The sequence below is a fragment of the Chenopodium album genome, chromosome 15 (genome assembly GCF_948465745.1).
Source record: "Chenopodium album chromosome 15, dcCheAlbu1.1, whole genome shotgun sequence".
Classification (NCBI taxonomy): domain Eukaryota; kingdom Viridiplantae; phylum Streptophyta; class Magnoliopsida; order Caryophyllales; family Amaranthaceae; genus Chenopodium; species Chenopodium album.
The window spans coordinates 9,972,526-10,100,242 of record NC_137848.1 but is presented as its reverse complement, the minus strand read 5'-3'; the positions used below and the strand labels follow the sequence as shown (position 1 = coordinate 10,100,242).

General features: G+C 34.3%; 6 protein-coding genes, 1 long non-coding RNA gene, 1 other non-coding gene and 1 pseudogene across 12 annotated transcripts; 6 read left to right on the top strand and 3 right to left on the bottom strand.

Annotated features, from left to right (window-relative positions):
• The first annotated feature begins 16,883 nt into the window (after positions 1 to 16,883).
• On the top strand, positions 16,884 to 27,762 carry LOC145582911 (rab GTPase-activating protein 22-like). Of its 3 annotated transcripts, none has more exons than XM_081639963.1 (12): positions 16,884 to 17,044; positions 17,859 to 18,018; positions 19,519 to 19,617; positions 20,800 to 20,903; positions 21,541 to 22,355; positions 22,465 to 22,587; positions 22,719 to 22,807; positions 22,897 to 23,097; positions 24,737 to 25,141; positions 25,485 to 25,568; positions 26,605 to 26,832; positions 27,578 to 27,762. In XM_081639963.1, the coding sequence occupies exons 2-11, from the start codon at positions 17,890 to 17,892 to the stop codon at positions 26,650 to 26,652; spliced, it is 2,097 nt and encodes a 698-aa protein (XP_081496089.1). In that variant the 5' UTR covers positions 16,884 to 17,044; positions 17,859 to 17,889; the 3' UTR covers positions 26,653 to 26,832; positions 27,578 to 27,762. The 3 variants fall into 3 exon arrangements, with proteins under 3 accessions (XP_081496089.1, XP_081496088.1, XP_081496090.1); XM_081639962.1 differs by having other exon boundaries at positions 17,859 to 18,030; XM_081639964.1 differs by lacking the exons at positions 16,884 to 17,044; positions 17,859 to 18,018 and adding an exon at positions 18,050 to 18,229.
• LOC145580777 (coatomer subunit delta-1-like) lies at positions 26,999 to 35,152 on the top strand. Its single transcript, XM_081637882.1, has 14 exons — positions 26,999 to 27,008; positions 27,166 to 27,225; positions 27,509 to 27,629; positions 30,468 to 30,501; positions 31,114 to 31,153; positions 31,438 to 31,661; positions 31,898 to 32,140; positions 32,275 to 32,458; positions 32,920 to 33,209; positions 33,716 to 33,908; positions 33,982 to 34,135; positions 34,417 to 34,479; positions 34,558 to 34,654; positions 35,063 to 35,152. The coding sequence occupies exons 1-14, from the start codon at positions 26,999 to 27,001 to the stop codon at positions 35,150 to 35,152; spliced, it is 1,803 nt and encodes a 600-aa protein (XP_081494008.1).
• Positions 35,153 to 36,699: 1,547 nt separating this feature from the next.
• LOC145581859 (putative peroxidase 61) lies at positions 36,700 to 40,462 on the bottom strand. Its single transcript, XM_081638887.1, has 4 exons — positions 40,201 to 40,462; positions 38,724 to 38,903; positions 37,575 to 37,734; positions 36,700 to 37,136 (listed from the first exon to the last, which is right to left on the bottom strand). The coding sequence occupies exons 1-4, from the start codon at positions 40,453 to 40,455 to the stop codon at positions 36,700 to 36,702; spliced, it is 1,032 nt and encodes a 343-aa protein (XP_081495013.1). The 5' UTR covers positions 40,456 to 40,462.
• Positions 40,463 to 54,721: 14,259 nt separating this feature from the next.
• Positions 54,722 to 61,233, top strand: LOC145581858 (uncharacterized). The gene is made up of 7 exons (XM_081638886.1): positions 54,722 to 55,210; positions 56,190 to 56,289; positions 57,565 to 57,624; positions 59,658 to 59,775; positions 60,120 to 60,202; positions 60,505 to 60,569; positions 60,743 to 61,233. Exons 1-7 carry the CDS (start codon positions 55,002 to 55,004, stop codon positions 60,858 to 60,860), a joined length of 753 nt encoding a protein of 250 aa, XP_081495012.1. The 5' UTR covers positions 54,722 to 55,001; the 3' UTR covers positions 60,861 to 61,233.
• A 17,151-nt stretch (positions 61,234 to 78,384) lies between these two features.
• Positions 78,385 to 78,486, bottom strand: LOC145583586 (small nucleolar RNA R71). The gene has a single exon (XR_014100220.1). It is a non-coding gene; the product is annotated as a small nucleolar RNA R71 (small nucleolar RNA).
• Positions 78,487 to 103,797: 25,311 nt separating this feature from the next.
• LOC145581857 (uncharacterized) lies at positions 103,798 to 107,125 on the top strand. Its single transcript, XM_081638885.1, has 10 exons — positions 103,798 to 104,070; positions 104,334 to 104,470; positions 104,564 to 104,766; positions 104,880 to 105,200; positions 105,297 to 105,355; positions 105,484 to 105,520; positions 105,615 to 105,686; positions 105,796 to 105,946; positions 106,090 to 106,233; positions 106,318 to 107,125. The coding sequence occupies exons 1-10, from the start codon at positions 103,947 to 103,949 to the stop codon at positions 106,723 to 106,725; spliced, it is 1,656 nt and encodes a 551-aa protein (XP_081495011.1). The 5' UTR covers positions 103,798 to 103,946; the 3' UTR covers positions 106,726 to 107,125.
• A 442-nt stretch (positions 107,126 to 107,567) lies between these two features.
• LOC145581856 (uncharacterized) lies at positions 107,568 to 109,708 on the bottom strand. Its single transcript, XR_014099700.1, has 3 exons — positions 109,546 to 109,708; positions 109,342 to 109,416; positions 107,568 to 107,939 (listed from the first exon to the last, which is right to left on the bottom strand). It is a non-coding gene; the product is annotated as an uncharacterized LOC145581856 (long non-coding RNA).
• A 933-nt stretch (positions 109,709 to 110,641) lies between these two features.
• Positions 110,642 to 115,937, top strand: LOC145581855 (uncharacterized). 3 transcript variants are annotated; one of them, XM_081638884.1, is made up of 11 exons: positions 110,642 to 110,874; positions 111,091 to 111,284; positions 111,368 to 111,428; positions 111,532 to 111,580; positions 111,841 to 111,895; positions 111,978 to 112,065; positions 113,059 to 113,177; positions 113,905 to 114,030; positions 114,526 to 114,619; positions 114,966 to 115,120; positions 115,740 to 115,937. In XM_081638884.1, the coding sequence occupies exons 1-11, from the start codon at positions 110,661 to 110,663 to the stop codon at positions 115,797 to 115,799; spliced, it is 1,215 nt and encodes a 404-aa protein (XP_081495010.1). In that variant the 5' UTR covers positions 110,642 to 110,660; the 3' UTR covers positions 115,800 to 115,937. The 3 variants fall into 3 exon arrangements, 1 of the variants encoding a protein (XP_081495010.1); XR_014099698.1 differs by lacking the exon at positions 115,740 to 115,937 and having other exon boundaries at positions 114,551 to 114,619; positions 114,966 to 115,103; XR_014099699.1 differs by lacking the exon at positions 115,740 to 115,937 and having other exon boundaries at positions 114,533 to 114,619; positions 114,966 to 115,046.
• Positions 115,938 to 123,048: 7,111 nt separating this feature from the next.
• Positions 123,049 to 124,549, top strand: LOC145581854 (protein SHORT-ROOT pseudogene; annotated as a pseudogene).
• Positions 124,550 to 127,717: the final 3,168 nt, after the last annotated feature.

Below are 127,717 nucleotides of genomic sequence, written 5' to 3'. Positions count from 1 at the left end.
GGAATGACATGTAGTGTTACTTTTGTGTGTCTTCATGTATTTTTTTTAATAACTGTTTTTATGAAGATTTTTTTACGGATTTGTTTAAAGATAATTAGTATTTATTAACTGTATAAATAGATGAGAAATAATGTCGTACCTATTTTAGATTTATACGCGATAAGCTAATTTAAAAGAGTAATCTTGTTGTATTTTTTTCTATATTAAGAATATAATCTCAATTACCTTAAGATCTGTGTATGAAAGTTTATGTGTGTTTTCTTCTAGAAACTAGATTAATACATACGCAAATTAAACAATTTGATAAAAAAAAATAATATATGATTCAATTTTGCAGCTAGAATAATACTCTACTTATTTTTAAAAAATATAATTGAGCTCTATAACTTATAAAAAATATATAATAGAGCTAGAATCAATATAAATGAGTTTATTTGCTAAAAATAATTTAAATTTTATCCAATAATAATAATAATAATAGACATTGGGATACGTGTTGCTATACATATCTTCACTAGGATAAGCTTTGCTAAATGCTATAGCTACAAGAGTGGGGCCCTAGATTGTATCTCGACTTCCCATAATATTTTTTTTTCTATTTTTTTTGAAAGTTGTATGACTTTGTTTTTTTTTTTTTTTAAATAATAATAATAATAATAATAATAATAATCATCTAAGTTTGGAAAATGTAATTTATTTTTTTTGAATAATTAGAAAACTTAACTTTAGTTTAGCAAAAATAATTTAATTTTGTTTAATTTAATTTAAGGTTATTAACAAAAATTAGATGAAGTTGATGGGCCTACTAGTCATTTTTTTTGGGTGAAACGCACGTCATCAAGTAAAACTCAAAGATAGAGTAATGCTCTATTTCCTTGACCTGATACTTATTGAATTTCAATTCATTTTGTGAAATGAAATAATTTTTTTTTTTTGAGGGAAAACGTCAGCAGGAATTTTATTCCAAATCAAGTTCCGCAAGAGCTAAAACGCTTTGCGGGAAATTACCCAAACATACAAGTTCATCGTTTCCACGGGTATCCCATCGTGCCACAAGATGGGCAACCGTATTTCCTGCTCTACGTACATGAGAAATATTAAAGACATGAAAAGGACTTAGCTAGACAATTTACATCATCATAGACAAGCCAAATAGGAGAAAGACCATCTTTTGCCAACTTGATATTGTTAACCACACGCTCAGCATCACATTCGATCCATATGTGTTGAACACCCAAACGCTTGGCCAATTGACACCCAAACCTAACAGCAGATGCCTCTGCCAGCTCTACATCCCAATTGGCAGGGGTTTTCTTAATAGCAGCCCAAAGTATGTTGCCTTCCCCATTCCTAGCAACCACCCCCAATCCACCACTAACATTCGAACCAATATGGGCATCAACATTAATTTTGGTCACACCATTAGAGGGACGAATCCACCTGCTTACAGCAGCAGCACGGGTTACAGCAGGGTGTTGGTGAACCTTGGCAGCATAGGTGTTGTAGTCATTAACCATTCTAAGGAAACCTGTAGCAATAAAGTCGACCTCAAGCGCAACATTGTCATGTACCCTCTTATTCCTGCAGAACCACATAGCCCACGCAATAGTCAGAATGGTAAGTAGCTTCCTCTTGTCCACCTTTTCAGATATCCATAGCAGCCACTCAGGGAAGGGTGCTTGTCTTGGTGATCTGCAATTATAGTGTCAAGCTCATACTTTCGCCATACATCACGTATTACCCTACAACCAAACAGGACATGGCCTATAGACTCGACCTCAACTCCGCACCCCCTACACACCTCATCAGGAGCCATATGTCTTCTATGCAATTCTTTCTTGACAGCCATGCTCCCTTTACAAGCGTTCCAAATAAAGTGTCCTAGTTTGGGTGGACCACCAGCATTCCAAGTAATACGCCATACCCTCTCATCAATGTAATTGCCAGCTATATTACCAGAAGGAGCCACGCCCAATTTCCCAAGCCAATAAGCTGTTTTAACACTAAACACACCATTCTTTGTATGACCCCAATACCTCATATCATTTGGAAGACTTGATGATAAAGGAATCTGAAGAAAGAGATCACTGACCTCATTGGGAAAAATTTGCTGGATTACCTCCTTCTTCCACTCACCACATTGCTGGTCTATCAAATACGCAACACGAAGATCAGGATCAAAATCAACTCCATGAGCAGGGATAACATCGCCAGGGATCCATGAGTCAAGCCACACTCGAATATCTTTTCCATTCCCTATTTTCCACTTTAGCCCCTCAATTAGTAAAGACTTTGCTCCCCATAAGCTCCTCTAGGAATAACTAGGATCATACCCTCTATACGCTTCAAGAATAGAACTATGCTTGAAATATCGAGCCTTGAGGATAGCATGGAGCAAAGGATTCGGGGAGGTATACAGTCTCCACATTTGCTTGGCTAACAAAGCTTGATTGAAAACCTTGAGATCACGGAAGCCAAGCCCACCTTGAGATTTCGGTTTACACATAGAATCCCAACTATGCCAATGCATTTTCCTAGAAGACTCCGAGGAACCCCACCAAAATCGGGCTAAAAGAGCATGAATCTCATCAATCAAGGTCTTTGGAATCCGAAAGATACTCATCATATAAGTCGGTATCGCCTGAGCAACGGCCTTAATTAGAATTTCCTTCCCGGGCCTAGATAGAAGCTTTTCCTTCCACCCTTGAATTTTCCACCAAATTCTCTCTTTTAAACTGGCAAAAATAGCTTTCTTAGATTTACCAATTATCGTTGATAAACCTAAATATTTTTCATGTCTCTCTACTTCCCTCACCCCCAAAATACTAACAATCTCAACCCGACGAGAATCACTCACATTTTTGCTAAACACAACATCTGTTTTTGTCAGATTAACACTTTGACCGGATGCTCTCTCATATCTGCTGATAATGTCAGCTATCACCGAGCACTCACTAACAGTAGCTTTAGCAAAAAGCAGGCTATCATCGGCAAAAAATAAATGTGACACTCTGGGGGCACCCCTACAAACTCTCGCTCCATGAATCAAACGATCATTAGCCGCTTTCGACAATAGAGTCGAAAAGGCGTCAGCCACAATGAGAAAAAGGTACGGCGATATCGGATCCCCCTGACGAAGACCCCTAGAAGGTACCACCGCCCCAGAAATTTTCCCATTTATTTTGAAAGCAAACGAGACACTTGAAAGACAGTCCAAAATTCTTCTAATCCACCCATCACAGAATCCCATCTTCATCATAACTCTCTCTAGAAATCCCCATTCCACCCTATCATAAGCTTTGCTCATGTCAAGCTTCAGAGCAACAGTGCCATCCTTTCCTTCACCCCCTCTCTTCATAGCGTGGAAAATCTCAAAAGCAACTAGGGCATTATCCGTGATTAACCTTTTCGGAACAAAAGCACTCTGATTGATTGAAATAATATTTTCCAGAAAAGGTTTTAGCTTATTTGACATGACTTTTGAGATTATTTTGTACACAACATTGCAGCAACTAATGGGTCTGAATTCCGTAATGCGTTTAGGGTCATCACATTTCGGAATTAGAACTACACACGTTTTATTTATATCATTCAAACAAACTTCACCACGCCACCAACACTTCACAAATCCAACAATATCATTACCAACAATATGCCAGAATTTTTGAAAAAATAGAGCATGCATACCATCGGGTCCCGGGGCTTTGTTAGGATGCATTTGAAACAAGGCGATCTTGATTTCTTCGGCGGTCGGTTCCATACCAAGTTGCTCATTCATCTCTTCAGTCACAACCTCCTCAATCCCCTCTAAGGCTGGCTCGAATTCCGTGGGATGGCAGGTCTCGAAAAGCTTTGCAAAATATGACTCAATCGTACTCTCTAGCTCTTCTTTTGTATTCCTCCAAACCCCTTCATCATCATATAGTCCAGTGATTCTATTAATTCGTCGACGGTCACTTGCCTTTTGATGGAAATAAGAGGTGTTCTTATCCCCATCCTTGAGCTCATTAGTTCTAGCCCGAGTGAACCAGTAAGTCTCCTGCATACGATGAAGCTCATCTAACTGACTGGATAATGCATTACATTGCTCTAGCATGGCAGCGTTAGGGGCCCTACCTTTCGCTTCTTTGAGTTTGCTCTCTGTTTGTTTGATTTTCTTCTTTAAATCACCAAAGCATCGATTAGCCCAAGAAGTAAGACTTGCTGCACAATTTGCAATTCTTCCAGCAGTTGGTAAAATCCCACTACAAGACCACGCCTCCTCCACCACTTTACCACATTCCTCATTAGACAACCACCACGGCTCAAATTTGAACACCTTCTCATCCCTCCCTCTCTCGTAGTAGTTAATTGTGTTTAATAGTATTGGGGCATGATCAGAACGGTAAATAGGGAAGTGGCGCACCGTATATGAGGGGAATAAATTACACCAAGCACTATCCGCCAAAAACCGGTCAAGTCTCTCTCTTTTAAAGGTTGTGGGGTTGTTGCCCTTCTTCCAAGTGAAAATGCTTCCCTTGTAACCCAAATCTCTCAGTTCACAATCATCTATGGCATTACGAAAAGCATCCATGAGGCTTTCACTCCTAGGCACACCAACCTCTTTTTCATTTTGGCTCAAGATCTCATTAAAATCCCCGAACATAACACATGGAAGGGTGCTCCCCGCTTTGATTCGACGCATCATAGCCCAAGTTAAGTGTTTGTTCTCCTGCTCCGGCCATCCATATACCCCCACTTCTCTCCATTTCGGATTATTTTCATGATCACATACGTCAACAATAAAGTGATGAACCGAGTAGGTGCTCACTTTCACATTGATATCCCTCCACCATAACCCCATACCACCCGAATTACCCCTACTACTTACACAAATACCATCTGTAAACCCACACCTATTACGTACTCTAGTTAACTTCTCCTCATCAATCATGGTCTCCGTCAAGAAGACAATGTTTGGCTTTTCTCTCCAACACCACTCCCGGAGAGCTTTAATTGTCCAAGGGTTTGCCAAGCCCTTGACAGTTCCAACTCAATATTTTCATTTCTCTTCGAGGGGTTGGATCACACCACACCCCTCTACTTGATTTACCCCGTCTCCGACATTGACAAGTACAGCTGTTTTTAGTTTTTTGTTATTTTCTCCACCAAATCCCTCTACTGCCTCCCCCTCACTGCCACTCACTGGCCTTCTTTTAATACCCAGACTCGAGGATATGTGCCCACCATACTCACCCATCAATACATCACCCTCATTATTTTTTGTAAATCTTTTCCATTTCCTGCCCCCTAAATTCCCTCTAATTGGATCAGCACCCACTGAATCCACCCCACTTTTTTCACTCAACATGTTTTCCTTCTCACTTGACATCCCCTTATTCACCTTACTTATACCATCCTGCCTACCCCCCTCGTCTACCTCCTGAACTTCAGTATTACTCTCCTTTTGCACGCTTCCCCTACTTACTACTCCACCACAGTCATCCTGCAGACTCCTCGGCCTTAGGACAAGCTGTTGGGTAACTTCATCTGTGACAGTCACCAGTTTAGCTTCCCTTTGGCGCGGGCTTCGGTCATGAATTTCCAGCATGGGAGAGGCAAATTTGAGCTTTCTAGCAACCCCAACTGGACCCAGTTTAATTGCTTCAGGATCATTATATGAGACTTTTCGTCCACCCTTGTTCACAGACATCTTCTCAAGAAACTTTCTCTCCAAATCTCTAGCAGCTATGGCAGATTGGGTAAGTTTAAATGGAGAAGCTCTCATCCATGGGCCATATTGGTATATCACTTTTGCCGAAAGGTCCCCTTCCACCTCCTTTTTCTCACATTCTCTATCTGTATGGTCAAGACAACCACAATAGTAGCAAAAGTCACCAAGCCTTTCGAATTTGATGTCAATCCATTTTGGTTTCGAATCGCCAGTAGCCATAAAGAGTCCTCTCCGCAAGGGTTTATGAACATCAATCATAACTTTGATACGGACAAATTGCCCCAATCCCAGAGGGTCAGAATCATCTAGTTCAATAAAACCACCCAGACAATCACCAATCTCCTTCGTCACACCATGGCTTCTTTTATTAAACGGGACATCAAACAGGCGCACCCATATTGGTGTTCGATTGATTGCAATTTCAGATGGTTGTTCATCACCATGTAATTCTCCAAGCAGTATCAATTTGTCATCAAAAAATTAGGGCATTCCTTCAATGACCTTCTCCTTATCTTCCTCATTGGAGAATTGGAAGATAAAAAGATTAGTATCAATCATCTTTATCACAATACTGTCATTCATTCGCCAAACATTCGTCAAGGTTTTTTTCATAGCCTCAACATTGAAAGGTTTCCTAGTACAGATCTTACCAACCAGTGTCGATCGAATTTGAAATAGAGGTTTGTCATCACCAACACCCTCCTCCACGTTCACACCGATTATCGTGTTCTCCTCATCAGTTAATTTTAGTTTTTCCCATTCCTTAATGATATCGTCCGCCATTGCTATAGGAACAGAGGATCGATTGAAAACAGAGAGTCAATACAAGAGCACTAACAAAATTGCAGAAGAAAACCACCAAAATTACGACTACAAACCACGAGGAACCCTAGGCAAGGACGAGGAACCCTAGACCAGGGACGAGAATTTTAAATATAGGCTCAAATGAAATAATTTTATTAGACTTAAATATTTTTTTTAACTAAAATTAAATTATTTTGTTGAACTTAAATTATCACTACTAAACTTAAATTATCACTACTAAACTTAAATTATCACTATTGAACTTAAATTATTTTTTATCATTTACAAATTCTTATATGTGCCTGGCTAAACACACGGTCTAGCCAACCATCATGGGGGTTACCTCGTTAACGCTCGGATATTCACAAGATAAAAAATTATATTTATACATTATTTTTTGTATTTGTTTATAGATTGAGTATACTTTAATATTTTATTTATTTATTGTTCTTTTATTTAGGTTTTATAATCTCTCTATCTCTTTTTTTTATCAATTATCTTATTATTTTTTAAGGAAAAAAATTATTAAAAAAAAAAAAGGTTTTGGCGGGGAATTTTTTAATGTGGACATGACACGTATACTATTTTGGGATAATCTTGGTGATTACTTTAGTATATAGTTGTAATACCCCGTATTTTTAATCCATTTAATAATTATTAATTATAGATTTATCCGAAATATTTTATTATACAAAAATATATATTTAAGTCCATATATGATTTTTACTAAGGTAATTTTATTACGCTTTATAAAGGATTTAATTATATGAGTCGACTCAAAGTTGTCGGAATTTCAACCTTCAGTATTTTGCTTCCGAGTCAAACTACCAAGTATCGAATTATTGCTCCTTCCATAATCAAAGTCAACCCTTATATATACTACTCCTATTTACAACATTTATTAGGCCAGTTGCATTTATTGGGTCAGCAACATTTATTGGGCCGGCTGCATTTATTAGGCAAGCAGCATTTATTGGGCCGGCACCATAAATGAATATGGTTGCAATAGTGACATTTGGAGGCTATAAATAACCATGGGAGTAGGCATTCTTACTCTATCTTCCTCTCTCCAAAGCTTCCTTTGTAACACCCTAGAAATTCCTTTTTTTTAAAATACCTGTTTTGCCCTATTTAAAACTTTAAATAGGAATATCTAAGATATTACCGCTATCGTGAAAACGGCTAAGGCAACTATCAAAGACACACAGCGGAAGACTCTCCTTTAAAATAATTTAAAACGACTCAACTTAAAAAAAGCCAACTCTCGAAAGTAAAGTTAAACCAAAGTAAAACAAAGTCCCACCTACAACTTGGAACCATTGTAGGCCCTTAACCAAATCAATTCATCTTAAAACTTTCACGTTAGTCTCGCAATAGAAAAATCATAATATAAATAAAGCAATAACACATCATATACTTATGGAAACTAGCATAATTCGCTCTTCACTCATGCCCATCATGAATATGCTTCATCACTAGAAAAGCTTCTCTCTACTTGTTTCCACTACCCTCCATTAAAAATGGGTCATCATATGGCCAAGGTAAAGATAAGGCCAACAAACACACAAAACCCACAATCAGCAAAGCTGAGTACATAAGCGTATTTAACCCACTAACACGCATTTACCTATCAACACACAACTTACCTTGTTGCACCTGTTTTTCAAGCATACAACATTCAATAAAACCTTTCAACTAGACAACTACATAATTTGTTTAGCGTTGATTACGCATCGAACGGGTTTCCCAACTAACCTCCCCCAATAAATGAGGTTACTGACACGGGAGCTAACCGTGTCAGCATCAAATAACCACTCGTAAGTGGTGGAATTCCTGCGCATAATAATAATAATAATAATAATAATAATAATAATAATAATAATAATAATAATAATAATAATAATAATAATAATAATAATAATAATAATAATAATAATAATAATAATAATAATAATAATAATAATAATAATAATAATAATAATAATAAAAGGAATGTACAGCGTCCTGTACTCTAGTAGAAGTTATGGCTAAATATAAAACCTCATAACTCCCCCCATATGTTCATACTCAAGGTATATACGCTCCAAGAGTTTTGGTGCGTAATCTCTTTCACTTTACGTTATTTACATATTATTAAACTTGGTGATGACTCTCAAACCATAATCATTCAATCAACAATAATTATTCAAACAATCAAACATACCAATTTAATTCTTAAATAATTGGTGACAACATAATATTTAATGTTGAACCCTTTTTAAATCTACCTCGGTGTCAATGACACCTTAAACGCATAAAGCGCCACAAATCCTATCCCTCGGTGTTAAAAACACCTTAAGTGCACTAAGGCACCAACATAAAATTTATTCCTCGTGTACATAGACACTTACATAGCTCTTTTCCTATACTTAAAGCATCAATAAAAATTATATGAACCATAATAAAATTCCCTTTTAATATTCCAAGCAAAATTAAACATTTAGTTTAATTAAACATGCTCTCTATCATGCCATAAATAAAAGTGTGGTTCATATTCAACATTCCAAACTATAATTTTCCAACCATTAATCCATCACAATTAAATCATCCTTCATAATTCAATCACCAATAACAACCAAATCATAATTTCCATTCCAAATCTAGCATGATACTACTTGTAATCAATTAAACACATTTAGCATGCTACTACATCAATAAAATTATGCTAAGTACGCGAACGCACCTTGAATACGATCTTAATATCACCACGACTAATAGAAATCACTCACTTCGAAATCTCCTACAATTTAAAATAATAGAAGAGTATTAAAATCCTCTCTACACAAATTTCCATCAATATATACTATTATTAAACCCCTCATAATTTAATTAATAAGCTGAAATTATATTTAAAACATCATACTTTAATCCCAATTAATGGGTAATTAAAATTCCTTAAAGAAACTTGATTTTTAATGCACTACCAAACTTTCCAGCATTATATTTTAATGAAAACTTGCTGTAATTAGGCTTTAAAACACTTAAATCAAAGGTTTAAACCATCATATATCATAATCCTTCAATAATTAATAATTTACGAATCTAGGGTTTCAAAATTGGGGCTTTTTAATTAGAATTAAAATCTGAAAATTAAATTACATACTACTTATAATCAAACATCATAATATTAATCATAAAACTCATATTTAATAATTAGATATAAGGTTTAACAAAAATTAAAAATAAAGATTAAGTTTTTTTTTTTTCGGAAAGTAGAAGAGGGGCAGCCGGACAGCTGGCCAGCCACCACTGCCGGCAGCCGCCAGCTGTCGGCCGGCGGCCCACTGGTGGTGGTGGTGGTGGCCGGCGGTGGTGAAGGCCGAAAAAGGGGAAGGGGAAAAAGAAAGAAAAAGAAAAGAAAAAAATAAAGGAGAAGGGAGAGAAAGTTTACCTTGGGTTTTCTCCACTCTGAGCAAAGTTTGATTTGCCCCAAGTGTTGAATATTTATACTCTTTCTCTAGAAACCCTTCTTCCTAAACTTTCCCTTTTTAATCTTTCCTAATAAAACTTTACTAAAATAAAACTTCCTTAAATTAAACCCCAACTTAAATAAAATAATTAGTTAAACAAACTTTCCTTTTATAAAATATTTCCAAATTTATTAAAATAAATAATTAAAATACTATAAAACATTTCAATTTATTTAAATACTTCACAAAATACTTATTTCAAATAAAATACATATAAAAATACGGGGTATTACATCCTTCTCCTTCCTCCTCCATATTCACCTTCTTTTAGCTTTCATTTTGTGGTCTTGAACTCCTCACGAGCACCTCCTCGCTGCCATCTTGCTGCCGTCATTCGACCACCACCTTGCCGCCACCTCCATCCTTGTTGTTGCTGACCGTAAGCAGGCCCGTAGAACAGCATGTGCAAGGTGCCCTCTTGCATAGGGCCCCCAATTTAAAGGGGCCTAATTTTTTTCCGAAAAAAATAGTAAATTCTCTTGTTTTTAACGCCAAAGCAAGCAAGCAAGCTAATATTAATCACGAATATATCACGCTAATTTTTTCCTCTTTATTCAACCTTTCATATTAATTTCTCCAATTTTCCAAATTCCTCCATAATTACATCAATCAATTCAATACAATTTTCCATTCAAAGATTTTCAACGGAAAAGGAAATAAATTCGGTCAAATTCAAGCTATTTTTGTTCTATAACAATGGTAATGAGAAATTAATTTCAATCTTCCATAATTATTGTTATCAAACGATAATTATTTTCCCGTATGTATATGGGTTATCTTCCACTCAATCATCTTCATCTATTCCCAATTGATACAATTATACAAAATCAAAAACGAATTGAAGGCTTGAATCAATTTTTTTTCTTTTTGAGGCGAACGAATTGAAGCAATTGAAGACTTGAAGCAATAATAATTGAAGCAATTAATTTCAGTTCTTTGTTCGGTTGTTCATCGAATCGATTTAAGGTAATTTTTGATTTTTTTTTTAATTATTTCTAGTTTTTAAGCAATAATTATTTAAGTATGAAAATATGACATCAACTCATCAACTCATTCAATCTTCCCAGACATTAAAATATGTAATATCTTCGTTTTTATTTGATCTTATCACTTGCTCAGTAATCGACATTAATGTATTATTTGCAATTTTGCACATCATTTAAACAATAGGAGGGAGAATGTTGGTTGATGATTATCTGATAGAGTATAATTATTTCTGGTTTTGATAATGTCAACTGAATCAATTTTTAATTTTTTTTATTAATTTTTTTCTTGTTTTGATAGTGTCAATTAAAGTAATTTTTTTTTTTAATTTTAACACAAATTGATTTGTTTATACTACTCTGTATCTAAGCATTTTTTTCTTTTAAAGGTCGAAATTGGTCGTATACTTCTGAGCAAAGATTGAGAATCAACGATATCGAGCAATTCGTCCAATTGAATATATCAGTTTTATATGAAAGCATTTTCATTTTGCAATGTATATATAGAAAAATTGTGCATCGTCTAAATTATAGATTAAAAAAATTGTATAATTTTTACATTATTAAGGGCCCCTTTTTTGATTTAGAACAGGGTCCCCAAAATCATTGCTACGGCCCTGACCGTAAGTCCCAACTTTCTACCATGCACACACTACTATATACTACTATGTACTACTACTATTTATTATTATCACTATTATTATTCATAACTAGTGAGTAGCCCGGGCGATGCCCCGGGATACTACTTTTGTAGTTGTGCAAATGCTAATTTTTAAAAGCATTTAATAGTGTGTATGTAGTATGTATATTCAATACTTTTATAGTATAATATTATTTAGTGTGTAAGATTAAAGCATAATTGACTATTTGTCTAGATGGTTAAACAATAACATTTCTTCAAAAAGGTCAAGGGTTCGAACCTTCTCATCCATATATTTTTTTTCCAATATAGTTGAGGCAACATTAAGTATTGTTGGTAGTGCGGATGACGCGGCATATTGAGTAATTGAGTGGATGACGTGACATAATAAGGATTTGAGTGAGTGACGTGGCGTAGTGAGGGGGCCTACGTGGTGTAGAGACGTTTTTAGAAACGCCTTTTAATATATTAGTATACATGTTAATAACATTTTTATGCTACTAATTTACTACTACTACTAGGTACTGCTACTACGTACTACCCTACTATTATTATTATTATTAAAGATTAGCTTATAAGAGCAAATTATATTGAATTTATAAAAGTGTTAAAATAATCGATTGTTCATGCACAACTAGCAAAGTCGGTATGTTAAGTCTTGTGTCCATAAATTGAAAAGTATTTGATTAGGATTATTGGTTTGTTGTAGGAGGATTTTGGAGTTCGTAATTAGGAGTTCCGTACTTCTGTGCAAAGATCGAGGTACGTACACGTGGCTAGATCTTTTATAAAGTGACTTTTATATGCAACGTGATTTACATGTTAAGTGATTTTGAACCATGTTTGAATGATTATGAAATATATTTCGGAAGCATGTTTTGATTGTTTAAATATTTTATATGGTTGATTATAAACTTGTACTGATATTCAAAATGTTTAAAAAGGAAGTTTTAAGAGTATCCCGAGTATAGGATATTGGGAAGTTTATCTTATCGGATTTATTTATTGGTTATTTGGATTTATGACTCCCAATATGCGGAGATAAAATTGAAGACTATGGGCTATATATGACATAGTCTTTTCCCTTGATAGCACTATGTAAAGGAGTTACTAGCTTGGGGGGTGTGCACACTTAGGTGGAAAAATAATTTACGAAAATGAGGTTTGAACCCATATTCTATTCTATTCAGAACTATCTTTGAAAGATGTGGATTGTCGAATTTTTAGTGGTTTGAATAAATTATTATTTATTAAAGTCGGATATTTCGAAAGCATGTTTAATTAACTAAAGTTTTACATGTCCAGCATTTGTATGTATTTAGCTTTTTGGCTAATACGTATTTCTCTTTTTGTTTTCGCTTGGCCCTACTTATCATTAATGATGAGTAGATAGGTGATGGCGATTGGACAACGCGAATTATATGCTGCATTGGGAACGATGGGCGGTGATCACCTAGTTTAATTTAGTAAACATAGTATCAGTGTTGTAGTTACTTTGGAAGTGTTTCAAACTATTATTATTATTAATAAATGATAAGTACTTTTCTTCCGCTGCAAATCTCTGTTAAGCCTTACGTAATCACGTGGCCTGATAGTAATATCCCTAAGTTACTCTCTAAATCATGTTTTATAATAATTATTATTTGAGAGTAATTTGGGGGTGTTACAATAGTATTGATAGGAATTATTCGGTCATTGTTACAGGGGTTAATTCGTCAGTGTTATAGGGGTTACTCAGTCAATATTACAGGGGTTACTTTATTTTTGTATAAGTGGCCACATGATGTGTCCAGTCACACATAAGACGAGCGGTTCTCTGTTATATATTTATTTTGAACAAACTCATTTTAAAAAAAAAAACTAAACTTATTTTTCTTGAAATGATTTTTTTGTTGGTGTTAACTTATTTTTTACAAAAGCGATATTAGTTTTATTGAATTTAAATTATTTTCACTGATTGTTATTGTTTTGATGAATAGAGTATGTAGTTGTCACATCTTATTATAATAAAGTTTTATTAAAAGAATTATTCGTGTTATTAAATTCTAAAATTTGAATTGTCAACTTATACGTGTATATAATATTTATATCTGTACTTAGTATTTAAAAACACAAATCACCATTCTTATCATGCCACATGTAAACTTTATTTTTCACCAATGCCACATGTTACCTCACCTTTTCATTAATTAATCCCCTTTCTCATTAAAAAAAAAAAGCACTAGCTTTAATTGAATATATGTAGGAAAGTTATTTGATTCACTTTCTTCTAACTTAATATCTTATACAAACAACATTCAATTGTCACCCTTTCTTCTTCTATATAAACTATTCATTTTCTAATTAAAACATATTATAAAATAAAAATTCATACACCTATATACATACCGTGCATTGCACGGGCCATAAGGCTAGTTTTAACAATAATATGATTACAAATTAATTTCATTGATTTCAATTATTTAACCATAGTTCATATAGGTTATAGTTATTTAAAATATGTAGCCCAAGAATGCATAGCAATTTTAAAGGTTTTTTCTATTACCCACAAAATATGTTTACTTAAAAGAATTTTTTATGATAGCTGAAGAATAAAAACTCCCTTTAACAAATTAAACAAACGGATACAATATGATTTAACACTTAGGTTACCACATATTTTGATGTTCAATTATATTTACAAAAAAAAAAAAAAATGATATTTCTTTTTATAAAGCCATCAATATAATTTTGTTTCAAAAAAAAAAAGGCACCAATATAATTCACTTTATTTGTTATAAATCTTATAATTTTTTTTATATAAAAGCAATGACCCGAGGCATCACCCAGGCCAAAAACTAGTTTTTATTGAATAAGTTTTTATTGAATACTCACAACACTATAACAGTTTCACTCGGCATTATTCATATGTTAACTTTTATCATATATAATTTTTCTATTGTGTAAAAATCAACTATATTTATGTAATATGTTGTTATTAATTAGTCACAATATATATTTTTAAATATTATATTGTCATAATTATTTGTGAACTGCATAATTGAGTACATTAAAAGCCTAACTTGTGCAGACAGTCAAACTGTTATGAAATATATAAGTTTGGAGGGATTAGTTGTTCACAAAAAATCATTAAAGTTACAATACTATATTTGTTTTTTTTTTTTTTTTTTTTTTTTTTTTTTTTTTTTTTTTTTTATTTAGGAAATTCTCAATGGTAGTCATGTACTATTGCTTATTTCCAATGGTAGCCAATTTTTTTTTTTTTTTTTTTTCAATCCTCAATGGTAGCTTTCAATTTTTTAAAGTTTCAACTATAACCTCATTTACTAATAATGTTAAGTAACTGTTAAGTTAACTAGAGTTAAGCAAAATAATTGTTAAATTTAACTACAATTAAACAATTTATCTTTCCTTCCCTTCATCTTCATGGCTGCCACACATGTCCATTCTTTTTCATCTTCTTCCTCCCTTCATGGCTGCCATCCCTAACTCTTTCCTCCGTTCTAGCCCACCAGCACCGGCCAACCCCCACCTACTGACAATTCTCCCCAACATCTAGCCCCATCCCCCTTCACCCACACCCCCAAATGCACTCGCGATGATTCCGTTCAAACTTGGTGACATCAATGGCAGAAACTCGCACGCCACTACAGTCATCGTCTTGACGAATAATCAGCAAAAATTGATCGTCTAAAAGAAGGAGATCGTTGGATAGCAACCCAAATAAGGTCGCCTTTGTCTTTAGCGATCGATTCGGAGTTGGAAATTAGGGCTTGATTGAGTTGAAGTTTGATGAAATTGGGGGAATTGATGAAGGAATCCTTTTGCAAACACATTGAAAGCGTATAAGTGATTTAATGGGCTAACGTGAGACAATTTCGACGGTTACTTCAGTCATGAGTATCGCCATCGTTGCCTTAGTTCGAGCTTGAAAATCATAGGGGGTGAGGGAAGAGGATGATTAGGGTCTAGGGTTGGGGTTGGGGTAGAATTTCTGATAGAGGTTAGCCGGGCGCCGACGGTGGAGGAGGTGGGGGAAAGGGTTGGTGGCTGGTGTGGAGCTAGTGTAGGGTTGTTTTATTTTTTATTTATTTTATTTTTAATTTATTTTTTATTTTTTTAAATAAATAAATTAGATTTAACAGAAATTTAACGGAAAAATATGAGGTTACGGTTGAAACTTTTAAAAAGTTGGAGGCTATCATTGAGAATCGAAAAAAAAAGTTGGCTACTATTAGAAATAAGTAATAATACGTGGCTACCATTGAGAATTTCCTTTTTTTTACTGCATTTGATTTTTTTTTTTTTAAAGTTACAATACTTTAGTTACAATGTGAACACATTCAACACAATATAATAATACATATGGTAAGAAATCATGTTTGAAATATGAAAATCAAAAATTTTACAAACAAAATTAGGAAATATATCCAAATGGATAAAGAACAATTTCTGTATCCACTAAAGTATCATTTTCTAAAAAAAATAAAATAATTAAAGTACTAGGTTTTTTTTTTTTTTTTTTTTTTAAAGGATAAAGTACTCGTTTTTTATTGATTAATAAATCATCTCAAACGCGAATGTCATTAATTAGTTAGCTTTCATTTATAAGTATCTTTTAAAAAAACTAGGTTATGTCGCCTCAAAAATTGCAACTATTCTAATTGTATATGTTTATAAAACTAGTTTCTTTGGAAAAAAAAATCAATAATTTACTTTTTACGTAATGTAAGATATGCATGATTAATTAAAATATATCAAAAAGTCAAATAAAGTCAAATCAACGTTTTAGTTTAGAAATTAGCATGTTTCTTATTAAGTACTCCGTAGTATTATCATACTTACCCTATGACTTTTAGGTTATAACATATGTAATCTCATGGAGTGATTAAAATCTATTATATATACTGTATTTCAAAATAAATATTATTAGCCAATATGTTAAACCCATCATAAAACTAGACGAAATTTAATTTAATTTAATTTAATTAAAACCGACGTAAGTTCCCCCTTTAAAAAAAAAAACCTCATCATACAATCTTCTTACCTACTACCTCCGTTTTATATTATATCGTTGCAAATAAAATAAAATAGAGGTAGTATATAAATTGGTCTCCAATTCACATTACAAGAACATCCATCATAATTCATTTCTTCATTTTTTTTAAAGAATTCATACCCCCATTTGTCAAACCATTATATTTTCGTAAATAAAAAATAAAATCATAAAAGAAAAACCCCCTAAAACATGACTTAAAAAAACAATTAAAAAATTCAGGTGTTAGGAGAGAGAAACGGTCTGAGGGTGTTCTTGTAGGTGTGTTGTGTGTAGATGGCGACGGAGCTTGTCTGCCGATCTCCGTTATTCTTTTCAATCTTCGCCATCTTTTCTCAGGTATTTCTTCTTCATTTTACTCTTAATTTTTAATTTTTTTTTTTTTTTTGTGAGATTTAATTTGTTGTGTTATTATTTTACTTTTTTAAGATGGATTGATTGATATGATCATCAAATGGTGATTTTCCAATGCTGTTTTTTAGAACCCATTTTTCAAAATTTCGTTAATTTTTCTAGGTTGTGTTTTGATTGGTAAGAAATTGGTGATTTTTGAGGGAATTGGGTAGTTTTTATGGTATAAAATGTAAAAAAAATGTAAATTTTGACTGATTTTAGCACAATTTCATCCAAAGGAGTGGGTTAGCGTGTTTTCTCATTTTTTTTTCTTTAATTTTAAAGAAATAAATATACTCTGTATAAATTAATTAGGATGATGAGCATGTATGGTGTACTAATTATTTTGGTGATTTTTTTTTTAATATTAGTAGAAACTAATTATTATTGGAGTATAATTAATTATTATTCCGTATTATTATTGGGAAATTATTATTATTATTATTGGAATATTCTTATTTATTAAAAAAAAAAAATTAATAATAGAGGAAGATGACCATTTACTAATTATTTTGGAGGATTTTTTAATTTTTTTTAAATTTTTATAAATGGGTATGCTTAAATGGAAAATGATAGGAGTATCTTGCTAAAGTAACAGATGATCAACAAATTAGGTTGGCATTTAAGAGTTGGCACTAAATAATCTATTTTGGGTTAAAATTTCTGTTTTGCCTTAATTCTGATAACATTTTTGTACTGGCAGTTTTGTTGTTAATTTATCTAATTGAGTTGTATGTGTTTAATCTTGCCAAACATGTAGGTGGAGAGAAGTTGAAAAGTGTAATTAGGTGATGTCTGTTGATAGCCTTGTCAAGCAATGGGGTTGTGGAAAACCAAGTGCGAATCATCAGAGAATGGGTTCTATCACTTCTATCGTTTGCGACATAGGGGATCCTTGCCTTCATCATTCGCCTATCAAGGTTATGGTGACCGTAAGACATTTTTTAGGAGTTGTCGTCATCCCCTCCCCCTATGCTCATTGAAACCTTTATATTAAAACTTGCACCACACTCTAAGTTCCTGAATTAGGGAGTGAGTTCTGTCTTGCGAATCTCGTTAAGCTTTGTTGTTTGTACTATACCATACCACAACTTACCATCAGCATTTCTTTCCAGGATGTTTCTGCCTATGGTATGTTCTAGGATCAGATTTATGTTATCTTACCATATCAAATTAAAGTATATGTTCCGTCATTGGACGATTATCCTTGACTTGCTACTTTTTATTATGATTTGTATTTATTAACTGTAAGTTACATACCATCCATATCTCTTTACGTGGATTTCATGTGGCTACCTGGCTCTTACTTCATAACAAACACAATTTTATAGTGGATTTCTGCTTCTATGGATGGATAGCTTATGGGATTTGCCTTTGGAGAAGCGTGATAGAATATATTAAAATTTAGTTCTTTAGCTGTCTTAAATTCTTTTTCTAGCTGTGTTCTTATTCATTTTCAAAATGGTTGTAGTTCTAGCTTCTTCCTTATTGGTTTTCTAGTCCTCCCCCTTCCCTCCTTTTGTTTATTGTTTGTTCCTGTTTAATAAAGCGGTTTTTCTTGTAAGACAGCCCATACTCTCTGATTGGCCCATACTTTGAATCTGTTAATTCATCTATTTTATAGTCATGGTAACCTGAAAGAAAAACATAAATTTCTGGATGAACTTGATCTTGATGCCAGTAGAAAGGCATGCATAGAATCATGGTCGGAGAGTTAGGAAGAAATAGATTGGGATCTCTGTTCCAATCTGTTCAGATTAGTAGTTTGATCTATGTTTTGCTAATTCATTGAGGTAAGAGATAAAGGGATTGTAGTAGGGTAAAATGTTGTAAACATCATGGCAAGTTATGATAATTACGAACACTTCATTCAAATAATCTTTTAAGCGATATCATACCGTACTTCCAGCCCAATCTAGTGACACTCCCCTACCCCACACACCCCCCTCAGGTGGATGTGCATATAGGTTGCGCACATCTAGACTACCCTATACCCCTTCCATTGATAAAATTCATAGTAGGCTATTGTTTATTTTTGTGTGCTTGGTGATTGACCCTACGGAAGCTGATGTCCACATTTTTATCATGTACTTGCTTGTCTAGTTGGATAGGCTTGGTTTTCTCTCTCTCTCTCTCTCTCTCTCTCTCTCTCTCTGCATTGACAAAGAAAGAGGACACTGTGATTTTCCTACCATGTATATTCTGTATAAATTATTTTAAATGATTATTTGATATTTCTAGCTTACGCGGGGATGGATGAGAAATATATATATATTTTAGTCCTGGTCGATTATATATTCATCACAATTGAAATTCTTTTAGCTTTCCTGAAATTGTGGATTTATTGCTGGTTGATTTGATGGTACTCTTATAACTGAAATATGAAGATGCTCACTCTTTCTGTTTTTCTGACATTGCAGGTAAACAAAATGCTGAAGCCTGATAAGTGGCAGGCAGTTTTTGATAGCGAAGGCAAGGCTCTAGGTTTTCAAAAAGCTTTGAAGTTGATTATCTTAGGGGTGGGTTTCACTACTGCTTTAAGTTTTCCATACTTTTGAGAAGATTCATTCAGCATGTCAATATATATATATATATATACACTACTTACTGTTTTGATCCGTAGATTATTGATTTCTTAATTATTCATCATCTTTTTAAGCATTTAATGTGCAAATCCACAAATATTCCAATATTCTTACATCTTCGAATTTTGCTTCTTATTATGGAAAGACAGGCTTTAGATGGATACATTTATGGATGTTTTCAATGATATGTACTCTATTTATTATTTGTTTACTATAGTCTAAATTTTTACTAGTACACAGGTTCTCAATAAATGTAGGTGACAAAAAGCTCTTTATTTATGTTGGCAATTTAGGGCATCTGCGTAATTGACGTATTTTTTAAGTGGACATTGAACAACACATACTAATATAAAATAGGGACAAAATTTTAGGAATGTTAGATGTTATAGTAATTGTTAGTAATCATTTTAGCGCTTCTTCACGTTATGGTGCTGTCACCAGGGAAAGTCTTAGTGACCACACCGCCAAGTTATGGATGAAGTCATAGCATTCAATTTATCACCTGTAACTTCTCTCGTTGCTTTTAATCTACTGATGTATTATTCTATATCATAATCTGGACCTTATTAGGGAGACATAGCTTGGGGCCTGTGGTCTACAAAAAAATGATTACAAATCTTAATATGTGAAACATAACTTTTGTAGCACACAACAGCTTTCAACCTTTTCAGTCTGTATTGAACACCCTGTATCTAATTTTTGTAAATTTCTAAGGCTTTGTCACTAGCTTTATGAGCTTGCTTGCTACCAACAAAGACAAATTTTGCTCACATTATATCGACTTTGAAAAATATTGCTCTTTTATTTGACATCTTGCTCTTGCATATCGGCTTCTGAAAGAGAGGTCTTCATGAGATGAGTAGCTATCACTCAGCAGTCAATAACTCAATAATCCATTACTGTAAAGTCAGCCTACAAATTCGGTCCCCTCTCATCAATTTTAATTCTACTATTCAGCAGTCATTTTGTCACTAATCTTCACTGTTTTTGTTTGCTAAGTGTTCGTCTTTTGCAAAGTTTCTGTACTCTGTCCGGGACAATTATTATAATTGTGTTTTCGTCTTTTCTTAATGTAAATTTCCTATTATATGGTTAACGTATTGGCTTTCATTATAGGGCGTGGATCCATCTATAAGGTCAGAAGTATGGGAATTTCTTCTCGGTTGTTATGCACTGGGCAGTACCAGAGAGTACCGTAATCTGCTGAGAGCAGCCAGAAGGTGTATTTCTTTTCACCTTTACTAGCATTCAAATTTTCTTTTAATGATTATTACTCGCCTTTTTTGGCCTAAGCTAGGCGATTTCAGTTAGGTGCAGCTTGAGGTGCACAACTTTTGTTTTGTTGTATTTTTTTCCCCCAATTTTTTTATTAAGTGCACCTCACCATATACATCAATCTCAATGACATTTCAATGAGGTGCACTGAGGCATGCCTAAGGCGTTCGGAAATTTCCATCACCTTGGTGCGCCTTGGATGCAAACGTTGGTTATTTGGTCATTTGAACTAAGACATTGCATGTGCCTATTGAACCATGAGTAGTCAGTCAGTGATTGAAATGTCATTGAAATTGATGTATATGGTTGGGCCACTGGGGCTTACTAGGAACATTATCGCATAAATGATATGTGTAATGATGAGGATGCAAGTTTATGCTCTCCTTTTTCCCTTTTTTTTTTTTAAATTTTTTTTTTAAAATGTGAGGGGCGTGTTTCTCAAATTTATTGGTTGGACTTTGGATAGTGAAGTAAATGTTTAGACCAATATTCGGTATATTGTTAAGAAGCTCTTTTGACTGCTTACTGAGTTACTTGAAAAATAACTCTTGCTTGCTTTGGTTCCTTTTATCTGTCATGCAGGGAGCGATATGAAGAACTTGTAAGACAATGTCAAAAAATGCATTCAAGCATAGGAACGGGCTCGCTTGCTTATGTTGTTGGCTCGAAAATTATGGATGTGAGGGCATATTCTAAAGATGATGTGAAAAGAGAAGCTGAATCTGAAGAAAGACATGCTTCCGGAGATGATACTAACAAACTTAACGCTTACTGTGATAGGAATAATAACTGTACAGATACAACATATACATGCCAAAGGGCAAGCTCTAGCGATTCTTCTGATGTTGCCAGTGTGAGAGAAAGCATTGATAGTGCTGCTTATGATTCATCTTGCCTTGTTCCCAGCCCTGTAAAATTCAATTGCAGTTCCTTGAGACCTAGGAGGCAAGCTAATGAATCTCAATTTCCAGTTGATGAATATTATGATTTTCCTGCCTTACCCGTCACAGATTTATTTGAGAAGAGTGATGAAAGTGATCAAGCAAATGAATCACGTGATGATGGACATTCTACACCATGGAAAAGAGTTGGCAATCAAAGCATGCACAGTTTTCAGATTGATAATAATGATGAATTAGTTATTGAATCAAATGGCTCACGAACTGATAGTGTTCGACAGTCTATCAGTTCCGAAATTGAGATGGCTGATGGCCGCTGTGATACTCCTCACGAGCAAGTGTTGAGACAGGATATTCAAAAGTACAAAAATAAAGTACTGAACAAATTGAGGATATCTGATGTGCCAGAAACAGCAGAGCTTTATTCAAGCAAATGCGAAGAAGCTGAACCTAGTGAAGATAAAGTATCTGAATGGCTCTGGACTCTGCATAGAATAGGTAATGGAATTTTTTTATTTTTGCTAAATTTTCACTTTCACTCTTTCTTTAAAATGCTCATTCATGCTTTCTTAATGTGCTTTAATCACTGGAGCATATTTGTTGACAGTGGTAGATGTGGTTAGAACTGATAGTCATCTTGAATTCTATGAGGATCCAAAAAATTTGGCCAGGATGTCCGACATTCTTGCTGTTTACGCATGGGTTGATCCTGAGACAGGATACTGCCAAGGTTAAGGGCTTTCCTCAGTGTTTGTGCTGATGCTCATTTTTCTGACCTTTTGTTGAGAAATGTAAAGATGTGTTATGGTTCATATTTTTATAAAAAGATGTTTGATGTTTTGATGTATTTTGTTGGTACAGGAATGAGTGATTTACTGTCTCCATTTGTCGTTCTTTTTGAAAATGACGCGGATGCATTTTGGTGCTTTGAGATGCTTCTTCGACGAACGGTCTGACTTTTTTCTTTGTTCTCATTTGGATAATAAATTGGCTTGTATTTTGTCTAATCTGTGTTTACTGTATGGCTCTACCTATTCAGAGAGAAAATTTTCGAATGGAAGGACAAACTGGAGTAATGAAGCAGTTGCAAACACTTTGGCAAATCTTAAAACTGACTGACAGAGAAATGTTCTCACACTTAACTCACATAGGTGCGGAAAGCCTTCATTTTGCCTTCCGTATGCTGCTGGTTCTTTTCCGAAGAGAATTATCTTTTACTGAAGCCCTTTGTATGTGGGAGGTTTGTTCTCTTAATTTCCTGGAAATCACCCTTGCTGGTACATAATTTTTTTTTATCCATGAAATTAAGAATTTCCAGGAGACTCAAGTTGTAAAAAAAATATTATAAAATTGATGTTTTAAGTTTATTTACTAGTAATCTGAGAACAGATGGTAGTTTTTAACTATTAATGTCAGAAATTTCTCTCTCAGTTGAACCGAATGACTCCAATTTCACTCATTAATGCAGATAATTTGAAGTTAATAAGATGACCTCAAGCATGTATTTACGCTGTCAATGAATGATCTTAGCCATAATGCTAAGTTGGTTGATGATGATAGTTGATTTGGTTGCTGAGTGTTGGTTTTTATTGTTGAATTAGTAATTGTTCAAAATAATAGATCAAAGAGCTTTATATGCTTATATCTGTGCATATGAAACAACTCAATAAATGTCAATTTAAGTATCTCCCCCTAGTATTGTATGATTTATCATTGACAGGAGCTGAGTCATTGTGGATTAAACTGTTTTCTGCGGCCCAATAAGAGAGAAATTTAGCTATTGCTACTAAGAGTCAGGATTTTAAGACTATAAGACTGTCATAAATTATTTTAAACTGCAATGATAGGTATTATGGGAAAGGGATACTCCTTAAAAAATGTGGCAACCTTCGATTTTTCAAATTTTGGGATGGGCTAAGATTGTCAAGGTACCTTTTTAGATATTTGTAGGAAAATGAAAAGATTATGAGAGCCCACAATATTTCGGAGATAAGTTTTGTTAGCGATTAGGGAGTCTTTTTGTAAAATCCATAATTTAGTGTCAAAAAATCAAGTGATGATAGGAGATCCATTCTAAAGTCATATAATGTTATTCACTTATTTGGAGCCAAATATAATTATTGCCTAATCACATAATGTCCCGTGGTGACCTTGAGTTAATGAAAAGAGCCCTGTACATAACCAGCTAAATTGACAGTTTAAACTTTAAAGGGAATGTGCACGGTTCTAACTACCCAAGTGGTTTCCTAGGAGTCTCATGGGGTCTATGGGAAGCACTTTGACTGTAGAATTTGTTACTTATCGTTGACGGAGTGTGGCTTGAACTGCAGTGATTTGCTTCCAGAGTGTGCTATTGCCAGTAAACTGTCATGGAAGTTAAGGGATAGAAAGACTGACCTCTAGCATATGCAATCAATTCTTTAACATGTGTTTAGTTGCAACTTGCAAGTTAATTTTCTCCTAATGCTGTTTAATGTCCTTTTAATTTTGATGGAGTTGAATGTATCTTGGCTGAGGCGTTAGGAAGGATATGAAGTATATGGATTTGCATGAGGATGAAGCATTGGATCGTGAAGGATGGAGGAGGAAAATTTTTGTGGATGACTACACGGAATAATCAAATTTGGTTCATGTAGCCGACCCCATTTATGAGATTAAGGCTTTGATTGATTGAATTATCTTGGCTGGACTGATTTCTTAATAACAAATTTATATGCACCTATTGGGTATCATTATATGCTTTATAGTCTTTACCCTTTTAATTTTACTTTTTAATCTTTCACGTACATTTATATTTTTTTGATACTCTTTGATTTTCTAAAGCTAGAAGCTCTATTTTGCATGTTTCCTTGTCATTTTGAAATTGACCATTCATGCAGATGATGTGGGCTGCTGATTTTGATGAACCCCTTGCTTGGAATCTTGCTCAAAACTGTCTTGAACCATTGGTGCTGCAACTGCCGGATGATGTGGGCACTGAGAGCGGAGAGGAAAGGAAAGAAACGGATGAGAGCAGTTCAAAGTCTGGCCCACTTGCAAAAAATGAAAATAGTGAACATGCCAGTTCTGAGGAGGCGGCGATGAAGTCCTTGGCATCTAATCATTCCTTTTGTGGCTTAACTAGAACCTTCTGGTCTCGGAGTGATCGCACACATGAACGCACTGGGTTCTCCGCAACAAGGAATGGGGAAGATGACCTACCTGTGTTTTGTGTGGCGGCAATTTTAATTTTAAACCGTCACAAAGTCATCAAAGAAACTCGTTCTATAGATGATCTAATCAAGGTAACTGATCTTACCTGCTCTTTTCTCTGCAATGTGGCTTTTGCTATATATTTGTTCATGCCTGTTACATTTTAAGTCTCAGATCTTAAAATTTTTTATGCTTAGTGCTCACTATTGAACGAGTAACTATAGTTTGATTTTCTTTTCCCTTGAACTAAAATTTTGAATAGCAAAGCTATGCTGTGATTAAGCCACTAAAATTTGAGTTTTTGACCCTCAAAAAGTCATTTTAAGACCTTTCCTTTAAGGAGTTTCTTTTTGTGATTTTTGATATGAATATAAAGTAGTATAAAGTGAGAAATATAAGTGATATCAGTCTATGCTTATAAATATTATTTGGCAGATTTGTAATGATAATGTGCTGAAGATCAGAGTCAAAAGATGCATACGGACAGCAATCAAGCTCCGGAAAAAATATTTCTACAAGGTGCTTTTTCATCTTAGCTACCCTCGCGTGTTTCATGTTAAATTGATGTGCCATCTACTGCCTCATAAGGCATTTGTTCTCTATTCAGAAGAATTAGTGATGTTAGCTGATCCAATTGGATGCAAAGCTAAATTCTCTGGCCTGAGCTCTGACATATTAATAGTGAAAAAACTCAAAAAAATATAGTGAATCACCTTTAGTGGATCTATGAAAGAGTATAACCTGGACACAAATTTGTTGGAGAAAACCTAAAATGACTCTAGATAAGTCACTTATTAGTTATCACAGGCATTTCTGGGCTGATGAGGATTCTTCCTTCATGCTCCCTCCAGACTTAGAAAATATAGTAAGCTTAGCAGACTTTTATAGAACCGTCTTCTTTTAAAAAGTGAGCCAGAATAAATCTTACTCTTACAATCATCAGGGTATGTGGAGGTCCAGATGTACCTCACCTAGGTACAGGCCCTCAATATCTTGGAGGCCCAAAATGGCTCAATGTTCAATGACATAGTAGTAGATCATGCTGCACACTAATACTGTAATGGATTCATGGGAGATAGAGCTATTCTCATTAATTTTCCTCTCATTTCCGTAAATTGTTCTATCTTCCATCTTACTTTTCCATTTGCAACCTTTCATTTTCTTTATTTTCACATTATGTTTTCCCATTAATTTATAATTGCAGAAAGACTTCATGATACATTACTTTTATCCTCGTTTACTATGCTCTCCTAACTTCCTTAAGTCTTTCCCTCTGAGTCTTCAACAATTTCTTTCAATCAGTTTTTTTGTAGCAGACCACTTTTTATTTAGTTATTTATTTATTTATTTTTTTTTGTTTATTATGCGTGATAAAATTTACTTGTTTGACTCTGTCAATTCAAACCATATTTTTGGTGTAGGGATACTTGGTGTTGCAAAAATCAATTATTCATTCTTGGTTATGTTGAAGGATTAATTATATCTCAATTGTACCCATTGTGTGTCACAATGTTTGATTAATATTATTTTCCTATATGTTTCTTGTCTTCAACAGATGATAAAGTATAGTAATCCATCGCCTCAGAAAGACCCTCCAAATTAATCTAGTGATGCGCATTCACCTAGGATGGCTGAGCCATTGCGTTGATCCTTGCTGCTTGATCGTGCAAAGCTTCTTGTAGATCTTCATGTGATTCTTTTGTGCTGTAGTTTTGAGGTCTTTGTATTTTGTATTGGCTCATCCTGTGATGTTTATTGCAACAAATTCTGCCTTTCTGATGAGGTACGTGGTTTTCCTTTTACCTTCTGTTTCTTTTTAAGAATTCATAACTTTCTGTTAGGCCAAGTCTGGGATGTGTGGCTCAAAATTATTGCTGTTCATTGTTTGCTTTCTTGCACAAATTCCAGCTAAATGATGAAATTTTATGTCCCAGTTGTATAAAGCGAACATGGGGCTAGGTTGGGTGAAGCTTTGTATCTTAATACTTTGGCTACCAGTAAAGGGTTAAACTTAAGTTATTGATCAGTCAAAGCATTTTCCTACCATCAAACTAACCAGCTTTGGCTCATCCGTTGACTCTTCTTTTGAACTTCTGTTGAACTTTTTTTGGCAAAGAAAATGCTGTTTCCTCCTCTCTTTTTCTTCATTTGCGGGATTTGCTCTCCTCAAAGGGAGGTTTGCATTAGGTAGCTGATCTAGATTCTAGCTAAGGCAATTTTTTATTTAAGCAACCCACCAAGCAGCTATGGTCTTGGTAGGCGCTTTCTCTGGTTCATCTAATGAGAATTGTGGCTAACAAGGTTGTTCTTGTCACGAACCTGATGGTTAATTGTTCACCATCTTAAGTTGGTGTCTAATGCATTAGATAGTTTTTTCTATTGATGTGAATGAATTATGTCGGTAATAGTTCCAGTTAGTTGCTCATTTTTTTTATTTTTTTTTTTTTTTTGGTATGAAGACTACGAACTACCCGGTGATATATGGCTTGATCTTATTCTGATTATTATCGCGAATTTGTATGTAACAGTTGATGGAAGGAAGGCTTTCAAAGTGTACACAGATGGATCACAGATGATGCGGTTCTAAGAGTTTGATCTACATGTCACTCTATCAGGAGGGAAAATAAAATTTGATAGCACAGTTTTGTAGTTGGTACACCCCAATTCTTTGACACAAAATATATCAAAAATCAATATAATGTTGTTTAAGTTAGTTGTTGTTCCTTACTTTCAATGCACAAATAGGTGGTTTTACACCTTAATATGTGAACAAAATTGACTTTAGAAAGTTTTAAAGGAAAGTAGATTAATCTCTATATGAGCTAAATTTTAAAGATATGCCTTTTTGTTTTAAAGTACTTTATTTTGGTACAGACAAGATTTATTCTAAAGTCTTTTGCTACCAAATTTACCATTTTTCAAAACTTTAATCAACTCAACGAATTGATATCTATAAGATTTTAAAATATGTGGCTATGTTGTCATGTTGAGTAGAAATTACTGTCCATATTATTCACGGAATCAAGAGTGGTAGAGGGTGTGCATAACCTTCAAAGCTTTGGATATAGGGATAAATAATGACACGGAAATTTGGAGAAATTTAAGGACATTTTATACACGGATTATTAGAATTAGATTAGATATGCAATAATAAATGATGTTAAATTAGAACGTGTGTAAGTCTGTTTCTTAAAGCTCTAATTTGAAAAATTCACACCTACTTAATCAAAGAAAATTCTTCAATTTCCCCTTAGATTTACAATTGAATCAACCTGATGACACCCACCTTCCTCATTTTGTTTCTTAGTATACCTTCATTCATATGCAAAATGAGTCAACTTTTGTAGCAAGCCCCATTTTGATATATTGAAGCTAAGTTTGACAATGATTTTGAGTGTTGTAGAACTGTAGATTAAGCTTGAACGAGCTTTGAAATCTCATGTTTGTGCTTTGTTGATTTATTTTATTTGTTCACAATTGAGCTTGAACATCAAGTTTTACCTAAACCTTCCCCATTTCTCAAAATACGTGTCTCAAAAATATACTTTTACAATATTAACTTCGACTTTATATAACTAATTGATGTACAAAGTATTTAAAATTTAAATTATGCTTTGGAAATCATAAATCCCCCATATGCAATATTAAAGAGGTGGATCATCAAAAGTATTATTAAGTTCTACACATGCAAAAAATCTCATGAAAGCAACAACAATTCTCATTAACTAATCCCTACCCTAAACTAACATAAATTATGAGTTCAAAGTAAATTAACCTTTAAACAAGATAGTTTATCGAATTAATCAAGCTGTAGGGATATTTATAATGGCCACAAAAAAGGAAATCTAGCAAAGTGCTTCGTATTAAGTTGATATCGTAACTAATGAGTGATGAAAACTAGTGCCCTATTATTTTGAAATGAAGGAGCTGAACTAAATTAAATTGAATTTAAATTTGCTAATATTAATGAAAAATTGTTCAAGTTTGGCTCATTTCAAAGAAAATTCTATATTCCTTGTTCGGGAAGACTCATTTACTTAACAAACAAGCTTTGACTAAGGAATAGTTTGCTAACGCATTGTCCATTTGCAACACAATTAGACACAAGAATGATTAGTTTTGTTTAATCACACATCAAATAAGTTAATAAGGTAGTTTTGTTATTGCCTAGAATGCATGGACACACCATCCAACACGCATATGGTGCGTATGGCACATATTGGACACATATACGCATAGGAGTCTAGGACAGGTGAAAATGTGTGTTTGACACTTTGACCTTTGAAAATCAAAACTTCTAATTTATTTTATTGGTTAAACCAAAAAGGATTAGTACGGTACGTGGAACGCTACACATTTTGAACACATATAAGACGCATGTTCATTGTTTCGGCTTTTTCAAGTTTTACATGTTTGTATCCGTTTCAGACCTTTTGGTGCAACTTAGACCCCCTATTTAGGAGTTTTTTTTTTTTTTTTTTTTTAATTCAAATGAGGCAGAGCCAAAGATAGAAAAAACGCACACAAAGCACGAAAGAACAAGAAAAGAAAATAAACAGAAACTAAGAAGGAATGAGTCGTGGGAAAGCCACTCCTCTAATATCCTCCTCTAAAATGCTATTAAGACTAGAAGGAAAGAAACTAAGAAGATCAAAGTCGGTGTCTTGAGTGACTCCACGGTTGGCCAACCAATCCGCCGCTCTGTTTCCTTCACGGTATATATGAGAAACTACTACGGTCCATGCATCATCCTTAAGCATTTGTAGGCATCGATTGATCTCGTGTTTATTTGGTTGTACTACGTGTTTATGTGAACTGGGATCACTCCTTTACAAAAATACACTTTTATGCAAATGCATGTATACTTTCCTCCTCTTCTCTTGACATTTGATGAAAGACTCAATACCATTTACAATTTTCCTCTCGTAATTCTCTTCAGGTTCGTGCAATCTTAATTACCCAGATTCTAATTTTTGATTATGTTATATATTAGTACTAATTTCTTGTATGTTTGCCAAGTATGAAACGTTTTGCATAATACCCATTAAATTTGATGTGTAATGCCATAATGTCATGATTCTTTTCGGAATAAAGACTCCATTTTTTCCGTGGATTTGTTTGTAATTCTTACTCGATAACATTCTGAAAATTGTAATCTTTTTTATGTAATGGTTGATTAAGGGATTTGTTTAGTATTTTGATGAAATTTTTAATATCAAATTTGTGTTGTATATTTGTTAATATAATGTTGGGTTACCCTATAGTCATTACTTGATTTACATGAGCATATGTATTTGAATTGATTTGAGATAATTATGTAAGAAAATTTTGATCATCAGCTTTTGATAAGGTGTAATACTGTAATTGTAATCTTTTATGTACAGAATTATTGATGAATCTGCTTAATGCGTTCTTCAGATGTGATGATTTCAATCAAAATTCTGTTTTCGAGGTTGAACTTTGATTCGTCTAATGAAATTGTTCTGTGCTTTTTGCAGGGTCATACTGTTTAAAGAATAAGATTTCAGTCTGTTGGTCACCTTGGATCATTTCAGGGTTAAAAGATGGTAAATGTGTTATTTGATCTCTTTATTGGGTATATAAACAAATTGATGCTACTCGTTTTAAGCATGTTTCATGTCCTGATAGTGAGATGTCACAGTTTGCGTTAGGCCTTATCGCCTTTGTTGTAGACTTGTAGTAATATATATCTAGGTATGCCTTTGGTAGACTGATCATATAATCAAAGGAAACAAGAACACCTTACTTCGTTCCTGGAAGAATTTGTATTTCTGTTGGTCATTGTGTGACGAATATAGTTTGTTAGAGAGTAGTATTGTATTATTTGTGGTTAATACAATTAAGCATTATGCTTACTGAACTGTTTTCCCCCAAGTGACTACATCCTATTTATGGAGGAGGCGGTAGACAGGTAGCTTTTTCCTGTAGTCACCTGTCGTGCTGCTAGGAATCAAAACTGCGTAGAAATGTTATTTCATACATCTCTTTCGATGAAAGTAATAATCCTTTTTGTGCACTGATGAACTTCACCTTCCTACTGCAGGTTGTCCTTGCAGCTTCCATTACAAGTAAATCTGGAAAAGGTCTGTTGTTTATATATACCGATCATGTAAAGAAATATGAATAGCTTCCTGTTATCGAAGGGTTATGGCCATATGAGCCTAAGGCTGTGTATATTGGACCACCCTTGCCTTGTGTTGATGTAGGAGCTCCTATAGATGCATGAGTACTGTTGGTGTTGGGGTGTGTGTGTGTGCGCGTGTATTTTCCATCTAAGTTTTCTCAAAAAATCTATCTTAAATGACATATTTCCAAATTCCTTTTTGAGATTATACCTTTCATAACCTTTTTTGTTGGTTTTTCTCAGCACTTTTATCAAGACAGTCTGTAAACATAAGCCGGATAAGAGTTGAAGGACTCCTGGCAGCTTTCCCAAAATTGATTGGAACGGGAAAGCAGCACACCTACGTTGAGACTGATGATGTTCGCTATGTCTATCAGCCAATAGAAACCATTTATTTGATTCTCTTGACAAGTAAGCAGAGCAACATATTAGAAGATTTGGAGACTTTGAGAATGCTTTCAAAACTTGTATCCTTTTTGTTCTCTTTGTTAATGAATTCATTAGAATCTGTATATAACAGTTTTATGTATTTCATTTTATTTTATTTATCTAGAAGACCTTACACTTTAGCTGCACTCTTTCTTTTTGTTAAGGGGGGGGGGGGGGGGGGGGGGGGGGGGGATGGGGATTAGAATTACTCGCTCACAGATTACTGCAAATGCATGCTGGGAACTAGTTTGTTAAATCCTTATACCACATCTAGGTACCTGAATATGCATTTTCATTAAACGAAGAAGGGATTTGCAAGATGGCTTTTGAGCTAATTTTTGCATTCGATGAAGTCATATCATTGGGGCATAGAGAAAATGTCACGGTCACACAGGTTAAGCAATTCTGTGAGATGGAAAGTGAGGAAGAGAAATTTCACAAAATAGTGTTGCAGAACAAAATTAAAGAAACAAAAGAAATCATGAAGTGCAAAGCAATTGACATCGATAAGAGCAAGGTATGTTGCCTGGGAGAGAAGCTCCACCTGATTTTTTTTCTTTCCCTGTTACTTTTTCCCAGTTTTGTGCTGTAATGTGCTTGTGTTTGTCAAATGTCTCTGTATCCAAGTAACTCTTATACGGTACTCTGCAGGCTGAGAGTAATAGAGGTGGGAAAGGAGGTTTTATGTCTCTACAATCAATGGGTTCTGTATTAATCGAACGTTCTTTGGACGATCTCAGCATATCAAGTAGCAACAGTGGATCTGGAAATGCCTCTGGGCTTTCAGCTTTTGGATCGAGTACTGATCTGTACTCCTACTCCAACCAGCCCAAAGGTTTGTATTGCGTGATTCCTCATCTGCTTCATTTGTTTTGAGATCCATCTGCAGGTGACAGAAGAAATTTTCTTGTGTGATCATTCTAAACATATGGTTTGAATCAGAGTTGCCAAAATTTGCACACCACAAAGCAAACTCAAAATTGGGCCATTCCTCTCGAAACATTGGCAAAGCTGTAATTAGCATTAAATCGGTCATATCTGGCTTGTTCTTCACTAATCATCCTTCTTCATCCCTTTATACATCATTTTAGACCATAATCTCTTTGTTTTGATGCTTAAATCTATGTAATTGTTAATTCATATTACTATGGATAACATAAATTTGTGCACATCACTTAACTTGTTTGCCCTGGATAAGCTTGTTTTTTCAAACCATTAGCTGGAACTTTTAATGTATATATAAGCCTTTTATCTCTTTTTCAGACTTTTTAACCATCTGGTAACTTTGGAATGCAGCTCCTTCTGCTACATTTAAGGGTCAAGGAATGAAGCTTGGAAAAAACCAAAGAACAAATCAGTTCTTGCAGTCCTTGAAAGCCGAAGGTGAAGAAATAATTGAGGACTTGCAGCCTAGTTTGATTAAATCTAGGGTCGTTGTTCCACCACCCTCTGATCCAGTTACACTAGCTGTTGAGGAGAAGCTTTTTGTGACACTCAAAAGAGATGGTGGGCTTGCTAACTTTGATGTTCAAGGGACTTTGTCACTTCAAATTCTTGAGGAGAAAGATGCTTATCTCCATGTTCAGGTGCTCACTTCTTCACTATTATACAGTTCATGGTCAAAGGAAACCTGCTATATTGCCTCTCGATATCTAATTCATACTTCGTAATTGCTTTCAAGTTTATATGGCGAAAGTAACCATTATCTGATAAATGTCAATGAATAAAGGGGGTTACTAAGACTGTCAGTTTATCGGTTAAGTGTTATAAGATGAACAACTAGTTGGTTGGATGAAGTGAACACTAAATTTTTTTTTTCCCATTTTTTCCTTCAATACTGGAATTAGTGCTTCATATCCATACTTTAATGTAAAGCAATCTTTAGCAAAGGTTATATCAGTCATCGTTCCTATGCAATTTTCCATTCTTTCCCTTTCTCGAAGTTAGCTGGTTGCAAATATGAGAGCAAGGAAGGAAAATATGTAATTGTTGTGACTTTATTACTTTCTGATCTGATGATCATTTATTGAAGCTCTATGATCATCAACTGAATATATACCTATCTTGTTGTTTACACTGCCATCTCAAGTAGGTTGAATCTGGAAAGAAGCCAAGCATACTATTCAAAACACATCCTAACATCAACAAAGAATTGTTCTCCAATGAAAGTATTTTAGGGCTCAAAGATCCTAATAGGCCTTTTCCTACTGGCCAATCTGTGGATGGCGTTGGCCTTTTGAAATGGAGGATGCAGAGTTTGGATGAGTCAGCTATCCCATTAACAAGTGAGTTTACCTTTGCAATGTCTCTCTCATGAATTATCAACACTATACTTATACACTTATATATCCTTTGTAGCCAGTTGTTGGCCTAGTGTCTCTGGGAATGTAACTGATGTTAGCATCGAGTATGAAGCATCATCCAACTTTGAGCTTCAAAATGTTATCATATCAGTGCCTCTTCCATCACTCAAAGAGGCCCCAAATGTGAGGCAGATTGATGGTGAATGGAGGTGAGTTGTATTCCTTTTACTTGGAATTTCTTGACATTGCTGAAATCATTTTGTTAATAGGATTTGTTCGACTTTTCAAATGACATTAGTTTAGCCGTTTAGGAGACAACATACATGTATACATTTCTTGTAATAGTCACTATTTTTCTTTGAATTTTATTTCATTTATCTATTGCATTGCTCCTCTATGCTTCTATCGTGCCTTTATGAAACTTGCACAACTCTTGCATAGTTGCATCTGTACAAAAGCATGTTCATTGACAATTTCTTGTTTATGACAGGTATGACTCCAAGATTTCAGTATTTGAATGGTCCATATTATTAATCGATAACTCTAACCGTAGGTGAGATTCTCAATCAGAATACCTCACAAACTCACTCTCTGATCTTTTGTCTAACAATAAGCTCTGATCTGCTGCCAGTGGATCAGTGGAGTTTGCTGTTCCTGCCGCAGATTCATCAGCCTTTTTCCCCATCTCTGTGCAGTTTTCTGCTATGAATACATTCAGTGGATTAAAGGTCTGTTGCACATTTTATGATGCTTTGTTTTTCCAAACCTACAGAAAACGTTACTATTGTCCCGTTTCCCCTCACAGACAGGGATGGTGTATGAATGTATAATCATTATTTTTTCTGAACTGAACATAACTGAATTTATTTTATCTTAACCGAACTTATTTTCCTGAATTCAACTTCTTGAACACTTTTCAAACAAAAGAAAATCCGATGGCAAGAAAGACTGATATTGTCACAATGCTGGGCCTGCTGGCTACTTGGTTCAACAATCTTGAGCTTTTTAGAGAGTTGAAGTCCTTACAGAATTGTTGCTTTTGGCTAATATGGATATATCATATATTTATGTGGCTTTAATACTAACCCATTTTATAGTTAGTATGTAAATATCCCTTTCTTGATAATGCCTCACAGGTTGTTAATATTGTGCCACTAAAAGGCGGTTCGCCACCCAAGTTTGTCCAGAGAGCCATGCTTTGGGCAGAGAATTACACTGTGGTTTGATCAGGCAAGGTAGTCTTACATATATGTGACTCTGCAGCTGTATTTTCGACAGATGCTTATCGTCGGGCTTATTTGCACAATGCTTTCTCATGGCTTTTACTTCCCTAGCTTGAGCACAAATTTGTTTTCGTTCCTTAAGAATTGCTCATCGACTGCAACTCTGCAAGTATGACCTTCCATCCTAAAAATGACTTTTTTTTGCAGCACAAGTTTTGGAATACAGCATTACAGCAATTGACTTTTGAATTGCAAAAAAAAAATCTGGTCAACGATATTTTCTTCCTTAAGTTATAATTACTTGGATTTTTGTTCGAACGTCAAAGTTAAATAACTTGACAATGTAGAAAAAGTTCCTTTTGCGGTGTCTTGGAACTTCTTAAATAATACTACTTTCTATGTCCCTCAATAATAAGCTAGGAGCATATTTATATGTTGGATTATTTTCTTAAAATATTACGAGCACTGTAAATTGCTTTATAAGTTTAGTTTAAAAAACTTACGGTTAGCTCATGATAACTTGACGTAAGATTACTCCGTAGCAAAAAAAAAGGAAAAAAAAAATTATTACTTAGAAGAACAAATATACTACCTTTGTTTCATGTTATTTGCAACGGTTAAACATTTTTCCTCTCTACTTTATATCAAATCGTTGTAAATAATATATAACGAAGGTAGTAAGTTTCTTAAAAACGACTCAATAAAAGTGACCTACTATTAAAATACAGAACCCATATAAGGCATGATAATATTTAATTCGAAGTTCGTACTTCAAGTTGTACCTCGTATTCCAATATATGCTGATGTCTGAAGGTCTTTTTTTAATTCATGAAGTTTTCTCATTTGTCTAAGAATATTTTTTTTCTTATTAATCGTTTTTTAGCTGGTGTCATTAACGCTATACATCGTATTATGTTAACACATGAAAATATTAATGCACCCTAATTGGATGCCTGGCACCTTGGTTATGTCATGTGGCCATTCTGGCCAAGATGATTGTTAATGTAGTTTACATTTATAAATTGCTACTTGACTTGTAATATACGGTACACACACATTTTTCTGTGGCCGGCCACCGTGGGGGCTGCACATTAGTGTTATAGGGATTACTCCACCGGTGTTACAGTAGTTAGTTCGTTAGTGTTGTAGGGATTACTTGGTTAATATTACAAGGGTTACTTGGTTAATTTTATGGGGCTTACTTATTCTTTTATGGTACAAGTGGTCACATAATGCGGCCAGTCACACACAAGATGCGCAGGTACTGTACAAGTATTTTAGAAATTTCTTAGAAAAATTATTTAAATTAAAATTAATTAAAAAAAATAAGTTTAAGAAATTTTTGTAGAGATCAATGCAATTTTGATTGTTACTCTTGACAATAAATGATTTAACTTATTGTATCATACAAATTAGTATACAGAGTTGTCCTCGTTTATTTTATTGGCTTTCAAAAGCTCAAATTCAAACACAATAAATTACAAGAATTAACACAAGAAAAATAACTCAATACTTCAAGATTATCCCTAGCTAATACTTTAGGTTTGGGATTAATAACTATTACGTTTGTGACAGTTCTTCCTTACTTCTCCTTGTTGTCCATGTAACGCCTTGTAAATACCCAATCGATTCATCGACAACGCGAACGCCCTCCTGAAGTCTTCAAGTCCATAACCAGGGTGAGCAAATTGATCACTAAGTTGTTGAGTTTCATTACCATACAAGAGGTCTTGATCAATTCTAAGCACAGCTTTATTTGCCATGATGTTTTTGTAGTAGTCGTTTGTGAACCTATAGGCTCCATCCGAGCCCTTGTTTAGGGCAATTAGTCCTTCGTGTTCGCCTTTCTGGTACCTTTGTGGACATTGCTTCCTTAAGTCCTCTAGACTTGAAGTGTCTAGGGTTGGATCCGGCTTTCCGGTGCCTTGAAAGTTGTATAGACGATCATAAATGTAACGACATCTTGTCCTCCCGGTCGAATGTGCTCCTATAAATCATAACAAAATATACATGAATTGTTATGCCTATACGAGTAGGATTCAAGTTTAAAACCAATATTTTTCGTTATCTAGCTAAAAAGTTTGGTCGATTTAGATATTGTCATTCATTAATGCATGTTTAAGGGTCTGTTCTCTTTAGTTTATTTTCAGTTCAGTTCAACTCCAATAAGTTCAGTTCAGTTCTTATCTTAATTTCTTTCTCTCATAAAATATTCAATTCAGTTCAGTTCAACTCCAATAAGTTCAGTTCAGTTCAGTTCAGCCAATTAGAACATGCCCTAAGATGTTTCTTGTTTGTACATAAATTCCATCATCAATCAAACCATTTATCTAGGAATTTTTAAAATGAGAGTAAAAATAAATAAAGTACGGGGTGAAATAATAAATTAGTAGATTGAAATTAAAGGGTTTGTTGAAGGTGTTACCTAAGAGTGTTGTGAAATCTTGAATATCAAGGCCTCTAGCTTGGAAATATGCAAATCCTTCTTCCCATGAGATATTTGGTGAAGGGAGGTCCACAGATGAAGCCTTTGAAGTGAACCCATCCTTTCTTCCTGTAAGAATTGGGTAGGATGGAGCACCAGACTGAAATATTTCCAAAAAAAATTATTACATATTACAAATATTATTATTAATATTTAACTTCCAAAAAAAAAAAAAAAAAAAAAAATTACGAGTATGATTCAACATTTCAACTTGACAAGTAATTTTGAGTACTTCCTAGATCTCAACGTCGTTTGACAGACTTTTAAAAAAAATCGGATGTAATAAAATATTGTACATCGGTTATAAAGTTATCCTGATATAAATAAAAGTTACGAAGTATTTATGCTTAATTGATTAAAGTTACCCAAAAAATTATAAAAGTGACCCTAAATTTGATAAAAGTGACCCCCCAATATATAGTAAATTACTGTACACTGAATATATACAAAAGTTACATTATTTTAGGTAATTTCAAAACAATAACTCACTTTTGAACACCGTTGAATTACTCCTAATAATTTTCCTAAATTATAATTGAGAATTTAGAGATGAAGGGAAACATATTAAATACTCCCTCCGTCCCTTTTTCACATTCCTGCTTTTCTTTTTGGTATTTCAAAATTACATTTCTACTTTTCTTTTTTAGTAATTAAATTTTTACCAAATATTCCAAATTATCTCTATTTTTCTGTTTTGTAATTAATGTTTTCTCTATTTTATCACTCTTATTTTCTAATTCTCACTCTTATTTTCAAAATTCATGTGCATCAATTTAGATGAATATGACTGGTCTTTTTTTTTTCTACCAAAAAATATTATTGGTCCTTTTTCTTTTCAAAGGATTGATGATATGTACAGCATTAAATATTATTCTATCTTTGTTTTACTCAAAGTCATCAATTAATGTCTAGTAATTTCCATTATACTTTTTTTATTGTTCTTTGTTTTAAGCCAAGTTCCTTAATTCCCGTGTAATTTTACAAATAGAAATGTAAAAAAGGGACAGAGGGAGTAGAAATACTCTCTATTTCTTTTACCATTTGAGTAAATCCGTATTAGATAATGGCGCATAAGAAAATAGAAATTACCAAGTAAGCAGCATCTCTAGTAGCAAGTTGAAGGATATCAGCACAAGAGACAACTCCAGGACATCTTTCTTCAAGGACTTCCTTGATTTTGTCAATGAATGCAAATCCTCCAAGTCCGATATTTTGTGGTGCCGTTTGCTCTGAGTCTGGTCCGTCTAAGAGAATCGAGGCATCACATCCCTGAATCACGTTACAAACAAGTTTTTAAAGAATATGACAATTTTATATAACAACATTGCCTAATTATATTGTATCGCATACTCTTACGTAGAAATCACTCTTAGAACTCGTTTGGTTGCAATAGGAATTAACTTTCTATGGTAATTTATTATTCATGGGAAATTATTTCCTTCCTCAAATTCCTAGGAAGTTGCTTAGTTTGTTTGGTTGGCATTAGGAAAATTACAATTCCTAGGAAATTTGAATAACCTAGGAGGAGGTGGATAAGTGAATTCGCATATTATATGGGAAAATGAAATTCCTAAGAATTTATGTTTCCTCCATTTTACACTTTTTTGGTTAACCAAACAACACAACCAATAATGTATTTCCTAGGAATTTTGAGTGCCTATATAAAATTGGTGCAACCAAACAAGACCTTACAATGAGTTGAGAATTGAACCCTGTAAAAAAAGACCTCTAACAATAGGCCAACCTTTATTCTCATAAATGAAAAGTGTAAAAAGCACGGTATTAAGGTACGATCAGTTCACCACGCTACACTACAGCTGCTAACGAGGTACTTTCCCAAAAGGAAAACCAAAGCACATGACTTAAGTTGCTAACAAAAATTCATCAAGGCTTCTTTAATTAACACTAATTTAGGCTTTGTGCTGATTTTATTTATTTAATTTTTTTTTTCCAAAATTTAATAGCTCAGTTGGTTAAAGCTTCCTTTTCGATTCTAGGAGATGTAAGATCGATTTTTATCAACCGCCCTTGTGTATTGTAGACTAGATTTAAGCAGTTAGTGGCAAAATTGAAAAGAACAATAACCATTAAATTTTTTAATAAGCAAATTTTAGGCTTATAATTTTTAGAAATTTTGGCAAATTTGTAAACATGGACTCTAGTGCTACGTTCATCGGCCCCCTAGCTTTTTTCTAAACTAATTTGAACGATTGAACCATGAAAGGTTGCAAATGAACACAACAAATGTTTTTTACGACTAATAATTCATCAAGAAGTACAACGAGAACATAAATTGGTAGATTAAAACAGCCTAGCAGTTAGCACAAAAGACCTCCACCTAGGTCACGTCAACATAAACCAGAACGAGTGCACGACACAACTCATGCCTACATAATTTGCACATTCATTGTGCCAAACGGAATGACAACATAACCCTCAACGCTTTGGCACAAAACATGAGCCAGCCGCCTAGCAGCGAGCACGGCTCAATGTCAGCTTTAATAGTAATATACACGTACTAAACCTTAAGGGAAAAAAAGTTGTTCAAAGGTAAAAATAACATTACCGTGACCATACAATCCGAGTAGACCAACCGAAGAAGTTTAGGAGTAATGCTCTTATCTTGATCCCAAAACTCTTTCACAAGGTGCTTCACATATGCCTCAGCATGATAACAAGTGTTAGTCTTCTTGTAATAACTTCGGGTCAAGGTGTATCGAGGCACCGTAGTCGCACCTTCGACATCTCCGATCATCAAAAAACCCACCACAAGGGCAAGAAGAGCCACTAGAGGATAGTACAATTGCTTGCCTTCCTCCATTTTACTCTCTTACCCGAAAAAAGGCTAAAAACTTCTCTTTAGTGGTGCTCTAACTCTTATAAATTTAGATTTCTTAGCTTAACTGATTTTGAAATTAGTGTTATTGGTAAAGGATTTATATAGAGTATAATATGACAGCTTAGTTGAGTAAATTACACTCCAATTAGTGTAACTATTTAATAGGTTTTGGTATATTTTAATGTTGTACGTAAGTATTTTGCTTCATTTTTCATGCAATATTAGTTGTTAAGCTTGTTTATGATACAATTTTCCTTGTATTGCGAAAGTCGGCTTTCTAGCATTGACTAGCTAGCTAGCTAGGCAAGCTTATAAACGATTTATATGTACAAAGATTTATTCTCTTTATTATTATAAAATTAATTATTTTTGGATGCAAATTAAAAATATTCTATAACTTTGTATTTATTCTACCATGGCCATTTGAATAATGCAAAGTTGTTCCTAGCTAGAAAATCCCTTAAATCTTTCACGTAATTTCATGCAATCATGGATAAAGATAATACAATTTCTTTGTATACTTTGTACTTTGTAGCAAGGTATTATAAAATTGATTCATATGTAAAAACTTTTTTTTTTTTTTTTTTTTGAGTGAATGCAAAAAGAAATTTGATACTCATATAAGTTCGTAAATTTAAAATTACCCTTATTTAAGAATTTATGTTAAAAATGGTAACTTTAATACAAGTAGTATATATAAGTTGGCAGTGCGTCTTGTGTGCGGTCGGCCACACTATGTAGCCACTTGTAGAAAAATAAAGCAACTCATATAACACCGACGAAGTAACCCTGTAATACTGACCAAACAACCCCTAGGTAACCCCTATAACACCGACGAAGTAACCCCTATAAAACTGAAAGAGTAACCCCTGTAACACTAATGAAGTAACTCTTATAATGGATGATCACACCGGGTGGCCAGCCACATATAAGACTTTGTGATAAGTTAGTAATTAAAGTTACTATACCCTTTTTTTGGTGTTTAGAAAGCGAGTCACAAGAGCGGGGAAGAGAATCGATCCCATAATCTCCTAAAATCGAAAGGAAAGCTCTAACGACGTAAGCTATCCCTCACTCTCTAAAATAGCTCAAAAGAACAGGGCCTACCTTACTCTCAATTATTGTTGCTCATGTAAAATAATGTGATAAAATTTTACACTGATTGTCACTGACCTACCGTAACTCTCCTCATTTATCCAGGGTAGGGACTGTCAAGAAGAAACTCATTGACAGAGTTGAATAAGGCCTAACAAAAAAAACAAAATTTCAGTTAATGGAACAAAAAGTTTTCTAAAAAGTTGTATTTAGGATCCAGCTTAATTGGTGTCTCCTATATGCCATATTTATTTAGAGATAAGATCCTATTTGATCTTTATGCAGTACATCTATTATTAGATTATACAAGTAATTTTATTTTTTTTTTATTTGCATAAAAATATGAATATAATTATTGTTATTGTTCCTTAATTAATTACACCAATAGTATATTAGTATTGGAACTTGGAAAAATGAGAGATTATTTGTACGAAAGATTTTCACATTGGCCACTGTGTTTTTAACACTCTCCTGAGACGCCATGCATGTTCAGCTAACGTACATAACACGGGCTATTCACATGAAATTATAATTACTTGTATTTTCATTATTATATAATTTCATATGCTTTTAATTCTATTTTATTTTTGGGATTTGTACTGTTATTCTAGTTTTGTTTGCTTGGCTTTAAATTCCTTGATATATACTACCTCCGTTTCTTATTATGTGTAATAAAGGAATATTTTATATCTCACAAATAATATCTTTTTATTACACATAATAAGAAATGAAGGTAGTACTACAGTATGTACAATTTATACATTTTTATCGTTATATAATAACACGGTTGCTTGGTTATATAAAGGTAGTGGGAAACGAACAATTAAATTACTTGTCATTTGTTTTTCTTTTTTCCCTTTTCTTTTATGAATTATTAGCCAAGAAAGTAATGTGGTGGCTCCATAATTACATATTAAGCCAAAGAAAGGCAGGTTTTATATTTCGGAGTAAATTTTAGAACTCAAGTGGGTAGTAAATAATGCGATTTTAATGTATCGGAGTGGGGTTGAGAGAAAATGTTCATGTTATGCATGCATGAAATCATAAAATAGTACTCCATATTATATTTTGTACATTTTTTTCATTGTTAAATTATTGTTTATGCGCTAATACAATTACCTTTATTCGATCATATATATTTTTAAAACCATTTATTTTAACTTTTAATAATTATTAATACATCTATTTTTTATTACTTGAACCAAAGGAATTTTTTTATATCTCACAATAATACCCCTTTTGTTGCAAATAATAAGAAACAGAGGTAATATTAAAGTTATCAATAGTTAAATTTGTGTAATATGATGGTTAAATATAAGAAAGTACACGGAACAAGATTTGAGCTTAGGTCTCCACGTATTGCAACATTATGAATTACCACTGAGCTATAATTTTTCGGTGTATTAATGTAAGAAACATTTACACTATTTAACCTAATTTTAAAGGGGGCCAGCAGTAAAAGATAAAAGAATTGGCGTTTGGGCCACGGGGGTCGGGCCTCCACCAGCCCCCCTTCCCCCCTGGCTCCGCCTCTGCATGAAATTACACTCGAGTGTAAAATGGGTTTACACATGACTGACATGAACAAGCGAGAATTTTAGATCAGACCACGGTGATAATTACAAGATAATTACTCTTGATTGTATAATGAAAATCAAAGTTATTAGTACTATATAACTTGTTAGCCGAGTCAATTAGCAAGCCAACATTCTTATGTCTTCAAATAAATCATATATATGCATGCCTTACAAATGAAAACAAAATTCAAAGATTACATGTTTTAAGAATCTAAGCATGACAATAACTAGAGAGTCAAAAAAACAATTCTGTGTCCAATAAAAGACATTAGATTTACATGGTCCAATAATTCAAATATGCCCACAATCTTCTACCTAGAAAATCTGCTTAAGTTACATTGTAAACTAATTAATCAGCAAATATTAATTTCTTTCTAATTAATTAATTTCTTTCAGTTTCTTAAATCTCAAAATATTTCTAACAAGTTGCCCGTCGTTATTAGACTTACATTAAAGAACCAAAAAAGGTGTAAAATAACTTGTACTATAAAGAAATTAAGTTTCAAGCTACCAGTACATGTCTAAGTAAAGCTGGAAATCTAGTATCTGCCATGACGAGTCATAGACAACTAGATTTTGATACCATAAGGTTCCCATTAAAAAGTGGATATAAAACGAGCATAAGGAAAATATTATTTGTATAGTGTGTATATTACGTGCATGCATTACAGTACACTTTATTTTTTTTATAGATAAGGAGAAGGTGTTCTATTGGAATTGGATCGGAGTCTCAAACATGTAAGACAGCTCTAACTAGTAGTTCATATAATAGCATAATAAATCACATATACATCAATGTTATAAAGGACGAAATGACTTTAATGTGATTTAGATGTGATAACTAAATTTGTTTTACAAGAATCATCCATTGTATACAAGACATACGTAATAAAGAGACACCGAGAGGTTTCCAATGTATAAAATTCACCTCTAAACTACGCTGCGCAGTTTGCTTACCATGCACAATCCCTGTTTGCTAGTTGTTATGCAAGAATAGTTTGACCAATTGGTTGTCAAAAAAACAAGTTTGACCAATTTTATATCTTCATTATCAATTCATGAACGCAAGAAAAAGTCGTCTTTGTCTTAAATTTTAGCAGAAATTTTTCACCTGATTTTTATTTGTTTTCTGAATTTTAGAGTGAATGAGGGGAATCATATATAGTACGTTCGTACACGTAGTAAACTAGTAATAATACTCCATAGTTGATCTTTAAAGAAAAATTAATTCTTTGTTAGAGCTAATTTTCTTAGAAAAATATTAGTAGTTTCTTTTTCCCGGAAATTTAACATACTTTTGTCAACGTATAGTAATTCATAGCACATAGCCGCATACGTTTATAATCTATTCCTAGTATAGAAATTGAACAAACCTAGTTAATATCCTATACTCCGTATTAACAAAAGTATTTCTTTATATCATCAATTTTCCTTGGTTTCAAAAAAAAAATGGACAATATTTCCTTCTCCCTCCTTCACTCTGAAATTTGTTAAACACACGCGAACAATCTCTCCCTCCCTTCCGGCTCCCATGGCCATGTTAGTGATCGACCACCTTTAAGTCTTTAAACCGACCAGTCGATCTAACAAAAGGCACTCTAATAGTTAAGTATCTAAAGTGGCCTATATACTAACCCCTTACAGAAAGGCATTTGCTCGTGCAGGTGGTGCGACGGTCAGATAATGGTGGTGCTAATGGTCATGCGGTGGTCGGCTAGTGGTTGTGCACCCGGACGGTGATCGGCTGGTTGTGCTAGTGGTCGTGCAGTGGTCAAGGAGTGGTGCTAATGGTCGTGGGTGATATTGTGATGGGTGATACTGGTGGTCGTGCAGTGGTGATAAAAGAGAGAGAAAGGGGGTGTGGCTGCTGACAAGCATGACATTACAAAATAACCCTTGATATAAACAAGTTTTGTTAATATAGAATATTCAAATATAGAATATTCAATTGAATTTTTCACCATAAACACTATATATAAACCACATGTCATTCTTTCTTTCTTCACCATTTGAATTTATTTTATTTTATTTTTTTATGAGAAAATTTTATAATTCTTCTTACCTTAACCCTCCATCTTTCCCATTGATGATCTTTTCTTCATTCACCCACTCCTTTATTAAATTAATAATTGATATATTTTCAATCGCACGACACTTGCAATATTTTCCTATAGAACTCATTAAGATTTCAAAATGCAAAAAATTGTTTTTCTTTCCAATGTTTATATATAATATAGACCGTGTATGGCACAAGAATATTAGGATTTTTTTACTTATAACACCACAATATTGTCAAAATTTTAATTATAACACCATAAAATCCAAAAGTTTTATTATAACACACAAACAAAAGAAAAACCCAAAAATTGAATTATTTCATCACTACTTAACGGATTCTAAGATGAAATCAGTTAGTGGGGTCACCACTAAAATGTGTCATTAATCAATTGATTTAAAAAAAAAAAAAAAAAACTACCCAACCACAAACCCCAATGTCAACACCAGCAGCCCTAACCCCACCGCCGACAACCCCCCCCCCCCCCCCAATCCAAACCCAACCAATGGCACGGCAGGCCAACAACCCTAACCTATCCCTCACCCGAAATACTCTAGCCCTAGCTCCACCACAGAGATCCGCCCCCCTCTCCCTTCCCTCACCCCTAATTCGACGGCGGGTCTAACCCGACCCCTTCGACCTATTCATCCCTTACCCTCACCCCAAAGCGGCCGAAATCGACCATGGCAGTAGGGATGGCAATTCTAAACGAATATCCGCAAATCCCATCCACTCAATTTAAATAAATGGATGAAAATCCGCGTTAAATGGATGAAGGGCAGTTGAAGGATCGAATTTGGGTGGAGCTCCGTTTCATCCGTCACCCAATCCGTCATACGTTTATCACCCGTCATCCACCCGAATATATAATATATTTTTTGAAGAAGAATATATAGTAATACATATGAATTATTGTTTTTCTCCAAAAAAAATTAAATTTTTTTTTTACCTTATGTATTTTACTACTTATATATATTTCTAAAATAGAAATTACTATAAATTACTATATAATTAAATTACTATAAATTACTATATATATTTCTAAAATAGAAATTAATGTAGATTATTAGATTTTTTTTAAAAAATATATAAAAGCCCTCTCTAATATGCATAATGTACTACGGAGTACTTATGTACTTCATGGTGTTTTTTAATTTTAATTTTAATTTTTATTATTGCTATAATTTGGAATTGGAAGCTTTTATTATTCAAGTTAAAAATTGGTTAAAAGGTTTTTTATATATATAAATAACTAGATTAACTCCGTGCGATGCACGATTTTAAAATAAGAATTGAATTATAGACTTTTAACGGGTAATAAAAGAAAATAACTTCCTCATTTTTCCTTAACTAATTTCTAATTAAATATGAATATACAATTCCCGAAAGTGCATAATTTTCATATTTGATTAAGAAATTTCGATTAAATTATATTATTAACTATTGTTAACAACTCGTAAATAACTAAATAGCATAATATGTGTAGAAAACCCAAAATTTAAAATTTAAAAATTCAAATGAAATATATTTTCAAAGTTATGTTAAATATGGTAGCTTAAAAAGGAAAAAAAAATATATGACATCATCCTTGCATTTTAGAGGGAAAAAATTAACTAAAAAAGTGACATGTATGCAATGATGACATTAACGGTTGTTATTTTAGTATATATATAGATAGATGTATTAGACCATTAGTATAGTTATAATTATCACCCGCTAAGCATTCGATCCATCCGTTTCCCCCGCGGATGACGGATGGATCGGATGCGGGTGATGGGTTTTGCTGGTGACGGTTGGGTTGGGTGGAGCGGATCGATGGTAGATATGAGTGGATGCGAGTGAAGCTCCATCCGACCCAAATCCGATCCGTTGTCATTCCTACATGGCAGCCCCAAAATGGTCGATATCGGTGATGTTGTGGGTTTTTTATGGATATTGGTGATTTGTGCGGCTGTCGCTGCATGAATATTGCGGTAGGCGATGCTGAGGGGTTGTGTAGTTTTTCGTGGTGGTTCGAAGAGACTTGGGTGGTTTTCGAGGAGGGGATCGGAAGGGCTGGGTTTGACGATTTTGGTGGGGGTAAGGGGTGTCGGCGGATGGGGTTGGGTCATCGGCAGTGGGGGTCCTGGTTGCCGGTGGTGGGGCTGGGCTAGGTTAGGGTTTAGGGTTTTTTTCTATTTTTTTTTAACTTTTTTTATTTTTATAAATTTATTTTTTTTAACCAATAGGTTATTGACGTGTGACTTTATGAGCCCTATTAATAGATTCCATCCAATAATCTGTTAAATGGTGGTAAAATCAATTTTTTGGTTTTTTGTGGTGTTATAATAAAAGTTTTTTTTAATTTTTTTATATATATATATCGTGTTATAATCGATTTTTCATTTTTTTGTGGTGTTATTTTGCAAAATTTGCTTAATGTTAAATGGATCAATATTCTTAAATTATATTGGGTCGATCAAATAAGGTAGCTTTTTTTTTTCGAAAATACAAGGGTGGTAGTGAAAATCGATGGATCCTAGGATATATTCAATTCCTCACTCTACAAAATAAGAATAATAATTGTTTGTGATTATTTGACTATATATATTATACTTTATAAAAATTACCTAGTCCAATTTAACTTACATTATTGGTGGAAATAACTAAGCATGTACCCAAAAATAAATGACTCGAACTAATTCCTAACATCACGTAATAGATATATGGATTAATCGATGTTAACATTACTATAAATGAACGTATTACCCTTTTTTTTTTTTTTTTTTTTATTCACGTGGTGTAAATAAATTATTAGTTTTTTATATCTTTACTTATATTGTTATACACCATTAAAGATATTAATGGTAAACAAGTAGGGTTGAGCATGGGATGGGTACCCGTACCGTTAGTACTAACGGGTACCCGATAACCAAAATCCCTAAAAGTGATATCCATAACCCAAACCGATTAGTTCGGGTACCTTGATTTCGGGTACTCGTATTTTCAGATCGGTTATCGGGTACCCAATAAAATATCCAATAATGATAATTAAACTTAATTATGTAGTTATTATGATATAATTTACCATTAATTAACAATAATATCACATGATTTTGACCAAATTATTAATAATATTACTAATCATTGATATTATAAAGCAATTATAAAGTAAAGTAAGAGTTTAGATTTAAAAAAAATAGATTTTAAGTAAGGAAAAAAAAGCAAAAAAAATGTTTATCGGATCGGATCGGGTAACCGTTAATTTTAAAATGATACCCATTAACCATACCCGATAACAAATTATCTAAACGGGTACCCAAACCGTTATGGTTATCGGATCGGGTACCCTAATTTTTGAAACGGTTACGGATCGATTTTTCGGTTTTTCGGGTAGTTTTACTCAGCCCTATAAACAAGTGAGTTGAAAATTCAGGAACTTAGGGACCGGATATGAGTGTATGCATTTATGACATCAGTAGTTATTTTTATAGTTTGTCCTTTTTATAAAAATTTGCTGAATTTTGTTTAAAAAAAAAAAAAGTTTGCTGAATTTTTAGGATATTATTGTTAGTTTTCATGAATTCTATCTTTTATGTTGTTATCTTAAGATAGAATTTTATAATAGGATAGAATTATAATAGGCTAGGAGATCTAAGATTTTATTAGCTTATTTATAATCCCATCACTAAGTTAGTTTTAGATTTTTGAAAGTCGTTGTTATTAGCTTATGTATGTATAGTCCATTACTAATTTACTAAGTAATTAGTTTTATTCGTTGATGATGATTAATAAGAAAAATTAAATAAATTTTCTTTCAAAAATTAAAGAAAAAAAAAATTGACCCAATACGAAAAATTGGGCACTTGGGAATTTGGTGAACTAATGCTACAGTACTCCGTAGAAGGTTGGCCACTTGGGAATTTCAAGCCCTAGGCCCAAAGATGGCTAATTGGCTAAATACGAATCATGATGAAAACTACAACGTAAGTTAAAGTTCTAAGTCTTCTAACTAATCTAAACATAGATAGTAACATGATTAAAATAAGACAATATAAAAATTAAGCCAGGTTCAATTTACATGATCTGATTTCTTATTTAACCAAAGCTTGACCTAATTTGTACTCCACATTAATTCGAAAAATAAAATTATGATGTCATTAAATTCGTATTATTAATGTTTAATCAAATATGAAACTTTTGGAATAGTTATCAAAAAGGAAGATACACAAATAAAAAGATAAGATATGATTTGATTATTTCTGAAATAAGTTGATAACAACTTAAATAAAATAAACTGAACACAGCCTTAGAAGATAAAACAATAAATTAAACTGCCAAATATTTAAAAGAGAGTTAAAGTGAACTTATGCTTAAATTAAAGAGAGTAAGAAATTAATTAATACTTGTATTGTTGTTTATACTTCAAAGGTAGAAAGTAAGGAATTTAAACACCAATCAATCTAGTTTCTTCTTGTTTGTAGAGAATGAAATATACTTTTTCCGTTTTAAATTAGATGACACATTTTGAATTAAACACTGTTCACAAATTCTAATTTGACTACGTTTTGTGATTGATCGATAGATAAGAAAGAAAAAAAAAACATAGTTATGTGAATCTTGTTAGATTAATCATCTTAAATTCCAAAATATCAACTTTGTATAGTTTTATTTATAAATAATTAGAGATATTTGCATATGCATTATTGACAAACGTGATTAAAGAAAGGTATCATCTAATTTGGAACAAAGAAAGTATGATTTAGTGGAAATAGTCAAATAGGGCTTCTTCTCTAGTTTAGTTTTTAAAAAATTAACTTTAGATAAGTTTTAAATTAAAAAAAAAATTAATACGGAGTAACTCTAATGAACAAATTTAGTATCAAATCAGTAATAAATATGAGTTTTAATCGATAAATAATATAATTTTAGTCAAAATAAATATAATTTAAGTATAATAATTATAACTTGAGTGGAGAAAAGATTAGATGACATTGATAAGAATTAAGAAAGCTATTACTATAAGGGCTTGTTCTGATGAGATGAACTGAACTGAACTTAGTGGAGCTGAACTAAACTGAATTGAATTGAACTGAACTGAATATTTTATGAGAGAAGGAAATCAAGAACTGAACTGAACTGAACTAAATTAAACTGAATATTTTATGAGAGAAGGAAATTAAGAACTGAACTGAACTTATTGGAGCTGAACTGAATTGAACTGAAAATAAGCTAAAGAGAACAGGCCCTAAGTTTATAACAGATTTTTCTCCCTTTTACATTTAGGAAACCCCAAAGTAGGTGGTCATGATGAAAGCGAGTGAGTGAACATGTGTAGATACTTTAGAATAAGGATGGAATAAGATTGTAAAATGGGTTTTCAATCAATTCCTATTAAAAAGTATAAGAAAACACTTATAAATAGTGTGTAGATAATTATATTCTCAAAAATATTTGTTTACCTATATGCTCCTATTGATATGATGTTAATTACCTCTAAACCTTATTTTATGCGATTTAATGATTTAACTCTTATAAATAGTATTTGAACAATTATACTGTCTAATTGTTTATTAGCCTACATTAATGTTAAATTTTTTTTTAACTCTTAAGAATAGTATTTGGACATTTATATCCTAAATACTTTTGTTATATATATTTTCCCTTATTAATGTTGTCATCAGTTGAGAAAACTCTCTGGACGTAGCTAATTATGAAGCATGCATCACACGTGTTTGTCACATTAGTTAGAAAAAAAAAAGTAGAAGCAAGTTTTAAAATATCATAATATAAATTAAAGTGGGTTAAAAAAAGGGGGTATCAGAGTTGTTGACCCCATAAATAAACCTACATATTTGTGGAGGTGTTGTCTCACATTAAATAAGTGTAAATGTAATAGAGAATATTCTGCTATGTATCCAAAAAAAAAAAAAAAAGTTTTGGTTAAGAGGCTCCTCTCTTATTATTTTATGGTTTTGAAGTACGATATTTTTGGACTTATATTTATTAAAGTGGGCTTTGATGCGAAGTGCGGCCTAAATCCATTTAATATGATATTATAGCCCAAGTAAGGTTGAGTTGTGATATGAGGTAGTATTATGGAGATCTTTATTATACAAATAAATAAATCAAATAGAGAATTATACATATAATTATGTATTGTTGTGTTAATTTTTAAGTTGTTATACTCGTAGTAGTTTTTGGATACTACATAATTATGACTCAGGAAAGATTGAAAACAGTACATGTATTATCATTCTATTATGTTTAGGACTTTAAAGTTTAAACCTATATGTAATATAATATCTTATTGTGTTTAGGATTTATAAAATTATTACAAATTTAGGTATGTCTATAGTTTTAAAAAAAAATAGCAGTCTAAGAAATTTAGAAAAATAATTTTCTTATAATTTTTGTTATATCTGTTAAATTGAAATAATATACTCATAATAATTGGTTAAAAATTTAAAATATATGAAGTATCATAAATGGATCTTGTTTTAAATCATTTTTTAAAATGAATTTTATGATGCAAAAATTATTACAATTTAATAGAATATATATGTATTGAAAGTGATGGAGTATATATTATATTTTATGTATGTGTAAGATTAAAATTTTATCAAAAAATAAAAAAATAAAAATCAAATAACTTTTTATTGATCCATAAAAAACTATTTACAATAAAAAGTTATTTAATATTGGCAATATTGCTTGCATATCATCTAACGTGGTATGTTTATGCATTAGCGTGACACTTGGCGAAAATGTGGAATCTCAAGTGTTGATGTCTCATGGTTTGACTACATAACTTGGCTTTATATATTAGTTATATATATAATAGATTACGGATGTCAAAATTATTCTTTTGGTGTGGAAGATCGAAGAAAAGTAAAAGTCATTTTTAAATTATTAGGGCTTTCGGATTGAAAGGAAAGTAATAATCTAAATCTTGATACATGTTACCAAATTTGAAATATTAATGGTTCAATAAGAACTATTGAATGTTTTATTTGAAATAGTTAGTTAAGAAAATTGAAAAAGTTTAATTTTAAATAGCCACAAAAAAAAAAATGGATTTAGATCTGGAATGGGAAGTAATTAGTCTTGAATTCTTGATTCCATACCATGTAGATTATAGATTGAGTACACACTCAACTATAACCTAATAACTTTAGTACGTAAGACCCTGTTCTCTTCATCTTACAAAAACTATTTAGTAAAAATAATTTCAATTTAGTAAAAATAATATTAGTTCCGTATGAATAAGGCCAACCCCTGTTCACTTCACCTTTTAAATAAATATGCAGTAAAAATAATTCCATTTCAGTTAAAATAATTTCAGTTTAGTAAAATAAGTTCAGCTCAGTAAATATAACTTTAGTTCAGTAAAAATCAGTGAATTTAAAGAAGAAATATAATAATGGATCAGTAAAAATAATTTCAGTTCAGCAAAGATAATTTCAGTTCAATAAATTAATTTCAGTTCAGTAAAAATAATTTAAGTTCACCAAAAATAATTTCAAAGGTAAAGTGAATAGGGCCTAAGTTCAGTTAAGTAGGATTAAGTTCAATTCAATAAATTAAGTTCATTTAATAAAAATAATTCAGTCTATTAAAAATCAATAACTTTATAGAAGAAACATAATATATAATCGGTAAAAATTCAGTAAAATTTATTTCATTTCATTAAGATATAATAATTTAAGTTCAACAAAAATAATTTCAAGTCACTAAAATAATTTTAGTAACCAAAAATAAGTTGAAGAGAATAAGTCCTAAATCTAGAGAAAACTTTGGGCGTGTTTGGCAAAATCTAACTGTGAAGGTAGATGCTAGTTGTGAAGGTAGCTTTTAGTTGTCAACAAGCTGTAGCTGTGAAAATAGATAATTGAGGTATGAGTGTTCAGTAAAGTAGCGGTTGACTAGCTATTACATAAAAAAATCAATATTTTACATTTAAAACTATAGATTAAATTTTCAAAAGCTACCTCTACTTTCAAAACTAACATTTCTAACTTTTTATAAAAGCTACCTCCACCATTAAAAGCTACCATAACTACTACTTTGCCAAACACTCACATTTTTTTGTTAAGTAGTGGTTTGATTTGGTCAAACTACTAAAAGCTACTCAAACGCTAGTGCCGAACACACCCTTTATTTTAAGGGGAATACACAATATTTAGTATTGGAAAAAACGTGTGTGGATCAGGTTCATAACATTATTACAGTGGATATGAGGGGTATATCTATTAGTTGACGCTATGTTGAATATGTAAACCTAATTTTAACAAAATGACTTTGTATTCAAACTTACTTGGATTTAGTTCATAATAATATTATTGTGGATTTGAAGTCCACTCATGTCAGCTGACGTTGTTATGTTGAATAATTTTAGCTAATTCAGTAAAATTAATTTCAAGTGAACAAAAATAATTTATGTTCATAAAAAATAATTTAAGTTCATCAACAAAAATAATTCTAGTTCAGTAAAAATAAGGTGGAGAGAACATAACACCTATACATTTGTTTATATTACTCCTTTTGTCCCAAAATAATTGGCATATTTGAACATTTTCACTATTCATATGTTATCGTTGGCCATGACTTTGTAAAAAAATCATATTAGAAACAAATTTATGATAATGAAATTTGGTGTTAAATAGATACTCCGTATATAACAATGTTATTTTACAAATATAATCAACTTTTTATATAGAAATATATACATATTAATTTACAAATATTTAACCACAATGTATATATTTAAAGTTGAAATACTTCCTCCGTTTTTAAAGTTGATATCATTTGACTTTTACACTATTCACAAACTACACTTTGACTAGTTTTTGTGATTTATAGCTATGATAAAATACATTCAAGTGGGATCTTGTTTGAATCGCCTCAATGTATATTTTATTAATATCCACTTTTTTTTTTTTTTTTTTTTTACAATGTCGAGAATTAGAGATATCAATCGTTTAAACAATGCGTTGACAGAGATGATAATAGAATAGTGTCAACTAAATAAAAATGGAGATGATATACTAATATGTGTCAAGTTTAAATATTATTGTAAAAACAATCACATATTCCATTAACTTTTTCAATATGTTTATTTTTCTAAGAAACCCTAATATTTAAAATTGTTTTTCGTGGCACGGATTATATTAGCACGGTAACTTAATATCGGAGTCGAGTTCCAACTTCCAAGTAGAGTAGGATAGCAAAAATTCAGGTATCTTTCATCCATCCGATCCTCGAGTTAGCCAGCAATTCCAGGTTAACTAAAACACACAAAAATCAATCATTTAATCTCGTTAAAAAACAAAAAAATCTTTTATTATATGAGTTTGATTCCAACCAAATCACTCTCTTCTACATCTGTTTTGATTAGCCCCTTTTCCTTAATCACAACAATTATATTAATAAACCCTTGATTTATTTTTAATTTATTTATTTTCGTTTAACAAAAACAAATACAAAAACAAATCCCAATTGAATTGAAATTCTCTCTTCTACCCTATTTCCTCCTTTTCTTCTTCTTCTTCTTCTTTCTTCCGTACAATCCTTAATTTTCTACTCTCTTTCTCTTTCTCTCTCCTCCAAATACTTTGTGAATTTCCCTCACTTTTTTCCACCCCTTTTCAATTTTCTCCCAAATTCATCGATTTTTTCTGCAAATTTGCAAAACCCCATTTGAAGAAATCAAGAAATTTGACATCTTTATCATCTGGGTATTCGATTTTATGGCGGGAAATCGAGTTTTTGGGTGATTATAAAGTGGGAATTTGTCGAAATTTGTATTGAATTTGGTGGGAATGGCAGCAAGTGCAAACCCATCTGGGAATCAACACCACCAAGAACAATCCTCTTTCAATGGTGGTGGTCCCGCTGCATCCACAAGTAATGGGAATTCGGGTCCGGGTCATGATAATTCGGGTACGGGTTCTGCTATGAAGCATAATCCTGGAATTGCTACAGATTGGACTGCTGAGGAGCAAACAATCTTGGAAAATGGACTCACCCGGTTAGTTAATTCGTTTAATTTTTGTTTTTAAATTTTAATTTTTAATGTATTTTAATAATTTATTTGGTTGAATTATTATTCTTGGTTGTGAGAATCTTTGAAAGGCTATATTTTGAAAATGGTGCTTAAATGTTTAGTGTGTTTTTAGTAAAGATTCTGAATTGAGTTGGGGAATTTTGGTGCCACTTAGATTCTTTTAGTCTTGAATTCTTGGTGGAATTTTTGTTTTTGTTTTTGTTTTTGATGAATTTAATTATAATTTGCTATAGATTCAGATTTGAGTTGAGATTTTTTTTATCTTCTTTTTGGGTGTCCTTTGGTTTAAGAATTTAAGTGCCACTAATGAACAAATATTTTCTAATGAGCATACTGTTTGAAATGTAGTAAAGAATTAGCTCCATAGTTGTGTTTTTTATGTTATTTGAGTTGGGGTTTGGAGGCGAAACAAAGGTTTAGTTTGCTGAGTAGTGATTCGAATTCGCAGGGGCAATGTGTTGGTTTCTTGTTGGAATTATAATTTTGTGTGTTAAGACTTGCAATGCATAGTCTATAGAGTGGAAGTAACTAGGTCTTTGGACCTAGTCATGATGAAATGGAGGATGGTTGGTTTTGGTTGTCTGGTAACTTTCCGAGGTTGTTCAATTGGTCTCTCGTACATTTGTGACGCTAATTTGCAATTATTAGTGTCCTAAATTTCCATGTTTCTTGTATTGGTGGTAATGCTTCTGTGGAGGAACTATGAAAATTTGATACTACCTCCGATTTTTTTTAGTTGCAACTTTGGGGTATTATTTGAGAGATATAAAATATTCCAAAGTTGCAACTAAAAAAAATCGGAGGTAGTATTTGTTAAGCATTTGTCTCGTTCTTGAAGTGTAGAGGCTGTAAATTTCTTATGCGTATTTTTTTTATGCTGGGTGCTGTGCACAAACTTGCCTCTGTATATGATATTAAATCCTCCTTTGCTTGATGCGTGCAGATATGCTTCAGTATCAAGCATTATTCGCTATGCTAAGGTTGCTATGGAGCTTCCAAATAAGACGGTCCGTGATGTGGCACTACGTGCTCGATGGATGAATGTAAGCCCTTGACATCTGTTTTAAAGCAAGATGGTAGATCTTATAATTTGATTTTGCCTCGATATTTATAGCTTTTAGATAGCTGGTAGTTTCTACATGCTCTTGATGCTGATATGAACTTTCAGTAGTATTGTTTGTGGAAGGATGGCCTGTTTATCAATAATGTCAGGATCAATTTCAATTGGTTGTGGGGATAAGAATACATACTGACTTACTGAGGCATCATCACTTTCCAATTACCCTGATGCTGCCTTTTTCCAATTCCTTCTATAATAGTATGGTGGGGTGGATTTTTGTTTTTCAAACCTAGATCTGCAGATTTGGCACTACAAGAAATGTCAGAAGAGCTTTGATTGAATAGCTTTCCTATAGGATCTGCTTGTAATCCGGTGGCAACTGTAGGAGAGGTGGAAACAGCTATCTTTTGTAGCTGTCTATAGGACCTGTATTTGAATATAGTGGATGTTAAGTAATGACCAGCCACTTTTTCTTAGTAAGTTTGGGAAGAGACCATAATATATCTTGATGGGGAGCAGGGAGCTAATTGTTACCTTTACTGAATGAAGTTTTCCTTGCTGCCTTCTTATTGGTTCTTATATATTTGTAGAGAAAAGTTACATGTTTATATACAGAGTATTTTTTTTTTGTTCTCTATTATCTAAGATTTCAGTGAATCACACAACTTTAATCGCTTTATGTCATCTGTTAAGATTTTTTATCACGAGTTGACTTAACTTTATGCTTCATCAGTTCATCATTGTCGCCTATTTAGTGAAGGATATTTAATTTGTCTCTAAAGCTTGAATTTGTTTGTATGATTTATTTCTGTAGTCTTGAAAAACCTAAGGGAATGTTAACTTGACTTTTTCTGCGACTGACTGGCATCAATACTTCCTTCACACCCCCTTTTCTGCATATGTATAGGAATTTGTGAATGTGTGTATCATCTATCATGAATTTGAGTGGGCGAGGCTAATACATTTTCTTAATTTCGAAGACAAAGCTTCGATATGGTTTGGACTTTTCATGTTGAATTTTCATTCTGGATTTGTCCCATACCCCTTTAATTATGTAAATATCTTTCTAGTTTATGTAAGATGATCTAACAAAAGTTATTGAAGTAAGCAAGATATTGGCTATCAGATTAAGGCCATTGAAGTACACAGTCTTACGAAGTATATTCCATTTGGGGGAGGGAGGGTTATGGATTAAGTTATCTGGATCAATAGTGATATGACTTTTCTTGCTGACTTGACTTTTCCAATTGATGTTCAGAAAAAGGAGATGAGCAAGAGAAGAAAAGATGATCATTCGCGGAAAAACAAAGATAAAAGGGTATGTTAGTTTAGATCTTGTTATAATCAATAACTAATGATCCACAGTTTTTGCTGCACGCTCATACATTGCTAATTTACTTTACAACTTCTGTCTTTCACTAACATTCTTCCTAAATCCAGAAGCATAGCTTACTTATTTCATCTATGCATGAAATATGCAAAATTCTTTTCTCTTAGGCAAAGCCCTTGCATCAGTAAAATTCTTTCCGTGCAATTAAATGCTGCTTTCTTTTAATCTTAAACTCTGTATTAGTTTTTTTTCTTCTCTTCTATTAATTTTATTTTCAATTTTTTTGGTGCTATAACTCCTTTTATGTTAAAATTACTGCTGTGCATAGTGCTCCGCCATTTACAAGAGAACACGGCACCGGATTTGTTCTTCCGATTGCAGTTATTCATTTAGGGTGTAAAATAATATTTAATATCTAAACTATATCCTGAAATTTCCAATAAAACATCGCCGTTCATTATCTTTTAGAATATACTCTTCTCATACAGGAGACATAATAGTTAGTGAAAGTGTTGACTATAAGAAATTTTGAGAATGCTGATTGAACATAATGGCATTGCAGTTGTGTTGCAGCCTTGCAGGGTGAAGGTGAGGCTGTGTAATTTCTGATTTATGTAAGACTTGCCTTAGGTGGGAGTTGAACTAGTTTGATGTCTATTTTGTTCTGAATGTACCACATAAAAGTTCTGGAGCTCCCTAAATCTCTATTGTTATATATGCCAAGAGATAGAGAGAATAAAAGATAGGCACCCATGCGATGAGGAGAGATATAGAGTGAAAGTATGTGTAAATAGGGAAATGTTGCAATATTTGTAAAACTTTCTAAAATAGTTATTGTTGCAATGTATGGGGATCGGATGAAGTATCTTTTTAGGTATCTTTACCTACCTTGTTAGTTTGCTAGTATAATTTGGACTCTCATTATAATTTTATTAATAATAATCAATGAGAAATCACTCTATCAGGGAGATTTACACAATCTTACATGGTATCATTCTCAAACTTCACCTAAAAACACTAATTTTATTGTATGGCTTTCGCAATAATATGTTACTTGCTTCGTTATTTAACAACAAATCTGATTTGTGGGGAATAGCTTTGCCTTTACCTTCCTTCTTTTGAGTTGATTACTACCCCTCCCCCCTCTTTTATTTTATAATGAAGACAGGAGGATTTATTTGTTTGAGAGATGAAAAGTATGATTGTAAATGTTATCGAGTTCTCTTTCTCGGGTCAAAATCTTAACAATCTTGTTACATTTCCTGAGCTGTAGAGTGCTAAAAACCTTCATCATGAGCTATTGTAAATGTTATTGAATTGTTGGAAGCTCTTAATGGTGCTATCTGTCTTTGTTGATAAAGGAAACTCCTTATGTCTTATTTACTGTTTGCAACTTCCACCTTCTTGGTGGCTTACTGGGTATTTGGATTATTTCTTTCTTATAAGTGGCTCCTTTAGTGTCTTAGACTGCAATCTACTTGTTACTGTTGGTATTTATTTTCTTTATCTTCATGTTACTCTTACTTTATTGATTGATTATATTTTATGAATGATGCTACTTGATATTTATGGTTTGAACTGTTTTTCCCTTCCCTTATGTTTCATTTTCACTGAACTATATTTTGCACTTTTCTCTGGTTTGAGTGCATATTTCTGAGTTAATTTGCACTTTCAATACTTTGCAATTCGGTGGGAAAGCAAACATGCAGGCTGGCGACAAAAATGCTTTTCATTGTTTTGTCTGTGGTTTTTTTTCTGTATAAAATGAAGATGTCTATTGACCAATAATTGGTTTATGATATTTTTATCGCATGGTTGGCAATTTGGTTTATAACATGTCCTGGAAAAAAAAAAAAAAAAATTTACTGTTTTCTCTATATCCTGTGACTCCTGTCTGTACATGGTTTCCCTGTCCAGCTCTTCTGATTTAGCATTTTTCCTTTCCCATCAATTTATGCTTTAAATATGCATGACCTGTTTTGGCTATACTATAACTTGGATGAGTATTACATTATATCCAGGAGAAAGTCACTGAATCTTCGTCAAAGTCATCTCAGTTGCATGCATCAAGGCCTGGTAGTCATACTTATCCTATGCCAGCAGTTCCATTAGATGATGAAGATGGTATATCTTACAAAGGTAAAGTTATCTATATTGACCTCTACACGCATTGCTTACCGATAAATGTATTATTCAGAAAACTATACATTACTCCTCTGTTTTTACTAGAATTATCAATTATGCGATATAGGCATACTGGTGACATATATCTTCTTTATGCAAAAGATGCGAGTATCTTGGGATGATTTTTTTTTTTTTTTTTTTTTTTTTGGTTGTAACTTTAGTTTATTATGATGCTGACCTAGGGCTTTTTTATGAATTTATTTCCTTTTACTAGTCAATCTCCATGCTTATGGCATGGACATTGGGCTAAGTAAGATTATTTTCCTTTTATCTCTAATTTTTGTGGCCGACTCTTGCAGCAATTGGTGGCCATGTTGGGGAGCTACTTGAGCAAAATAAACAGTTTTTCCAACAAATATCTGCCAACTTTTCGTCGTATCAGGTACACGTTTAACAATAAATTCTTTATATTAGGATAACCTTGCACGTCCATGTTGTTTACACTTTTGAAGGCTATTAATCTCATTTATGGTTTGGTTGATAAAACCTCTTATATAGGATGCAAGGTCTTGTATTAAAATCCTCAGAATTTGGGTTGGGGTTTTGGTTGTAAATTTTGTATACTGATGTGTGATGTTTATTTTATTTACTCAAGAAGAACTGCGCTCTAACAACCAGTCGTGACACATTATACTGTTGGTGGCTAAGCTTGAATTTATTTGCCTTGTGCCTTTTCCGTTTCAGATACAGGAGAACATTAGCCTCTTTCGCCAGGCGTATGACAATATAAAAAAGCTCCTGAACAATAAGTAAGGCTTCAACCTATTTTTTGCTTCTGCAGCTACTTACTTTTGTATGTACTACGTAGTATACTTTCTTACACTGTTTTAAACCACTGGAGTATTGGTCAAATAATTGAAAGTAGTATTCTTTCTTTCTTTACTTGGATCTAATCAACTCATCTGTGCCTTTTTGAATCTAGTGGCAACGTGGACGACACTCCCGAAATAATGAGACAAATGCCTCAATTGCCGGTGAAGCTGAATGAAGAACTTACAATGGCCATCATCCCTGCTTCGAATCACTCAAAGCATTCATGATTGTTTATCAGCTCGCCAAAAGTAGCCAGTTAAACCAGTTAGCAGATTACATCATCTTCCAGCCCCAGTGAAGGGGAAATAGGAAGCAAGCTAGCAAATCAAGTAGATGCTTTCTTCTGTTCATTACAATTTTACAAATGTGAAAATTTATAAGATTTTTAGTTTTTTTTTTTTTTTTACTCTTCTTCTTTACAGCTTTCATTCTCAGTTTACATAGTTTGTGTAGTTGCCAATAGTAATATTATTGGATATTCTTGGAAGTTAGAAACTAGTAAAATAATAAATTATCATGTAGGTCAATTTTTAGCCTATTATGTAATGTTAATTTTTTTTTTGGTGTCTATTTTGAAATGTTAATAAGCATTATTTTTCAGTCCCTTTGTAAGTCATGTTTTGTAAAGAAACTTAGAATTTGCTGATGCATTCTTCTCAGTTGGTAATCTTGGTATGCAAGATCTTGATGCGAGTTTGTGTAGCGAAAAATAAGAATCTGTGACTTCCGTTTTCTTTGATCAATCTTCTCTTCAGTTCAGTTCTCATACTAACAGGTACGACTTTGTGTCCGAAGAGCTTCCATGAATGGTGGCTAGGAAGTAGTAACAACATAAATCTTGGACATGGCGTTCAAATCTAGTATTTTTCCAAGATTTGTATGGTAATTTTGAGATTCTTGACGTCTTTAATTGTTATTACTAGTACTTATACACTCTCCCTTGAATATACTGTAACTGTTTTCCTAATAAAGTTAACCAACACAAAATCTTATATGTGGCTGACTTGTTAGTCAGTTAGTGTAAAAGGGGTTACTTGGTCAGTGTTAAAGGGTTACTTCGTCAGTGTTATAGGGGTTACTCAGTCAGTATTACAAGGGTTATTTGGTCGGTGTTATAAGAGATACTTTCTTTTATAAATGGTCACATGGTGTGTGGCAAGACGGGCTGGTTAGTCAATTATCTTATCATTTTCTTCACATTTCGTTGCCAGAAAAGTGGGGTGTTGGTTGAACAAGCTATGTATCTGTGTTGGAAATTTAGATTTTTTAGGAATTATTTGTAAGTATCATTTGACTATATTTTATTAATAATTTTTTTTTTCTTCTTGTCAAATGTGAAATTTTGTTAGATTTGTGTTTTTAAAATACTATGTTTTTATTTATTTTAAAAGTACTTCGTTTTAATTGAGATTTTTTTTTAATAACCCATATTTTTAGATATTTTCCAACGTGAAGAGGTATCTTCCAAAGTATGAAAAACAAGAAACGTGTTTTGGGCAATCAAGTGGTTATTGGCCCAATAGGAGTATGGAACAATTTAGGCCACCGATTTGCTACAAACCGTGGTACAAGTTGAGTTTTCAACAACGGATCTTTGAAGTCGTTTTCAAAAGATTGTTACTCCGTATTAATGAAGCCAGTAAACTGTTTTATTAGCTGACACTGACACGATTTCTATATCACATTTGTTAATGCATAAGTTAACTCATTTCAATGACCAAAATCTGTGTGAATAATGATACGGCTCACCCCTCTAGGGTGCCGAGGCTGTCATATATATAATAATTATCGTAACATTACATATTACTAGAATACCCTTAGGTATTCTCTATTACACCCCCTCAATCTGTGTAGGAGACACCACACGCAGATTGGATCTCAAAAACTCAAAACCTTGACCGGACAAATTTTTTGTAAAAATGTCAGCTAACTGTAATTGTGTGGGAACATAGCCTACAATCAAGTCACCATGAGCAACACGCTCCCGAACAAAGTGGTAGTCAATCTGGATATGCTTACTGCGATCATGTTGTACCGGATTCACGGTTAAATAGGACGTCGAGACATTATCACAAAAAAGTTTGACCGGAGTGCGTATAATAAGTCCCAACTATGCAAGAAGGGATCGTATCCAAAGAGTATCCTCTACTGTATATGCAACAACGCGGTACTCTGCTTCTGTAGAAGACTTGGAACCGTTGGTTGCTTCTTTGCGCGCTAGGAAACAAGGTTATCCTCTAAGAATACATCATAACCTGTTATGGAGCGATAACTATCAGAGCATCCTGCCCAATCTGCATCTGCGTAAGCAAGAATAATGGAGATGCGTTTGGAAGGGCGTAGCCACAGACCATAATCAGCAGTACCCTGTAAATACCTGTACACACGCTTAACAACCAACAAGTCAGTTGTGCGGGGGGCATGCATAAATTGGGATACTAAATGTACATCATATGTAATATCAGGTCGAGTCATAGTCAAGTATATGAAGGTGAAATTTCTTAAGAAGATCTTTAACATACTCATGCTGACACAAAAATAAACCTTGAGAAGACCGTACAGCTTGGACCCCTAGGAAATAATGAAGATCACCCAAATCTTTCATAGCAAACTCAGAGGCTAAGAGAGTGATAAGTTTTGTGATCAACGAAGGAGAGCTTCCTGTGAGAATAATGTCGTCAACATATAGAAGAAGATAAACAGTATATTTATCACGACGAAAAATAAAAAAAGAGTTATCTGACTGAGAACAAAAGAAGCCCTGCTGAAGTAAGAAACTACTGAAATGATGATACCAAGCTCGTGGAGCTTATTTTAAACCGTAGATAGACTTCCTGAGATGACAAACATGATTAGGAAAATCAGGATGAACAAAACCCGCAGGTTGTCCCATATACACTTCCTCAATTAAATCCCCATGTAAGAAAGCATTCTTAACATCTAACTGACACATAACCCAACCATAGGAAATAGCAATAGATAAAACTAATAGAACTGTGGTTGGTTTTACAACAGGACTAAAGGTTTCAGTGTAATTAATGCCGGCTTGTTGATTAAATCCTCGGGCAACCAGACGAGCCTTAGGCCTTACCACATTTCCATGTTCATCGTATTTCGTCGTATAAACCCATTTTGTGGTAACCAAGTTCTTTGAGGCATCATATGGTACCAAGTCCCAAGTATTATTAGCAATCATTGCATTAAACTCCTTTGCCATGGCTTTTCGCCATTTTGGATCTTTATTAGCTTTGGAAAAACAAGTTAGATTAGGTTCAGATTCTACTATACTGAGATTCAAAATTGTTTTTGGTTTAAAAATACCTTCTTTAGCACGAGTTTTCATATTATGAACATTAGTAGAAGAAGGAGCAATAAAGATACCATTCAAGGGAGGAGCTTGGACTTGGGACTAGGAGTGAACAATAGCCTCTTGTGGGCTGACTTGAGATGTGCAGGGACTGACCTGGGATGTGCAAGGAGTGTCTAAGGTTTGGGTAAGACCTGCTATTGGATCAGAGGACTAGTGGTATGTAGGGGCAGGGAGGACCGCAGGCTGGATGTGGTTGTATGCTGTGTGCCACGGTCCTCCTGGGGAGCAGACTGTACTAGCGTAGCTACTGGTGTATGACCTTGGGGTTGACTCGTGGTTGAGGTAAGATGATCGTGCATCGTGTGTGCGTCATTTGTTGGAGCCCAAGGAAGAAGTAAAGAAGGATCAGTGTCATGAGTGCCATGAGACATGGATGGACGATTCGAAACTAATGACCGAAATGGATAAATTGACTCATGAAAAATCACATCACGACTAACATAGACACGACCGGTAATCAGATCCCAACAACGATAACCTTTATAACCCGAGGCATAACCAAGAAAAACACACCTTACCGACCTAGGAGAAAGTTTATTTGCTGGTTTTGCTGGAAAGTTTGGAAAGCACTCACAACCAAATACCTTTAAAAAATTATAGTCAGGTGGTTTGGAAAACAGCTTGTAATATGGTGTATCCCCATGCAAAATAGGAGTTGGCAATCTATTTATTATGTAGGTAGCCGTATAAGCAGCGTCAACCCATAATTGTGCAGGAAGCATAGCTTCAATTGACATTGTACGTGCTAATTCAATTACATGACGATGCTTTCTTTCGGCAACACCATTTTGTTGTTGAGTATCGGGACAAGATTTTCGAAAAGAAATACCACAATTTGTAAAATAAGCAAGTAAAGGTTTGTTATCAAATTCCCGACCTCCATCACTTTGATAATATTTAATTTTTGTATCAAACAAATTCTCTACCAATTTTTGAAAATTAATAAAGTGGTCATAAACTTCTGATTTTCTTTTTAGAGGATAAATCCATGTGTAGCGAGAAAAATCATCAACAAAGCACACATAATATTTATAACCAAGATTAGATAAAGTAGTAGATTGCCATAAATATGAATGAATAAGTTGCAAAGGTTTATCACAAGAGTGAATTACATCTTTAAAAGGTAATCTATGTGACTTTCCCAAACGACAAGAGACACAATCATGAACGAAGCTAGAGGCACACATAATTGCTTTATTTTTCCTAAGAGAGTTTAGAACTCTGTCTCCACAATGACCAAGACGACGATGTCAAATCGGACCCGAATTTGAGGTAGAAAGAAGTGCGACTGGTGATTAGGAGTATTGGTGATGGTGATAGGATAGACACTTCCTGTACTAGACGCTTTGAGAAGCACCGCCCCTAGATGGTTATCCTTAACAAAAACATGTGACTTATCAAAACTCACAGTACAATTATTATCCTTGCATAATTTTTGAACCGACATTAAATTAAACTTAAGTTGTGGAACGTGATAAACTGAGTTTAATTTTAAAGAATGTTTGTTAGAGTTTAAGGACACAGTGCCAATATTTTTAATGGGGACTGTAGTACCATTTGCTACCTCAACAAGAATTGGGCCAGAGTAAACAGATTTAGAGTTCAAGATACCTTGATCATTAGTCATGTGGGTAGATGCTCCGGAATCAGGAAGCCAAAAAGTTTTGTTTTCGCCCGTAGGAAGTGCAGCTAAAGCTGGAGTAGAGGTTGATTGTGAATAACGAGAAGGACAAGAAACGGCATAATGACCTGGATGAAAACATATTTGACACACTATAGAAGGAGTATTAGACCCAAACACCCCCTCAACACTTGAATTTCCTGCAAAAGAACTATTAGTACCGCAAGATGAAAGGGCCAAAATACTTTTAGATGACAGGACTGAATTACACAAGACTGTACCTCTTGTTTGGGATTTTGTTTGGTTGTTGGTTTAGGTCTGGTTGGCACCCCCTTGCTGATCACCCTGAGTTCGACCTCGTCCACGACCTCCTCTGCGGCCTCCACGGCCTCGCCAATTCCTTTTTCCACCTCTCTTGTTATTCGTGGTGGTACGGGAATCAGTTTGGCGAGATTGCTGTGTAGTTGAATCACTATTACTTGAACCGCCAAATGAAGTAGTGGTAGTAGAAAATGCTTGATGAGTAGTGTGGCCTTTAGAAATTTCACCCGTTGTTCTTGAATTAGCAACATTGCACGTAACTCATCAAAGGTTGTATTGCCAGGGAAGTGTGTGACATTTGTAACAAGAAACTCATAGTCACCATCAAGACCCATCACCGTGTGTAATACCAAATCTCTACTTGAAACTGGGGAATTAATAGCAGCAAGGGAATCAATGATCATCTTAATATCACGAAGATAAGCGTCCATAGACTGTGTTTCTGTCTTCTCAACATTATTCAATAAACGTTTCAATTCCACAGACCGTGCAAGACTAGCATTCATGAATCGATTTTGAAGGCGATCCCAAATTAAAGACGAGAACTTAACATCATGCACATCAACTAACGTATCTTTAAATAACGTAGCAAACAACCAAGATCGCACAGTTTGATCAATACGTAACCAGTGATAATAATCAGGATTAACGGTTTCTCTTTCATTATTATCAACCATATAAATAGTAGGCATAGCAATGGAACCATCTATCATACCTAGTAAACCATGTGAAACTAAAAAAGATTCAAATTGTGTACGCCAAGGTAAGTAATCTTCTGCAATATTAAGCACAGTTGTGACTATATTTTTAACATTAGAAGTAGAAGTTACCAAATTGGAGGACAATGTAGCAAGAGATGAAGAGATGGACCATATCGATAGAAACTTGGTGGGCCACTAAGTCCAGAAGGTGTATTGGTATGTGGCAGCAAACCAACAGAGCCCGCAAGGGTGGAGCCACCAAAAGTTGAAGAACTAGATTCCTGGATGTGTGCGGAAAAAGATTCCTGGATATCGAACATGATGGAGTCCAAGAAAAATTTGTCGAGTATTGTTCCTCACTCTCACGAGGATGATGAAGCCCATGGGAGAGGTTGCTGACCATTGCGGGTCGAGTTCCAGCCATGGCGCCAATAGAAGGCTGCGGCATGCTGAGGTTTCCAAAAATAGGCGGAACTCCAACCGAGGGCTGCAATGGAGTAGAGACTTGCGCCACAGAGACTATGGAGTCGCTGGTGGTGATCGGTGCGGATGTAGTGTTTGACAATGCCATTATCAACAACAAGATCACACTTGGAAACGCAGGAAAAAGGTAACAAAGGAATTGAATAGGGTGGAGCAGAAGCGGATAAAAAAAAAACCTAAGCTCTTGATACCATGTGTGAATAATGATATGGCTTACCCCTCTAGGGTGCCGGGACTGTCATATATATAATAAATATTGTAACATTACATATTACTAGAATACCCTTAGGTATTCTCTATTAAAATCTTTAATTAATAAAAATTATAGTTAAAATCAATCAATTACTTAATACTAAAACAGACACTGGGAGTGACACATGTCACATCCTGGTGCTATTTTTCCCTCCAAAACTCCCCTTCCCTTTTTAACTTTTTTTTTTTTTTTTTTTTTTTTTTTTTTTTTTGCCAATATTTGATTCTGTAATAATATCTTTCCATATCTTTTTTATTTTTATGACAAATATATATTCTTTTTACTTTTTTTAAGGGGTATATTCTTTTTACTTGGTGTTCATTATTTTTCATACACATTTACCTAAATAATTATTCCAACTACTTTTTAAATATTTTTTAAATGGAGTATTACTAAATTTTGCCAAAAACATAATAATACATTGATTCGATCATATTATAAATGTTAAAGAAGTTACTTCAGACATCACTTAATTTATTTTTTTAAAATACCTCTAGCTAATATTTTATTTCAATTTCAATATAACTATATATTCAAATTAATTACAATTTTGTTTCTGAAATTTTACTACTACGTATATATTATCACAAATTAAGGATTTATAGAGTATGGTATAATTATAAAATAAATGTTGTGTTTGACAATTATATCATATGTCTAAATCTAGGGAAATATAAACTATCAATCAATTTTTTTTTTAAATTAAGTAATTATTAAAAAATCAATATCTTAGTAAAAGCAAAAAAATATTATCTTTTGCCGAGACACTTAATTGAGATGATAAAATTATTACATTCAACATTCATAAATGATCTGCATACTGAAACACACACCGTACCAGACGTAGTGACAATTGACATTTCCTTTTTGTGTGTGTGTGTGTGTGTGTGTGTGTGTGTGTGTGTGTGTGTGTTGTGCACTTTTGCTAATAGTTTTAGTGGAGATTTTAGTCTATTGTTTGATTAATTTTTGATGTTTATCAAAGCAAACCCTGCCTCAAATAAATCTTGGGTATGGGTAGCCAAAAAAATCCATTTTCGTTTAATTTTTGGCTTTGCCAATTAATATAGATTATGACATTATAATTTCTATATATTTGTAATCCCCCGTATTTTTAAATATATTAGTAATGAAATTATATTTTATTCATAATATTTATTTGTATTTTTTTCGGATTTAATTTCAAAAGTTTCAAATTATTTTTGGGTTTGATGAACGATTTTATTACAAAGAACTTTTTATGAACCTTTCTTCACTAATTTATATCCAGCAAACAAACCAAACCCACTTTCTTTTCTTAATTGGCCCATTAATTTTATGAGGCCCAATCTTAAAACTAACCCTACACCACTCTCTCTCCTATAAATACCCCATACATCCCCAAAATTTCCCACACAAAAAGGTTAGTCTTATTTTCATCCTCCTTTGTTTCATTATTTTGCTTAATGTTATTTTAATTGTTTTGGGTTTTGATTTTAGTATAAAGATTATATTTTTAGTATTAAATTATATTTTAATGGTATAAAGATTATAAATTTCAGATTATATTTATGTTATAAATTTCATATTTTATGAATTATAAACCTAGGGTTTCAATTTATTGAAAATCATGATTTTAGGGTTTTTATGAACAATTGATTTAGGGCTTTTATAGTAATGATGTTTTGAAATTTTGGTGATTATATTACTAATTAGTTTCCAGATTATTTTGAACACGTAAATTCGTGTTTTAATGTTTAGATTTCGGTTCGTTAATATTAATCCCGTTTTAATCCCGGTTAGGTTCTGAACTCATCCGATTTTGACAAAAAAAGTAGTGTTTTCCATGTAGAAATGATGTTTTAAGAAAGAATCACTACCTATGGTAGTGAGCACCACCCTATCGTGGCCAAATTCTGCCTCTAAATATGATTTTCGGGCAGTTTTTCATTTTTAACGAAGTTTTTTATGCTTAAAATTTTATCCTTGATTTTGATTAATAAAATTAATTATGTTTAAAGTTAATTAAGCATATAAATATGTTTTATTTATTTTAATAAGTTTTTCATCATATTATATTGTTGGAAATTACTTGGGATAGTAATATTAATTGTTGGTTGTTTTCTAGGAAGTGATTATTCCCTAGGAGAATTTTAAGTGATTAAAAGTGGCTCAAAAGGATTGTTTGTATGAGGTACGTACATGTCTACTTCGTTGTAAGTAGTATCATGTTTGGGTACCAAAGAAAAGAACTTAGTTTCATGATTAGAGAACACTTGGATGAAAATTGTTTGGTTATACATTTAATTAATTCATGTGCTTATGTTTATGAGACATGTTTTGGTGAATTGATTATGTTTGTATGGAATTATGGATGCAAACATGTTGAATTATATTGGATTAATTATTTGTATGGAATGTTGATAGAAACATATTTTATTGGATTGGTTTGTTAACCACATTTGGATTATTAAAGGATTGGAATTTAATGGTTTAAATGGAATGAATTTATTAATTATTACCTTATATTATTATTGTATAATTGGATATTCATATGCTTGAGTGTATGTATATATGATTGACGTATATAATTTTATGATATGATCTGATTTAATTGTCTTGCTACTATTGTTATATTGAATGATTGTGTTATATTTCTGGGTTTTTTTTTAATGTTATTGCTATAGGGAGTATTGTTCTTGAGGTTTTAGGATTATTAATGCAGAGTATTATTTTTGGGTTGAGATATGATTATATTTGGGTTATTAGTATGTGTTTTAAGAGTTGAGACATTATGAATCGAATTGTTATGTTATTTGGGAACATGTGCCAATATTGAGATATTATAAATTAATTTGTGAATGGTTATTTGATCAATGTGTGAGATCAAAAGGTTGAGAATTATTTATTTTGTTATGGGTTTGAGGCTCGGCGTTATAGACCTTAGTCCTTGGCATGTTGGTAATGAGATAATGATCATGAGTTAAGAATGAGGTACAATCTTTATTATTTATTTTTCTATGGTCCCCTACAGTGGGAATTGACCCGTATGTGGTCTGGTTCAAGGTGTTTTCTAGTTATTGGGAGTATTCAAGTTTTTATACTTGTTGGTTTTATTCGAATTACCCATGTCCAAGGCTAGGTATAGAACAATGAGCATGGCACACTTACGGGATAGAGAGTTGAGTAAAGGTTTGTATTATTATTCGAGGTTGAGTTGATAAAGGTTATTTTCAGAGTACAATGTGTTATGTAGTTTTGAACTACATTATTTAATTGAGCTAGTAATGTTGATTATCCTAGACTAACTTTGTGAGAATGGAGTCGCGCCCATTCTTGCATCGCGCTAAACTTTTATTTCAAATGGTCATTTGGGACCTGGATTGGACAACCTGGTCTATTGCTTACTCCAAACTAAATTAAATTAATTAAATTGAATATGATGAGTCAAGTGTTTGGAATTTAGTAAGTATGTTGAGTCAATTAAATTGTCTAAGTGTGGAGTCTTGATTAATGAATTCGTGTTGTATGTTTATTTACTTTAATTAATTGAGCATGCTAGGTTTGGTATGTTGTAGCTTGTATGTACTCAGCTTTGCTGATTGCGTGCTTTTGTGTGTGTTTTCTTTTGGTCATGGCCTTCGCCTTTCAATGACCCTGTGATGATCCAATTATTACACTTGTATTATTGGGGAGCAGTATGCACAGGTTAGCTTGATGATGTGAAGTTAAGGGATTTGACAAACGCATTGTCAAGGGATTGGTGTGATTGAGAGTATTCGATTCTTGTGTTGAACTTATTTATGCTTTGCTATTTCGTTTATGTTTTGGATTTTTAATATTGGTTTGGTTTTAAATAAGGGCCTTATATGGTTCCAATTTGTAAGCTTTGACTTATTCGTTTTCTAAATTGTGTTATTTTAAATACTTAAGTTTGATTTTTCCGCTGCGATACTTTGATAAAGCCTTAACGTTTTAACACGTGGCGGTAACATGTCAATGGTTCTCCACTATTTTATTTAAAGTAAGTGGTTTGAAAAAGGGAGAATTATTGGGGTGTTACAATATTTGATGTGTATTTATGTTTAATCAAATTTTATTTGTTGGATATACTTAATTTTCTTAAAAAATATTAGACTTACCGTGCATGGCACGGGCCTTAAGCTAGTTATATATGAAAAGTTCACTCATTTTCCAGCCTATAAAAAACTTATTTGGAAATACCCTAGAGAAAAAAAATAGAAAGATCGAAAAAAAGATGGCTAGGTTTTTCAAATAGTTATGGTTTTTGTGTTTAACTAATATTATATGAGTATTTGATTTAAACATAAGCTAAATATGAAGTAGTTTTTATCTTTCTTGATGTTTTCGATGTAAAATTTTGAGTAAGGCCCTGTTCATTTCACCTTAAAAAATAATATTTAGTAAAATTAATTTCATTTCAGTAAAATTAATTTTAATTCAGTAAAAATAAGTTCAGTTCAGCAAATATAATTTCAGTTCAGTAAAAATAATTTCAGTTCAGTAAAAAATTAAAAATAACTAAACTTAAAGAAGAAATAGTAATATACAATAGAAAATCAGTAAAAATAATTTTAGTTCAGCAAAAATAATTTCATTTCAGTAAAATTAATTTCAGTTCAGCAAAAATAAGGTGAAGTGAGGGGCCTATCACCGTCTTTAATTACATAAAATTAATAATGGTTTATGGAGTAATATTTTAAAACTACATATCAAAATTTTTGCAACAAGAGTAAGGCATATTATTTATTCTATATCCATTTATGAATGTTCGTGAACAAACTTTAATTTCTTTTTAAATGTAATATTTCAAGCCAGACATATAGAGGAACGGATAGGTGACAATTTTTTATGTCGTACCACCAAAATATTAAGGAATAACTTCAGTAATTTGGAGGATATATTATCCCATTGATTATGCCTTTGATCATGCCACTGATCATGGGATTACAATCAATCTTTTATTCTGTAAATATCTTTGATAGAATTTTCTCCTACTTTCTTGTAATTGATTTATTGCTCTTCCATATTTAGTTTTAGGCATAGACTACTTTGTATATTATAAATAGGTGTGAATATTGAATAGAAAAAGTATCTCTTCTCTCATACTCTTATATGATATCAGACTAACGATCCACCACCGTCTTCCCATCTCCAACTCTTCCTACCAAATTCCCAATGCAAGTGATCCTACCAAACCTTTTCTCTTTCTCAACATCCCTAATGCTATCAAACTCACTGCCAGCAACTACCTATCATGGAAAATGTAAATTGAGGCCATCCTTGTGGGCCATGATCAATTTCTATATATTGATGGTACACTTCCTTGCCCTTCTCCAACTGTCACTTCCAATGAAGAAGAAATCATAAATCCTAACTTCTCCTTCTGGACTCGTCAGGACAAACTCATATGTGGTGCTCTCATTGGCACCCTCTCCACCAATCTAATGCCTCTTGTCTCTCAAGCTCGTAGCTCAAAGCAACTATGGGATATTCTGCACAAAACCTATGCTACTCCTAGTCATGGTCATATTAAGCAACTTAAAGATCAACTACATCGTATCACCAAGGGCAACCGTACCATCACTAAATTTATGCTAGCCGTTAAGGCTTATGCCGATCAACTTGCGGCCTTAGGAAAAAGGGTGGAGCATGAGGACCTGATTGATCGTGTTCTCGCTGGCCTAGATGACTCATACACCTCTGTGATCGTCTGTTAATGCTAGGGACACCCCTATATCCTTTGAAGAATTGCATGAGAATCTCATCAACAAGGAGTTATCCTTGTAACAAAGTTGAGCTGATCCGTCTCTCCCTGCCATTGCATTTGCTGCATCAACAAGGCCACAAAACCGCAACTACAGTAACACTACTCGCACCCCTGCATCAGGTATCCTCCCTACTCCCAACAACTATAATAAGCAGCCACGACCTTTTCTCGGCAAATGTCAATGGTGCCGCGAACAAGGCCATGTTGTTACCCAATGTTCATTGTTTAATCGCCAATTTCCTAATGCTACTCCCCCTACCCTACCACCTATGCTCAACAACCATCCTAACCCTAAACCACAAGCTCACACCGCAAATCTCACTGCCTCCTCCTCCAACTCCAACTCATCATGGTTACTTGATAGTGGCGCCTCACATCATGTCACGACAGATCTCAACAATCTCTCTTTCCATGCTCCTTATGATGGCACTAAGGAGTGATAAGTGGTTTATTTGACCACTTATTGTGTTGATTTAAACCCGGTTTTGCAATCTTTCCCCTCTTTCTAACTCGTTTTTGAATGAAAATGTTGTATCTCGGCTTCACCCCCTCTTTGCTTGTGTTTGTCCATGAATTGCAGGTATTATGACTTCCTTCGACAAACAATCAAAGCTTGTGGGTGAGTTAAGGCATGAATTCATAGAAAGGAGAGCCCGCTCCTGGAGGAGCGGGCGCTCCTACCATTGTCACAACATTCTGCCCTAGTCCAATCTTGTGAGGAGCGGGCGTGCTCCCTAGCTGGAGCAGGCGCTCCTAGTAGCTCCAACACTTTCTACCTCAAGCTGAAGCAGGGAGGAGCGGGCGTGCACCCTCCTTGGAGCGGGCGCTCCTCTCCTTGAAGGTTGAATCTGCCACATACAGAAGAACATGGGAGCGGGCGTGCAAAGCCTTTGGAGCAGGCGCTCCTCCCCGATGTTTTGAGTTCTGACTTTCTCTGAAGCAGGCTGTAACACCCTAGAAATTCCTTTCCTTTAAAATACCTATTTTGTCCTATTTAAAACTTTAATAGGAATATCTAAGACATTACCGCCACCGTGATAACGGCTAAGGCAACTATCAAAGACACACAGCGGAAGACTAATTTCAAAACCTTTCAAAACAAGTCAACTTGAAAAAGTCAAGCAACGAAAGTAAAGTCAAACCAAAGTCAAACGAAGTAAAATAAAATCAACCTACAACTTGGAACCATTATAGGCCCTTATTAAAACCAAATCAAATTCAAAACCTTTTTGTTAGTCACGCATAACAATATTATCATAAATAACTAAAGCAATAAACACATCATATACTTATAGAAACTAGCATGATTCGCTCTTCGCTCATGCCCATTCATGAAAATGCTTCATCACCTGAAAAGCTTATCTCTACCTATTTCCACTACTCTCCATTAAAAATGGGTCATCATAGGGCTTTGATAAAGACAAGGCCAATAACACACAAAACACACAATCAGCAAAGTTGAGTACATAAGCGTAATTAACACACTAGCATACAATTCCCTATCAACACACTACTTACTTTGTTGCACCTGTTTTTCAAGCATACAACATTCAATAAAAATTCTCACTAAACACTAAATAATTTATTTAGCGTTGATTACGCATCGAACGGGTTTCCCACTAACCTCCCCCAATAAATTGAGGTTACTGACACGGGAGCTAACCGTGCCAGCATCAAAAACCACTCGTAAGTGGCGGAATTCCTGCGCATAATAATAATAAAAGGAATGTATAGCGTCCTATACTCCAGTAGAAGTTATGGTTAAATATAAAACCCCATAACTCCCCCAATATTCATACTCAAGGTATATACGTTCCAAGAGTTTTGGTGCGTAATCTCTTTTACTTTACGTTATTTACAGATTATTAAACTCGGTGATGACCCTCAAACCATAATCATTCAATCAACAATAATTAATCAAACCATTCAATATACCAATTTAATTCTTGAATAATTAGTGATCATATAATATTTAATGTTGAACCCTTTTTAATTCTACCTCAGTGTCAAAGACACCTTAAACACATAAAGCGCCACAAATCCTATCCCTCGGTGTTAAAAACACCTTAAGTGCACTATGGCACTAACATACAATTTATCCCTCGTGTACATAGACACTTATATAGCTCATTTCTCATGCTTAAAGCATCAATAAAAATTATATGAACCATAATAAATTCCTTTTCAACATTCCAAGCCAAATTAAACATTCAGTTTAATTAAACATGCTCTCTAACATGCCATAAATAAATATGTGGTTCATAAATAATATTCCAAACTATTATTTTCCATCCAATAATCCATCACAAATAAATCATGCTTCATAATCCAATCACTAACAACTTCCAAACCATAATTTCCAATCCAAACCTAGCATGATACTACTTGAAATCAATTAAACACCTTTAGCATGCTACTACATCAATATAATTATGCTAAGTACGCGAACGTACCTTGTATACGATCTTAATACCGCCACAATTAATAAAAATCGCTCACTTCAAAGTCTCCTACAATTTAAAATTATAGAAGAGTATTAAAATCCACTCTACACAAATTTCCAGCAATATATACTACTATAAAACCCCTCATAATTTATTTAAAATAAGCTGAAATTATATTTAAAACATCATACTTTAATCCCAATTAATGGGTAATTAAAATTCCTTAAAGAAACTTGATTTCTAATGCTTTACCAAAAATTCCAGCACTATATTTTCATTAAAACTTGCTGTAATTTAGTCTTAAAACACTTTAATCAAGGGTTTACACCATTGTATATCATCATCCTTCAATAATTTATAAATCAAGAACCTAGGGTTCCAAAAATTGGGGCTTTTTAATTAAAAACATAATCTGAAAATTAATTAACATAATACTCATAATCAAACATCAAAAATCAAATCACAAAACCCATAATTAATATTTAGATCTAGGATTAAATAGGTTTTTTTTTTTTTTCGGGAAAAAGGTGGCTAGCCGGCCACCACTGCCGGCTGCTGCCAGCTGCCGGCTGCTGCTGGTGGTGGCTGGCGCCGGCGGCCCACCGGTGGTGGTGGTGGCCGGCGGTAAGGGGAGGCGACAAAGGGGAAGGGGAAAAAGAGAAAGAAAAAGAAAAGAAAAATAAAGAGAAAAGGGAGAGAAGTTTACCTTGGGTTTTCTCCACTCTGGGCAAAGTTGATTTGCCTCATATGTGGATATTTATACCCCTTCTCTAAGACCCTTCTCCCTAAACTTTCCTTATTAATTTTCCTAATCCCATCCCTAATAAAACTTTACTAAAATAAAACTTTTCTAAATTAAACCCCAACTTAATTAAAATAATTAATTAAATAAACTTTCCTTTTATAAAATATTTCCAAACTTATTAAAATAAATAACTAAAATACTTTAAATAAGACATTTCAATTCAATTAAATACTTCTCAAAATACTTATTTTAAATAAAATACGTATAAAAATACGAGGTATTACACAGGCGCTCCTCATTTAGGAGCGGGCGTTCCTCGCTGGAAATCCGTCTTATTTTGACGGATTAACCTATGTAAATCGGGGAGTATAAAAACTTCCCCTTTAGCTCATTTGAAAGGGAGACATCAGTAGCCTAGTTTTTAGTAGTTCCTCTTAGTTTGAAACATTCCTCTTTGATAATTTAGCTTAGTTTTCATCAAATTAATCATTGTAATGGTGAATTTCAAGAATCATTCTCAAGGTTTGGCACTTTGTAATCAACATTCGAAGCTTCAACTAGTAATTTCTTCCACCTTCATCTACTTAATTTCTGATTTTATTTGGTATTTGCATGTTACTTGAATCTCTTTAGTTCTTGATAATTTATTGTTGGATGATAGTTTATTCAATTGTTAACCACTTTTCCCCAATTATTGAAGTATTTAGTTACCTAATCCTTGTTTGCATGTTGATTAATATGAGTTGTGAGTAGTCTTCTTGCTAGGGGTTGGGTGAAGCTCAACCTTTTGGGTTAGTTATGTAAATGTGGGAGAAGCATTGATGTTTGTATTGCAATTAAATTGATTGTATGAGACTGCTTGTTAGTTTTTCATGATAGGATTAGCTACCCTTGACTTAGGAGCTTGATAGCATAGTATGCTTAGTTTGGCATGGAAATGTGAATTGAGTATGTCATTACTTATTGCAATTTGATTATGTATCTTCTATTGCTAAACTAATGAGGAATCTAAGTTTAGTAGTGTGAGTTGTTTCCTAATTGCATGAGGTTGATCTTACATATAGTCCTTGTTATATCTTGTCTATTTTACTCCTTATTTGCCTAATTTCCTTGGTTGAGTGGATCCCATTCCCTAGTGTCTTTAATCCATTGAATTAGAACCATAGTTTGTTTGTCTACTTGACAAACCCCAATTCACCAAAGACTTCGAATTATCTTAAGTGTTAAGATCTTTAGCAACCATATCCCATTCCTTGTGGACCGAACTCTTACTTATCATTATGCTTGATTTGTAGGATGTTTGTTTATAAGTGTGTTTGATTGAGTGTGGAATGTGCGACCGTTCTAACGCCCATCAAAATAGCGTCGTTGCTGGGGAACGGTGTTGTTGATTGCTAATTGATTACTTGAGTCTAGTTCACCATAAAACAACAAAATTCAAAAAGAGTGTTTTTCTTTTTGGCTACACCTGTGGCCTTGTTACTAATTGCAATTGTTGAGAGTGTATGCACAGAACTCATAACAGGATTTTGGTGCCTTACGATCCCGAGATTGAGCAAACTTATAGGAGGAGAAGGAGAGCCGGTCTAGGCCGTTAACTACTTCCCTAACTAGGGATTTCAATTTCGAAGAGCAACAAGATCAAATGGGTGACGCGGAACCACCACCTCAAAGACCTTTGAAGGAGTTGGGAACTCCGGGAGCTTATAGAGTTTCAAGGGGCATTGCTCCCCCCGTTACTCAAGCCAATGATTTCAAGATTTGGCCAACAATGATAAATTTGATTGAAAGGAGGCAATTTAGTGGTTTAAAACATGAGAGCCCTCTTGCACACTTGAACGAGTTCGAAAAATATTGCAACACGATCAAGGTAAATGGGGTCACTCAAGAATCTGTGAGACTAAAGCTATTTCCTTTCTCCTTGATAGGAAGGGCTCTTGAATGGCTTGAGAAGGAGGTGAGACCTAACTCTTTGAGAACTTGGGATGAGATCATCACGACTTTCTTAGGGAGATTTTACTCTCAAAAGAAGACGGCCGAGGTAAGGGCATTGATCCAAGGTTTCCGTCAAAAAGCTAGTGAAACCATATACGAGGCATGGGAAAGATATAAAGAATATCAAAGGGAGTATCCTCATCATGGCATTCCGACATACCAAGTGTTTCAAATTTTCTATGGAGGCTTGAGCCCACAAGGAAAGACTAGCTTGGATGCGGGAGCGGGTGGCCCGATTATGAACAAAACGGAGGAGAAAGTCATTGAAATAATTGAGGATGTGGTGAGACACCACATGGATTGGCAAGAAGGAGAGAGGGAGTCTCTAAGCAAAGGAGGAAGTGCGGTTTATTCCGTCGATCACCTCAACGCCATTAATAATGTGACATCTCAAATCGCCAACCTTGGCAAGGAGATGACATCCATCAAGGCGAAACTTGAGACCTCCACTTTTCATCAAGAGCATCCCTCCCAATCTAAGGGGAGAGGTATGAATCCTAACTCTTCTCCTTCTACATCTAATAACATGCCAAATGGGTGCTTATTTTGTGAAAATTGTGGGTCATATGACCATGACACCTCTTCTTGTAATTATGATTCCCAATCCCAACCCCAATATGAAGATGGTAATGAGAATGAAAATGAACATGTAAATGCTTTGTCTTATGATAATAGACCTAGGAATGACAATCAAAGGTACTTACCACCTAATAGAAGAGAACAAGGGGGGAATTCCTATAAACAAAGAGGAAATGATTATGATTACCATAACAAAAATCAATGGGGGAATAGGAACCAAAGGGACCAAAATCCCCAAGGTAACTACAACCAACAAGGTGGTTATGGTAACCATAACCATAATAACCAAGGGAACTATGGGAATCAAGGCCAATATCACCAAGGGGGGAACTCTAATAATAGGAATAATTGGAACAATAATAACTATAGAGGTTCTTCTAATCAAAATGCTTCCAATTCAAATATGAGAGGTAATAAAGCTCCCTAAGATAACTATTATGCTCAAGCACCACCTAGTAGGTCTAACTTAGAGGAAATGATGGAAAGTCAAACCAAGATGTTCAATACTTTCATGACTTCTAGTGATAAGAAATTTAGTGAAGTCATGACCCATAATAAAATGCTTGAAACACAAATTTCTCAATTGGCCAATGCTTTAAAGGAAGGGACTAGCACTTCCAAACTTCCACCCCAAGGACTAGATCCTAAGAGACCCGTCAATGCTATATCAACTAGAAGCGGGAAGGTGTTGGAAGAGAGTGTCTTTAAAATAAGCAATGAGAAAGTAAACTTGAGTGAGCCACCCCTTGAGAGTGATTTTGAGCTAGAAGGAGAGAAAAATCATGAGAAAGAATGTGAAAAAGAAAAAGAGTGTGGAAAAGAGAGTGAAGAGAAAAGAGAAAAAGAGAGTGAAGAGAAAAGAGAAAAAGAGAGAGAAACAAAACGATTGCAAAAACTACCATATCCCCACAAATTTGTTAGAAACAAATTAGATGTGCAATTTGGAAAGTTTCTTGAAACATTGAAACAAATTCACCTTTCAATTCCTTTTACTGATGCTATCAAGCAAATGCCTAACTATGCTAGGTTTTTAAAGGACATTTTGAGTGGAAGGAGAAAGTTTGAATTGGTGGAAACGGTGAATCTCAACGAGAATTGTAGTGCAATCATCATGAACAAAATGCCACTGAAATTGAAAGACCCCGGTAACTTTTCTATCCCTTGTGCTATATATAAAATGCAAATTGATAATGCTTTATGTGATCTTAGGCTAGTGTTAGCCTTATGCCATATTCGGTATATCAAAGACTTGATATTGGGGAACTTCTACCCACCAACATTACCTTACAATTGGCCGATCGTTCTATCAAATTTCCAAAGGGTAAGGTAGAGGATGTTCCTCTAAGGGTGGGAAATTTTGTAATCCCGGTGGATTTTTTTTTGTTAGAGATGGATGAAAATGTTAACATTCCAATAATTCTAGGGAGAACTTTTCTTGCTACTTCGGGTGCTTTAATAGATGTTAAAAGTGTTAAAATTTCATTAAAAGTAGGAGATGAGGTGATAGAGTTTGATTTGAATGAGAGCATGAAGTATCCAAGCTCTAACCTTGATAATTGTATGATGATTGATACTATTGATTCTATTGTGACTTCTATGTATGAGCACTTGCTCACTACTAACAATGTCCTTGAGAATGTTCTATTGAACAAGGAAATATAGGTGAGAAAAGCAAGGAGATGGCATTGTATGAAGAGATACTTGAAGGAAGTATGGAATAAAGCATTGAGCAAGTATGTATGGGAATCACGAGTCATGATGCATTGGAGATAGCTAATTCAAGAGAAGGTAAGGATGTCCCAATGGTAGAGTTAAAACCTCTACCATCACACCTAAGGTATGTGTTTTTGGGTCCTAATTCAACTTTTTCGGTAATTGTGAATTCCTCTTTGAACGAGTGTCAAACTCAAATATTATGTGGTGTTTTGAGAAACCACCAAGGTGCTTTAGGCTATACCATTGATAACCTCAAAGGAATTAGTCCCGCTTTATGTATGCACCACATAACACTTGCGGAGGGTGCTAAGCCTTCCATTGAGAGGCAAAGGAAACTTAATCCTCAAATGGGGGAGGTGGTGAAGAAAGAAATCACCAAACTCCTTGATGTCGACATCATCTTCCCCATTTTGAGTTCTAGATGGGTTTCCCCCGTTCATGTGGTCCCTAAAAAGGGAGGAATGACCGTAGTTGAAAATGAGAATGGTGATCTCATTTCAACTAGAACGGTGACCGGTTGGAGGATGTGCATAGACTATAGACGTCTAAATGCATTCACTAACAAGGATCATTTTCCCCTCCCTTTTATCGACCAAATGCTTGAGAGACTAACCAAGCACAAGTATTATTGCTTTCTTGATGGTTATTCGGGTTTCTTTCAAATCCCCATAAACCCGGATGACCATGAGAAGACAACTTTTACTTGTCCATATGGTACTTTTGCATATAGGAGGATGCCGTTTGGACTTTGTAATGCACCGGCAACCTTTCAAAGGTGCATGATGAGTACCTTTGGAGATATGCTTGAAGCCGAGATGGAAGTGTTCATGGATGATTTCTCGGTAGGAGGCCTCTTATTTGAAGATTGTTTGTCCAATTTGGGCAAGTGCTTAGCAAGATGTGAGAAGGTCAACTTGGTCCTAAATTGGGAGAAATGTCACTTCATGGTTGAAGAGGGAATCGTCCTTGGTCAAAAGATTTCAAGCAAGGGGATTGAGGTTGATAAAGCAAAAGTTGAAGTGATAGAAAAATTGCCACCTCCAGTCAATGTAAGAGGAGTAAGATCCTTTTTGGGGCATGCCAAGTTCTATAGGATATTCATCAAGGATTTCTCACAAATTTCTAGACCCCTAAATGCTCTTCTTCAAAAGGAAGCCATCTTTATTTTTGATGAAAAGTGTCTTCAAACTTTCAACAAATTAAAGGAGGCTTTGATCTCTACTCCAATCGTACAAGGGCAAAGATAGGATTTGCCATTTGAACTTATTTGCGATGCTAGTGATGTTACGATTGGAGGGGTGTTGTGGCAAAGAATAGAGAAGAAGCTTCACGTGATCTATTACATGTTTAAGACCTTGAATGAAGCCCAACGGAACTACACTTCAACGGAGAAAGAGTTTCTTGCCGAGGTACATGCTTTTGAGAAGTTTTGGAATTACCTCATTGGTTCCAAAACTATTGTTTACACCGACCATGCAGCTATTAGGTACCTTGTGGCAAAGAAAGAGTCCAAGCCTCGTCTTCTTCGTTGGGTCCTTTCTCTTCAACAATTTGATGTTGAAATTCGAGATAAGAAAAGGGCCGAGAATGTAGTTACGGATCATCTTTCCCGTTTAGATAATGTGCAAGCTAGTGATGATGATATTCCCATATGTGATGAATTGAGAGATGATGTGCTCTATATCTTGAATGAGAAAGAACTTCCTTAGTTTGCCGACTTGGTGAACTACTTGGCATGTGGGGAATTTCCTCCTGATTTCTCCAAAAACCAAAGGAAGAAGCTAAAAAGAGAAGCAAGGCACTATGTGTAGGATGACCCCATTCTCTACAAAGAGGAGTAGATGGTTTGTTCAGAAGGTGTGTTCAGGATGAGGAAGTGCAAAATGTGCTCAAGATGTGCCATTCCGATCCTTGTGGAGGGCATATGGGAGCAAACAAAACAGCGTTTAAGGTCTTAAATAGCGGTTTGTGGTGGCCTCACATCTTTAAGGATTCTTGGGGGTTTGTGAAGACTTGTGACCGGTGTCAACGAACCGGCAACATATCCAAGCGAAATGAGATGCCTCAACAACCGATACTTGAGCTAGAGGTATTTGATGTATGGGGTATTGATTTTATGGGACCATTCCCTTCTTCATATGGAAATCAATACATCCTTGTGGCGGTTGATTATGTTTCAAAATGGGTTGAGGCCATTGCCTCCCCAACTAATGACCACAAGATAGTCATGAAGTTGTTCAAGAAAGCCATATTTCCAAGGTTTAGAATTCCTAGAGCTGTGGTAAGCGACAACGGGTCACATTTCGTTCATAGTGCTTTTCAAAAGATGCTAAGAAAACATGGAGTTCATCAAAGGTTCGATCTTACCTACCATCCACAAACTATAGGACAAGCTGAAGCGTCCAACCGTCAAATCAAGTTAATCCTTGAGAAAACGGTTGCAGGGAATAGAAAAGATTAGTCGGAAAATCTTGATGATGCTCTATGGGCATATAGAACGACATACAAATCCCCAATAAGCACAACTCCATATCTCCTATTGTATGGAAAATCTTGTCATCTTCCGATGGAGCTTGAACACCAAACTCAATGGGCCATTAAGAAGATTAACTTCGACTTGGCTAGTACGGGAGAGCAAAGATGGCTTGATTTACATGAGCTTGAAGAGCTAAGATTGGAGGCCTACGAGTGTGCTATCAACTACAAGAATCGCACAAAGGATTTCCACGATCGCAATATTGAAAAAAAAACATTTCTTATAGGCAATAAGGTACTTCTCTACAATTCTAGCATGAAATTGTTCCCCGGAAAAATTCTACCAAAGTGCAATGGTCCTTTTGTTGTTAAGGAAGTGTTTTCTCATGGAGCCGTGGAAATCACGGATTTGGATAGAATGAGATCTTTTAAGGTCAATGGGCATCGCCTCAAGATTTACTACGAGGGTGCTCATGTCGGTGTAGTTGAATCAATATAATGTAATCTTACCTCCTGAGTGTGGAGGTCGTCAAGCTATTGATGTTAAATAAGTGATTTCGGGAGGCAACCCAAGTAAAAAAAAGAAAAAGAAAAAGAAAAAAAAAATTTGAGAGGGAGAGAAATAAAAAAAATTGAGTGAGTGAGATAATGGAGAAGAAAGTATTTTACTTTTGATTTGGCAAAAAATTTGCTTGAATTTATGTTCTTGTGCTTTGTAATAGGATTTTGAAGCAAAAAGAAGAAAGCAAAAGGGCCAAATGGAGCTCTCAACAGCTTGGAGCGGGCGCTCCAACTCCCTGCACGCCCGCTCCAAGCTCAACAGAAGAAACAGTGGGCTTCAGCACTGATAGGAGCGGGCGCTCCTAAGAGCCTGTACGCCTGCTCCTTGTTGCTCCGAACAAAATAGGAAGTTTTAAAAAGGAACAATAGCCGTAGCTAAATTGAAAGTACGGAGCGGGTGTTCTAGGAGCCATGCACGCCTGCTCTGAATGGTAAAAAAGGAATGAGTAACTCCTGAGAAGACTTGGAGCGAGCGCTCCAAGGAATCTGCACGCCCACTCTAAGCTGTGCAAGTTAAAGGCAGAAACTCCAAACTAATTTCGGAGCGGGCGCTCCAACATTGATGCACGCCCGCTCCAAGCTGGGAAGCTAAGATAGAAGTCAAGTTCAAGAATAGGAGCGGGCACTCCAAGATATCAGCACGCCCGCTCCTGTCTGGGATGCAAATTCAGAAAGCAAAATCAAGTGATGGAGCGGGCGCTCCGAAACCAAGCATGCCCGCTCCTAATCTTGCAATCAATAGCAGGAACTTCTGAAGGGATATGGAGCGGGCGCTCCACATCAATAGTACGCCCGCTCCATTCTGGGAAGGTCAATCAGTCTTTAAGTTCAATGGTTGGAGCGGGCGCTCCACTCTGTCAACACGCCCGCTCCGACCGAATGTCGTAGCTAAAAATTAAGTTGGAGTGGGCGCTCCTCCAGCACTGCACGCTCGCTCCAACCTGACCAAGTAAAATCAGTGTCAAAACCAATGATAGGAGCGAGCGCTCCTACCCTATTGCACGCCCGCTCCTGCCTGTCCGGAGTAAAAAAAAAAAAAAAAAAAAGAGAATCTTTTATCTCTTTTTACCCTTTCCCCCTCTCTCTTCACCACTCATTCTCACTTTTATACTCTCTCTCATCTTTACCCATCTCTTTCTCTCTCTAAAAAACCTATTTTTCTCCAACTTCTCTCTTCAATATCATCATCAAATCCCAACTTCCTTCACTCAAAATTCACAAATTCTTAATCTCCATCAAATTCTCTCTCCAAAAATCATAGTTTTTCACAAATTTGAGCACAAATTCGAAGACCCACGAATTGGAAATTAAAGAACAAAGAGCAAAAGGGTGAAGCTTGGTAGAGAAGAAGCTAATTTGGGTAATTTTGAAGAAATTTAGAGTATTTTCATACTCTAATTGGTATACTTTTCTTCTCTTCTTAAATTTCACTATTCAAATCTCCTAAATTTGTTTATTTCATGAATATTGTGTAATTAGTTGCATGATTAGATGAATTTAAACAAATTTATTTGCTCTTGAGAATTATCTGGTGAAAATTTGTGATTAATTGTCGGAGTAAGTGAATTGTGATTGAATACTTGCATGAGTTTGATGAATTTGTGCATGAAATTTGAGTGAATTTGATTTGAATTGTGAAATTGTGTGTTGGAATTATTTGTTGGTTGTGTTGGAATTATTTGGAATTGCTTAAACAGGTACTTGGATTTTATCGGGGGTTTGAAGTTTCGGAGGTTATTTGTGGTGTGTTTTGGTGTGTGTGTGAGGTGTCTTGAGTTACCTTTGTAAACCTATTCTCACATTGTCAAAATGGTTCTTCGATTATTTGGAGGTGCGGGAGGAAAGAAGAGAAAGATTTCCGGCATCCAAATAAACGAAAATCGTTCCAACGAAAACCAAAACCAAAACCAAAACCCAAGCCAAACACAAAATAAAAACAATGCTCCTCCTTTAATAAAAATTCCCGAAAAATTCAAAGGTTATCACAAAGAGCTCTCTAAACGAAAAATCCTTCCAACAAGATTTTACGACCAAGAAACTTGCTAACTCCTAGGGATAGATGACGGAATTCGGTGAGTGACCGATAATTTCGGATGATTAAACTTCCTCAAAAAGAGGGAGCTAACCTATGAATCGCTCACTCTCGAATTCCTTTCCACCCTTACCATATGCCGAATTAATGGTGAGGGAGAGCCCATTGAATGCGAGATTAAGTTTAAAATGTTCAATCAAGATAAAACTTTAAGCTTAACTCGCCTCAATGAGATTTTCGAATGGCCCGTGTATAATCAAGTCGACGACCCCGATACTTTCTACCTCTCTAGATACGAGGAGTATAATTAGTGGAACACTATCGCGGGGTACCCTAATTTCACGACCCGGTCTAGCCATGCTAGCCACATTATCCACCCTGTACTTCGTATATTCATGAGATTTATGGGGTATGCTTGCTTCTTGAAGCAAGACCTCGGGAAGCTAAGTAAAGAGGAAATCAAATGCCTCTTCATAGCTTCCCGATTTGAGGGGGATCTTGGAGGCAACGTGTAGCCACCTAAAAATGTCTCCCCAAAACCAAACCCGATGATAAACAACATTTCACCGTCATTATTGGTCGGGTTGAGTATTTAACCTTTGGAGTGCTTAAATCCATGTTTTCATTCAATACATTTCATAAACCAACTCAATTCATAGCTCATTTCCCTAAACAAAAACTTGTTTTCCTCTTTTCGTGTCCACATCACAAAACCGAGAGAAAATGATTTTGTGACCCTATAATTTTGATCCAATTATTATTTTTTTGGATAGGCCTTGAAATAAGCTTTCCAACAATATATCATAAGCCCAATTTCGATTTAAAACGAAGAAGATATGAGCAAAATACTAAACTGAAATTACCACGGAGCAGCTAAAATGCCGCGACGCGACAAAGGATGACGTGGCACGGTGCATATTGCTGTGACACGGTGCATAATGTCGTGACACGGTACTCTGCACCGTGTCACGGTGCCCTTTTCGTGTTTTTTCCTCCTTTCTTGACGCATTTCGAATAAAAAAGTACACCGTGACACGGCGCCACATGCAGCGCCACGGTGGACTTTGCCGCGTCACGGCATTTTCTGCCGTGTCACGGTACATGTGCCGTGTCACGGAATGTTTCCGTGTTTTCTCCGCGTAAAACCTACACGCGTTTTATCCTCTGCAGGCCAGATATTTCTCGCGTCACACTGAATTCCCCCGTGTCGCGGCATACTGCTGGCGTGTCGTGGCATTTATTTTTAGGATTTTATCTTTTTAGGGTTTCCTGTGTTCCCTCAGCTCATTTTCTCTATAAATACCCCCTTCTTTCTACAATTCGGGGCACGAAATCATTCTCTCTTCCTCTCTTGTACACCAAAAATCATTCTCTTCTCTCTATCATATTCTAAACCTTAAACCTGTATTTCTAATTACATTATTCCTTCCCTAAGCACTCTAAGGAGTCCATACTTAACCTGAGGTTTCGTCCTTAAACCAAGGCGTGAAAGGTAGAATTAACTGAGGGTTTGGACCAAATCAACTCTACTTTTAATTTAATTTAATTTAATTTAATTTCCATTTGATTTATATTTTATTGAAGTTACTAACAGTTTATTCATGATGTAGCAATTCAAGGAAACGCGGAAAGTGAGTAATTAATCACTTAATTACTCTAATTTTTATTCTTGTTGCTAGTATCATGATTAGGATTATTTGACTTGGACTAACGTTATTATTGTTAAATTGCTTCCAATATTTATGTTAATTCTATTGTTATTATGATCACCATGTTGCATGTTTAAAGGGAATATGTAATTGAAAATCACGACTAATAAGATAATTTGGACGGCCGGTTTAGGTTCCTTTAATCTTGTTATTAATCAAGTGATCACAAATTTTAGAATTATGTGTTGCATTAATATTCAACCAATTTAGCCTAATAATAGTTTGGAGCAAATTGAATCTTTGTTTGCATGCCTTTGAGATCGCAGGAATCACTTTTCACTATAAGAATCGAGTAGAGGCCAATACGGGCGAATGTGACTCCATGACTCACTTCATACCATCATCCCCGATCCTCCTTTCGTGGTTACGAACCATATGGAGTTAGTAATTTCATGGATTATGAATGGGGTGTAACCTTCACTGGTCAATCATTGTTGCCTTTGGTTGTCCCTTAATTGTGGTTGCCTTTTATGATCCGTGAACGGTTTACAAGTTCCTTAAAAACTTGTTGGCGGCTCCCTACTTTATTTTTCCCTAATCGTATACGTCAATTCCCACTTCCTATGACTGCCAAGCATATTCACACATGCTTAACGTAGGCGCACTTCGAACAACGCCTACACAACGTGAACATGGGGTACATGTTCATAAAACGGTGCCTAGAAATAAAAAGAGGAGTACGGAGTTAAAAGGGGAAATAAAATGTGGTGGGATGATCACTATAATTGCCAAGGCTCTAGGCTTCGCCGATTGGGTTAACCAATTGATCTCGGTGAACGGGTCCAATGTCCTTGACAAACCGGACTTACCTCAATGCACATGCTTGTGGAACTCCGGGGTAATGTGACCACCTATTTTTGGTTGGTCAAGGGTAAGTACCGTTGCATTCTCCCAAATGCGGCGGTAATGAACACCGTGGGAACCTCTTGGCAAGTGCCAAATGAGCCACTCCCCGGGAATGTTCCCGACCTTGACCAACCATCTCAACCCCGCTGCCATAGCATATCCACCGTTCCTAGCTTTATGGGAGGCTCCTCCTCCTCTTCTTCCTCCTTTAACCTTGAATCGGCTTTTCACCATCTAAACCTAACCAATCAAAGAATCTTGCAAGAAAATGAATACCAAAGCTATGTCTCCTAAATGATCTATCAAAACCAAGTTGAGAGGGGAGACTTCCTCCCCTATGTCAACTATCCTCACCGCCCCGTCCAAGAGGGGCCGGTGCCAGGTTGGAACAACAACCAACCCATCTACTCCTATTGGCAAGGACCTCGTAGCTCCATTTCGGAGCTACGATCCTTCCCTCCCTACGATTATACACAATCCGGGGGTTGTGATTTTAGGGGGGACCCTTCTTATTACCACGTCCCCGAGACATGTGGTAATATGACTCCCGAGGAGATCGATAACCACCCCTTAAGGAGATACTTCGGGTTTCCACCCGGGTATAATGGTGGTTGGGGTACTAGTAGTGCACCGGCTGGACTTTGGTCACTACCGAAGTAGCCCCAACTATGATCTTCCTCCATACGTGGATCAACCCTCCTATTCTGGCGATGTAGACCCAAATTACAATTACATGCCATCGCCTCCTTGGGGAGGGGGGGATGATTGGGAGTAGCCATTACACATTTGTTTTTACTGTTCCCTTCTCTTCCTTCCCGTCATTTGTAACACCGAGGCCGGTGTCGAGTTTTAGCTTGGGGGGAGATATTTCTCATTGTATTCACTTTTCGTGGGAGCAGTAATCAAATGTCTAGCTTGGGGGAGGTCTTGAGGTCCTTGTGCTTAGGGTAGTTTTTGGTTTTGATAAGATATGTGCTTTCATGTGATGCTTTTGTGCAATGTATAGAGAAGTTTGAGTTCGTATGTGGAATGTTTGGCATGAAAGGCTTAGCTTAGCCTTTGGGACTTGTGGTAGGATTTATGTTGTATTATGTTTTAGATTGCATGCCTATTTTAGGTTGGCTATTGTTCTATTCACGATGATATGGCATGCCTAGGCTAGAACTATTGCATATTGATGTTTTTATCTCACTTCTCCATTATATGTGTGCTTTGGAGCATCTTATTTCTATGATTAGCTTTGGTATATATTTATTAGTTGGCTTGTGTGATGGTTGAATGCATGGTATGGTTGGTTTGCTCTTGGTCTTTTTGATGATGATTTGTGATGATTGATGATGTTGGTTTTTCCCTTATATCCAAATTTCTTCTTCCTCTTATCTTCTTGTCCCTCTAATATCCAAATTCCCAAACAACCAAACCCCTAATATCCTCAAATTCTTTAAATAGTTTTCTTATCCCCCATTTTCAGCTTTTCAGAAAAAAAAAAAAGAAAAAAAAATATTGTTTTGCCTTTGATCGGTTTGCGATGATGATATTGGATTGTATGTGGTAGATACTTGTTTTCTTTTTGTAATAAAATTTCGAGCATGGTTTAGATGCCCTTGGTTGAACATAGAATTGGCTAGTTTAGGCTAGTGTGAGAATAACCTTACCGAATGTATGAGACTTAAAGTCTAGGTTTGTGGTAAGATGGTGTCGCCTATCTCAAAGGAATTTGAACCCCGAAAAGTAGTATTTGATCCCATATTATCCCCAAAGGTGAGGTTTTAATATTTTTCAAGCCTACTACATTTTGTATGAGTGGCAAGGATCCTCTTTGATTTAGTACCTAGGTCGAGAACTTGAGTCTCAACTCCCAAGACCGCGGCCTAAACTACTCTTAGTGTTGATGAAGGTTGTTATGTATTGGTTATTCACAAAAGTTAAGGCATGTCATTTTTGTTTCCTTAGTTCAATCTTTAGTCTATTGTAATTAGTAGTTTGTGTTGTAAACATCTAAAAAAAAGGGGGGGACAAAAGAAAAAGAAAAAAAAAAAAGAAAAGAAGTGATGAATAGCCACCACGCTAGCAATTAAACAAGCCTGGGGGTGTGTTTTTATTTAGAGTGCATTCATGGTTTGTAATATGGGTCAAAGTTAGAAACCTCTTTAGGTTTGTTCTTAATGATATACATCTTTGATTGGCTTTAATTGCAAAACACTTCTAGTTTTCTCTATGCCTTAACTTTGTGCCGAAATCCTTGAGTCTTGTAATGTTAAGAGAGTAGTAGAAGCCATTGTCGGTGGAGGGAGTTGATTCACAAGCATATGGAGTGGGTACTTTTTCATTGAGATGTCGAGTGCTTTATAACCCACTTTATCTATGTTTTTTCGGCTCCTTTGAGGAGTCACGAGACACTACTTTTAGGGGGGATTTGAACTTTGTGATGGGGACGCGGTAAGATGTGTTGAATAGGCTAAAGTTGAGTATTTTCGGAGAGGTTAGCTAGGCCTTGGCTAGTCATGACCGTGGTTGATCTTAGGCATATACCTCATGCTCGAGTTTTATTGCTTAAGGATTCTTGTATCTATGCATGTGCTTTTCTTTGAGCAAATTGATCTCTTGGTTTGTTTTTGGGCAATGTGAATTGCTTGAGGACAAGCATTTAGCTAGCTTGGGGGGATTTGATAAGTGGTTTATTTGACCACTTATTGTGCTGATTTAAACCCGGTTTTGCAATCTTTTCCCCTCAATCTAACCTGTTTTTGAATGAAAATGTTGTATCTTGGCTTTGCCCCCTCATTGCTTGTGTTTGTCCATGATTTGCAAGTATTATGACTTCCTTTGGCAAACAATCAAAGCTCGTGGGTGAGTTAAGAGAAAGGAGAGCCCGATCCTGGAGGAGCGGGCGCTCCTACCATTGTCACAACATTCTGCCCGTAGTCCAATCCTGTGAGGAGTGGGCGTGCTCCCTAGGTGGAGCGGGCGCTCCTAGCAGCTCCATCACTTTCTGCCTCAAGCTAAAGCAGGGAAAAGTGGGCATGCACCCTCCTTGGAGCGAGTGCTCCTCCCCTTGAACGTTGAATCTGCCACATACAGAAGAACATGGGAGGGGGAGTGCAAAGCCTCTGGATCGGGCGCTCCTCCCCGATGTTTTGAGTTCTGACTTTCCCTAAAGCGGGCTAGAGCGGGTGCGCAGCCGTTTGGAGCGGGCTCTCCTGGCTCTAGAGCGAGCGCTGCTCGCTGGAAATCCGTCTTATTTTGATGGATTAACCTATGTAAATCGGGGAGTATAAAAACTTCCCCTTTAGCTCATTTGAAAGGGAGACAACATTAGCCTAGTTTTTGGTAGTTCCTCTTAGTTTGAAACATTCCTCTTTGATAATTTAGCTTAGTTTTCATCAAATTAATCATTGTAATAGTGAATTTCAAGAATCATTCTCAAGGTTTGGCACTTTGTAATCAACATTTGAAGCTTCAATTAGTAATTTCTTCCACCTTCATCTACTTAATTTTTGATTTTATTTGGTATTTGCATGTTACTTGAATCTCTTTAGTTCTTGATAATTTGTTGTCGGATGATAGTTTATTCAATTTTAACCACTTTTCCCCAATTATTGAAGTATTTAGAATCCTAATCCTTGTTTGCATGTTGATTAATATGAGTTGTGAGTAGTCTTCTTGCTAGGGGTTGGGTGAAGCTCAACCTTTTGGGTTAGTTATGTAAATGTGGGAGAAGCATTGATGTTTGTATTACAATTAAATTGATTGTATGAGACTGCTTGTTAGTTTTTCATGATAGGATTAGCTACCCTTGACCTAGGAGCTTGATAGCATAGTATGCTTAGTTTGGCATGGAAATGTGAATTGAGTATGTCATTACTTATTGCAATTTGATTATGTATCTTCTATTGCTAAACTAATGAGGAATCTAAGTTTAGTAGTGTGAGTTGTTTCCTAATTGCATGAGGTTGATCTTACATATAGTCCTTGCTATATCTTGTCTATTTTACTCCTTATTTGCCTAATTGCCTTGGTTGAGTGGATCCCATTCCCTAGTGTCTTTAATCCATTGAATTAGAACCATAGTTGGTTTGTCTACTTGATGAACCCCAATTCACCAAAGACTTCGAATTAGCTTAAGTGTTAAGATCTTTGGCAACCATATCCCGTTCCTTGTGGATCGAACTCTTACTTATCATTATGCTTGATTTGTAAGTGTGTTTGATTGAGTGTGGAATGTGCGACCGTTCTAACGCCCATCAAGGAGCTAATTGTTGGTGACGGTACGGGTCTCAAAATTACACACTTTGGTTCTATTTCTTTCTCAAATTCTCTCACATTACATAATGTTCTTGTAGTCCCTGCCATGTCTAAAAATATAATTTCAGTTTCTCAACTCCGTCAAGATAACAATGTTTCTGTCATCTTCTCATCAAATTCTTTTCTTGTGAAGGATCTCACAACGGGGGCATTTCTATTCCAGGGGCAAATTAAGACGGGAATCTATGAAGTATAACTTCAGTATCCTAGGGTCTATGCAAGCACAAAAACAACCTCTCTTGAATTCTTGATTGGCATTATCGCTTAGGCCATCCGTCTCAAAATGTTTTTAGGCAAATCATCTATAAAAATAAACTCCATGTTCCTAGTATTTCTACTCTAGATTGTAATTCATGTGCTTGCAATAAAAGTCATTGTCTTCCTTTCTCTATTTCCTCTATTACTTCCACTACTCCTCTTGAATATGTTTATACTTGTGGACTTCACCAATTTATTCTCATGATGGTTACAAATACTACCTAATTTTTTTTTATCATTATACAAAATACATTTGGTTATACCACCTCAAACAAAAATCAAACACTAAAAACATATTCATTCGGTATAAAGCTCTTGTTGAGAAGTATTTCCAACTCCCTCTCAAAACTCTCTACTCGGACAATGGGGGTGAATATGAATCCCTTCATAACTTTCTGTCCATTGATGGCATATCTCATCTCACCACTCCTCCTCATAAACCACAACACAACGGCTATTCCGAGCGTCGTCATAGACACATTGTTGAGACTTTTTTATCCTTGCTAACTCACGCCAAAATGCCCTTAGAATATTGGACACATGCTTGTTCTACGGAGGCATATCTCATCAATCGTCTTCCTACACCCACACTAAATAATGAGTTTCCCTTTTCCAAATTATTTGGCATCCAACCAAATTACACTAAACTAAGAAGCTTTGGGTGTCTATGTTACCCATGGCTCAAACCTTACACTTCTCATAAATTAGACATGAAATCAAAACCTTGTGTTTTTATTGGTTACTCTCCCAGTCAAAGTGCCTATTATTGTCTAGAGCTAGAATCTCACCGAATATACACATCTAGGCATGTTCACTTTGTTGAAAATGTATTCCCATTTTCAGAAAAATTTAATTTCCCCGCCTCACTGCCTTCTCTACTTTAGGAATGGGCACCCCTCACCCTTCCTATATTAACCCGTGCCGCTACATCCTCCACGTCAAACACATCACCACCATCACCCAACCAATCTCCTACTCCTTCCGCTGCACAACCAAAACCAGTCCACACCCCACCATCATTCTCCACTACTTCCACCTCCTCATCCTCACCTACTCCTCTACCATCTCCTCAGATGACCACAAGACTTCAACATGGCATTCAAAAACCGGTTACCAAACTAAATTTAAATGCTGAAGTTGTTGATGTTGAGATATCTAAAAACATCACTCAAGCTCTAAAAAATCCGGTTTGGAGGAAAGCGATGGATGAAGAAATTAATGCATTACTGAAAAACAACACTTGGGACCTTGTTCCCTCCTCTCCGTCGCAGAATGTGGTTGGGTGCAAATGGATTTTCCACATAAAGAAAGACAAAGATGGAAATATTATCCAATACAAGGCTCGATATGTTGCAAGAGGTTTTAATCAAAGACCGGGAGTAGACTATAGTGAAACATACAGTCCAGTTGTCAAGCCTGCCACAATCCGTCTCATTCTTTCCCTTGCGGTAAGCCAACATTGGCCCCTACGACAACTCGATATCAACAATGCCTTCCTCCAAGGCACCCTCACTGATGATGTCTACACCATCCAACCACCAGGTTATTTTGACCCCAAAAATCCAACTCATGTGTGCAAACTAAACAAAGCTTTATACGGTTTAAAGCAAGCCCCTAGGGTGTGGTACAAAGAATTAAGGCAGCACCTGATTCACTAGGGTTTCACAAACACCGTTTTGGACACGTCTTTTTTCACTCTAAATAAAAATGGTAACATTATTTACTTGTTTATGTTGATGATATAATTGTGACAAGTAATACTCCACTATTTTTGGAGGAGTTTGTCAAAACACTTGCTGCTCGTTTCTCTTTAAAAGATTTGGGTGACCTCTCATATTTCTTGGGAGTCGAAGTCATGCCTCATCCTAATGGCCTTTTCCTTAGTCAAAAGAAATATATTGCTAAGCTCCTATGCAAAGCTAACATGGATGAAGCAAAACCAGTTGCAACTCCCCTACCAACAAGTCCACCCTTATCTATCCATGGGGAGCCACTATCAAATCCTACTCCATATCGACAACTCATTGGTAGTCTTCAATATCTTGGTCTCACACGTCCCCGCATTTGCAATCAACAAGCTAGCTCAATATATGCAACGACCCACTGATCAACACATGCAAGCACTACATCGTCTACTACGATACTTAGGTGGCACACCTAACATGGGCTTAACATTGCATAAAAAATCCCCCCTCTCTGTTCATGCTTTCTCAGATGCAGATTGGGCTCTTGATAAGGACGATTACATCTCAACTACAACTTACATTGTCTACTTGAGGAAAAATCCAATATCTTGGTCCTCTCGAAAACAACGAATAAGAACACGATCCTCCACTAAGGCAGAATACAGAGCAGTGGTGAGTGCTACTGCTGAAATACTCTGGGTTCGAAATTTATTTCAGGAACTTGGTCATGAAGTCATAATGACATCGGTTATATATTGTGACAACGTAGGGGCAACATATGTAAGTGCTAATCCAGTGTTCCATTCGAAAATGAAGCATTTAGGCCTAGATTATCACTTTGTTCGTGAAAATGTTCAAAGTGGTAAGCTCCGAGTCTCATACATTTCCACTAATGACCAGCTCGCAGATGCCTTAACGAAACCATTACCACGACACACCTTCACAACATTGGTCAGCAAAATCGGTATCACTTCGTGGCCGGCCGTTTTGAGGGGGCGTATTAAGGAATAAATTCAGTAATTTGGAGGATATATTATCCCATTGATTATGCCTTTGATCATGCCACTGATCATGGGATTACAATCAATCTTTTATTCTGTAAATATCTTTGATAGAATTTTCTCCTACTTTCTTGTAATTGATTTATTGCTCTTCCATATTTAGTTTTAGGCATAGACTACTTTGTATATTATAAATAGGTGTGAATATTGAATAGAAAAAGTATCTCTTCTCTCATACTCTTATACAAAAACTATTATTTTGAGTATGAGTTTGTACTTGTACCATTTTCACATAAGTGCAAGACATAACCTTATTAAGGTACAATTAGTTATACAATAAAGATTATCGATCATTGTGGATTGTATGTAAAATTAGTTAAATAAAGAGATCCGAAAAAAAGGCCTAAAATAAGATTTCTAGAAATATAGTAAAGTAGTCAGCTCATCATCTTATTTTCTCTTAGACATCCCACAAATATAGGATTAACTAGATTTAAGATCTACCCCCTAAAAAAATCCATTGAAATAGTAAAATATACCTCCAAATTCTTCTAATTTTCTGCCGAAAAAATTGGTAATTCAATTGATCTTTAAGACATTGCTTTAGGAAATTATTATAACAAAGGGATTTGATTCATTTTATTTGATAATAGCATATAGAGTAAAAAAAATTAATAATAATAAGGAATAAACACACCCAAAAAAATGTTGAAAACAAAGAAAAATGTTAAGGTAATTTTGTTAATGGTAGCAATAATGTTGATAATGATTGGCATTGTTGCGGCTAAATGCAAAAATGAGGGTGATGTTTGTTTCTTTGCTCATGGATGTTGTCATCCCTACAAATGTAACAGTGTTATTGCAGGGTTATGCCTTGAAGAAGGTAAACGAGATCCTGGAGCTTTTAATTAAACACTATTATTTATGTTCATGTCAAAAAAACATAAATAAATTGTATTTGAATTTGTAGTTGAATATTTTTTCCTACAGTATTATTTTGTATGGTAAGATATATGAAATATTTGAATAATGATAAGCACACGCACTACTTTTAAAGGCGTAGTGTGTTATCTATATTGTTGTAATTGTGTACTCCGTGTAAAATATCACTCATACAATTAGAAAGACATCATTATATATACAGGGTTGGTAAGATATGGGTTGACAACTTGACAATGTCCACCTCTACTTATTTAATGTGACAAATTAATCCTATAAAACTCTAGTTTATTTTCCATCATTATTGTTTATGATGCATCATTTTTTTTCCCTTACTTATTTAATGCATGGACAAATTAACCTTATAACTTACGTAGTATGTAACTTGTGCACACAACTGGACATTAGTCTCTATATAACTCCGGATCCAATAATTGTTGATTTACTGGCTTAATTCCATCGAGAATGTTAGGATATATATGTCTGGATCCAATAACCTACTCTTTTCGCAATATTTTTTTCCGCCATTTATCTTATTGCATTCTCTTCACTTCTCTTCTTCTTTTTCTTTCCCATGGGTGAATCAAAGTCTTCTTTTCATCCTGCTCTTACTGTTTACAACATCAAGAGTTTAGTTCCCATCACACTTAAGATGGAGAACTTCACTATGCGACATGGACTGAACTTTTCAAAGTTCACGCAAGATCTCACAAAGTCATAGACCATATTATTCCTCTGGCAAAAGGAAAGGAGAAGCCCCCTAAAACGGAGGAGGAGCAGGAGATGTGGGACACCCTCGATGCCACGATTCTCCAATGGATCTATGCCACTATTTCTCATGACTTGTTACAAACAATTCTTGAACCCAACTCCACGGCGATGGAGGCTTGGAATAGGTTGTGTGACATATTCCAAGATAACAAACAATCCCGCGCTGTAACTCTTGAGTATGATTTTTCACACACTGAAATGGAGAACTTTCCCAATGTCTTGGCGTACTGTCAACATCTCAAGTCTTTGTCGGATCAACTCAAAAATGTCGGCTCTCCGGTGGATAACAACCGCCTTGTTCTCCAGTTGGTGTTCAGCCTCACCGAACCTTATCAAGGTGTGGCCACTCTCATTCGTCAAAGTGACCCTTTGCCCCAGTTTTATCAAGCACGCTCGATGCTTGTTCTGGAAGGGGCTGGCCTCAAGAAGGCGGCACAGACCACCTCATCTGCTATGCTTGCTCGTGATTCAGATGAGATCGTTAAACAGCCACCATCCTACCGCAATAATAGCGGTGGTAAAAAGCCGTAAAACCGGGGTAATTCCGGCAAGAATAGGAACTTCGGTGGTAACAAGGGTAAAGACAACTCCGTCAATGGTTCCGGCAGTGGGGGGAAGAACGGTGGCTGCAGCAATCGTACCAGTGGTCAGTAGCAGCAAAACCCCACTAATTAGTTTCCTAGCAGTGGTGGCCTCGGATGCAGTGGGCTATTCCACCATGTCCATATCCTACTGGGCAGTGGGATAGGCCCAACATGAATTTTCAGCAACAGCAGCGCCCACAATCTTAGCCTGGGATACTTGGACCTCGTCCTCAACAAGCATACTCCACTACTGCTCCTACACCAACAGATATCGAGGCTGCAATGCACACTCTCGGTATTACCTCTCCGGATGCAAACTAGTACATGAACATCGGTGCTACTTCTCAAATGACATCCAGATAAGATAATCTCACGTCTTATTTTAATTTGAGCAATAATCGTCGTAATGGTCAATCTATTCCAATTCAAGGATATCGTCATACTACTTTATCATCTCCCTACCCTCCTTTGTCTTTCAAAAATGTTCTTCATGCTCCCCATCTTATCAAAAATCTAGTATCTGTTAAAAAATTCACTACTGACAATTCTGTTTCAATTGAATTTGATCCATTTAGGTTTTTTGTGAAGGATTTACAGACGGGGATGCGTCTAATAAGATGTGAGAATCGGGGTGCTCTATATCCTATCACCAAGCCACTTGTCCCTCCTCATTCTACCATTTACAGACGGGGATGCGTCTAATTTAGTGAATGTAATAGAATTGGAAATTCTAGTATTTGTCATTCATGTCCTCTTGGGAAACATATTAAATTGCCATTTGTTAATTCAAATTCCGCTACTATTATGCCATTTGATATTTGTCACACTGATCTTTGGACATCTCCTATTTTGAGCTCTACTGGTCATCGATATTATTTATCATTGTTAGATGATTTTTCTAAATATTTATGGACTTTTCCATTGTCTAAAAAATCCGATGCTCTTTCCACCATTTTACACTTTAGGACTTTCATCCAAACTTAATTTGAACGGGAAATTAAAAATATACAATGTGATAATGGTCGAGAATTTGATAATGGACCTTTTTGGGAATTTTGTAAAGCATGGGTTTTCTTTCCGATTGTCTTGTCCTCGTCCTTCTTCTCAAAATGGAAAAGTCGGGAGGAAAATTCGTACGATTAACAATGTTAATCGTACCTTACTTGCACATGCTTCTCTACCACCCTCTTTTTGGCACCATGCCTTACAAATGGCAACCTACCTTTTCAATATTCTTCCTAATAAACAATTGAACTATCAGTCTCCCCTATAGATTCTTTATCAAAAGGATCCATCTTACTCCCATCTTTTGGTTTTTGGGTGTTTATGCTTTCCCCTATTTCCTTCTACTACCATAAACAAACTTCAGGTTCTACACCATGTGTGTTTTTGGGTTATCCATCTTATCATCGTGGGTACAAGTGTTATGATCTTTCTTCTCGTAAAATCATAATTAGTCGTCATGTTATTTTGGATGAGACGCAGTTTCCTTTTCGAAATTTACACACTCCTCAACCTCATTGCTATGACTTCTTAGATGAGGGCCTCCATCCTTACGTAGTCCATCATCGTTCTTCCAATTCTAGTCCATTAGGTGCTCCTATCACTCCCCTTATGGACCCAAGTTCTGTAGGCCCAATCTATGACATGGTGCCCACTATTCCTAGCCCAACTGTCACAGCCCAACCCGCTAGAGTTATCTCACCCAATGCTGAAAGTGGGCAAAATAGTCCATGGGTGGACCGTGGGATAGTTCAATCTTCCACGGCCCACACGTGAGCTACCCCTTCAGCAGGTCCGTCTCCTTGCGTCATCCCAACCTTGCCACCTGCTTCTAGGCCGAGTGATTCAAGCCCATTGCCCCCTCCCACATCAATTTCTAATCCTAGCATTGTTCCTAATCCTCCTAGCAGACCAGTAACACGTAGCATGCATGACATTTTAAGCCAAAGAAACAGCACAACCTTCATACTTCGGTGTCAAAATCTCCGCTACCTCGTAACCCTGTGTCTACTCTTAGGGACCCGAATTGGAAAATGGCTATGACTGATGAATTTGATGCTTTAATGAAAAATAAGACGTGGGAGTTGGTTTCCCCTCCACCTAATGTGAATATAATTCGGTCTATATGGATTTTTACTCATAAAGAAAATTCTGATGGTTCTTTTGAGAGGCATAAAGCCCGTCTTGTAGGCGATGGCAAAACTCAGCAGGTGGGCATTGATTGTGGGGAAACATCTAGCTCGGTTGTCAAACCGGCTACTATTCGTACTGTCCTTAGCGTGGCTATCTCAAAGTCACGGCCAATTCACCAACTAGACGTGAAAAATGCATTCTTACATGGTGAACTCAATGAGACTGTTTACATGCATCAACCTATGGGGTTCCGAGATCCTGATCATCCTGACCATGTGTGCTTATTGAAGAAATCTCTATATGGCCTCAAACAAGCTCCGCGAGCTTGGTATAAGAGATTTTTCGACTGTGTTTCCATTCTTGGATTTACACATAGTACTTCTGATCATTCTCTCTTCATTAATAAGCAAGGTACTAACATGGCTTATATATTATTGTATGTGGATGACATTATTTTAGTTGCTTCCTCTGATGATCTCCACAAGTCCATTATTGCCCTTCTTAGCTCGGAGTTTGCTATGAAGGACTTGGGCCCTTTGAGTTATTTTTTGGGAGTTGCAGTCACTCGTCATGCAGGTGGTCTATTCTTATCCCAAAAGAAGTATGCATCAGAAATAATTAATAGAGATGGCATGTCGTCATGCAAGCCATCTCCTACTCCGGTTGATACTAAAACGAAGTTGAGTGCTAATTCTAGCACGACTTATGCAGATCCTACTCTCTATCGGAGCCTTGCAGGGGCTCTTCAATATCTTACTTTTACACGACCCGACATCACATATGCGGTGCAACAAGTGTGCTTATTCATGCATGATCCGAAAGAAGAACACATGCTTGCTCTCAAGAGCATTGTGCGCTATATTCAGGGTACCCTAGACTATGGTCTTTATTTATATCCCTCTTCTATATCTACTCTTATCTCATATATTGATGCAGATTGGGGTGGATGTTCGGATACCCGTAGATCGACCTCTGGCTACTGTGTGTTTTTAGGTGATAATTTTCTCTCATGGTCAGCAAAAAGGAAACCTACTTTGTCTAAATCTAGTGCTGCTGAGGCCGAATATAGAGGGGTTGCTAAAGTGGTTTCTGAGTCGTGTTGGTTGCATAATCTTCTATTGGAACTTCATTGTCCCATTAAGAAGGCTACATTGGTTTATTGTGATAATGTTAGTGCTATTTATCTTGCCGGTAATCCTGTTTAACATCAACGCACTAAACACATTGAGATGGATATTCATTTTGTAACGGAAAAGGTTGCTCGAGGCCAGGTTCGTGTTTTACATGTGTCATCTCGTCATTAGATTGCAGACATTTTCACCAAGGGACTTACGTTAATTTTGTTTGAAGATTTTCGGGACAGTCTTAGTGTTAGGCGACCTCTCGCTAAGACTGTGGGGGTGTGTTAGGATATATATTGATAAGCATCAATATATTCTGTATATTGTATATTAGTTAATTAGGCTTATTGTATATTATCTTCCCATAATTGTAGGAAGTTAGGCCTAGATTATAGCCTTGCCATACGTGGTTTATTGTGTATATAATTGCCTTTGGTAGGCTTGTGAATATTCAAGGAAAACACTATTGAATAACAATATCACCATGACTTATGCACTAAGGGCCTGTTTACTTTAGCTTACTTTCAGTTCAGTTCAGCTCCAATCAGTTTTGTTAAGTTTAGTTCAGTTCAGCCCCTAATTTACTTCTCTCATAAAATATTCATTTCAGCTCTATTCAGTTCAGTTCAGTTCAGCTTAGTTCAGTAAATGTGAACAGGCCCTAAAGCACAAAATGAGATTCAACTTTGATGTGTTTATTGCGTTGACAGATACTTGGACAAATTTAACTTCGCAACAAATGGAACGAACCATGATGTTTTGGCAATTTTATAAGTCAAATAGCTTAATATTATGCCTATTAAAAACTTATTGGTCACAATTGTTTGCTTGTTTGAGCAACAAGCTAAAAATTAGATTTGAGCAATCAAAGATCGCATAACCTATTGTAATAAGCCGAGAACTATTAATTAAGATATTGTAATACTATAAGTGGCGAATTTTGAACCAAAAAATATGTGGAAAGGGGGTAAAGTACAAAATTAACCATCGAATCCATTGTGATGGTTTTTCATATTCATATTTAAGACTATTTATTTAAAAAACTACCCTTTATATTTTGGTCTAAACTTTAACAACACCCGATTAATGGGGTTCATGCTAAATCTAGCCGAGAGGTAGTTATCTTTGACTAGGTTCACACTTCTTACAAAAAAAAATAAAAAAAATTAAAAATTAAAAAAATTAAAAAAAAAATTTAAAAAATTTTAAAAAATTAAAAAATTGGTTTTTGACTTAACGAGCAAGAAAATAGACTAAATTATCAATAATCATACTTGTAATTAGCCCTTAATGTTAGCTACACTTTTTGACAAACCTCAAAAGTAATACCCAATTTCCATTTAAATACATAAAGTGTTATCCAAAGACCTATACTCGTAAGACATTATAATTGTCTATATTAGTCCCCTTTATGTATTAGTATCCTTATAAATTCAAATATATACAAGTATCAACCCCACTTAATTGAATATTTAGGTAATCTTACTAGATATAGAAGTTAATCTATATCATGTTAAATTATTGCGAGATATTCCAATTTAACCCCAAAAAATTTAACAAGTCATCCTTAATCTTGAGTATTAAATATTAATTTTTCAAATTGGTTGATCTATAGCAACAAGTTAATGTAAAGATTTTTCCATGAATATTTCATCAATATATATACGAGAAAAAAAAAAAAAAAAAAAAAAAAAAAAAAAAAAAAAAAAAAAAAAAAAAAACTTTATAGTATTGAAAATAACAGATTAAACGCGTCTATAATTTCCTTACACTAATCAATAAAGTTCTTTGAAATGAGCAATCGACCTTATAGCACAAGGTACAAGTCTTACTTTATTATGATAACTAGATATTCCATTCCTATAATCCTATTACAAGTGTAATAATTAGTGGTAATATTTGACAAAAGCTTGCTAAAGAAATCAAAGCCCTAGAAATCAAAGTATGACTCGGAAGGCTTTGCTTTAGGAGTCCTTTTCATAGCCAAAAGATTAATCACACTTACACATTAATAATACATAATTAACTATTAACAATTACACTTATATTGTCCTAATACATCACAAATTAAAGTGTTGCAGTTGAGTCCAAAACCCTCACTATTGCTTTTACTTGCATTGTTTTCATACATGATTGCACATTGCTTCAAATCCGATAACGTTTTTTTTTTTTTTTTTGGTCGAAAACTCGAGACTGAGTTAGTCTTAAGTGTACTTTCGTAATTAACTTTCTGCTAATAATCTTTCAAGTCAGCAAAAACTAATCAAATTTAGTAGATAATTTCTGCCTACCTTAACTCTTAAGGTAAATTTAAATTAAACTACATGCTTTTCTTGATTTTAGACATCTTTTTCACCCTTTTTACTTTAACTTTTTTTATTTTTTTAAATGTAATAATTGTTTGGTCAATTAGTGGGGAAATTAGAGAGATGGAAACAAAATATTTGTGCTTTACTTGTACAGAAGTCATTCTCTGCACTTGATGATTCACTCTTCTTTTCTTCCCTTTTGTTTTGGGTGGGGAAGAGAGTTTCCTTTCTTTTTTGGGATCCTCTAGTTTAAGAACTAGTATGTAGATTAAGCTAAGGAAGAGCTTTTCCTAGCGAAACCGCGCTTTTTACGACGAGCTTAGATAAAGGGCCAACATTCCTTTCTCTTTGAACTAACACTGCAGCTGCTTCTTTAAAAAAAGGTCCCTTGTTTCTATCTATGCCTTTATAAAACTTGTGTACAACTTCTGATCATTCTCAAGTACTCTACTCTCTGTTTGTCTCTCTTTCTCTCTGTTTGTACTTGAATAGTTTTCATATCTGTATGCACTTGAATAGTTTCATCTGAATAAATTGGTGTGCACGATGTTTTAAGGGCAGGTTGACAATCTAGAGGGGGAAGATGGGTACAGCGCAGATGCAGCGTCTGCAAACGAGCTGGGCAGTGTATGCAATTCTTGCATTGATGATCAGCTTGAAGTTGGGTGTTTCTGAAGCTCAAATCTTATCGAACAGTAATGAACCAGGTACATGTTGCAGAAAGTTTTGCCAATGATTACTGAAATAACCTGCTAAGAATTAGTTAGTAAAGAATATGCAAAGCATGAAATTAGAATTTACATGAAATTTCTTCTCAATTATAATCAGCAATAATAAAATGTAAACAGAACTAGGAGGCATGGTTTGTAACCTACATAGTAATAGTGAACTGATAGTCTAACAATATACAATGGCGGGTTTGTACATGGTCTGTAACAAATATACTAATTGGTGATCATGGTTCATGCAGGAAGTACATCGATGCCAACGCTAGATCCCTTCAGCCGTACAACATACAAACCAAAAGATATAGTACGGGTAGATCCACTGGAACAATTTCGCAACTACAGAGGCGGCTATAACATCACAAGCATCCATTATTGGAGTGTAAGCCCACCATCTCTTTCAATAATAACTCTATTAACTAAGTTCATCTATTAAAATTTTAACATTTGTCTAACATAGCAACTTGTTTTGCAGTCGACTTTATTTACTGGAATTTATGGATATGCAATCGGACTGTTATGGCTTATCACAGGCATTGTGTATGCCATATATCTACTAACAGCTTCTTGCTGTAGAAGTACAAGCGAGAACCAACAGCTGAAAAACAGAACACCATGTCACAAGCCGTGTTATCTCTTCCCTCTCATCTTCACCACATTTTTCGCTATCCTAGCAATGTAAGCCCTAAAAACATTACGATATTGCAAACTACGAAATATATGCCAAAATCCAAATGCATATGATAAGTACATTCCTATGTCGTGTTAATGATATAGAAATATGATTTCAGAATTGCATCTGGGGTGGCTCTGGAAGGAAACATGAGATTTCATTCTGAAGCAAACACAATTATGAGAGTTATAATCCACACTGCAGATCAGGCATCCAATACCATATACAACGCCACAGGACCGATGAGAAAGATTGGTGCAAACTTACAGCAACAAGCAATGGATAGTATTGATGGTGTGGATGGGGCTGATACTACAGATATGGCTGCTGCAGCTAGCTTCTTGGCTTCAACATCCGACAAGCTCGATTATGCAGCAACTGGCATAAAAAGACAAGCTCAGAAAAATAGGCTCTTAGTAGAGAAGGGTCTGACAATATTGTACGTAATATATTCCTTTGTATTTCCCTTGCCTCTAAATTTCTTTTACACAGTCTATCTCGCTCAGGTTTCTTATCCACATGAGCTTGATTGCAGGTATATCCTGACTATCGTCACCATATCCATAAACCTAGCTGCTGTTATAGCTCTTACAGGTAACTGCTTCAGATCAAATAAATACATAGTTTACAGAAAATGACAGCGTAGAATCACACTTCGCTGGAAATAGAGTGTCAACTTTATTCTTCTAATCATCTGACAATAACTTGTCTTCAACTTGCAGTTTTTGGTATACTGAGATTTCGACGAGTACTATACATGTAACTATATCAAACCCCTAAAATAGCCCAAGTTGTTGAAACAACAAATTTAGCAGTACCAGAAAGTGTTTACTGGTTCTTTAAATTTCTGCAGGCTAGTCGTATTCTGCTGGATTCTAACAACCCTCTGCTGGCTATTCTTTGGGGCATATTACTTCCTTGAAAAGTAAATTTCCACTCTTCTAATTGATTATCAAATCTCAAGACCTGTAGCTAAGTGAAGATCCCAAATTTGTTTAACCTAAAGCAGGGTCAATAATTAAATAACTATGCAGGTTTTCCTCCGACACATGCCAAGCTCTTCAAGACTTCCAACAAAACCCAGATAACAGTAGCTTAAGCTCAATCCTTCCTTGTGATGAATTTCTTTCAGCAAGAACCGCATTATCTGATGTTGGCATTGGAGTCTATGAAATTGTTGACCAGGTAATACATAATATATTGAGATGATACCATACAATCAGTGATGCTCATCACCTTTTTCATAAAATCAAGTAGCACCTGCAATGCCAACTTACTCATTAAAAATTCAGCTAGACACCATTAATCCTGTGCATATTATATGACAGGTGAACACAAATATCTCTCTTATGAGGAGTTCTTCGTTCCCAAGTCTCCAATACGTATGCAACCCTTTCTCTGGACCTCCTGATTTTACGTATCAACCAGGAAACTGTGCATCTGACACAATTAAAATAGGAGATATTCCACAGGTATGCCAAGAATTATTAACACCACTCCACAAGAATGCAAATACTTCAATAATTGGTGGGCTAAAAAAAGCCTCATTTTTGCAGGTGCTGAAGATGTTTACTTGTTCAGACACCAGCGGGACAAGTTGCCAGGGAGGAATTATAACCGGCAGTGTTTACAATGTCATAGAAGCTTACTCAACTTCTATACAGAATCTGCTAAATGCATACCCAGATATGGAGAATCTAGTAGATTGCCAGCTCGTAAAACATGCATCCTCGAGGATCCTAGTCAAACACTGCAAACCATTGAAGAGCTACGCACAGACAACCTGGGTAGCAATGTTGGTACTTTCGGTGGTTATGGTGATCTTGGTCCCAATATGGGCAACTACTGGTTATCATGAACGAAAACATCATTTTGCAGATGGTTCTATACAACCAAATACCACAGATGCAAATAATCTGGATCCTGAAGCAGCTAAAGCAACTATTGAACACCAAATCCAGTAGTATAATTGAGATTTAGCCACATAAAGCACGAACTTCTTAGCAAAGCAAGAGAATTAAGGCTCTGCAATACTATAAGAGTACGAGAGTAGGGATGCCTGGTAGCAGAAAGCAATACAGAAGCTCCTACACACAGACAGGCTAGGAAAACTGGAAAAGTAACCCAACAGCACCAAGCTCTCCAAGTAATTATAGACTTATAGTGTTGGAGAGAACTAAAACACACTCCTTATGTCCTTAGCATAGCCTGACAACCAACATTTTTGTTCAGAAGAAGTGAACAACAATATTTTTAATAATGATTGTTGATAGATTACAATATTATAATGTACATATAATACTGGGACCAACCCCATGAAAGGAATGTGTTGTAATTGTATTTTGTAACACTATATTCAAGAAACTACACAACTTTTATAGTGAAAATAGTCTGTCAAAGAAGAAAAAAAGGAAAATTAAGATAGGCTTTTTTTTTGGGGGGGGTGGGGGGGGGGGGGGGGGGGGGGGAGGATCGAAGCCACACCACAATGCATAATCTGGCGGCAAGAAAAATTAACCCAATTAACTGTGTGGTGCAAATATGTATGAGGATTCACTATGAAACATTCAAAGGTAAGTAAGAAAGACAAGTTACAGAAGCACAGACAGAGAAAATGCATTGGAGTGGCTGCATAGAACACAGGTTATCAGTGACACAAGGATTGTAGAATTATGAGTGCAGAATGAAGCACACATATTGTACAATGTTTGAGAGACAGACAGCTTTTATACTCTCGAGTAGAATTAAAAGAATATCGTTCAGAAAAAGAGAATAGCATATTATCTGCTAATAATAGAAAGTTAAGCAAGACAAAAGGTACTCGCAACTTGCAATAAAGATGTAGCGAGGTCAAGTACTTACAATATCTAGTTGTAGATCAGAACAGAGCGAAATTTAGAATGTTTAATAAAGTAATACTTATTCTTATACTCAATCAGGGGTATCAATTATCACACTTGATCAGCCAGAGAAGCAAAAAAAAGAGAGAAGAAAAACTAGAGTAGACACTGATAGAAAATGATTGTGCCATGTATATAAATCATGAGAAAGATTTTCTCAATAGAAATATAACAAAGAAGTTACAAGGAGCCAGCTGTAGATTTCATTAATTCCACGAAGACAAAGTAGCTATGCCGTAAAACCTCAAGCTAACAATTCAGGTCGAACTACATCCATCCTGCAAAATAGGTGCAATAGATAATGAGTATGTTGTCCAAACACCCTGTTTTCTTTTGAGCTGCGGTTATGGGCAAGGGGTTACCAAAAAAAAAGTATTGCAGCGAACATAATGCAAGCACAATGACCAATTACTGAGCATTCTGTGCCCCAATGCGGATCCTTAACATAGGAAAGACTTAAGATTATGGATCCAACTATAAACAACATTCCAAAGCAAGCTATGTCTAAACAAATATTTCTGACTTCAATAGAAAGCAAAGGTAGCAGGAATCTTTTTAAGTATAAATTACATACACTCCATATACTCATCCAAACGAATAAGCATATCCTTTTCAGAAATTCAGAGCCCATCAAAGAGTAGGAACATGTTTATCATTTACTGAACCCTCACTTATTAGAAGTTTAGAACATCTCTGCAATCACTTACCGTATAACCCAATAATATCTTTTATAATTCATTGGAATTTAATTAAATCTGATAATCCAAATCAATAATATCTTTGCCTCTATAATGACCTCTGGGATGGTGACAATCTCTATATGTACGCTTTTTCATACTAGATTCCTACTTTTGTGAGCGACCCCTACACCCTTAACATTTGTTGATTTAATGTAACAAACCAACAAGGAAAACCTCAGTGCCAGGATTAGACAACCTAGGGATAAACCAATATTTGATCAATTAATCTTCATCTTCTTCACAAAGCATACACTTGCTTGCTTTATATAAGCTGCTTCTAGAAGTTAATAATCGGAGACGCATCATCTAAACGGAAGCTACCAATGACAAAAGACTTTAAGAGTAAAGATTTGGTCCTCTAAAAAGCCTAAGTAGGAAAGATAGGAAAACTTCCATGTTCAAAGCTATGGAGTTACTACCTCATGCCTGCTAAGCCACTACTCCTTAGTTCTCACTCAACACAACAACATGCTTTAATTTCTCAAGTAAAAAGTCTATGACGCCTCCCAATTTTGCTACACTATACCGCATTCCTGTAATCCACTACAATCACTTAAAATTACATACCAATAGAAAATAATCGACACGACAAATGTGACAAGACTGACAACCACAAAAGAAAGCTAATCACAAGCATAGTACACAATATATACCAAATCACCAATACATAGTTTCTACTTCTATTGATATCAAAGCAGCTTGTCGCATCACAAATTACAGTAAATTTACAAAACATCTCCATGTAAGTATGTAATACAAGTAAATAATACTCATACAAACCTTAATTCATATCATTTCACAGAACCTCAAAATTCATGCATAATCCAAAAATAAAGACAATGCAGACACCAATTTTACAACTTCCACTCACATAAATTGAAAATTTCTACTCTACAAAGATATAACCAAAAAAATAAAATAAATAATTAAAAAAAAGTACCTGAGCAATTGAATGATGAGGAACAGATTCAAGAGTAGAAACCCTAGCTTCAAGAGCGCCAAAATTGCCCTTCAACTGCAAATTCAAACGAAGAACAACAAATTTGAAATCAAAATTAAAATCTAAAAGCAAATAGAAAACCCTAAGTAAAATGCATGAAATCAAAGCGAAGAAAAATTGGAAGTTGAAATTGGGAGAAAATACTTGATTGACGAGAAGGTAGCGATCTTCGGAGAGGTCTCGATGAAGGTAGTAAGCAATGGTGCCGCCGGTAAAGAGTGCGCCGGAAGTGAACCATAACAGCCGTGTTCTCATCATTTTCCGATCAAATTGCTTTTGATCCTAAAAAACAATAGTTTTGTCTAAATGTAAATTAGAAAGTCAATTTGGAGAAATTTGTAATTTAGGGGTGAGTTAAACGTTGGGTAAGGGTAACCGGCTCAACGTTAGTTTTTGCTTTTCATTTAATGAACAATTCTCAAAATGAAAACAAAATACTTATGAGTGTACACCCTGTACGGTACATCCGGGTGTATATAACAAATTTCATAGGAGCAGTTTCAAACCAAAAACCTAGCAGCTATCGTTTATGTTTTTCAATTATTGTTTAATCATAATTACTACATTAAGCTTAACCATACAAGTATAAATTAGCATTTTACACCTGAAATGAACTTATTAGACCTAATTAATTACACATTGTTTTTCAATCTAAATTAGGATCAGACTTGAATCGACCTAAGACTATTTTTAGTTTACTTTATTTTTGCTTATTTTTTCTGGCCTGATTTGATTATCTTATTGACTAAGCTTATATGTACGCTAATGTATAAGGAAAAAAATATATCAAGTGTGCTTGTTAGATTCGTAATAGTGTGTATTTCTTTTAATATGTAATTTTCGTAATTTTGTTCATTAAGAAATTAAAGATAATTAGCAATAAAAGCCGCACAATAAAACAATAAAGAGTGATCCTCAAACTTATTTTTTCTAATCTGATTTAAAATACTCGTAAGTAAAAACAACGTGATCTAAGCACAATCTAATTAGGTCACGTTCTCTTCACTTTATTTCTAGTGATATAAAATTATTTTTTCATATTAAAACTTATATTTGTTGATCTTTATTACCCGTATATTTGTTTTTTAAACTTACCGATTTTTACCGAATTTCAATTAATTTTACTATATTAATTTTAAAGCGACAATAACGCTCCTTAAATCTTCAAGTTTCCCATTATACCCTTGTAACCCCAAATAAGTGAATCTAGTCCTTAGAGAAAGTCAGAAAGAAGTATAGAGGTCAGAGGAGAGAGAAATATGGAAGAAAGTACAGTGAATCCAACTTCTCCAGGAGTCTCCCCTGTTCAACTCAGCGATTGCCTCCAAGATCTTCTCAATTTCATTCTTCAATCTTCCATTAATGGCACCCTTGGTTTCAACCTTGGCTTATCTCCTGACTTTTGTTCAGGACTTCTTAATCATGATGATCACAATGCTGAACATGTTAATCATCCTTCCCCCTCTTCTAATGGTAAGCTGTTTCGAACTTTTCTTTTAAGGGTTAATAATTGTTATCGACTTTTGAAAACAACTACCTTTTCATATCGGGTTTTGGGCCCAGATTACTCGCATCATTTTGACTTTTTGCACTATTTATCCACGACACTAGAATTTTAATTAAACTCAATTGCTATATAATTATATAAGATTGTTGTTTCATTGCTACAAATTAATTGGGTTAATGCAGATATTTCAGAAGGGGTTCCACCATACCCTTTATACAAGAAATTTGCTTCTGCTTTGCAACAATGTATTATTTCTGGGTCATTCTTTTCAACTAGTGAAAAGGTGCCAGAATTATTATCTGAGGATGAATCATTGCAAGATATGAAAATTCAATGGAATGAGTTGATTTCTCAAAAAGGGTCTGAATTAATACATGTAAGTTTTTCAATTGAAGTGATGTATTTTGGATTAGTAAATGTTAAGGGTTTTTGTGTTTGATGAAAATTTAATTTCTGCAGATGTTGAACAGCATCAAATGTGAACTTCATGTTCAGGAGCCTTATTTTTCGCAATTGAAAGGTATAACTGGATTAGAAAAATGTACATTCTCTATTGCTGCCTTGTTTTATATATGAAATACTTATGTAAGTATGATGGTTTTGAACTTATGATGATGTTGCAGACGGCATGAAAACAGTTGAAGGAAGGTGTGCAGTTGGTAACTATAATCGGTATACATCCTTGTCTTTGTCAGTTTTGATTGTGTGATTAAATGTGTCGAAAGTATTTCGTTTTCTAATCCTCTAGGGTGCTGGAAATGATGTAATTTCTGTTATACGAAGTATTAAACAATGCTGACAAAGAGACATGGGAAGCTTTATCTAGTTACGAAAACTAATCGATCATAATGATATCTGATTCCACTTCATGTTAGGATTTCAATCATACTGATGTTTTGTATTTTGGTTTATTTGCCTTCTTGCCTGATTAGAATTCAATCAGGAGATTTGGTTTTCTTCAACAAGTGCTTGATGCTTGAGGTTCAGGTATTGATGTACTAGTGACGTCTTTATATTTTATTTGTGTGGTCAAATTGTGTATTGAGCCTTGACATGTGAGTACTTCCAGGATGTCCGTCATTATTCTTCGTTCTTGGAGATGTTGGAAGCAGAAACTTTGAAGGTTGTACTTCCAGGGGTACTGACGATTGAAGAAGGTAATACTTCGGAACTTGTATGTTACTTATTCACAACTACTACAAGTTTATTCTACATGTATAGACAGCTAGATATAGCAGGACATGGGATATGAACCAGTCTAAGTATTAGAATTTTTATTGAGCTTTCCATATCCAAGTGAAAACTACTGTGAACTTCCTGATGTTTATATGTTGTATTTACTATTTAGCGGCAAAAAGATTATTTTTTTTTAGTTGATCCCAATCTGTTTGCCTGCAGCCTAGAATGGATAAGGATTTATTTGTGATCATGTGAGAACTGGACTGGACTGGACTGGTGGCGTGGCCTGGCTACTGCAGTACTGCTGCCTACTGATTACAAAGAATAACTGGGTTTTTATGTAGACAATGGGAAAAAAACTAACTTGGTGCAACATAATTACTGTATTATTTTGGTGCATGCGGTTAATAAACCTTGGGGTTCTTCTGTAACAACTCAATATTGGTGGCAATGTGGCGTATATTTAGCATCTTTATGTATGTGAGCAGAAAGCTTTTTTTTCCATGTATTTCTCTTACATTCAACATAAAAGGGGAATTGATTTTTTATCTATCATAACAGTGTATCTTGCTATGATATCTCCAAAGATTAAATTTGCATTTGGCATTTATGGAATTGGGGCATTTCCATTCTTGCAACAGAAATTCTTACAATCTTAGATTCTTAGAGGATATAAATGTTATGTTGTAGAGAACATTTCTAGTATGGGATATTATACCTTGGCAGGAAGTATAATTAGTTTGGGAGGAGTACCGGAGTCGTAATATAGAATCTTAGTCTTTACGTAGTGTTACATTAGCTTTTGGCGGGCTTAAGATTGTTTTGTGACATTATGCACTATGATAAAAGTGGAGTAAGGAACTTCCCCACCTTGGGAGTGACTAGTTTTACTGCTGAGGTTGTGACAAATTTAATATCATTTAATATACATGCTATGAGTATTTACTGATTGTTAGCCATTCTGTTTGCAGGTGTAAAAATTTACAGAAATTTCTACACCAAGGAAAAGGAGCAGTCAAATGGCGTCCTTGCAATAAGTGTTGACAGACCAGCTTCTCAGCCTTATACTGTCTTATCTGATGTTATTATGGCAAGTTTTTTTCTTCCCTATCAGCCTCAATTTTTTGTTACTCCTGAAAAATACTACCCTCCCTGGCTCCCTAAAAGTTTGATTTAATTAAAAGTCTTCTAAAAAGGAAGTAATGTGCAATAGATGGATAGAATAATGCATTATTAATTTCAGAAGGTTGTTTTTTGTAGTATCTTAGATAGCAAAGTTAATTTCCCGATAGCTTTAGTATTATAGAGTAAAATTAGTAATCGGATCAAGCTATGCCTCAGGTTTTTGCGTGTAGTTTGTGACTAAGAATAGTTGCATACAGTTGGAGTCTAATAGTATATTATCGGTATCATTTAGATTATTGTTTTTCAAGCATAATTGACACGGATATTGCCTTATTTTTAGTGTTTTATTTGATGAATTGAGAACTGGATTCTTCGTTTTCACTTTTAAGAATTTCCTTAAATTTTAAACTATACACTGAGCTAATAAATTGATATATTTTGTTGAATAAAATCAATTTGGTAAACCTTAGCACGAAAATATTGGTTGTTGATATGAAAATACCTGTTCGTTTATTTCTGCCTTCTCATGTTAGTACCTTTTTTTTTTTTTTTGAAAAATCATGTAAATACTAAATAGTACTATGTTGTAGGTCTTGTAGCATAGTGACTTAGTGACGTATTACTATGTTGAAACTTTTTTTTTTACAAAGATTTGTTCCACACCCCTTATCTGTTTTTTATCCCCTGATCAGGGCCTTGGTCATAAGGGCATACAGAGCCTTTTAGGACTTAAGCAAACTGTTGGGACAATTTCAGATGCACTTCCACCTCCAAGATCAACTCTCCTCTCATCTTTTGCATTGCCGCATAAATCAAATGTATGAATAGTTAATTATGGTTTTCCTCTCATGTTCACCCATTTACATGTACTGTCTTATTTAGGTTTCAACTGATAGTGATTTTCGCCTTCACATGGCCAGAGACTTGTTTTGGAGATGGATTATATAGATGATAGTGATGTCATCATAGTGATGCTGTATATAGGTTTTATACATAGATGAAAAGGTTTTTTACTTTTTCAATAGCATTATTTCTCCCTCCTAATAGAAAGGCTTTATATCTGATACATCAAAGTATCTGAAAGGTGTTTTATGATAGAAATAGTTTGACCATCCAACAGTTACTTTCTGTTAAGCCAGAAACTTTGACTATATGTTAACAAAAAGGACCTCCTGAATTTTGATCACACTATAATATCTGTATATGTTTCTGTGGTTTAATTTATCCATCAAGTATATATATTTGTAAATCTTAAATATGCCTTTATATTTTGATCATTGCTGCATATTAATCGATTTCTTGGTTGACTCGAGATTAAAGGTTGTGCCTTGACTGAAGGTGCCAGAGCATTGACTAAGCATGTCAATAGATGCAGCAGCAATTATTGGGGTAAAGTGGAAGGAAATGGTGAGTACAGTTTGCATGTGACTTTGACTACCTTTCGATTACATAAATCTTAACTAGAAGCTTGGTTCAGGATTATGGTTTGAATGTTGGATGTCCCAGTTCGTCCTTATACCTAACCTGTATACTTGATTCTCTGATTTATTTTTCTCAGTATGAGACTAAAACTCGGTCCACAATTTGCTTCCATGTTGCTTTTAATGGACAATATGGTTATACTAGTATTTAGTTCAATTAAGTGCCAGGCTGAAGGTTGCATTCTAGAGTTTTGTTAACCTGAAGAATGCTCACTTTCTGAATCTGCCTCAAACAAGCCGTCCATAATTTTGAATTCTTCTTTTACTCTCAGATTTCAATAAGAACCAGCTTGCCAATGAGGTCATAACACGTATCATAGGTCATTGTCAATGGTTGAATGTACATATTGTCCATTCACATGGTGCTGTTTTTGAAATACGAAATTCTCGAGGTTATGGTGCCCGGTGGTCTGCAGATGGTACCAAGGTAATGCTTTTATAGTTTATGCATTTGCTTATATACAATTGCAGCTGGATTGTGAAATGAGCCAAATTATGGCTTATCCATTTCAAAATTATGTCAATCAACTTGTCATCACATAATCTTCATACATCTTAAACTTTTTGGAAATTCTTGAAGAATATATATTAGACTATTAAAGGTTACACCAACGTTAAACTTCCCGGACAAAATTTAGTATTCTGCCTCTATTGACTTTATATTTCCCTACCTGGTCACATGAGAAAAGTCCACACCACAACCCAACTGTGGCAAATGCCACATTCCACAAGCTATTTGTGGAGTACACTGATTACGCTTTAGATTTGCAATGCAAAGCCATAAAAGTTGTTGTTTTACCAACATAATATCCCTTTCTCTGTAAACCTTCATTGAAAGAATGGCAATCTGATTTTTGCTGCAAAAATCCTAATATAATTTTGACATTTCATCACAGCCCACGGTTTTTTGTTAATCGATCTCTAATCAGCTTTGAATGGTTAATGATTGCACTGAAATTTCTGTGTCAATTGTACAGGAATTTTATACTTGTCTCATCTTTGTGATGATACTTTGTTTTGACTCTGAATTCCTTGTTTGTAATCAGTTCATAGGCTTTTTGGAACCATACATGGATAATGGACATTTGAAGAAATGGAGTCACTAATTTGTTTGTGAGAAATGTGCTATATATCCGCTCCCAATTAATACTTCAAATTACAGAATGTAAACTTATACTGCATCTGTTTGATACTGTGATGTGTTGAGACTGATATCTCTTCGTACAATAAAATTACTCTTTAAAACCTGCTGCCTGGCTTGCTATGTCATGAATTTGCTCTTGCTTGATTTTTTTCTTAGCATTGTGCTAATTCAATACAATGTTTGAGCTGCGATGTTCATATGTGCATCATGAAGATGGATATTAAAGGAATTATTAAACATCTGCAGGGCTGCATTCTGTGGTGAACTAGTGATGATAAGGTTTTTATAAAACATATTCCTGGACCTCAACCATCAACTTAAACTTTTGGTTGAGATGGTCCTTTAACATGGTATCGAAGCCAACGTGACATAGAGGTCACGGTTTCGAATCTCATCCACCCCTCCTTCAAAGTGGAATTAATTTGCGGGGAAGTGATAGAGTATAAAACATATTCTTGAATTATGGTCTTGTTTGGTAAAATCGATAATCTGTATTAGGTATAATAGTATTTGCATACGCTAGCATATTTAGCTATAGTAAACTTGAGACTTGGATCCCTCCAAGAGTGATGGGGCGGGTACAATTCTTATCCCCATCAACTGGCAAATTGTCACCATCCCTGCCTAAATGGGGCGAAGACGGGCGGGTCTCTACTTAAATTTGATCCACTTACATCCCTAGAGTAGAAAGTCGTCCTTCTCACTATTATCAACTGTTGCTTCTATATGGACACCCCCACTCCACTTCAAACTTGCTAATTGAGTTTACATATATGAACAGGCCTTGCAAACATAAACACAATCATATTGTTTCTATCACATCTCTATCAAAATCATAATCATAGGTCTAAACTTGTACTGTAATTCCTAGTAAGTCCAACTTGTAATTCCTTGCAATAGTATTAAAAGCTAAAAGGGATAATTATTACTCTCAGATCAATAATAATCTATAAATTTTACTTTTTTCATTATTTACATAATAACTTTAATTTGACTATGATGTTGATGTAAATTTTCATAACATCAACTTTTTATATCTATATATATTTTTTGTTATTAATGGTTAAATATTTATATTTAAGGTCAAAATAGAGCGTTGCTAAGTGTGTTAAGTTTAACTGTGTCAATTATTATGAAACAAGGGAAGTTGAAATAAAATTTATACCCATATAAGGTGATCTTGAACTTAAAGTGTTCTTCTAAAAGACTAAACTGACTTTTATATAAATTGCTTTATAGACAGCCAAGAAAAGTGTCAATTTGGGTATTTGAGTGGGCTTAGGTAAGGAAAGGTCAAGTCAGTTATATTTTTAAAAATTTGACTCGTGCTAAATTATTACGTCCATATAAATTGAAATCTGAATTAGGTATTGTTCGTGTAAGTTTTAAATCGGGTCAGTTTTTAATACCTCTATGTGTAGTGTTAAAATCTGGCCCAAAATAACCTTTATATTGGTAAATAATGGGCATATTTAGCAATAGCGTTTGAGTAATTTTTAGGTGGCTTTTATTGGTTTGACTAAGTCAAATCACTACTTATAATAATAAAAATGAGTGTTTGTCAATAAAATAGTTGGAGTAGCTTTTAGTGGTGGAGGTAACTTTTATCAAAAGATAATAGTATTAGCTTTTGAAAATTAATTATAGCTGTTGAAATTTGATTATTTACTTTTATGATAAAAAAATTATTAATTTTTATATGTTAACGGCTAGTCTACCGCTATTTACAAAACACTGATATTTTAATTATCATAAATAATGATATTTTGATTATCTATCTTCAGTGTTAACAGCTATACTTGCACATCTAACTACTACTACTTCTTTCATTGTATATTAATTGCAATTTTGGAGTATTATATGTGAGACGTAAAAAATTTTAAAGTTACAACTAATATGTAACGGATGAAATAGTACAACTAACACCTATCTCTATGGGTATATTTTGCCGAATACACCCAACGTTAAAGGTATAATTGTTGTCAAACTAATCACATCGATGTCTAACCATAGTCGATTAAAATAACTATATAATTATAATGTCATTACAAATAAAGTTACTTTACAGTATATTTTCGTACACCTTTGGTTATTTTGGAATTTTCCAATAATACTCGTACGAAGTACTTGGTAGTTGGTATTAGATATATGGTACAAATATTATAGAGGAACACCTTTAATTTAGGGTTACTTCGAGTAGTTTTCCCATGCAACATAAAAATGAAGACAAGTTGGCGAGGAAGAGAAAGGAAAAAGGGGTTGAGCAAGACTTATAAAGGGTCCTATAAATTACAATGATAGCAATTTCATTATCGATCATCATCTTTATTAGTACTTCTTGTCTATGTTTGAGATTGAAAATGATGGAGAGGTTGCAAATGAAATTCAATTCATGTCTCTTTTATTAAGTATTTACCAACCAATATTATCAATTTATCACATACAAATTAATACGAGTAATACTTTGATAATTGAGTTATATGTTAAAGGACCAACTCAAATCAAAGTTTAAGCTGATGGTTGAAAGCTTGAAGCCCATGATCTGATTTACTGTTTATATAGTCTATCACGCCCCCTCACACGAGAACCTGTTAGGCGTGAAGTGTGGATGCAGTATGGGTCCTCCTCATACTTAGTGCTTAAATCTATACGTACTATTATTTTAAAATAGGAAGTTTAAAGGACACTTGTCCTCTTCCTGTTTTTTCAATTTTTTTTTTTTGGGTTTGATTTCAACTTAAATGTTAAAAAAAAAATTAATTACAAAAAAACTCTCATCTTTATCCTAAATGATTACAATCCTTTTAAAATATCAATTTTCATATGTGTCTTTTGGGTTTCACTATATTCATTATATAAATTTTCAGTTACACAAAAAAATTAATAATATTTTACCTTTCCTCTCTTTCACTGATTCTACCATTCCTCTCTTTCACCGATTCTACCATTCCTCTCTTTCACCCAAAGTCTATAATTTATATCAACTAATTAAAAAAATAATTATTTTCAAGTTGTATATAAATTTCAAAAATTAATGGTGGTATTGAATTTACAGGAGCATTCAAAGGTATTTTTTCGATCTACACTTTATTTACGCTTTGGCTTTTTTTCGAATTTCTTTTTAATTTTTCGTTGTTTTTGAATTCTATTTTTTAAACAAATTTTGCTTTACAATTTGTGCAGGTTTTCATAAAAATTTGCATAATTTTTTTTTCTATTTCAATGTTAAATGGTCAAATTTTTTTCTATTTTTTTCAATATTTTTAAAATGTGTCAATTATCACTTTTTTTAGATCTGATTTTTATTAAGTTTATATAGGATTTTAATTTTATTTTCAAATGGTTTTGTATCTTTGGATCATTGATGTTTAATTGTTTATTTAAACAATTGTGTTTACTTGCCTAAAAAAGAAAAAAAAATTTGTGTTTACCGTTCAAAAAAAAATGTGTTTCAAAATTTCATCTGGATTTTTAAAAAGTTTTCGTAATTAATTTACTTTTACTGTGTCAACAAAAAAAAAAAAAAAAAAAAAAATCTTTTACAATGTTTAAAGTTTGAGTTTGTTTTTTAACGATCTCAATTATGAATTATATTTTTGTTACTTCATTTTTGTTTTCTGATTTTTTTTTTTTAAGAACTATTTTTGTACATTTGAATTAGATTTGCGCAACAATTTTTTTATTTGATCTATTTTTTTAATACAATATTTATAAATTGTAAGTATTATAAATGACAAATTGTTTAAATTTGACAGACTTTTATGTGTATTGTACATTAAAAAAGCTAACCAAACACTATTGTTATAATATTGCCAATTACTATAAGATTCGATAGTAATGTTTATATATTAATATATATATATATATATTAACCCATTATGTATGATGTTGAGATCCCATATTATTTTTATTGATGTTTATTTTTTTAAAATAAAAAATCACAATACAATAAACAGCCGTGCATCGCGCGGGTTTAAGACTAGTTTTACTTAAAAAGGAGGGCTGAATAAGATTCGAACCCGTGACCTATGTGTCACGCCAACTCTGATACCATGTTAAATGACCAACTAAACCAAAAGTTTAAGCTGATGGTTGAAGCCCAAAATCGGTTTATTTACTTTATCATTATAGTACTTTCATTCCTTTTTTTCTTCTTTCTTTCTTTTTGCCCTATTTACCTTCATCATAAAGTTTAGAAATAAAATCAAGTGCAATAATTTACCATCTTAAATTACATACACATATCGCAATAGGTGGTGGCCACATGACTGCCGCCACCACCACCTTCCTAACTCAATACTACTTGACCCTCACCAAAAATGGCTTGATGGATGGTAGCCGGATGTTGCAGTTGATAGGTAGTTGGTGGCTTATGTGATGGTCGGATAAACCAACGACCAAGAGTTTTCTTTAACTAAAGAAGTTACATCAAAAATATTATTTCCTCTATTTCATTGTTAAAATCCAATTCCAATGATTCAAAATATACATTCGAAACTAATACTCGTGGTAGAGATTTGAACATGTACAAATATTACAACCCAAGAAAAGGTTAAGAAAGATCTTCACTTTGTTTTTCTTTTTGAATTGTAAAGAGTACTATGGGATGATTAAAAAATGAGTAGGAAATGATACTAGATTGTCATTTTCTTATTATGACATTAAAAGGATCATAAGAATTACCAAAAGTACACATCCCACTTGATAAATGACTAGAGTGAAAATATGTGTTATTGGTAGTGGAGACATGTTATATCATGCCACACACAAAAATTTTGTGTTTTTCTGCTTAACTTATATATTTGAAACATGGCATGTGATTATCTAGAAAGTATAATGTTTTTATATATTTTGTAATCATATTAATAGGAGTTATGCTCAAATGAAGCATAATATAATTGCTTCTTTCTTTTGACATTTTGGCAATTAATCAATTATTTTAATTAAAATGTTAAATAATTCTATTGATATGATTTACTCAAATAGTTTTTATATGTACACCTTGTATCCCTTTTCATTTAGCTAGCTAAGTTGGGGTCTAATTTGGTCGGTTTTCTTGATTTGCCTACAGGATGAATAACAGTGTTTATCCTGTTTCAAGCTCAATAGATATCTGTAATTAGTACAAGTTGTACTTTAATTGGTGTAATTTGCTAATATTATTAACAAGTGTTGTTGAATTCTATGGCTTAAATTCCAAAATCAGGGAACCTATATTAACAATGACTTGAATCTACAACCTTATTCAATGCTCGTTACACTTGATTTATTAATCAATTCGAAAGCTAAATTTTTGCAATACATGGAGTTACAAAAATTAAATGTATTACTCCGTATTATTGTAATCGCTATACTGCTATACACATTGTGTCGAACACGCAATTGCCTTGATTTAATTTTTAGGGGCGAAGAAGGTTGTATATATTGTTAATGACCTTAATTATGTGGTGCTATCGTTATGTAGATGGCTGCTTCCTCAACTCCTCACCCATCCAAAGTTCAATGGTTATATGTCGCACAAAAATATATGAGTTATTTGATCATTACTTATTAAATATTACTCTATTTTATTCGAAATTGTACTCGTTAGAGTCGTTACTAGATCAAAACAAAAAAATTTTACCATATCTCTTAATCATTCTATAAGAAAAAAAAAAAAAACTCCGTATATTGTCAAGTGCGATTTTATAGGATTAATTTAAATATGCGCTTTCAAAATTTTAATTTTTTTAATATAATTTATGAGTATATTCCAATAAAGATATTATTAGTCAAATTTGTGCATTGGAGTTTTGAAGACCATAAATTATAAATGAGTAGAATTATTATAGCTTTTTAAACAAACATGATTAAAAGAATCTTTAAAAAAGTATATCCAAACAATTAGTGTTCTTCTCAATGTTTACTCAAGTCAAACAACTTTAATTAATAATTGTAACTTGTTAAAATTCAGAAAAAGTGAAAATAATTATAAATTTGAATGATTAAAAAGATTCCATATACAATTATAAAATCTCTCAAATTAAAGGTATAGTAGTAATACCAGATTATTAATTAGATCGAAACAACCTTAACTATTCATTTTTACTAGAGTGTATCCATGCTAACGCACGGTATATACGTAGATTATAGCCAAAAAAAAAAAGAAAAAAAGAAAAACCTATAAATTCATGAGAGTTGAGGATTGAGGTTTTGGACAAACCTCATTAACTGACTCTGTAATTATATTATAGATTTTTTTGAAACAACGTTAACTATTCATAATAGGGGAACAAGAAGCTTGAAGTTTTATGTTTTCACAAAAATATGAGTATCTAATAAGTTACAGTAATTAATGATAAGAGAATGGCAATATTTATAAAAAAAATAATTAAAACTAGAAATCGTTCATCACCATCTTAGATAAGCATTATTATCACAACATGACATAATTTGTTGAATAATTTGCCAACCTTGACATTTTTAAATTCTGTTTTCTTAAAGGTAAATAATACGATGTAATGTTTGGTGCAATTGTTTGCTATAAACTACTCCATTATATTATGAAAACAGTAAGTCATCATTTCATTCATATAATAATTTTTGCAAATTCTTCTACAAATCTTAGTTATAAATATGAGGTATGTATTACAACAATTCATTACAATACATAATAACATTATTGATTAATAACATTCAATGCAATAACTAGCAGTATACTTCAAGATAATATATACTCCCTAGTCCCTCCACCTCGTGCAAACGTGTACCATTTGACTTTTCATGTTACAAGTCTCCAAAAACACGATTTAAAATGTAAATATTCCCAATTTCGTACACATACAAATTACTTTAAAAAGTTACGGAGTACACTGAAACGAATCTAACAAGATTTCACATAATTATATTATTTCTCATGAATTAATGAAAATTTGTGATCAAATAATAATGTTTTAAAGTTTTTAAGGGACAAAGGTAGCAGTAAATACATGCATTTACCATATGCACTTTTTATAGGAAAACACATACATATATACTTATCAACGTACAAATTGTTACCCATGCAATCTGAATTTAACTTGAATAGAAAAAAAATATTCCATGCAACTAGGATAATGCTGTTAAATCATACATTAATAGGAAAAAAAAATATATCATCATATACTATAAACGTAGGCCTTTTCAAAACCAATGATTCTTTATTTAGAAACTTTTCTTCACATATTAAGGGCATAAGCTAAGATTGCTAAGATGCCTCATAATGACTCTCTTCTACCCAAAAGAAGTACATCATTTCCACTACAACTTCCTGGAAAATGGTTGATGAACAACCAAACCATTAAAAAGCCCTTGAAAAGCTATGGAGAGTCAAGTAGTTATGTACCGCGATCTACTAATAATTCATGTGTAGGATGGGTCTTAACACTTCTCCATGAGTGTGCAAAAACGATATCTCAGAAAAACCCTAGTAAGAGCCAACAACTTCTATGGGTGTTAAATGAGGTTGCTTCCGCGTATGGAGATTGTGATCAAAGATTAGCATATTACTTCTTACAAGCCCTTTTTGCCAAAGCCAACAACTCGGGACTTCAACTCTATAAAACCCTAAAAATCGTTGAAGAAAAAAACTATTGCTTCGATACATATGTGAAGCTTATGTTGAAGTTCCAAGAAGTGAGTCCATGGACAACTTTTGGTCATGTTGCTTCAAATGGTGCAATATTGGAAGCCTTAGATGGTGAGAGCAATTTGCATATAATCGACTTAAGCAACACCCTTTGCACTCAATGGCCTATGTTGCTTGAGGCTTTAGCCACAAGAAATGATGAAACTCCACATCTAAGGCTCACACTAGTTGTATCTACAAGCTTAGAAACAATCATAATCAAGGAGATTACCAAAAAGATGGAGAAGTTTGCTAGGTTAATGGGTGTTCCCTTCAACTTTCATGTGATTGGTGGATTGGATTGCCTTGGAGAGATCAAAAAAGAAGATTTTGGTTTACAAGATGATGAGGCGGTTGTTGTAAATTGTATTCAAGCTTTGCAAAGAGTTCGAGTGGAGAAAAGAACAGATGTAATTGACATGATTCGATCCATCAAGCCTCGTGTTGTGACTATTGTAGAGGAAGAAGTTGATCTTACATCCACAAGAAGTGACTTTGGTAAGTGCTTTGAAGAGTGCTTAAGATTCCATAGGCTATACTTTGAGATGCTAGAGGAAAGCTTTCTTCCAATTAGCAATGAAAGGCTCAAGCTAGAGAGAAATAGGTCAAGAAATATAGTTAACTCCCTAGCTTGTGATGATGATGAAATCGAAGAAGAATATTGGAGGCCAGATAAAGCAAGCCAATGGACTAAGAGGCTCAAAGAGGCCCTTTGCCCCTTTCACTTCAACGACGAAATTCTAGGTGATGTTCAAGCATTGTTAAGACGGTATAACACTAGTTGGAGTCTAGCTTTGCCACAACAAGAACATGAAGTAGGAATACACTTAAAATGGAGAGATGAAACGGTTGTTTGGGCTTCGGCATGGAAACCTATTGCTCCATCACCTCAAAATCCATCCTAGGGCTTTTGGCATACTTCTACAACCATTTCTCTCTATTTATGCTACTTCAATTATTACTGTGCCTCATTGTTTGAAGGTGATTTATAATTAGTTATTGCCTTTATTTCTTTGGATTGAACTAGTTTGTTTCTTCTTTTATTTCTCCATTACATTATATTGAAGTCTAGCTATATATCTTCAAACATGAATATTATATAAGAACATTCATGTACTATTACACACATGATCCCAAAATTAAATATGTCATGTATATCACATATAAAAATGTATATATATCTAGCTAAATTCAATTATTTTCTTCTTGAGTTTATGAAGAACAAAGTTACATTGTTAATCAGATCATACTAATAAAAAACATGAGATCATATTTTTTTTTTTTTTTTGGCCATCACTTACATTTGTGTGTTTTTGTAAACCATCTATATGATTTGGCTGCTTTGTGTTTTAGCTTTTATTGTTTGAAGGTATTTATTTGCACCTTTTCATAGAAACACAAACCATGAGATCGATGGAATATTTATTTATCCATTAACTAAACTTTATATGCCAAAGATTTTATGTCGGCAAAAGAATAACTAACTTTGTAACAAGATATTAAATGTTTTGATTTCACTTGACATACATCTATATTTGATCATGCTTCAATCATGTAATAAATTTGTAAAACATATAATAGCAATATATATTAAAACGATATTTCTTTGTTATTATCTTTTAGATTTTGAGTATGTGATAACTACAAGTTAGTTGTTACAATAGTTAATGAGCGTTCTCAGCAAAAAGAATAGTTATTGAAATTCCAAAGGAAAAACTAATTCTAATACTCCTAATTCAATCTTTGTGTCATTCACTAATAAAAATTCAACCTTTTCGGTTATTTTTTAATAATACAATTCTATAGAAAGTAAAAGTTGTCAATTTTGTTTAATAATTTACTTAGCTTCAAATTGATTTAACAGTAATTGCTAAATTTTTTTACAAAGGTGAAAATCCAATTACTTGGTTAAGCTTTAGGGCCTGTTCATTTCAGCTTAATTTCAGTTCAGTTCAGTTTAGCTCCAATCAGTTCTATTCAGTTCAGCTTCTAATTTTCTTCTCTCATAAAATATTCATTTCAGTTCAGTTCTGCTCCAATCAGTTCAATTCAGTTCAGTTCAGCTCCAACCAGTTCAATTCAGCTCAGTTCAGTAAATGTGAACATGCCCTTAATTTATTCTCTTAACCGCCCTTACACAAGCAATTAACAAGGGAGTGGAGATACATCTTTGAAATAACGCTAATATATTTAACGTTTGATAAAAACTTTCCAAACAATACCGCTAGTTCGCTACCACTCTTACCACATAAACAATCAACTATACTACCTTGCCGAACACAACACTCCTATTATTTTATTTGTGTTGTGTTTATTAACCTAATCAAAACGTCAAACACTATATTCTATATAAATTAATTACTACCGCAAAATAAGACTTTTTATACAACCTTTGGCGTTTTCTTTATTTGAGGGGGAGGGCAGGGTAGGGTTTGTATTTATGAAACCTGTAGAAAAGATCATGAAAGAAATAGGGAATAGAATGTTTTGGTTGGATTCATCAAAATATGAAAGTTATAGTGAAGCAAACAAGCCAACTCATCAAGCTCACAATTCTACGTGCTCAAGTACTTGTGGTCGAGTATGACGTACAATGTCTAATCTAGATACTAGATAGAGGCTATATATTGCTTATACTTGGGTTATTCATTTGGATTTTTCTTGCATGAATCTATAAATCTATTCAATTAGTTGCAAAAGATGCAAAAAGGGGAAAAAATAAAATTAACACATTATTTGTAAAAAAATGCTTCATTTGTTCTACTCGTTGCATAGCCTACATTACCCGGGCTCATCATCGGTAATCTAGTTATTTTTTCCTTGCCTTGCCTCATTCTAAATGAGGATACCATGAAAAGTAATAGCATAACCCATTAGAATTGTAGGATATTATGGACTTTATGGTCAACTTAAGTAATCTCTGTCACTATCCATACGGATATTGTAACATCCTTTTTAAAATCATTTATTAATACTTCTTCTGTTTTTCTAGTGTTATAATAGTTTGGCTATTATATTTAATTTGTGAAATTGTTAGTGCATATCTTGACTAATAATATCTATTGAAAATATGTCAAGCTTAGATGATGATTAAACCGTTTTTTTATGTTCAAATTTGTCATTTGAAAAGTTTTGAATGATTATTTATGGCTTTAAAAGATATCAGTACTCAAGTCCATTATTTTTCCAATTGTAATTGCCCAAGGCTTTACCTAAGTCAATCTATAGTGGAATTTATATTTGAAGTTGAGAGAACTTGTTTTCAAGTAGCAAAACTTTTTTAAAAAAAATCTGAATTTATTTAATACTTCGCATGATTTTAAGTTAAAAAAGAAAAAGGAAGTCAAAAATACCTTTAACTAAACAAGTCCTAATAACAACAAAGGGTATGGAATTATGGATGGGAGGATGGCCAATGACTTGTTTAAATCATTCCAAATTGAATCTACCTTATTTCAACTCTATTGTCAATCATTTTTATCCTAAATATATATATCCACATTTTTATATGGTCTAGGTGTAATCTAACCAACTTCGAGACTCAATTGAATATATAGTCAATTATGTCTAGTCAATTTTATCGTAACGTTTAAAATTTATATAAAATTTTGCACGATTCACGCAAAATCTTCTAAATACCCTTTGTGATTTGTACGTAAGAAAAAACATAATTATGTGTAATCTTGTTATAATCATCTCAATTTAATTATACATTCACAAAATAATCTTTTTATAATTTTCACTAATGTGTAATTAAAGATATAAAATGTGTATTGACAAGCATGAAAACCCCAACTTGCAATTAAAAAAATAGATAAAGTACAAAGTAAAATAAAGGATGAATAATGTTTTGTTTTGTTTAGTTTTTTTCTTTTCTTTCTTTCTTTATTTTTTTTATTTTTTTAATTTTTTTTTTCGTAAAATTTAAAGTGCAAAGGAGGAGTCTTTAGTTTTTGTTATTTTAGTTATTTGTTTATGTTTAGGGTTTGTTTGTGTGTTAGGGTTGATAAAAAAGGTAACCATCTTTTGCCCTATTGTCAGTTCGTTGGTAAAGATTTGTTCGGGATCACAATGGTTGTCAAGTTTTCAAATGCGTTTAAGCGAATCAGATAAAATCTTCCTTACGACTACAACAAATCGTTAGTACAAGATCTTTTCAACGGTCGTAGCTTTGATGATGGACACCCTAATTTGATTCAATGTTATGTATTTGTTAATTTAGATTTTATTTGTAG

Bases quoted from the DNA above. Each gene is read 5' to 3' on its own strand.
- LOC145582911 (XM_081639962.1), top strand. From the start codon at position 17,890: ATGTCTGTTGATAGCCTTGTCAAGCAATGGGGTTGTGGAAAACCAAGT. The intron at 20,904-21,540 runs GTGTATTTCTTT...TCTGTCATGCAG, and splicing joins CTGCTGAGAGCAGCCAGAAG to GGAGCGATATGAAGAACTTG. The intron at 22,356-22,464 runs GTAATGGAATTT...ATTTGTTGACAG, and splicing joins CTGGACTCTGCATAGAATAG to TGGTAGATGTGGTTAGAACT.
- LOC145580777 (XM_081637882.1), top strand. The intron at 34,136-34,416 runs GTGAGTTGTATT...TGTTTATGACAG, and splicing joins CAGATTGATGGTGAATGGAG to GTATGACTCCAAGATTTCAG. The intron at 34,480-34,557 runs GTGAGATTCTCA...ATCTGCTGCCAG, and splicing joins ATCGATAACTCTAACCGTAG to TGGATCAGTGGAGTTTGCTG.
- LOC145581859 (XM_081638887.1), bottom strand. From the start codon at position 40,455: ATGGAGGAAGGCAAGCAATTGTACTATCCTCTAGTGGCTCTTCTTGCC. The intron at 38,904-40,200 runs GTAATGTTATTT...AACGTGATTCAG, and splicing joins ACTCGGATTGTATGGTCACG to GGATGTGATGCCTCGATTCT. The intron at 37,735-38,723 runs GTAATTTCTATT...GAAATATTTCAG, and splicing joins CTAGAGATGCTGCTTACTTG to TCTGGTGCTCCATCCTACCC.
- LOC145581858 (XM_081638886.1), top strand. From the start codon at position 55,002: ATGGCAGCAAGTGCAAACCCATCTGGGAATCAACACCACCAAGAACAA. The intron at 56,290-57,564 runs GTAAGCCCTTGA...ATTGATGTTCAG, and splicing joins TACGTGCTCGATGGATGAAT to AAAAAGGAGATGAGCAAGAG. The intron at 59,776-60,119 runs GTAAAGTTATCT...CGACTCTTGCAG, and splicing joins AGATGGTATATCTTACAAAG to CAATTGGTGGCCATGTTGGG.
- LOC145581857 (XM_081638885.1), top strand. From the start codon at position 103,947: ATGGGTACAGCGCAGATGCAGCGTCTGCAAACGAGCTGGGCAGTGTAT. The intron at 104,767-104,879 runs GTAAGCCCTAAA...ATATGATTTCAG, and splicing joins TTTTTCGCTATCCTAGCAAT to AATTGCATCTGGGGTGGCTC. The intron at 105,201-105,296 runs GTACGTAATATA...GCTTGATTGCAG, and splicing joins GAGAAGGGTCTGACAATATT to GTATATCCTGACTATCGTCA.
- LOC145581855 (XM_081638884.1), top strand. From the start codon at position 110,661: ATGGAAGAAAGTACAGTGAATCCAACTTCTCCAGGAGTCTCCCCTGTT. The intron at 113,178-113,904 runs GCAAGTTTTTTT...TCCCCTGATCAG, and splicing joins TCTTATCTGATGTTATTATG to GGCCTTGGTCATAAGGGCAT. The intron at 114,620-114,965 runs GTGAGTACAGTT...TTTTACTCTCAG, and splicing joins GGGTAAAGTGGAAGGAAATG to ATTTCAATAAGAACCAGCTT.